This window comes from Schistocerca cancellata, chromosome 12 (assembly GCF_023864275.1).
Source record: "Schistocerca cancellata isolate TAMUIC-IGC-003103 chromosome 12, iqSchCanc2.1, whole genome shotgun sequence".
NCBI lineage: Eukaryota > Metazoa > Arthropoda > Insecta > Orthoptera > Acrididae > Schistocerca > Schistocerca cancellata.
The window spans coordinates 72,375,625-72,519,803 of record NC_064637.1 but is presented as its reverse complement, the minus strand read 5'-3'; the positions used below and the strand labels follow the sequence as shown (position 1 = coordinate 72,519,803).

General features: G+C 41.9%; 1 protein-coding gene across 1 annotated transcript; it reads right to left on the bottom strand.

Moving 5' to 3' along the window:
• Positions 1-35,776: 35,776 nt before the first annotated feature.
• Positions 35,777-132,758, bottom strand: LOC126109465 (probable cytochrome P450 304a1). The gene is made up of 10 exons (XM_049914493.1): positions 132,668-132,758; positions 118,907-119,155; positions 107,985-108,169; positions 101,136-101,516; positions 90,938-91,052; positions 89,845-90,025; positions 64,129-64,246; positions 55,421-55,559; positions 45,408-45,533; positions 35,777-35,847 (listed from the first exon to the last, which is right to left on the bottom strand). The coding sequence occupies exons 1-10, from the start codon at positions 132,756-132,758 to the stop codon at positions 35,777-35,779; spliced, it is 1,656 nt and encodes a 551-aa protein (XP_049770450.1).
• Positions 132,759-144,179: the final 11,421 nt, after the last annotated feature.

Below are 144,179 nucleotides of genomic sequence, written 5' to 3'. Positions count from 1 at the left end.
GTCTCATGCACGTATGACAGCTACCTTCGGTCACTTGGACCGCTCACTGGAGACAACGGTCGCGCACGCGCGTTTGTGTGTGGGTGTGTGTATGTTTTTGTGTGTGTGTGTGTGTGTGTGTGTGTGTGTGTGTGTGTGTAAGAGAGGTGTGCCTGCTTGTGTGAAACAGGCTTGGGCTGAAAGCTGAGTGTGTAATAGATTTTTTGTTGTGCTTGCCTCAGTGTGTCATCTTTATGCTGAGTGGCAGTCTATCCTTTTCATAATTGTTGAGTTTCCAACCTGTTTGTTTTTACTATTATTTTTTAACCTCTATTCCTCCTATGGTTCTGAGTTTCTCCTTGGCATGTGTTATACACAAGTCCTCCCATTTTACCATTCCCATTTTCCAGGTTCTTCCATATTCTTATTACTCTTCTTACATTTCCTTCCTGGTTTCTGTTTACATCCCTTTTGCATTACTTTTCCGTATTCCCACAGTCTTAACATGTACCATTCACAACATTCCTGCTCATTTTTATTATATTCTGTGACAGCAGTGCTCCAAGCAGTCAAAAAGCACACTTCTGTATACATCGCATGAGTGTGAATAGTATTGCTTATATTCGTTTATAACATAGTTTTTACAATAGAGACCATATGTTGTGCCACTAACTAAAAGATGACACCACATTTGTCTTTCTTTGGTTTCCTAAGGACCCTGGAAGGTATGAATTAGCACATAACAGGACAGTTTATCAAAGACTTTCTTGTAATGTACAGATATTTGCTGAAGAATGTTGTTTTCCTTTTAAAAAAAAGAAATAATTAAAAAAAAGCTAGTAATGCGCAAAGACATGCTTTTCCAGAAACATATTGTATATCTACTCAACAACATGAACTTTTCTTCACCATCTTTTCTTCACTACACTTCCAGTCAAATCAATGAATATGGAACGTAGGAAACTGGTATGGAATGAAATACCTACTTTATTTAATTACGGTACCAAATAAACCTCCACAACTGTATCTGAAGGGAAAGCATACAAATGTAATAATAAAATGTCAGAAACAGTGCAATTGTTTACCAACACAGTTGTTGATACATCTGAACCACAAACAAAAAGAAACTTCATCTTTGCTTTTGAAACAAAAGTAATTACATTTACAAAAATGTTTGTGGAATAGGAAGTTGAGAGAAGTGCAAGAATTTACAAATCATTATATTCTGCACAGAATTGTTATATTTAAGGCAAGTGCCTATCACAATAAAACAGACAACAGAAATATAGGCTTTTCAAGCCTTAAATATGTGTTTATATTCTCTTGATTTCAGCAGAGTAAGCTGCAATTATAAACATGTTCAAAAGTACTTTCTTATAAATTCATTGTAGCTTATATCGATGAATCAGTGAGATTCAATTGTTTTTACATTTATTTCACGATCTCTTATGTCTCTTGATAATTTACTAATTCTTAGAATGCAAACATGTAATAACTATATCATTAATTAAGTAGGAGAGTAATTAAAAGCGAACATTAATTCTGTGGCTGGCTCTCTTGCCACTGAGGTTGCTAGTGTCATTGCAACTGTCAAATGGTAAGAATTTTCCCAGCAATGAGTGTCATGAATGTATATGTTAGACTGTTGTATTCCTTTTTAGTTTTAGTTTTTAGCCACTTTTTTCTTTTTCTTTTTGGTGTTCGTACCTTTTTTGTCTTTCCTGTTTCTCCATTTTGTACTCTGAGGAGCAGCACATTAACTACAACTGCAATATTTATGTATATTTGATCACTAGTCAGAACTTGACAGAATGTAATATCTGATGATTATTGCTTGAATTTTTCAGAGTTTTTGATGACCTGAAACCAGTTGGATTATTTTACATTACTGAAAGTGATCTGTTTCCTTTACTTGCACTGCAAGCTGAGAACTATTCCATATGAGTCAGTCATCTGCATTCCATACACATGTTTTAATGCAATTTTTGTTACTATGTTAACATAACCACACATTCAAAGTAGATGCTAACATAAGTGAACATAACTCAGTATTATATCATATGTATAACAGTACTGGTAAAATGGGAAGGTCATAAATAAGTGCTTATGCTGTATTGTTAGTCTCTTAGGTGTTTGGTGCAGTTACAAACTCACTTTGGTATAAAGGCAATTCCAACACATGCGGAGCCACCTTTGCAACTGCTTACCTCGTCGGTGGGACTGGTGCCTATACGTGAGATGCCAGTGACGTATCCATTGTCGAATGCATCTGTTCAACAGCCATTTCTGATGGACCTTCAACAGTTTGTACAGCTTAATGACCAGCAACATAATATGGTAAGTCCAGCACACATTTGCAGTTAGTTGTTTTGTGCTGTTCCAGGCTGTTGTTTGGTTGCAGTTTTGTAGATCAGTGTGGACTATGAACCACAAACAACTTTACTATCTGTTAGGTATAGTGTTTAATCATGAAAACATTCTAGTTTAATTTTGATTTCAGTCATCAGAGATTGTGGGACCATTTAGACCAAAACTGCAGAGCCCTGAAATGACTCCACATAATTTATAGACTACTTATCTGAAAATTTAAACTAAAAAAGAAGACCACAAAAATTAAATAAGAAAGACAAACAGGACTTAGAAAAAAAAAAATAGATTTCGCGAAAGTAACCCAGAACAATCAGTCTTTCCTTCTCATCCCGTGCGATAAGTCTCCCCTGAGCCACAGTTCTGGGTGACTTTCCTGAAATCTACCCCTTTTGCTAGACCTCTCCAGTCCCTTTGCTTCATCCCTCTCCCTTTCCCTTCAACCCTTCTGCCTGAAGGAGCCACTGGCTCTGAAAGCTTGCCAATTACAACTGTCTTTTATTTGTGTGTTATGCCGCTGCTTGGTGAGTAGATTTTTTGACAGATTCTGACTAGAATTATAAATGTAATTTTCTCAGGAATTATAAATGTAATTTTCCTGGGGTACTGCTTGATATTTTGATCTCCCATGGATCTATTGACTTCTGTTGATACTAGAGTGCACGCCACATAACATGGTGGGTAGCCAGAGACTTCACGCAGCCAGCAGTTAGTAGTGTTGGGGAAGTCATCTGTTACAATGTAGCCAGACTGTGCATTAACTGCGCTCCACTCTGCAGTTTCGTACCGGCTGCTGACCATTAACATTGCATATGCTTACAAGAAAGATGACAACTGCAGTGATTTATGCCTTTGTGAGAAAGCTATGTCGCCATATTGTGTGCCTTTAAAATATGTTTAACGTAGAAAAATAACAACATGTGGTAATAGGATGAACAATGACAACAATATGTAAAACATTCTCGGTTTCCTGCCATGTCAGTTTGGGATAAAATCTCAAGCTTTCGACGATATCCTCCATTGTCATGGTCAGGAGCAACTCACTGTAGATTAGATTAGATTAGATTAGATTAGATTAATACTAGTTCCATGGATCATGAATACGATATTTCGTAATGATGTGGAACGAGTCAAAGTTTCCAATACATGACATAATTAATTTAACAACATACTTAAGTTAATACATCAACTTTTTATTTTTTGTGGTTTTTTTTATTTTTTTTATTTTTTATTTTTATTTTTTTGTTTTTTTTTTCTTAATTTATATCTAAAAATTCCTCTATGGAGTAGAAGGAGTCGTCATTCAGAAATTCTTTTAATTTCTTCTTAAATACTTGTTGGTTATCTGTCAGACTTTTGATACTATTTGGTAAGTGACCAAAGACTTTAGTGCCAGTATAATTCACCCCTTTCTGTGCCAAAGTTAGATTTAATCTTGAATAGTGAAGATCATCCTTTCTCCTAGTATTGTAGTTATGCACACTGCTATTACTTTTGAATTGGGTTTGGTTGTTAATAACAAATTTCATAAGAGAGTATATATACTGAGAAGCTACTGTGAGTATCCCTAGACCCTTAAATAAATGTCTGCAAGATGATCTTGGGTGGACTCCAGCTATTATTCTGATTACACGCTTTTGTGCAATAAATACTTTATTCCTCAGTGATGAATTACCCCAAAGTATGATGCCATATGAAAGCAATGAGTGAAAATAGGCGTAGTAAGCTAATTTACTAAGATGTCTATCACCAAAATTTGCAATGACCCTTATTGCATAAGTAGCTGAACTCAAACGTTTCAGCAGATCATCAATGTGTTTCTTCCAATTTAATCTCTCATCAATGGACACACCTAAAAATTTGGAATATTCTACCTTAGCTATATGCTTCTGATTAAGGTCTATATTTATGAATGGCATCATACCATTCACTGTACAGAACTGTATGTACTGTGTCTTATCAAAATTCAGTGAGAGTCCGTTTACAAGGAACCACTTAGTAATTTTCTGAAAGACAGTATTGACAATTTCATCAGTTAATTCTTGTTTGTCAGGTGTGATTACTATACTTGTATCATCAGCAAAGAGAACTAACTTTGCCTCTTCATGAATATAGAATGGCAAGTCATTAATATATATTAAGAACAACAAAGGACCCAAGACTGACCCTTGTGGAACCCCATTCTTGATAGTTCCCCAGTTTGAGGAATGTGCTGATCTTTGCATGTTATGAGAACTACTTATTTCAACTTTCTGCACTCTTCCAGTTAGGTATGAATTAAACCATTTGTGCACTGTCCCACTCATGCTACAATACTTGAGCTTGTCTAGCAGAATTTCATGATTTACACAATCAAAAGCCTTTGAGAGATCACAAAAAATCCCAATGGGTGGTGTTCGGTTATTCAGATCATTCAAAATTTGATTGGTGAAAGCATATATGGCATTTTCTGTTGAAAAACCTTTCTGGAAACCAAACTGACATTTTGTTAGTACTTCATTTTTACAGATATGTGAAGCTACTCTTAAATACATTACTTTCTCAAAAATTTTGGATAAAGCTGTTAGAAGGGAGATTGGACGGTAATTGTTGACATCAGATCTATCCCCCTTTTTATGCAAAGATATAACAATAGCATATTTCAGTTTATCAGGGAAAATGCCCTGTTCCAGAGAGCTATTACGCAGGTGGCTGAGAATCTTACTTATCTGTTGAGAACAAGCTTTTAGTATTTTGCTGGAAATGCCATCAATTCCATGTGAGTTTTTGCTTTTAAGCAAGTTTATTATTTTCCTTATTTCAGAGGGAGAAGTGGGTGAGATTTCAATTGTATCAAATTGCATAGGTATGGCCTCTTCCATTAACAGCCTAGCATCTTCTAAAGAACACCTGGATCCTACTATATCCACAACATTTAGAAAATGATTATTACAAATATTTTCAACTTCTGACTTTTTGTTCGTAAAGTTTTCATTCAATTTGATGGTAATACTGTCTTCCTGTGCTCTTGGTTGACCTGTTTCTCTTTTAATAATATTCCAAATTGTTTTAATTTTATTATCCGAGTTGCTGATTTCAGACATGATACACATACTCCTGGATTTTTTAATAACTTTTCTTAATATAACACAGTAGTTTTTATAATGTTTGATAGTTTCTGGGTCACTACTCTTACTTGCTGTCAGATACATTTCCCTTTTCTGGTTACAAGATATTTTTATACCCTTAGTAAGCCATGGTTTGTTACAAGGTTTCTTATGAGTATATTTAACTATTTTCTTGGGGAAGCAGTTTTCAAATGCATTTACAAAAATGTCATGAAATAAATTATATTTTAAATTGGCATCAGGTTCACGGTACACCTCATTCCAGTCTAACTGCTGTAGGCTTTCCCTGAAATTTGCAATTGTTAAATCGTTGACTGGAATGGAGCTATGTCATATATTGTAACTAGCTGTGCACCATGATCAGAAAGACCATTCTCAACAGGCTGAGCATTTATCTGGTTAAACTTATCTTGGTCTATAAAGAAGTTATCTATCAGTGAGCTGTTATCTTTTACCACCCGAGTAGGAAAATCAATAACGGGTGTCAAATTGAAAGAACCGAGTAATACTTCAAGGTCATTTTTCCTATTACCCTCTTTCAGAGAATCTACATTGAAGTCCCCACAAATAATTTTTTTTTTTTTTTTTTTTTTTTTTTTTTTTTTTTTTTTTTTTTTTTTTTTTTTTTGGAGAAAGCTGCCTTTATATTGCGTGCACCATAGCCATTCTTTCAAAACATGTACTTCAGATGGTTGATCTCGGACCTAAAGTGGTCCTCGTCAGAAACAGTTTTTCTCTATATACTGCTGTGGAATATATGAACAGCATATATTCAAACATCCAGTCCACTGTCGAGATGGAGAAGGAAGGGAGACTGCCTTTCTTAGACATTTTAGTACAACGACAAGCGAACCGGCATCTTGGCCACTCTGTATACTGTAAGCCGATGCATACTGATGTATATTTGAATGCACAGAGTTTCCATTATCCTGCTCAGAAGAGAGCCGTTTTGAACACGTTGGTATATAGAGCAAAAACTGTTTCTGCCAAAGACCACTTAAGGCCCAATATTAGCCATCTGAAGTACGTGTTCCGAAAGAATGGCTATGGTGCACGCGAAATAAAGGCAGCTTTCTCCAAAAAAAAGGAAATGCTGCACACTCACAGGATGAAACATCGATTGCGGTTCTTCCTTTTTGTGGCGCTATTTCCAGCAAAATAGAAAGAGTCCTGTGTAGATGGTGTATAAGACTGATTTTTTGTTCTCCTAAGAAATTAAGGAGATGATGCACCATGTTAAGGACAATCTAGGCCTCAGGGTCCCTGGAGTTTATAAGATCCCTTGTGAGTCTGGAAGCAGTTATATAGGTCAGACCATTCGTACCGTTTCAAACCGCTGTGCAGAACACCAGCACCATATTAAAAATAGAGAACTGGAGAAATTGGCAATTGTGGAGCAGAGCCTCATGAACAAACATAAAATATTGTTCGATGAAACAAAAATTCTGTCCCATGCCTCCACATACTGGGATTCTGTTATTAAGGAGGCTGTTGATATAAGAATGAGCCAAAAGAACTTTAACGGCAGTAGCTTTTTTTTTTTTTTTTTTTGTTTGTGGTTTTAGGGCGCAAAACTTCTATGGTCATTAGCGCCCAAACGGCAGTAGCGGATACCATCTGAGATGTGCATGGAAACAAGCGCTTGATGCAGAGAAGCAGCAGAGATGTTCCTTCCAAGGTTTACATTCCATCGGAAGTGGTGGCGCCACCGGCGCACACATTGACGCTGTATGTGACAGCAGTACATAATCGCCGACCAATCACAAGCCGACCAATCAGAAGCCGTCCACAGGCTATAAAAAAGGCAACCACAACAGCAGTGAAGACAGTGAGTTGCTCCTGACGATGACGATAGAGGATATCATTGAAAGCTTGAGATTTTATCCCCACCTGACGCGGCTAGGAAACCGAGAATGTTTTACATATAAGTGCTGTTGCGAAAGACTTTGTTCCCAGTGACAACAATAATAGACAGATTTTTATTGTTTGTCATTTCTGCCAATCAGTATAAGAAAGTACCATGATGAGAAGTTGGGAAAAACTGCAGCACGTTTATTTATCTTTCTCACCCGGATTCGGAAAATACGTTCATCTTGTGATGCCTTGTAAAATAAAAATTAAAAAGAAGAAGAAAAGAAATGTTGTGAAAAGTCTATATTTACTGACACATTCTGGACCAGTGGTGGCCTTTGACCATCCTCAAACAATTTTTATAATACTCACAAAATCTTTTACAATATGCGTGATTAATGGGTGCATTTACGAGTATTTAGCTCTCCCTTTCGAATCTGAAGATTATGTTCACCTTGTGATAGCTTGCAAACTATAGTCACAATTATTTACTCAGAGTTGCAGAGGAAATATTTGCACAAATGAAATTTATACCTATTATTTTTTTAAATGACTTAAACAAATGCCTTATCAATCTACATGTACAAGGTGTACAACTTCGCTTCCGCCGTTTGCCGATAGGCGGCGACAGTGGTAAGTAGCGGATGAAAGAAACAAATTGCAGATGTCAGGCTTGGACCTCGGTCAACATAACCTCATTCAATCATTAGTCGATTTGTGTCTGCACCATAAAGTTGTTCTTGATTGAAAATGTCAGTGTACGAACCTAATTCTTGTCATTTATGGGAGGTGTTACTGTTTTGTTTCAGCATGAAGAAAACAGTGGCTGATTCTCATCGAATGCTCTCTAGTATGTATGGTAAGGATGCTATTAGTGAAAGAATGTGTCACGAGTGGTTTCAACACTTCAAGAACGGTGATTTTAATGTTCTAGACCACCATAGTGGTGGAAGAGAGAATGTTTTCAAAGATGAAGAATTGGAGACATTGCTGAGTGAAGACTCGTGTCAAACTCAAGAAGAATTGGCACGATTAGTGGGAGTGACACAGCAAGCCAGTTCAAAATGTCTCAAGGCTATGGCACGATTCAGAAAGAAGGAACTTGGGTCCCGTGTAAACTGAAACCAAGAGACATTGAACGGCGTTTGTGTGCTTCAGAGGCAAAAAAGGAAGGGATTTCTGCATTGCATTGTGACTGGGGACAAAAAGTGGGTACATTATGATAACCCTAAACGCAAAAAATCACGGGGATATCTGCCCATGCTTTCATGTCGACTGCCAAACTGAATATTCACGGTTCCAAGACCATGCTCTGCATTTGGTGGGACCAGCTCGGCATCGTGCCCTTTGAGGAGATAAAACCAAGTGAAACAATCACATGTGCTCATTATTGAACGCAATTAATGCATTTGAGTAGACCATTAAAAGATAAACAGCCACAATACAGCAAGAGGCACGATAAAGTGATTTTGCAGCATGACATCGCTCGACCCCACATTTCAGAAGAGGTTAAAACATACTTGGAAACATTAAAATGGGAAGTTCTTCCCCACCCCCAAATTTTCCAGACATTACTCTGTCTGACTGTCACCTGATTAGATCAGTGGTGCATGGCCTGGCTGACCAACACTTCCGATCTCATGAAGAAGTCTCTAATTGGATCAATTCTTGGATTGGTTCAAAAGATGAACAATTTTTCGACGTGAGATTCGTACACTGCCCGAAAGATGGGAGAAAGTAGTACCCAGTGATGGAAAATACTTTGAATTATACACGTGTAACTAATTTGTTTCATTAAAGCCTCAAATGTTGGGGAAAAAACGGCGGAAGGAAAGTTGTACACCTTGTACAATATCTTTCCAGCACACTGCTGAAAGTATCTTATTTCAGAAAATATAAAAAGGTCTGTCATACATTAAAATCGTTATTAAAAATAGCATTTTCTGTTTCTAGACACCTCATTTATCTCAAATAATTTATAATTGTCGTCGATATTGTTTCTTTTGTACGTAGTTATTACCATATATAAGATAAAACAAGTTTCCACTCATTGTTTGTTGGAGCTAATTTCAGGGAAAGTAAGGACAGATTCTGGTAATATTTCCAACACAAATTTTCGAATATGATATTAGAATGTTTAATCACTGGCAAAGGTGGCATATCATGTGGAATGAAGAAATAATTACTGCCTCAGAAATGAAGACAGTAGTCCAACTAAATTTTACATATTTTTACGACTAGGAGTCAAATTTTATACAGAGTTCACAACAGAATCAACAAGTTGTTAAATACCAGAGACAACCTTTAACCCATTACTGGTCAAAACTCTATCGGATCATTTTTTGCAAAGTTTTATACATAAATACGTTACATTGAGTGATTAATTGAATAAAAAGTTGTTTTGAAAATTTTCAGTTTAGTAGAACAAAAACTACAGACCGTCCCATTTTTGGGACATTGGCCAAATGCGCTATCCAAATTCACAACCTTATTCTCCATGCATAATATTGTAAGAAACAACACAAACAATAAATAAAGAATGTTTTAATAATATTGAATGTCTATTCAGTATGAAATGAAGCAAAACACTTGTCGTGTACTCCAACATTGCACCTATCACAAATTTTTGTTGTTTTTTCTCTTACAGTAAGCACATCTCTTCTGTGTTTTACTCTCTTCTGTGTTTTACTTGGCACAATAAAATGATTTCCTGGATCTAGTCGTACATCTGTGCTCACCATTCCTCCCATCAATTTGCTTCCTTGTGGTCCTCTGCGTTTTGGTACTGATCCTGTTTTCTTTGATAGGTAAAACATCACTATTCTCTGTCAGGCATCCAAAAGTGAGAGCTTATCTCTGAAGTACCGGCTACATCTTGTACAACAGACTCATTGTTCAATACATTTTCGTCAATGTCTTCTTCATCTTTTATTACTCTGCATCGGGTGGAATAATCGCCAATTCTACGTCATCATCTTCATCGTCACTCTCTTGATGGTTCGCTAGTTCTGCTAGAATTTCTTCAAGTGTAAGTCCACGCAGCATGTTTTTATCCTGTTGGAATCTTAAAATTCGAATAGAACATTAAAAAAAGCAGATATAAAGAACGTAAAATGCAATTCTTCTCTGTATAATATGTATATACAAGAATAGGGCACATCAACAACAACATGCCATTGTCTCGTTATTGGGACGCATAAAATATATCGATATTGCACTTACTTGAAAAAATCTGAAGTATACTTAATCTTACATGGACATCCATATGTTCATAACAAACATGCCCAGACAACTAAATAACAGTTCATTGTCGTCCAGGAAGTACCAACAGACATACAGTACTGCCAAGTGCGAGAACGAAAAATCGGCAAATTTATAATTTTCCTGACGTGAAGTACTTAGGAAAAAGTTATTTATTTTACATTTACAGGCATTATAGCAGTTAGTTGAACCTACAGGTGCAACAATAAAGGCTAAAAGCTCCATTGCTTACGTAGAAATAAGTAAAATATACGCGTCCAAAAAAAGGGACAATGGCCAGTAATGGGTTAAATAAAGTCCACACCGAAACTTATTAAGAAACAAAAGTCTTTTTATCTGTCCATTACCAGCCAAGCCAACCTACTCTCAAGTTGCATAATATAGAAGTAAGTTGTATGATACATATCTGCCAAGTTGTGTGGTTTTCCCATAAGATTTCCATGTTTTGGAGTAGTTTTCTGGATGAACACTGTTTTGTTTTTTCCCCCCGGATTTTTAACTCCTGGGCTTGTTCCTGCCCCCTGCATTCATATCGCATTTCAGTTTTGACTTTCAATAATAGCTGATATTCTCAGATGCGAGTGTTTGAAATTCAACTGAAAGGCAACCGATAATATTATCGATAACTCCTTTTCGCAGAATATCACTGTGCTTTTGTTATTAACTCTGTGTGTTTGTAACACCGCCGGCAAAAGTCGATTGAATGTTGTGTTGATAACACGTCATAGATTATTGCTGCATACTCTTTGGGCTTTGCCTGCAAGTTAGTGGGAAAGCTTTGTTTATGCTTGCTTTTATGTGGTATTTGCCGTATGTTCTGGTATTTGTGCAATTGTGTGATGAATTGGAGTCTGGTTTGGTGTTCATGTGTTGTGCTTTGACTGCGCGTTAGCAGAAAAGCTTTGTTTGTGCTTGGTTTTATGTGGTATTTGCTGTGGTTCTGGTATTCACGCAATTGTGTCGTGAAATTTGGGTGACATAATATTGGGAAATGGTTAATTTCACAGTTGGAGTGTCACAAAATAGCCATTGAAAATTGTGTAGCGTGCTGTTCAGACAATGCTCCAGTCATGATTGGAAAGAAAAAATGGGGTTGCTGCTGTTTTAAGGGAAGCACAGCTATATGTCTTTGCGTTGGCTTGCTCATGTCATTTGATTAACTTGGCTGCTGAGAAAGGTGCAAGCAGTTTGCCTGTTAAGATTGGTGAACTTTTAGTCAACTTTTCTATTATTTAGAAAAGAGTTGTAAGACGAGGGAACGCCTTAAGAAGTTCCAGGAGCTTCATGACAAGGAAACTAAGAAGATATTAAAACATGTCTGCACAAGATGGCTACCTTTAGGAAAGTATCTGCAGAGACTGCTGGGTTCTTTAAAGATGAGGCTCGTGGTTAGTGCTCAGTGTGTATCAAGTAACTTAACATCGTTTACAATCCAAAAAGATGAGCATGGTGGTTGTAAAGATCATGGAAAGAAGAAAGCTATTGAGTCATCAGAATTGGTTGCCCCCAAGAGATTTGCATCTGCCACAAAATCTGACACTCCTGTGCTGAAGAACAACAACATTATTCAAATGCGTGAAGAAAAACTGTTTATGTTTCTCTCTTCAGGCTTAAACAAGGTGTACTGTGCTTTCCTGTGAGCTGTCATTTGTGTATTTGAGAATCTCAATTCCACATTTCAGATTGCCTCCCCCCAAATTGATGAACTGTTAGAACTAATGATGAACTTATTACAGCAGCTTCTTTCCAGGTTTGTTAAACATAGAGTTATAAAGAGTTCCCTGTTACAGAAAGTTCAGTACCATCTTGTTGAGAATCAGAGAGACAATGACGATCTAGTTATTGCCGTTCAGACAATGATTTTGGTGAAGAACCTTAATGATAAAGACAAATCAACATTCTTTTTGTCTGCCAGGGCTTATTTCTGCTCTGCATGTGATTATATCACAAACACGTTTCCCCTCAGTGATGAATTACTGAAGCATGCAAAGGTTGCAGAAGTTTCCAAATTTACGATGCCAAGTTTTCTTTTGTAGAATTTCTTGTAGAAAGTTTCCACCATAGCTACCAAGGAAGGTGAATGAGTCAGCTGATGATGCAGTGAATGTGCTTCAGAGCCAATTTGTGGCCATGCAGGTTGATGACTGTGCTACTGTTGACAGCGAGAACTTGACAGATGATACCAAATGGGCTCGCTTAATGAGCATTCGTGGAACTGATGGTGTTCCTAAGTACAATAGGTTATTCAGGCTAATGCTTTCTGTTTTGACTCTACCGCACAGCAGTGTTGAGTGTGAGCGTGTGTTCAGCTTGGTGAAGAAAAATGGCAATCAGTTTAGATACTCCATGTCGAATGAAACTCTGGGATCCATCTCTGTTTTGAAAACAAGAAGCAGGGGTCCATGTTACATGAACAGTTTTCCTTCAGAATTTCTGAAGAAAGTGAAGAAAGCTACTCATCTTCTCTGTCCTCTGCAACCGGCGATGGAATATAGCTAGTCTTCTGTGAACTTGAGAAAATTTTGTAAGCGCGTAAATAGTAGTTCTGACAGTCATTCATATTGTGGCTTGCAAGATCAAGTGCAGAAAAGCTCAAAGTTCGAAAATAGTGATCTTAAAATGTAGCCTTCATGATATGTGTCGACATTATTTGTAATCTCTTTCTGTGTAGTCTTTTCTCGCTCTGTTCAAACACCTTGCGATGCTTGCACGTGTTAAATTTTTGCAATTTGGGATCTTATGGATTTCTGTTTTTGAAAGTTAGCAGGTATGATCATATGTTTTGAAATGTGGTAATAAGCAGTTCTCACACAGTTACCCAAAACATAATTTTCACCCTGATTCACCTTTGATTCAGACAAATCAAAATTGTGAAGATTAATTTCAAAAGGCTCCGTCACCGAGTCTCTGTCAATTTCCTTTTTAAAATTTCCTTCCTTCAAAGTTTCTGCATGTCTGACGCAGTTTGCCCAAGCAGAGGTAGTTACTTCATTCACTGCTTCATGCGTGAGTTGTTCGATGTCAGCAGTCCAGAAGGTGCTATTTTGTTCTGTGATCTGGGCTTTTAACTTATGCCCATACCAGCTCAGTAGGATTCTAGTGACATTGATATAGTGGTAACCTGTTACTCAGTGACCGTTCTGTCTTGCAAGTTGATCTATCTCATCTAAGTGCGGTATTTCACCTAGTATGCATTTATGAGCTTGAGTAACTCTACCCTGGTCTGTGATGCAGTGTGAGGAATTGCATTAGACGGCAACTGTGAAATAATTTCATCCTTTCTGATCTTATTCACTTGCACAGAGTGCACGCTTGAAGTGTCCATGACAATAACAGAATTCTCCGCCAGGTATGGAGGTAGCTGTTGTAGAAACCACTACTTGAAGACAGTGTAAGTCGTTAAGTCGTTTCAGACTGGTAGTCATCCGAATGCTTTGACTTTGTTGCTTTAAATATTAATTTACTTTCCTTCAGACCTCCAATATCTACACTTGTATTCCAGCACATTGGTCTTGAATGGATCTGATTCACGTACGTTTCATCAATGTAATAAATACGTGGTTGTTTTATTTCATGCATTGCTCTCAAGAACACATTTCTTGCTGCTGCAGTGTAACTTCTCCCCAAGAGCAGTTTTCTTCCATCTGTTGATCTTGGTGCATTTACATCCCATTTTCCTTAATATTCTGAGTGTGGTAGATTTGCTGCCATTGAAACTGTCGGCTTTTTCACGTACGAACATAGTTTGTCTGTCGTCGGATATTCATCTTTACAATACGTGTCAAATATTTTATGCCGAAATAACATTCTTACTGAAATCGTCAAGCTCACATACGACTTTCGATTTCAGTGCTTACCGGGCCAATTTAAAAACAGGTGATCTATCCTTTTCAGCAGCTGTATTGGCTTCACTCACGATCCGTAGAACATTTTGCAACCTGATACTCCATGCCTTAGCTGTTCATTCTTGGGTGTTGGCAACACCAGCAGATGCTTTGTGATCAGACATGGATGCTGTTTCTGACTCATGTCTAAAGATCCAATACATGCAAAACACTAGTACTTTCACCTCCTTGTGCAATACTGGGTGAGATATGCTTTTGCCACTCATATTGATCATATTTCCTCAAAATAAATTTTGAAAGAATACCATGCAGAATGCTGAAACCAGTCAAATTCACTCTGCACAGTACAAAATAAACTTGATTGAACACTACGGCTGACTGACGGCTATTCGGTGGCATGTCATGTGATGTATCTGTGCTTCTGAATGTCCAGACCTCACTTGCCAAGTTAAGTGGCATGCACTCTATCTCTTTGTTATGGCCTTAGCATTTTAACATACTATGAGTTTTAATAATGAACCTGTGAAATATGGATTGCAATGTCTTGTTGGGTGCAGGCCAAAGTACAACAGTAAATAAAATATAAACAAAATTGGCAATCACGATTCTCATATTCTTGAGTATTCAGTCACTCTGTGGGCTGTTGATGTCTGTTGGTACTATCTTCATGATGGGTGTAGCCTCTGCAATGTAGTCTCTTGATAGCATTTACAGTCAGTTTAATGTGATTTATTTTGTTTATTGGGGATTTAATATTTGATTAACATTCTTGTTTCATCTACATGTTACCATCATGTTTTCCAAGCTGATTAAAAACTGTTAACATTTTTACCTGTTATTTTAAAATGTGAACAAGGGTTGAAATGCTCGCTCACAACTCACTGGGTAAATTTTAGTCTTTCATAACCAAATAAAATGTTGTACTGTATTCAGAGCCAAGTAACATTGAAGGAGAAATTGTTCCCCTTTAACTGTCAGCTTTACTTAAAAATCAGTGTAATTATTTACGTACCCATACCTGACGGTACTATATGAAAACTCAATTGAAATTCTGTTCAAATCAAAAACAGTTTATACAGTGATGGGATTTAATCAGGGTTGCTAAAAGTTCTGGAAATTAGTGGAATCAGGGAATTTCAAACATGTCCAGAAAATCAGAGAACTGTTGTGTGGGTCGGGGATGGGGAGGACTGGAAAATCTCATTTTTGGGTCAGCAGATGATATGGTTTGTTAATGGAGATACCACACATCGTCGCTGCCGCCAGCTGAGCAGCTTCCGACAGGTTGCATGAGGAGTTGTTTGTTTGGATCTCAGAATATTTGCACAATCTTTCTGTTGCACAAATTGATCACCATGATCTTAGTTCAACAACATGTAGTGGTGATTCATGGTATGATCATGAATAATTGGTCACACACGATTAGATTTCTGCGACAGGCCAGAACTACTCCTCGAGTGGACCTGGTCCAGTATTTATGCCTGTGGCTTTCCCCTTCACCAAGAGTAGTCTCAGGTCACACCTGATGAAGGTAATGAGCTACACTACTGAAATATCTTGCAAGTACAACGCTGAGATCCGGCAGAACATCCGACAACCCAAGAAGTCATTCTATCGCCAGGAAAGCCTGAAGAATTACATCAAGAGACTCTACGGGGAAGAGATGTACCAGAATATCAAGAAGCTGGACAAGCTTCGACAGAGGAAAGGGAGGATGCTGAGTTCTCTCAGATTTTGCTCAGGTGTCGAGATGAGGAAGTGGTACCAGTATTTGCCAGAATAAAACATCACATCAACTCCAGGGCGGCGAAAAAGATAAAATGCAGAGCAAGCATGGCACTGGTGAGTTTGCGCCGCAGATTAGATGTGGTAGCCAGGGAACTGTTACACCTTCATCTGTACATGGCAGCCTCCTTAACAGAGGAAGACTGGGACTGGGTAGACCATGCCTCCTGGTCTTTGTCAGAGTTTGCCAGAAGGAATGCCTCATTTTGCCAATGTGCAAAGTTTGACTACATGAGTAAGAAAGTGCAGCAGATGGAGGAGACTTGTACTGTGACGAATCTAAGTGGCACACAGTTTGATGATATAACCATAAAGGTACTCAGCAAGGGTCTCAACTTCACAATGACCCCCAGAAATGTGCCCATTTCAGGTTTCGTCAGTGCAATAGAGCAAGTTGCAGCCACACTTCCACCCATTGTGGCAGAGGAAGTCTGCTGAGAGACTTGCAGTGCACTCACCAACGCCAGGCCTCCAAAATCGAACATCACATCTGCACTGAAGAAGCTCCGGGAAGACAAAGGTATTGTAGTACTGCCAGCAGACAAAGGGAACTCTACAGTCATTTTACAGCGGTAGGATTATAATGGGAAAGTACGTCAACTTCTGGAGGACCCAGCATATAGAACTTAGTGTGACCCCACTGACAAGTTGGACAAGAAGACCAGGGCTCTCCTTAAGGAGACAGGGATGCCGGAGAAGATCATCAGACGACTTCGGGCAAAAGCACCAGTGCCACCTAGACTGTATGGTCTGCCTAAAATACACAAGGAGGGCGTGGCTCTACACCCTATTGTCAGTATTATTGGGGCAGCTATGTATGCAACAGTCAAGTATTGGAAAAATCTGCTGTCTCCATAAGTGGGGAAAGGTGTTCACCACATCCGAAACTCAGCAAACTTCCTTCAACACCTCAAGCAACTACGCATCACAGATTTGGACATCATAGTTAGTTTTGATGTGGTATCACTGTTCACCAGGGTCCCGCTGAGAGACTCACTGGAATTGATTGCAGAAAAATCTGACGGTGCTCTGCTGGACCTGATCAGGCATACACTGACATTCACGTATTTCCTGTACAGGAACCAATATTACGAGGAAACTGAAGGTGTAGCTATGGGTAGCCCACTGTCTCCTGTGGTTGCCAACACGTTCATGGAGAGATTTGAGGAGAGGGCATTAGAGACAGCCAGATGTAAACACACATGCTTCTTCAGGTATGTGGATGACACCTTCGTGATCTGGCCTCATGGGAAGGACAGGCTCAATGAGTTTATGGAACATTTTAACTCGTGCCACCCGACTATCAAGTTCACCATAAAACAGGAGAAGAATGGCCAGCTGCCGTTTCTGGATGTAATAGTAAAAAGGAAAGCAGATGGATCAATTGGCCACAGTGTGTATCGAAAACCCACACACACTGATTTATATCTGCAGGCCAGCAGCTGTCACCACCCTGCACAGAAGAATGGTGTTCTTAAGACATTGGTTCACAGAGCACGTGCGCTGTCAGACCAAGAAAGTCTACTGACAGAAATAGAACATCTCAAAACAGTGTTCTGCAAAAATGGATATACACCGAAAGAAATTGAGATAGCACTCCAACCAGCCACTGTGCCACAAGTTCCAGAAGCAGATCAAGATGAAGCAAAGAAGGTGGCGTATTTTGCCCTATGCTGGCTCTATTTCTGCCAGAATTAGTAGGATCCTCTGCAAACACATAATATGTGTTTTCTGTCCATCCATCAAGATTGGGGGACTGGTGGGAAATGTTAAGGTTGACCTGGGTTTGCAGAAACCAGGGATTTATAATATACCTTGCCAATGTGGCATGTCCTACATTGGCCAGACGACAAGGACAGTAGATATCAGGTGCAAGGAACATCAGAGGCACATCTGATTAAGGCAGGCAACAAAATCAGCCATTGCTGGACACTGTCTAGAAGTAGGTCATGCCATGAATTATGAAGAAACCATGTTTCTAGCACAGATGCCCAGATTTTAGGACAGTGTCATAAGGGAGTCAATACAGATAAAAGTGACTGATAATCTCACGAACCGTGACACGGGGTACCAGCTAAGTAGAGCCTGGGATCCTGCTCTGGAATTGCTAAAGAAGTAATGGGGACAGCTGCAGCCCTCCACAAGTAGAAGAACTGAAGGTGTGGACATGGAGAATGACCCCAGGTGCACCAGACCGAAGATGGAGCACCCAGGGTTGGCTTTGACAGGCGTGGACCGCAGAGTGAACATCTAGAACCGCAATGGACCGAAAATGGAATGGCAATGCTCCAGAGATCACAGTGAGCAGGAGAGGACCACAGGGGGAATGCCTGGTACCACAGACGGGATTCCAAATGCACCAGACCGAAGATGGAACACCCAGGAGTATGTCTGGTGGGCGCAGACCGCAAAGAGAACAGCCAGGACTGCACCAGACTGAAAAGGGAACAGCAATGCTCCAGAAGATTGCAGCGAGTGGGAGTAGGTGCGGTGAAGGGGGAAGGCTACAGGCATAAATACTGGACCAGGTCCACTCGAGGAGTAGTCTCAGGTCGCACTTAATGAAATATCGTGCAAGTACGACGTTGATATCCGGCAGAACACCCTACAACCCAAGATGTCACTATTGAGCATATCTGGGATGCCGTGCAATGTGCTGTTCCACAAATCACCTCTTTGTTACCTTTCAGATAATAAATCATGTAAAGGAGACAATAACTTGCTGTTCATTTAAAATTACAGTTAAAAACAAATTCAGAAATACAGGAGCTCTTACATTTTTTTGTCATCTTGCTTGTTTACTTGTCCTTCAGATCTCAAAATCTGTCAGGGAAAAATGCTAAAACTATCTCTGAAAATCAGGGCATTGTTAGGGAATTTCACTTTGGGAAACTTGTGGCACCCCTGTTAATGTCATTTTCTTCTGTGCTTTATGAAATTCTCAATTTTTAAACAGAGTTGTAGCCTCACCCATCCCTTTCACTTGTACCGCATGGTTCAGGTGCCGTGTGACTATTCAAGCATACTCTGTACTGTACCAGGTGCTGCGGCATGTCAGAAAATCTTGAATGTGAGTATTGTTCACCCAACACCCTAAATAAATCTGCATGTGGCTTCAATGGCTGAAGCTTCATCTGTAAATGCAAGACAACACGTACATTAATTTGTTACATGTGAAAATGTCGACAGGAACAATAGTTTAATCTGTGAATGTAAGATGACCCTGTATGTTTTGAATGATGAATGTGGTGAAAAAACCTTATCTTATAATTCGGTAAACTTTCTACAGTAAACAATGCATTACAGTGCAAGTCTCTGAACGACTGTGAAGAACTTCCATACAAAATAAAGTGAGCATGCCATTTGGAAGCTTTTCCATTTATTTAAAAATCTGGGATTGATCATTCAGACTTTCCAGTTCTATCGAAAGTGTACTGAAAATGAAAGCTGCACAGCAGTGAACATCATTGTGAACATTGGTTTGAACACTGCTATCCAAGTGGAATTAATAGAGTGAAAATATCCAAAGTGAACAATATTCCTCATTTAATGTCACAGGCAGTGGAGCTTATTCTTAAGCAGCATTCAGTTTCTGCACAACATACTGCATGTGAAACTTTTAAAAGAGCTTCTCATTTATCATAGCTTGTAAGAAGCTTTTGATTCATCATCAGTTGTAACTTCTACAAGAGTACTGCATGCATTGTGTTTGGCTGCCATTGAATGTCAATCTGTTTGCTGTTGTTGTCTAGTATCCTATTTTATAAACCATTTCCATTGTATTCCATGTCTTTCACTGTGTAACTTGTGTCATCCAAAAACAGAGTTTCCTTTTTACTGTCGGATCACTGTATACAGACTGATCAGCCAGAACATGATAGCCACCTACCTAATAGCTGGTATGCCCATCTTTGGCACAGAAGCAGTGGCGACCGTGGTGGCGTGGAAGCAGAGAGGCCTTGGTAAGTCGCTGGAGGGAGTTCGCACCCCATCTGCACACACAGGTAAATTATGAGAAGAGGGCCCATGGGCTTTGGTGGCACGTTCAGTCGGGCTCAAACCTAGTGTGTTGGGGGGCCAGCACATCAAATGGAACTCGCCACTGTGTTCTTTGAACCACTCCACCTAACTCCTGGCCTTGTGACATGGCGCATTATCCTGTTGAAAAATGCCACTGCCGTCGAAAAACATGCCCGACATGAAGACTGTATGTAGTCTGCAACCAGTGTATGATACTTCCTGGGCTGTCACAGTGCTCCACTGGACCCGTGGATGCCCATGTGAATGTTCCCCAACGCATACTAGAGCTATCACCAGCTTATCTCCGTTATGCAGTACAAGTGTCAAGGAGCTGTTCTCCTGGAAGATGACGGATTTGCACCCTCCCATAGGCATGATGAAAAAGGTGTCAGGATTCATCAGACCACACAATGCTCTGGCACTGCACCAAAATCCTGTGCCGGTGATCACGTGCACATTTCAGTCATAGTTGCCGATGTCGTATTGTTAACAGTGGCACATGCATGGGTCGTTGGTTGTGGAGGCCCGTAACTAGGAGTGTTTGGTGCACTGTGTATTCAGACACATTTGTACTCTGCGCGGCATTAAAGTCTGATGTTAGTTCTGCACAGTTCTCTGCCTTTCCTATTTTAGCAGTCTGCTCGGCCCAAGATGTCAGTCATCAGTAATGAGGGGTGGCCACCCAACCTCACGATGTCTGAATGTAGTTTCACCTTGGTTTTGTGATGTGTTGAAGGCACTCACCGCAACACTCATCGAACACCCAAAAAGTCATGCAGTTTCCAGAATGCTCATGCCGAGCCTCTAGGCCATCACAATCTACCCTCAGTCAAACTCAGATAGATCTCCATTCTGCACACAGGCAGCATGCTCACTGATACTGCATGCACTGTGCACGTGTCTGACCAGCAGTCATTCCTCGCCAGGTGACGCTGCTGTCACCTTGACAGGTTTATGTCAACAGTAGGTCGGTGGTCTTAATGTTCTGGCTGATCATTGTATTAAGAAAAGAAAGTGTGGTACCACAACTTCTAATTATACACGGTTCCAATCAGACCAGATCTGTTTGTTGGCACAGAAGTAGAATCTTTTGTTTCCTGATTTCCAAATATGACGTGAACCATTTTTCTGTTTTCTCCAAGTTCTGTGGTGTCCCAATTTATGCCAAAAGGGTATGGTCCACACAATTAATTGATTATAATGAAGCAAAGATGAGCACTATTGTACTGAGTTTACAGTCTAACCATGCAAATGTCTCACCCACAAAAGAATAAATTGCATTTTCTTTTGATGCTCCTTCCTTCACGCCAAACTGTAAATTTGTCAAAAAATTATGTGCACAGAGATGTGCTACTATTCTCTTCTACATTGCCTTTCATAAACCTTCAAAAATATTGATAACAAGGATATTGTTATGTAATTGTCCACATTTTCTCTTTCTCCCTTTTTATGATTGTTGTAATCTGTCTGGAAAGTGACCTCTCCTGAAAGACTCACTGCATAACTCACTGACTACAGAACTCATTTATAGTGCACTTAGGTACTTAAGTCTACTTGGTATTTCACAGTACTCACATAAATCAATCTTTAAAAGATTGGGAATTCTTACAACAGCCTCACAGTACATTTACTCACTAATGAAATTTGTTCCCGACAGCATGGACCAGTTTAAAAACAACAGTGACATTTGTGATTATAATACCAGAAAAAAAGAAAGGCTTTTACTATCCTTTACTCAACCTATCTTTGGCACAGAAAGGGGTAAAATATATTGCTATAAAATTTTTTGATAAATTACCAGATGAAATAAAATGACAGACAGCAGCAAAAGCTTCAAAAATAAATTGAATCATATCTCCTTGACAACTCTTTCTACACCATGGATGAATTCTTGAATAGGAATAAATAAATCCATAGATATAGTATATGCATGTTGCGCCATTTACGGGAATGGGATAAATAATAGAAATATTAAAAAATCTTGTTTCATCTGTGCATTTCTTGTGCACTTGACCCGATCCACATCATAATGGCTACCGTACCGTGCGATTGATCAATGGAACATGCAACTAACTAACTAGTCTTTGGTGGTTTAATAATTGATATAATTTGCTTCTCAGTGTTTTTATGTAACTGCAAGTGAACACAATTGTCTCAGAATGACAACTTTAAAAAGTACTGCATTATTGCCTATACTGATAAAATTTTGATTTAACTGCTGTCAAAATGAACACAAGCAAATGCAATTGAATAGTCCTAATAGTAATGGATATGCTGAATTTTGGAAACGAAAAAACATTTACAATTGCAGTAAGCTTTAGATGGTATTATATGTCATGTTATCAATGAAGTCTTTCACAAGTGATGCATATCAAACAGTCATAAGTTACTCCAGAAAGACTTGACAGAAAATATTCAGGAAAATATAGTAGGAAAAATTTACTTAGAATTTGCTGTAAATAGGCAAGGTCATATGTTAAAATATCCATCAGATTCTTTGGAAAGAAGCATTACTTTTTATTTGATTATAGGTCACATTGGAGAGAATATCTACCAATGACATGCCCGTATCAGACCCAGCACAGAGGGCGGTCCCCATCGACCGAAATTCTGCACGATTTGGAGATACGTGGACTCCTTTTGGACACCCACCTCTACCGTGGCATGACTGGTCCCAGTACAGCTCTAGTTTACAAGTAAGTGCTTCATGGGCTTTTGTTCTGTGGCTGTTTTTCAGGATCATTAGTTCTAAAAGACAGAACAATAATATATGTAGTTTTGAGATCCAAGCAAACGTAAAATAATCATCTCTATGCCTCACAGATTGGGCCCAATCTTTTTTTCTTTGTTGAGTAGTATCAGAAGTCTGTGCGGTATCATACTTCTTATTTATTTGTTACTTTTGTTTGTTTATTCATCCATTTACAATAAATGTTGTATGAATGTTACACAAATGTACATGTAAATTTTATGTGAAATCATTACAAGGAAAGTGGGACATACAGATCAATTTATAAACAATACACACAACATAATACAGAGTGACCCACACATAATAACACACACACACACACACACACACACACACACTCACACACACACACACACACACACACAAACAAACAAACTTCTGTTCCTCCTCCAAAGAGGCCAGACGAACGTGTGGTTCCTGAAGAGAGGAAGCAGCCTTTTCAGTAGTTGCAGGGGCAACAGTCTGGATGATTGACTGATCTGGCCTACTAGCATTAACTAAAATGCCCTTGCTGTGCTGGTACTGCGAACGGCTGAAAGCAAGGGGAAACTACAGCAGTAATTTTTCCGAGGGCATGCAGCTTTTTTGTATGGTTAAATGATGATGACATCCTCCTGGTTAAAATGTCCACCCCCAGTAGCTGAGTGGTCAGCGTGACAGACTGTCAATCCTAAGGGCCCGGGTTTGATTCCCGGCTGGGTCGGAGATTTTCTCCGCTCAGGGACTGGGTGTTGTGTTGTCCTAATCATCATTATTTCATCCTCATCGACGCACAGGTCGCTGAAGTGGCATCAACTCGAAAGACTTGCACCAGGTGAACGGTCTACCCGACGGGAGGCCCTAGCCACACGACATTTCATTTCCTGGTTAAAATAGTCCTCCATTCGGATCTCCGGGTGGGGACTACTCAGGAGGAAAACTGGTGTTCTATGGATCGAAAACTGGTGTTCTATGGATCGGTGCGTGAAATGGCACATCCCGTAATTGGGTAGGTAGGTTAGAAAATTTATAAAGGAAAATCGATAGGTTAAAGCTAGATATAGTGGGGATTAGTGAAGTTTGGTGGCAGGAGGAACAACACTTCTGGTCAGGTAAATACAGGGTTATAAATACAAAATCAAATAGGTCTAATGTAGGAGTAGATTTAATAATGAATACAAAAATAGGAGCACAGGTAAGCTACTAAGAACAGCATAGTGAACACATTATTGTAGCAAAGATAGACACGAAGCTTACGGCTACCACAGTAGTACAAGGTTATATGCCAACTAGCTCTGCAGATGACAAAGAGATTGAACAAATGTATGATGAGATAAAAGAAATTATTCAGATAGTGAAGGGAGACGAAAATTTAACAGTCATGGGGTACTGGAATTTGATAGTAGGAAAAAGAAGAGAAGGAAACGTAGTAGGTGAATATGGAATAGGGGTAAGGAATGAAAGAGGAAGCCGCCTGGTAAAATTTTGTACAGAGCATAACTTAATCATAGCTAACATTTGATTTACAAATCGTGAAAGAAGGTTGTATACATGGAAGAGGCCCGGAGACACCGAAAGGTTTCAGATAGATTATATAATGGTAAGACAGAGATGTAGGAACCAGGTTTTAAATTTTTAAGACATTTCCAGGGCCAGGTGCGGACACTGACCACAATCTATTGGTTATGAACTGTAGATTAAAATCCAAGAAACTGCAAAAAGGTGGGAATTTAAGTAGATGGGAGCTGGATAAACTGAAAGAACCAGAGGTTGTAGAGAGTTTCAGAGAGAGCATTAGGGAACAATTGACAAGAATGGGGGAAAGAAATATATTTGTCTACTTGTAGACAAAAAGAAGAGGACTAGTAGGAATCCCTGGGTAACAGAAGAAATATTGAATGTAATTGATAAAAGGAGAAAATATAAAAATTCAGTAAATGAAACAGGCAAAAAGGAATACAAACGTCTCAAAAATGAGGTTGACAGTAAATGCAAAATGGCTAAGAAGGGATGGCTAGAGGACAGATGTAAGGATATAGAGGTCTATATCACTACAGGTAAGATAGATACTGCCTACAGGAAAATTAAAGAGACCTTTAGAGAAAAAAAGAGCACCACCTGTATGAATATCACAAGCTCAGATGGAAAACCAGTTAAAAGCAAAGAAGGGAAGCAATGTGGAAGGAGTATATAGAGGGTCTATACAAGGGCGATATAAGTGAGGGGAATATTATGGAAATGGAAGAGGATCTAGATGAAGACGAAATGGGAGATATGATATTGCGTGAAGAGTTCGACACAGCACCGAAAGACCTAAGTCGAAACAAGGCCCTGGGAGTAGACAACATTCCATTAGAACTACTGACCGCCTTGGGAGAGCCAGTCCTGAAAAAACTACCATCTGGTGAGCAAGACAGGCGAAATACCGTCAGGCTTCAAGAAGAATATAATAATTCCAATCCCAAAGAAAGCAGCTGTTGACAGATGTGAAAATTACCGAATTATCAGTTTAATAAGTCATGGCTGCAAAATACTAATGTGAATTCTTTACAGACGAATGGAAAAATTGGTAGAAGCTAACCTTGGGAAAGATCACTTTGGATTCTGTAAAAATATTTGAACACGTGAGGCAATACTGACCCTACGACATATCTTACAAGAAAGATTAAGGAAAGACAAACCTACATTTCTAGCATTTGTAGACTTAGAGAAAGCTTTTGACAATGTTGACTGGAACACTCTCTTTCAAATTCTGAAGGTGGCAGGGGTAAAGTACAGGGAGCGAAAGGCTATTTACAATTTGTACAGAAACCAGATGGCAGTTATAAGAGTCGAGGGACATGAAAGAGAAGCAGTGATTGGGAAGGGAGTGAGATGGAGTTGTAGCCTCTCCCTGATGTTATTCGATCTGTATATTGAGCAAGCAGTAAGGGAAACCAAAAAAAATTGGGAGTAGGAAATAAAATCTATGGAGAAGAAATAAAAACTTTGAGGATGCCAACAACTTTTTGATTCTTTCAAAGGCAGCAAAGGACCTGGAAGAGCAATTGAACGGAATGGACGGTGTCTTGAAAGGTGGATATAAGATGAACATCAACAAAAGCATACGTGGATTATGGAATGTAGTCGAATTAAATCAGGTGATGCTGAGGGAATTAGATGAGTTTTGCTGTTTGGGATGCAAAGTAACTGACGATGGTCGAAGTAGAGAGGATATAAAATGTAGACTTGCAATGGTAAGGAAAGTGTTTCTGAAGAAGAGAAATTTGTCAACGTTGAGTATAGATTTAAGTGTCTGGAAGTCTTTCCTGAAAGCATTCGTATGGAGTGTAGCCATGTATGGAAGTGAAAAATGGACAATAAATAGTTCAGACATGAAGAGAATAGAAGCTTTCAAAATGTGGTGCTACAGAAGAAAGCTGAAGATTAGATGGGTAGATTACATAACTCAAATGAAATGAAATGTCGTGTGGCTAGGGCCTCCCGTCGGGTAGAACGTTTGCCTGGTGCAAGTCTTGGGAGTTGACAGCATTTCGGTGACTCGCGTATTGATGGGGATGAGATTATGATGAAGAGGACAACACAACAGCCAGTCCCTGAGCGGAGAAAATTCCTCACCCGTCCAGGAATCAAACCCAGGCCCCTTGGCATGACATTCCGTCTTGCTGACCCCTCAGCTATCGGGGTGGACATCACGTAACTAGTGAGGAGGTACTGAATAGAATTGGGCAGAAGAGGAATTTGTGGTACAACTTGATCAGAAGAAGGGATTGGTTTGTAGAACACATTCCGAGGCATCAAGGGATGATCAATTTAGTATTGGAGGGAAGTGTGGAGGGTAAAAAATCGTAGAGGGACACCGAGGCATGAATACACTAAACAGATTCAAAAGGATGTATGTTGCAGTAGTTACTCAGAGATGAAACAGTTTACACATGATAGAGTAGCATGGAGAGCTGCATCAAACGAGTCCCTGGACTGAAACCACAACAACAACAACAACAACAACAACAACATGCTTCTGTTGTTATGAGTTCATAAGTCTGTTCTTTGAAAGTCTATACTTTTGCCCTCCCTAACAGGAAAATCCTTTTATACACAACAGTAATTCAATAAATGTTGTACATCAGACACCAGGTGTCCATTATATGCGTAAACATAATGAAAATATGAAGGGATGAGAGAAAGAAAATATTTTAAGTTTTGGTTTGCATAAACATTTTCTATAACTTTTATTGGCCAGCATAGTTGCTTGTCAAATAAAAATATTGTTTGAGTAGATCTTTTTTAAACCCTACCTGCAATTATGTTTCATCTTCCAGCTCTCTGACGTACTCCGGCAATCTGTTGAAAAATTTAACACCCATGTGTCTCACTTTTCTTTGTGTGTTTGTTCTTTTTGTTCAATGTGTGTCAAGTTCTGTTCTGTTTTGGATATTTTTTATTATGAAAGTCGGCTTTTGTCTCAAAATCACTGAGTTTGACCCTGACATATAAAACATATTTGTATATACAGTGAAAGTGTTGTTGGTATTTTAAGTTTTCTGAATATGAATTGGCAGTGTGTCTGTGAAGGATTGTGTTTTATGATATTCTATAATGAAAAAGTTTGTTTTCGGTGGCAATTGGTGGTATCTGAAAGTATTACTCCATATGTTGCAAGGGACTGGAAATTACTGAAATATGCCATCCAGGCACCTTCTGAGGCACAAAATTTGCAATAATGTTTTGAGCAAAAGAGGCTGGAAAGTCTTGGGTGGAATACAAACAGTGGAAGGTGTCAAGTGATTGATAGGAACATAAACAATTGTTGGCCTTTCAATGTCTTTCTGAACTAATTGACAAAGGATATGTACACAGCCAAGTCAAGCTCCTGTGTAAGGACAGTGTAGCTGTGCACATGTATGTGTGTTTTGCGGTAAGCTCTGTAGAAGGATATTGACTGTACCAAAAGGAAAAATCAATCAAGAAAACTATAAAATTATAAGACGGGATAGCTGGTTATCAACCACCTTCAGGAGGCAAAATTCCAAGTAACGCCGTTAGGCACGTATAAAAATACATCACACCAGATTGGCGATTCTTCTGGAAAACATAAGAGTTCTCAGGGAATTACATTTTACCTGAAGAAATCAGGGAGATCTCAGGAAATTTCAGAACATTCATAAAACCTCAAGAAATTCTGATTTCTAACATAACAGTGAAACTGAATTTTATTGAGTCTTATAAATCACAAATTTTAAAATACTTAGTATTTCAGAATGTGTTAATTATATGATTATTATTCCATATAAGTTATTGATGTTTAAAAGCTGCAATTAAAGTATAGGTTATGACTGGTATATTGCTCAGCCGAGAGGAAAGAAAAGTCATTCACCATTCACCATTCAATGGTTAAAGAGGCAAATGTACACTAGGAATGCAATGCTTAATGCAGAGGATTGAATATTTTGTAAGTTTTAGGTGCTGACCTTGCAGAGAGTGTTGATCATTTGTTCAGTTAATATGTACATAACCATGATGTCTAAGGTACTAGGTAAAACATCACGTTTTCTCAAAGAAAGTATGTGTGCAGAACTGCATTCTGGTATCCCACTTTTGCTTTCAGAAAGTGCACAGACATAAGAAATATCCTCTTGCGTGAGTAAAGAATACAGTAGTAGTTACATGAGCCTACTCTCAATTTTTTTTTCGTTTCCTTTACTGCTTGCTCAATATACAGACTGAACAACATCAGGGATCGGCTACAACTCTCTCTCACTCCTTTCTCAACCACTGCTTCCCTTTTGTGTCTCTTGAGTGTTATAGCTGCCATCTGGTCTCTGTACAAGTTGTAAATAGCCTTCCGCTCCCTGTATTTTACCTCTGCCACCTTCAGAACTTGAAAGAGAATATTCCAGTCAACATTGTCAAAATCTGTCTCTAAACCTACAAATGCTAGAAATGTAGGTTTGCCTTTCCTTAACCTATCTTCTAAGATAAGTTGTAGGGTCAGCATTGCTTCACATGTTCCAACATTTCTACGGAATCCAAACTGATCTACCCCAAGGTCATCTTCTACCAATTGAAGTCTGTGGGTATTTCACCTGTCTCATACATCATCGTCACCAGCTAGAAAAGTTTTGTCATGACCGGCTCTCCCAAGGCTATCAGTAGTTCTAACGGAATGATGTGTACTCTGAGGGCCTTGTTTTGACTTAGGTCTTTCAGTGCTCTGTTAAATTCTGTACTCAGTATCGTATCTCCTATCTCATCTTCATTTAGATCCTCTTCCATTTCCATAATATTGCCCTCAACTACCTAACCCTTGTATAGACCCTCTATTATTCCTTCCACCTGTCTGTTTCCTTTCTTCGCTTGGGACTGGTTTTCCATCTGAGCTCTTGATATTCATACAGGTAGTTCTCTTTTCGCCAAAGATCTCTTTAATCTTCCTGTAGGCAGCATATATCTTACCCCTAGTGATATATGTTTCTACATCTTTACATTTGTCCTCTAGCCAATCCCGCTTAGCCATTTTGTACTTCCTGCTGATCTCATTTTTGAGACGTTTTGTCTGCCTTCTTGCCTGCTTCATTTACTGCATTCTTCTTCTACTGTATTCCTTTCCCCTGTTCCTGTCAATCATTCCCTAATGCTCCCTCTAGAACCACTGGTTCTTTCAGTTTATCCAGGTCACATTTCTTAAAATTCCTACCTATTTACAGTTTCTTCTGATTTAGTCTACAGTTCATAACCAGTAAATAACTAATAAATTGTGGCCAGAGTCCACATCTGCCCTGGGAATTGTCTTACAATTTAAAACGTCATTCCTAAATCTCAGTCGTACCATTATAGAATCAGTCTGAAACCTTCCGGTGTCTCCAGGTCTCTTCCACGTATACAGCCTTCTTTCATGATTCTTGTCTGCCCCCAGTAGCTGAGTGGTCAGCGCGGACAGAATGTCAATCCTAAGGGCCCGGGTCCGATTCCTGGCTGGGTAAGAGATTTTCTCCGCTCAGGGACTGGGTGTTGTGTTGTCCTAATCATTATCATTTCATCCCCATCGACGCGCAAGTCGCCGAAGTGGCGTCAAATCGAAAGACTTGCACCCAGCGAACGGTCTACCCGACGGGAGACTCTAGTCACGTGACATTTCCATTTCATGATTTTTTAACCAAGCGCTAGCAATGATTAACACTGTGGTGCATGAATTTCACTGCAGTGGGCAACTTTTAATGGTCAATCCTCTGTCATTTTCAATCAGTCATGAGGGTGAAAATGCATGCAAGACACAACACCAGTAGGGAGTGCCCACTTCAGTGAACTGTGTGCATTTGCAGCGCCTCAGGACTGGTTGAAAATGCCAAAGAAACGACCATTAACAGCTGTCCACTGTAGTGGACGCTATGTGCCACAGGGTTAAGTAATGCTGTGTGCAAAATTCTACCAGACAGTATCCTCTTTTATTCCTTACCTCCAGTACTTCCAGTCCATATTAACCTACTACTTTTCCTTCTCTTCCTTTTCCTGATACCGAATTCCAGTCCCTCATGACTATTAAATTTTTGCCTCCCTTAATTATCTGAATAATTTCTTCAATCTCTTCATCATCTGTGGAGCTAGTCAGCATATAAACTTGTACTGCTTTGGTAGGCATGGGCTTCATGTCTATCTTTGCTACAATAATGCATTCACTGTGCTTTTCGTCGTTGCTTATCGACATTCCTTCCCCCCCCCCCCCCCCCCCCCCCGTTCATTATTAAGTCTACTCCTACATTACCAACATTATAGCCCTGCATTCATCTAACCAGAAGCCATGTTCTTCCTGTCACCGAACTTCGTTACTTCCCACTATATCTAACTTTAAGCTATCCAGTTCCATTTTTAAATTTTCTGACCTACCTGCCTGATTAAGGGATCTTACATTCCACGCTCCGATCCATAGACTACTAAAGTAGTGTGTGGATAAGTTCAAAAATTTGGATTTGATGAGAGGCGAAGTAGGGAAGTATGTGCAGTTGCAATGACGACTGTGTCAAATGGTTTAGTGGCAGAGCTTCTGACCAGCTCAAATCCCAGTGTGGCACAAATTATCAACTTTTCCCATTGATTTCAATCAATGCCTGCTCACAGCCAATGCAAAGTCTGTAATTCCTTCTTGTCTTAAAATTTGTAGTGATTTAATAAACCATTTTTGCCATATAATTAATTAGTTTGCCTCCTGAAGGTGTGTAATGGACATAATTTCTATTGCATAATTTTATAGTTTTCTTGAAGGACATGGTCTGGAAGCTCAGTTATCTATATTATTAAATCACTGTTCCGGAACATTGCATGACACCTATCTAATGGCTTCCAGGGGCAACAAAATTTGATATTCAGTATTTCACGCAATTTTTGACAGAATTTAAAAAGTTAAAATGCTGTCATTATCTGCTCATTAAGGGGCATACTCTTACTTTAAAAATTTAACCCAATAAGACAGGTATTACAGGCAGACTAAAAGTTTAACACAATAAGACAAGTATTACAGGCATAGGCAGTATAACTAACAGCATGCAAATACCTAGACTATATTCATTTAATATTTGAGAATGTGACCACTTAGTGACTTGCAACAAACTTTTTTCGAAATTCCCTGCAAATCCCACTCACCTCCGATCTCTCCTTCCACCACACACACACACACACACACACACACACACACACACACACACAAATGAGGAAAGGAAAAAAGTTTGGCTTTTTTTACATTCTCGCTGTTCATACAGTAAAACTGCCACATCAGTCATGATGTTTTAATTTATATTTTCATTATTACTAACTGTATTCATAACATATTTTGTAGACAGTATCCACATACACCAATAAATGTATCTGCAAATTTATATCATCATATTACACATAGTTCAGGAGGAGTGACAAAATATTTAGATGCATGAAAAACTAGCATTTGCTTAAAATGACGTGCAGTAAAATTTCATCATTAGGCATAATGTTTTAATTTATTACTTCTTTACTACTAACTGTATTTGCAACACACTTTGCAGACAATGTCTACATGTTATACACTGAATGTACATTCAAAATTATATCATTTTGTGCAACATAGATCAGAAGATATGACGTAATAAACATTGAGATGTGTGAAGAACTAACACTTACTTAACTTGGAGGACAAAATTACACAGACTACATTCATCCATTGTTTCATAATGATAGCTCTTAGTGAATTCCTACAAACTTAAAGCGTAATTTCAAACCTTTCTTAAGCTTTTTCTCTCTTAACATGCTGAAAGTCAATGTGTCTTATTGTCTTTTATTCTCCTCAATTACAAAGTGGGGATTTTTGCTTGCACCATTTGTGTAAAAAATATGCACATCTGCCTTGTTGGGCTCTAATTGTATTTAGCGTTGACCATGTTTTGTGTGGCAAGTCAGATACTGATGGTTTTGGGTGATACACTGCATATTATTTTGTTGTCCTGTCCGTTTTTGAGTCCGTGCGTTAGTGACGTTGAGCTCTTCTTCCAGAGCAAACCGCACTGTTCCTTTAGTGGGTACCTAGAGTGAAGAGTCAACTTCTTGGTGGATTGGTATTTTTATTTTTAACTATAATCTTTCATATGCATCAACAAGAGCTTTTGTGTGTCTTAGTTGAAGAGGGAGGAATGTGGCTTAGTACAGGTAGACATTCTGTAGAACCTGATTTGATTATACCAGCAATCATTCTCTTGGTGTTATTTAGTTGGACACCTGTCTTTTGTGCATGTTGCTGTTTATTAGAATTGGGATGCAATATTCAGTAGCTGAGGAGACCCAGAGCAGAAGAATGTAGGGTGGATACTGATGCTCCTCAGGTTGTACCACATAGCATTTGAATGATGTTTCTTGTATTCAATTTTTTGGCTGTTTTTGTTAGATGCACTCTGAAAGGTAGAATTCTGCGGATGACTATCCACAGGTACTTTGGTGCTTCATTCTAAATGAGTGTAGCATTTCAAATTATGTTGAGTTTTCTTATGGCGATGTTATTATTTAGGTGGAAGCAGGATGGAAAATAAATGGCACAAGACTGTCCCTTCAAAGTCCTTGGTGAAGTATAGATGTGCTAAACTTAATGTTGCTGAAGACTATATCTGCACTGTTTATCAGTGAAAGCAAACATGGGAAGGTTGTATTCTAAGCAGTTTGTGAAGATGGATGAAGGTGCAGAAGAAACTGGGAACCTTAAATCTGTTTGACACATAATCAGCGTCATTTCATTGTGAGAAAACTTATGAACCCCAAAAATGTTCTTTCAGAGGTCCAAAACATATGAATACAGTATTACCCCATTTTTACATTCCTGTGTTTTATGTTTTTCTGCCATTTGTGTATTTTTTTTATCCCGTTAAATTACATATGTTCACAGTGTATCGAAAATCTCTATTTTACATTTCTGAAATTTTGTATTTTCTGCCACTTACACTACTCCTGGCAGCTCGACTTTAAAATATCGAGTAAAAGGAATCTTTCAATTTTTATTCAGGCTCTGTAAGAGTGGTGTCTTTAAAATGCATAGTTCGAACTACATATAATTCACAAAAATTGGGAAAGGCTAAGCCATGGAGCTGAAATACTGAACAAATACTTAACAAATGAGTTTAATCAGATGTTATTTTTGTGTACTGTTATCAACTTGAACATATGTGAAACAACACTACCATTAATGTAAATCATACTATCTGATAATGATGAAACCTTTCTGACATATTGTAAACCCTCCAGTTTTACTCTGTAATTTAAGTAGCAATAAGGACTGTATTAATGGAATGTAACAAGAAAAGCCAAAACGTGAATTTAGAAGTGATTCAGTGTTATAAACCTAGGAGAAATTTATTGATAACATTTCTGAGTTGGTATATTTTGAAGCAAGTTTCCATACACAAACTCGAGAAAATGGTCACAAAATTGCTGGCATGAGAAGGCATATGTAGAAGTGTGTTGGTGAGACTTGAGAATGCATGAAATCCTACTCCCAATGTTCCAGAGCAACAGAAAAAGATTTGATGGTGAAATAATGACTTCTGATGGTCCAGAACAATAGAAAATGATTGTATGATGATGATGATGATGATGGAAGCTGAAGAAATGAACTGAAATTTGTTCCACGGCCAGGACTTAAAACGAGTCTCCTGCCTATTAGACAGGTATGCTAGCCCTTACACCAGCATAGCATTATAGCTAAGATAGAGGCACGGACTATCATAGTCCAATATCCTTCCCAACACAAACTTGAAATTCATATCTTCAGCCTATTTTCCCCTCCTTAGATTGGCAATATCCTTAGATCGTCACTATTGCTGAGGCTCTCCACTATTGATATAGCACCACAGCATTGGACGTAATGGGAAAATCCTGTCTCTAAGGATTCTAATACCGGAGACCCTCAGCAATAGTGACGATCAGAGGATGGGAAAATAAGCTGAAGATGTGAAGTTTGTGTTAGGGAGGGCACTGGACTAGGTTAGTTGATGCAGCCATGTTATCTGTAATGCTGTGGTGGCATAATGGCATAGGAGGAAGATAGGGACTTCAGTGTTTGAGAGCAACAGAAAAAGATTTGACAGGAAAATAGTGACTTTTGGTTTTCCAGAGCAACAATAAAAGGTTCAGTGGGAAAATAGCAAATTCTGACATATGAACAGCCCAAAATTATACCAGACCCGATAATAGCATGCCCATGGAATCGTACGGAAGAAGATGAATCCACACATGTGTGTTGTCCTCAGCTAGAGGTTAAAGAACCACTGCTGATCGTATAACATGATATTCTACTTATCTCCTTGAAAGTTACAAGAAAATTAATGCCAAATAATGTCTTCCCCACATAATTCAATGTGCAGCACAGTACTGGCTGCAACACAAATGTTGTTGTGGTCTTCAGTCCTGAGACTGGTTTGATGCAGCTCTCCATGCTACTCTATCCTGTGCAAGCTTCTTCATCTCCCAGTACCTACTGCAGCCTACAACCTTCTGAATCTGCTTAGTGTATTCATCTCTTGGTCTCCCTCTATGATTTTTACCTTCCACGCTGCCCTCCAATGCTAAATTTGTGATCCCTTCTTGCCTCAGAACATGTGCTACCAACCGGTCCTTTCTTCTTGTCAAGTTGTGCCCCAAACTCCTCTTCTCCCCAATTCTGTTCATAACTGAATAGACCTTTCTGTGATGTCTCAGGATGTATCCTATCAAATGATCCCTTCTTCTAGCCTTTTTGTGCTATAACACTCATTTCTCCCAGATACGATTTAATACCTCTTCATTCATTGTTTGATGGAATCTGCATTAACGAGCATATAATTTGTTTTTGAAGAAAAAAATGCAGTGCTTGTAAAATTAGTTTCACATTAATGGCATTCATGCAGTTAGAGTAGACCTTACAGATAATAAATTTTTGTATGTGTCATCTTGTCATATGTTTCTTAACCACTGAATGTATGCTCTTTAACTTGTGTACTGGCTTGCAGCCTTCAGATTTTGCAATGCCTGAAGCGGCCCCTGGAATAATTGTGGAGCCACAACAACCACCTTGCAACAGGGAACAGAATAGTTCTTCTCTGCATACATCCACTGATGGCCTTCAGCTACAAGAAGGTAACAGCAATGTGAATACAGCATTCTATCCTCCGAGTAGGAGGAGCGTGTCGACACCGTCAGGGCACTACAGCAGTGGTGCTGAGCTACATCCAAATAAGAATATTGCCTGTGTAAATGTTGAAGGACAGTACTACTCTTAAACAATCTACACATTTTCCCAGTACATGTGGGAAACTTGGGTTGTATTAGGTTGATGTCCTCATTGCTTATAAATTGCACTTAGCACTGGTGCAATAAAATGTGATATGCTGAACTTGATTTGTGAAGTTCTTGCTGTCTGCGAAGAAAATAATATCCAGCTCATTGTCACACACTTATGCTACTTTCTAAGTGCAGTCAATAGTTGCTTGTCGTTGTTGACTTAACATTTTGGTATGTTTTCCACTAACAAAACAACAACTTTCATGTTTATTTATTTTTCCAAGATGTAGATATTAAATTGTATGAACCCAATAAAAAATTTAATTTATAAACACTTTCTGAAATCAGGTATTCTTGTTAAGCCATGTATAACCTTGGTTCACCATTTGAAAGTAGTGAATAAAAAGTTGTTGGGTTAATGGCTAGCAGACGTATCACCAAAAGAGAAAATACCTGCTGATGGAGATGTGTATACAATAAAATAATACAACTTTTCAGTTTCTTTCGTCTCCTAAAAATTTGTGACACTCAAAACTGAAGATGTCTTGTTTTAATTTATAAAAGCAAACAATTTTAGGCATTTGAACTTTGGTGGTAACAGCTTTGTGCACAACTGATATTCTTGACATAGCTTTTGAAGAGAATGTGCTGCTGTAGACAGCTGTCTCTGTTGCAGGATACTGACTTGTAGTTTCAGCGTGAGGTTGTTTTTATTCTGTTTAACTAGTGTAAAGCAGGGTGACTTTGAACATTTTAAATTCATTTTTGTAAATTAAACAGAAACTTCTCAAGATATTGACATGAAACTTTTTGGGAAGCTGCAAGAGGTGTTGCTGAATATGGTAAAGCATATTATACATTTTTATCCCCCATGCTTAGTTTATTTTTTAAAAATTTTTCACTGTTCAATTTCACCCCATGGGTCGGGGTCACTTTGAACATGGGAACATTTGACTATTCTGTGGGAGTCATGTCAATTACTGTTAAATGACACCCCTATCATATGAAACAGTGTGATATTTTGTATGTAAATATAGCTTTGAAAGTAACTTATTTAGAAGAATTTGAGTATTTTTTATAAGTTTTCTTTAATCACCTGAAACTATTTGTATGACTATGGCTTAATTTTGCTAATAATGGAAATTAGTGCTGAACTGGTTTGAAATAAGAAAATTATTTAGAAACGGATCTTTTCAAAACATAAATAAAAGAAATGAAAAAAAAAGTTATCGCATTTTAAAGAATAACAACTGTAAGCACTCTACAGAAAAAGAAATTGCCACGAAAGAGTGTCCAATCTAACACATGTCACAGACATCAATTTTAAACTCAAAATGAAGCCTTCCCCCTCTGTCTACCATAGAATCAGGTAGAATCCTCATCTTTCTCATCTTTCTCAAAATCTGACATCAAATTTAAACTCAAAATGAAGCCTTCCCCCTCTGTCTACCTTAGAATGAGGTAGAATCCTACAAATGTCATCTTTCTCAAAATCTGACACATTGGGAACATTAGGCCACACAAGAAACTTCATCTGATTCCACCTTGGAATTCCACTTTTTCAGAAGTGTAATTTCATCATCAGTGATAACATGTCCAATACCATTTTACATTTTTCTTTGCAGGAAACTTCACTAAAATATGTTTTCCATGGAGATGATGTGTGAAAGAATAGGGAAGGCACTGTTCAAAGTCATCTCTTGAAAGACAGGCCTTCACATTTTATTTTTATGTGTCAACAAAGGATAAATTTAAAATTTTATGCTTTCTGTAAATGTTCATTCAAGTGTTAACCTTGCCCATAAAAACTCATTTCAAATTCTAAACTCAAAAATGCTTCTAATAATAGGCAAATGTTTTTGCAGTTGTGAAGGAACTTACATTTCCAGAAAATTATTTTTTTTCTGGCGTTGATATATAATGTTATTTCATATTGACTGTCATATCATCTGAAAGTATCGATTTTTGGCAATATTTAACGACTCTGGCCTTAGTTCCATATATACACTAGAGTGCAGCATTTATTTTAAAAAGACGCTAAATTGCTGTTCAAAGTCGCCTCGGCGTTCAAAGTCACCCCACTTTATGGTACTATCGTACCATCAATGGCAACAAGGGTAAAATTTTTAATGTAATTCTTCATTGACAATTAATTAAATTATTGTTTTCACAAACATCTGTTTTTATTTTTTATTTATTTATTTTACAAGCAGCCATAGTAACGTAACACACTATCAACTGATATTAGGACCATTGCAGTTATGTTTGTTTTCCATTTTGTGTATCAAAACTTCCCATTTCCTTTTTTGAAAAATTGAGTCAGCATCAGTCCTTATTGAGAGAGATTTTAAGACTCAAAAAGAGGATAAGGTGTTACACTGACAACCTCTGAAGCAAGATTTTTCAGAAAAAAGGAATAAAAAATGTTATTGTGTGAAATAACAGACATTCTATTGTTATTATTATTATTTACTTGTGTTACATTTTTACTGAATCCCCACTCTGTGTTATCTAAATAATCCTTCAATGTATAGAACATGCTGCTTAACAGATACTTTTAAATGCCCTTTTAAATAAATTCATTTTTGGTAATCTCTTTAATCTCCTTGAGCTGAATATTGTACAATTTTATTCCTTGGTAGAAAATACTGTTTTGAGTTTTTATTCTCTCTTCATGAATGTGAGTACAGCTTATATCTTGTTCTATGGTCATGGACAGAGCTGTTTGTACAGAAATTTTGAAGGTTATTTTTGATGTGCATAATTGACTGGTAAATGTAATCACACTGTGTGGTTAAAATGTTCAATGTTTTGAACAAATCTTTATGATGAGCTCAGTTACTACTTTTTGGTGGGTCATTCCATGTCAGTTCAACCAATTTGAGAAAAATGTTCCAGCTGATAGTCTCAGATTGGGCTGAAATTTAACACACCGATGCTACCAAGTGTGGAACACTCTTGTACAAAATTTTAAGTTCCCCTGCCAATTAATTCCAGAATTATGGCTTGTGAAAGAAGGTGGCATGGCCCAGAAATTGCAACCCGCATCTGGCAATCTATCTTCAGACCCAATTTCAGGTCTTAATAACTTTGGAACTATTTCTATGATTCAAAACACCAACAACATATTTCTGAGGGAAAATAAAAAATTCCAAAATGTGATTAAAAAAATGTAATACATTAAAAGGTACATATTGTAGGTGCCCTGTATGCCAAATATAATTCACTCAAAAAGGGTATAAATTTTTTGTGGTAAGCTTAATGTGGCCTAAACACACACAGAACTCATCTTTCCCAAATCAATCACACAAACAGAGTTACATGCACATGAAAATATAAAAATTTGAAAAATTACCTGAAAAACATGGATTTTCAAAGTGTGGTAACACAAAAGGGACAAGTGATATCCAAGCCAAATTTCAAACACTGCATAAGTAGAGCATAATACACTCCTGGAAATGGAAAAAAGAACACATTGACACCGGTGTGTCAGACCCACCATACTTGCTCCGGACACTGCGAGAGGGCTGTACAAGCAATGATCACACGCACGGCACAGCGGACACACCAGGAACTGCGGTGTTGGCCGTCGAATGGCGCTAGCTGCGCAGCATTTGTGCACCACTGCCGTCAGTGTCAGCCAGTTTGCCGTGGCATACAGAGCTCCATCGCAGTCTTTAACACTGGTAGCATGCCGCGACAGCGTGGACGTGAACCGTATGTGCAGTTGACGGACTTTGAGCGAGGGCGTATAGTGGGCATGCGGGAGGGCGGGTGGACGTACTGCCGAATTGCTCAACACGTGGGGCATGAGGTCTCCACAGTACATCGATGTTGTCGCCAGTGGTCGGCGGAAGGTGCACGTGCCCGTCGACCTGGGACCGGACCGCAGCGACGCACGGATGCACGCCAAGACCGTAGGATCCTACGCAGTGCCGTAGGGGACCGCACCGCCACTTCCCAGCAAATTAGGGACACTGTTGCTCCTGGGGTATCGGCGAGGATCATTCGCAACCGTCTCCATGAAGCTGGGCTACGGTCCCGCACACCGTTAGGCCGTCTTCCGCTCACGCCCCAACATCGTGCAGCCCGCCTCCAGTGGTGTCGCGACAGGCATGAATGGAGGGACGAATGGAGACGTGTCGTCTTCAGCGATGAGAGTCGCTTCTGCCTTGGTGCCAATGATGGTCGTATGCGTGTTTGGCGCCGTGCAGGTGAGCGCCACAATGAGGACTGCATACGACCGAGGCACACAGGGCCAACACCCGGCATCATGGTGTGGGGAGCGATCTCCTACACTGGCCGTACACCACTGGTGATCATCGAGGGGACACTGAATAGTGCACGGTACATCCAAACCGTCATCGAACCCATCGTTCTACCATTCCTAGACCGGCAAGGGAACTTGCTGTTCCAACAGGACAATGCACGTCCGCATGTATCCCGTGCCACCCAACGTGCTCTAGAAGGTGTAAGTCAACTACCCTGGCCAGCAAGATCTCCGGATCTGTCCCCCATTGAGCATGTTTGGGACTGGATGAAGCGTCGTCTCACGCGGTCGACACGTCCAGCACGAACGCTGGTCCAACTGAGGTGCCAGGTGGAAATGGCATGGCAAGCCGTTCCACAGGACTACATCCAGCATCTCTACGATCGTCTCCATGGGAGAATAGCAGCCTGCATTGCTGCAAAAGGTGGATATACACTGTACTAGTGCCGACATTGTGCATGCTCTGTTGCCTGTGTCTATGTGCCTGTGGTTCTGTCAGTGTGATCATGTGATGTATCTGACCCCAGGAATGTGTCAATAAAGTTTCCCCTTCCTGGGACAATGAATTCACGGTGTTCTTATTTCAATTTCCAGGAGTGTATAATATGTGGCAAAATTTCAACTTGTTATTGCAAGGCATTTGCATACAATAAAAGTTGCTGAGATGTATTTGGTTACGTTTCTTCTAACACGATTTAACAAGTAATAGTGATGATGCAGACAGCTTGTTTCAGATAAAGCTGCAGCAATTGTTGGGAACCATTAGGCAACAGAAATTTAAACAATGGTAGTTTTCAGGGACGGAATTAGTCATTGTTAGGCAGGAACAACAAAGGAAACAAGCAACAATTACAGATTCTATTTCAGACTGTTCAGTACTGTTGTGGAAAGTCAGTATGGAGGCAGAAGAGTGTACTGGTGGTGCTTTTGTTCAAACAAGTTGCAGTATTGGTAGAGCACAAGCATCTGAATGTCACAAAACAACATATGGAACCAAATGTGGCATTCACTTTGTACTGTATGATCTTGATGAATCGGACCAAGATTTGTTGCTATGGAGATCTGGGATACACCCTGTGGGCACAAGAAGTACAGTTTCAGGAACTTTTGTGTTTGTTATCATCATATGAAAGTGTTTCTGGATAAGTATTCTTTCCTACAAAGAAGTTGTTTTGATCCATTTCGGATTCATAAGAAGACAGTGAAGTGAAGTGTAGCCTCAGAGAAATTGATATAAAATCAGTATTGAAAGTGAATCAGTGTATGGGACTTTACATGAAACTGGGACAAAAGCTAGGGATGGATGAGTGTATTATGTGGGTTGGGTGGACGGCAGAATACCACTGTGGGACGGGTGGGAAGGATAGTGGGCAGGACATTCTCATTTCAGAGCATGACGAAAATTAGTTGAAATTCTGGTGGAGAATGTAATTCAGTTGCTCCAGTCCTGTATGGTACTGAGCTACGAGGGGAATGCTCCTCTGTGGCAGGAGGGTGAGACTTTGTGAGATGGTGGGATATTGGAAAGATAAGGCATGGGAGATCTGTTTTTGTTTTTGTACAAAGTCTTATCTTTCCAGTCTCCAACCACCTCACAAAGTCCCACTGTCCGACCACAGAAGAGCACTTTCCTCATAACTCAGTACCACTCAAGACTGGAGCAACTGACTTACATTCTGCACCTGGGTTTCGTTTCGACTGCCTCTCATCATGCCCTGTGATAAATAAAGTAAATAATAATAATAATAAAAAAAAGATTGTAAGTGTCTGTCATGAAGTGAGATGAAATATGTACAGTATCACAAATGTAAAAGGTGTTCCATTTTCACATTCAAAAAGTTGAACCACTGTCAGTTACTTTGTACATACCTCTTACCCAAGCAGAATTACAAGTTTCCTCAGGATTCAGATGAAACTGCAGAACAAAATTCACTAGAGATACAGATGAAATATGTGAATAAACACACACACACACACACACACACACACACACACACACAGAGAGAGAGAGAGAGAGAGAGAGTCGCTTCCACATACCACATATCCCCAATCATGAGAAATCACAATTCTACATAGAAGGAGAAGTGGGAATGTTAGTAAGAATTATAATTAGTGTGCTGGAGTAAAAGCAGGCCCTGAAAGATTATCACGTATTATTTTAGACAAATGTGCACAGAAAACTATTGTAGAAGAGATGTAAGACAAATCATGTATGGGTTCTTTTAGTTTCAGGTGTGTTTCATCCTTTGGTCCCATGAATAACAGGTATTTCAAAGGCTGCATCATTAGGATTTTGATGATGAAACAATCTCAGATGTAAACAAAAACTGGTAAGACACACTGAAGGTTGCAAACTAAAACAACCAAATATGACATGGGTATGTGTTCTGCACCATGACTAATATGCCTTGCACATGCTTATACCTCATAACTAGTGGACTTACCATCCATTAATGTATGAAGTCTTGAAATAATGTGCAGTAGAACCATTTTGATCAATTACATCATTATAACAAATAATTTTCAGAAATTAGAGTAGTTATTAGCACATTGCAACGTCCAGTCCCTATCTGCACATTAAGAGGAATTGGGCCTTCCCTTTCACTAATGGAACTTTCATGCAACATGGCTAAAACTACACAACTATTCATCTCTCACGATTTGTGTGTTTTTTGGGATGAACAAGTCAAACAAGCAAGGTGTGTGTGTGTGTGTGTGTGTGTGTGGGGGGGGGGGGGTTACATACATGTGATATAATCTGAAAAAAAGTCTTAAGCATGTTGAACCCTACTGAAGAAATGCAGACAATTCATATTGACTGAAATAAATGTAGAGTCAGGAGTACTTAAATGGTGTCATCTACAAACTGACAGAAATCAGCTCAGTGACCAGACAATGTAATTCACCACAGCACGAGTAATGAAAACACCAGATGATTAGAACTAACCATCAACACTTGTGTATGTTACATCTGCAACGTCAGTGTATACGACCATGTGAATGCTTCATACACGCAGTTAGGACAGTTGTTGCAAGATGTGTTAACTAAATCATATGCTGTGCATACTTCATTGGCTCCTCCGTGTGCGAGCACCCCAGTACCTCACATCAGAGATTAAATACCTGTCATCTCATCGTAATTGCTACACAAGTCCCACTTTTCAAATATCCTTGCTGTGCATCCATTCATAAAACAAAAAAAAATTCGCAAGTTTCTTTGTTGCTGCTGCTATCTGCCTCTGGGACAAGCGACCTGCCTCTGCTCACAATTCAATCCCCTGCTGCTTTTAAGAAGAAGCTGGAGTACCTATGTCCGCCACCCACGGAGCACTTTCCAAAAAATTTTCGTAATTAACCAGTAAAGCCACTGCTTCTGTCCTCTCTCACTTATGCTTCTTTCTCCTTTCTTTTCTCCACAGGTTACACCACTTTCTTCTTCTGTGTATTCATTAAATCTGTGTTATCACATTTGTCTTTTCCACTTTCTTCCATGGCTTTCTCTCATGCCCACTGTTGCTAGTGCTTGTAATTAAAACCACCTTGCTGTAATCTACGTTTATTGTTGTACTTGTCATGTACAAATGTAATCTGTGTATGTTTTTTTTTATCTATGCTTTTGTAATTTTTGATTTCTAAATGTAGTCTAACTCACTTATCAAAATAAAGGTATATGTAATGTAACTTAGGATCAGATGTTAAGTATAAGAGACGGCTTGATGACCTTAATCTTGCCAGGTTAAATAAATCAATAAATAAAGTAAAAATAAATAATTGTGATGGCATTGGCAATGACTTCCACTGATCAGCAGATATGGCTGCTGTTGTGAGAAGATGATTGAAGTAAGTAATCTGTATCCAGATTTTTCAGTAATAGATATTTTTATTTGGTGTCAGGCTGAGTGTTTACGTGAAGTCTAAAGATGTCCTGGTTGAGTTGTTGTTGGGATTCTTCAGTCCAAAGGCTGATTTCATGGAGCTCGTCAAGTTAGTCCAGTTTCTACAAGCCTCAGCTTCCCTACATCACTGTTATGTTCATGCTCTGGTCTCTCTCCATAATGTTTGCTCTCACCCCTCCTCCCCCCATTTTCCTCCACTGATAAATTAACTATTCATTGATGGCTCAGGATGTGGCCATTCAAGCTATTCCAACTTGTGATATAGGTGTGCCATGAAGGTACTTACTCCGTTATTCATTGGTTATCCGGTCTCTCCAACTTTTCTTCAGCAGTCTACTGTAACTCCACATATCAAAAGCTTCAATTCTTTTCTTGTCTTTAGTGTTTAATGCTAACATCTTCTTTCCATATAAGACTCTAGCATCACTTAACCTAATTTGACAATGCTCTTTTTACAAGTGTTTTACTTTTATTAGAGTTCATCTGATTGAACTCAGTCCTTTGACAGGGTTCAGTATCAGTGACAGAAAATAAAGTTTTGATTTCTTCTTCCTGAAGTTTAATTTATTTTCAAATTTTTTCTGCTGTTTCATTTACTGCTTTGCTCAATACACAAACTGAATCACATTGGGTATAGGCTATCTCGCACTCTTCTCAGTAACAGCCTCTGTTCCATATCCTTCAGCTTCTGTATCTGCAGTCTGGTTTCTGTAGAAGTTGTATATAACTTTTTATTCTTTGTATTTTACCCAGGAAAATTAAAGAGTGTATTTCAGTCAATAATGTCAAATGCTTACTCTGAATTTTGATTGAGCCATACAGTGGGAAACAAAATGACAGAGCATATGTAGGTTAGACAGAGTAATACATCAAAAATGTCAAAAAGTCTTGTCTGCATGTATACAGGGATTCTGTGAATTAGCGCAAACACCTTGCTATAAAATTCTTATTCCTACAGCTTGTATTACTTACTATCCATCAACATAGTGACCTAAACTTTACTTTTTTCCCCCTTGGACTATAACATTTCTGGAAGTATTCTGGGCCAGCAGTATATGAATAAATTTTGTAGTTTAATCATTAGCTTAGTGCACCTGAGCATAATACGCTAGGGGAGAAATAATCTGTGAGTACATGTGAACATAAGATGGGTATTCATAAAATTTGATTGAGATTCATTCAAATAAGTTTCATATTTTTCCTCCACGTAATTTCTCATATAATTGAAAAAAATTATTCACAATAACAACACTTCATAAGGCATGGATCTCATGGAGAGCAGTATTTTATATTTGCCGTTTGCAGACCAAGGAGAAAATCTCTGAAATTATTCCCATGTAGTAGTGATCGCTTTGCCACTGTGCTGTTTTGCCTGGCTGATTTGTCACAAATGAGCACATTTAAGAAACAGTCTTATGAGAAAGTGTCCATATTGGCTACTGCCTCACAGTCAGTTTTTACTGGGTACTCTTGGTCGCTGCACCGCATTTATCCAGAAACTGTCTGGTGTAGTCACAATTCCGTACTCACACAAGCCGTCAAGTGTGAGGGGCTTTTCGCTTTGTGGCTGTTGCAGTATAAAGGACTGCAGCATTCCCCCAAGGAAAAGAAACAAACTGTTGCGAGCATAGGTCTTCCCGAAGCATTCTCGCCGACCTGTATATAAATTAAAAAAAAAATGAAAATTATGTAACTTAGCAAACACAATGGAACAGAAAAGCGCAGCTAAATTTTTTCATACATAGAAGAAGAAAATGTAGTACTTTATATGGCCTAAACTCGAAAATGTTTTATTTCCATTTCAGAATTATGTTTCTACAACTTCTTATATACCATAATGATAGAAACACAATGGATCAGAATGTATCAGCATACCTTATGAATCTCTTTCATAGCAGAAATGTACGAAACACAGAACAGATTTTCACTCTGCAGTGAACTGTGCACTGATATGAAACTTCTGACAAATCAGAACTGTGTATCAGGGTCTTTGCATTTCCTGGGAAAAACTTCTACCAATTGAGGGATCAAGACATGATTCATGACCTGTCTCCACAGCTTTACTTCCACCAGTACCTCCAAACTACTTCTGTGAAGTTTGGAAAATAGGAACATGCTGGCAAAAATAAAGCTATGAGAAATGGTCATGAGTCATGCATGAGTAGCTCAGTTGGTAGAAGATTTGACCGGGAAGGCAAAGGTTCTGGATTTGAGTCCTGATCTGACACATAATCTTAATCTTATAGGAAAGTCAAAAAAGTTCACACACTACTGCAGAGTGAAAATTCATTTTGGGAACAATCCGCTTGGCTGTGGCTAAACCATTTCTGCACACTGTCCTTTCTTCCAGTAGAGGTAGTCATGTAAAGTATGCAGGAGAATTATGTGGCGTTTGGAATTTAGGAAACACAGCTGTGAGAGTAGGTCATTAGTTGTACCTTGATAGCTCAATCAACAAAAGCACTTGCCCAAAACAGGCGAAAGTTCTGAGTTTGAGTCCCAGTCTGACAGACAGATGTAATCTGCCAGGAAGTGTCAATGTTCAAAATGTGTAAAAGAAGCCATTTTCCTGTGTGAGGCTATTTTTTATTTATTGAATTAACTGATTTATATAATTTAATTACTGATTAGTTAACTGTGTCTCCTTATGCATTATCAAGTGACATATGCAAAAATGTGTTGGGTGCTTACAGTACTCCATGAATGACAGCATAGAACAACATATAATGACATCAAAATAATCAACATAGTACAACCATAGTGGGCATAATTATCAAAGATGTTGACATATAACAATCTGGAATTACTCCATCTGTTTTGGCTACAACTCCGGATAATAATAATTTTTCTGGCCTTAGTACAGTTATGTGGATAATTTCTGTGTGGCACATACATAAATATTTCGAAATGTTATATAAGCTGAAGCTCAACTGCGTTCATTGTTCAAGTTATCATGAGCTGAATCTTCTAGCATATGTAATTTTCATGAAAGTTCCGCTAATCGAAAGATATGGATAACTGAATTTATTATTGCAACACACAAGAATAAATTTCTAGTCAGGTAGTCAGTAGATCTGATCATACTGACAACAACTATTGGGGAGAATGGCATTCCAGCTTCAGAGATGCTGCTAATAAGTGGACAGGTTGACGAAAGTAGTTATGTTAAACATCTTCTGTACCATAATGATATGATTAATAAATGTATATTATGTGACAAGTTGATGACAGTCCACATCTACAATAAGAGATCTTGAACCAGTTTATTTATTTATTTATTTTTTTGCCACAACGTATATGGAGAAAATGTTTTTGTCATGTTTTCTGGTGGACAAAGATACTGTTTTTTGTTTCTCCTCAAACCCCATTTTTTGTTATTTCTTTACATTTCATGTATTCACTTATTTTCTGTAGATCCAATAATTAATAAATTACAGTGATATAGTACTTGTAAGGCATTTACAATACATTTGAGAATTTGGACACTCTGGTTTAACATAAAGTAATTTCGCTTGTAAACACAAATGAAATTCATATAACACATTTCACAATGCTCTATATTGTTGAGTTAAACATTATAATGAGATTACTGTAAGGAGTAGAAATAACTGCATTAATTGATTGTTCCATCAGTTCTTGGTAGAATATTGTGTACATTATGAATGAACACACGATACTGGCGTAATATTCTGCAATGTTGTAGAGTATTACACCAGTGCCATGTATGTTTTCATTCATAATTAACAGAAATAAGTTTCAAGAAGTTTTTTTAACATTTATTGAGATCAGTAGTACTTGACTGATAATACTTGGATTAGTGTTACACAAATTTGGAGTGGAGCAGTGTTCTCCATTCTGTACTGAACTGAGACTTTTTGCCACTCTGTGCAAAAGTTTCGTAGAGATATGGTTGTGATACACATATCGTTCATTTTGTACAAGCCATAATTCTTGGCAACAGAAGACATAAGAGAAAGAATGTACTGATATGTCATGACAGTGATGCCTAGCTGTTTGAATATGTTTCTAAAAGAACTCCTCATACAGGTCCCATACACAATTATGATCACTCACTTTTGTATACTTAATAAATGTTATTGCACGTGATTGACTGCCGTAGAAATATTGCTGATCTGTCTTTTACAGAAGTTACTTTTGTATACTTAATAAATATTATTGCACGTGATTGATTGCCGCAGAAATATTGCTGATCTGTCTTTTACAGAAGTCAAGTGCGTGTACAGACAAAATTAGTTTATTATCTGTCTGTAGTCCCAGGAATTTGGAAGACTGTACTGTCATTAATTCTGTTTCAGTAAGTGATATTCTTAGTTCTTCCTCCATGTTTTGCGTTGTGTGGAATTCTAGAAATTGTACAGGTTGCATCGTCATTAAATGTCAGACGGTTTGCAGTAACCTCTGCAAATATTGTGTTCCCTGTGCTCTATATGCTGCTGTTCTATGATTTTTCAATCAATATATTTGTCATCTGCAAGAGAAGCAAACTGTGTTTTTAGGTCCATGTGCACTGGCCGGTCTTTTATAAACATTAGGAATAGCATAGGAGCCTACACTCCCTTCTTCTTTTGCTGTCTCCTCCTCCTGTACACTGTTCCATATTACTATGGTTGCACACAACACTCCCTGCCTGCAACCGGAATGATCTCATACGTGCCACGTTCCTACCTGCCACCTCTCCCACCCTGCCATCAGACATCCTCCTTCGATGCTTTCTCCCCTCCATGCCTCCATCCTCCTCTCGTGCACTCCACCCGACGTGGTCCCGCACCCTAATCGTGCTGCAAGTGCTGGAACAACATAGTCTGCCAGGATAGTGTAACTGTACATTTTTCTACATGTGTACGTGTGTTTGTGTATGTACTCTATGCCTCAGAAAAAGGACTCATCCAAAAGCTAGCAAAGTTCTCAATGCGGTTGACGTGCTTTTTGATGACTTGGCCCCTCTATATAAAATTCCCATTTTTGCAATTCATTTGGTACAGTGCCCCAAAAATTAAATTTGACAGGAACTACGCAAAACGTATTGCATCTCGAACAACTTATTTATATCCACTGAATGTTATTAGACACATTATTTTGATATCAATAAGATAAACAAATTTCATTAATATGGTTATGTTATTAATATGAATGTGAATGCCACAATTTTGATTCAATGACCCAAAATTACTTGTGATTAAATTCAGGTTATTCAACGAGTTACACTGGTGTGCCAAACTTGAGGATGAAAGTAACTTTTGCATGATGTATGCCAACTAACATAGATTTATGAAACTTGGACCGTACATAGAAAGAACTGCTGCAGTATGGGACAGAAGGTAACTGAAAAAAAAAAACAATAATATGAACAGAAATGACAGTTTTAATCAAAGATAATACTTAGACTGAAGTCACCGCAATTTATGATAGTCCTCTGGACATTACAGCAGAAGGGACATGGTTCCGAGTGTGTGATCATTACAGATGGCTGTGCATGCTCTGCAATGTGTTCTCTTGCTGGCCACAAGGTTGGTAAGCAGTTATTGTGGTAGGACATTTGAGTCCTCCACCAGTGCGGCTGAAAACTGTTGGGTAATCATTGGTGCATGTGGACATAATTCAAAACATCCCCCCAATGCTTCCTATATGTGCCCGATGCGATTTAAATCGGTGGAACAGGTAGACCAGTCCATTTGCTGAATATCCTCTTGTTCTGAGAGCTCCTCCGCCTGTGCTGTTTGATGCGGTTGTGCATTGTCATCCATAAAAATGAAATCAGCACATGAGGAAGGAACGCAGTGTCACAAATATGTCGATCAGTGACAGCACCGTGTTAAAAGATTTGGAGGTCAGTAAGGTTGTGCAACATCATGCCTGCCCACAATGTAACACCTGGACCACCAAAACATACACGTTTCTGGGCATATTAAATGTGTTTGCTTTTCATCATATTTGCACAAACGGTGCTACCTATACGCAAGTGTCAGTGGAACAAAAGATACTGGTCAGGCAAAGAGACCATTGCATGCAGTCACCGTGGCACTGTGGACCATGAGGTTGCGTGCCTTGCAATGTGGTTGCAATTGCACATGCTGTTTGTCATGGGATCTTCTTGTCTGTTGTGCAATATAGTGGTCATCTACTGCTCTTTCAGGCAGCAGTGCGTGTAGTTCGGAATGCTCTCCATGCACATGAAACAATGTTGTGAGCAATACCAAACTCCTTGGCTTCACTCATCGCATTTCGTCCTCCTTCCAGTTTCCCATTATTCCCCATGTGATGATCTCCACATCATGTCTCTGGCCCTCATTGTAATGAAGAATACCACCACAACGCACTGAAATTGCTCACTGGTTGACGGATGTCTTTTCCTGTTGCTTCAACTACCTCATGTTGTGTGACCAGCCCCATTTGGTGCTGTAGTCCCTATGACCTCATGCCATGTTAAGTCCAGCTGTCTGCACCTGATTGGAAAATTGCTGGCAACATGCTCCTGCACTTTCTTCCATTTCCACTAAGTTGTTAACGAATTATGTTGGTTTACCTATTTCGGATTGTAAGTTTTGCAGAGCAGTGTATTTAACAGAATTTTTTTTCATGTAACAGTATGTGGTTTTTTGAGTGACAATTAAATATCTTTAATAGAAAAACCTCGAAGGGTTGAGAAAATACGGTTGAATAGGAACAGAAACAATCAGGAAAAATTTCACATTAATATTCCACAAAGTGGAGAAACAGCAGTTAACTTAAAGAAGCACTGTATTTTCCATTGCCTTCAGCAATGCTAACTGTATAATTTGGTCTAATCATAGACAATTATTGCTAGAAATGTGGCAGAATTTTGTAAGAAATACTAAGTCTATACCTCAGATTTCAGGAGAATGTAAGTGTCCCTTTTTCCCTCCCTCCTTACAAACAGTTATGCTTGTTACCTTTACTCCTTGGATTATAATCATGATTTGTGATGTTTTTATTTGATTTGTGTGTTGTTACATATGGATATGAGACAGGTCACTGTTACAATTTATTTAAATATCAGAATTAACTCATACTAAAAGAAAGAACAATTGCATCTGCAGAATGAAATAAATCAGTTAAAAACTTTTGTTAGTTTAAGAAAACATATAACCTGGTTTCTGTAGACTCATAGTAAGGTAAATAACAGTCACGTCTGTAATGTAAACTAAATCGACTATACATCTATTGTATTTAAAACATATTTTGCAACAATAAATCCATGAAGAAACTACACATAACACATAACACCATTAACCCTAGCACCACTAGAAGGGGGGGGGGGGCAAAAATTGTCTGCAGCATTTGTTTTATTTGTGTAATATACATACACTCCTGGAAATTGAAATAAGAACACCGTGAATTCATTGTCCCAGGAAGGGGAAACTTTATTGACACATTCCTGGGGTCAGATACATCACATGATCACACTGACAGAACCACAGGCACATAGACACAGGCAACAGAGCATGCACAATGTCGGCACTAGTACAGTGTATATCCACCTTTCGCAGCAATGCAGGCTGCTATTCTCCCATGGAAGACGATCGTAGAGATGCTGGATGTAGTCCTGTGGAACGGCTTGCCATGCCATTTCCACCTGGCGCCTCAGTTGGACCAGGGTTCGTGCTGGACGTGCAGACCGCGTGAGATGACGCTTCATCCAGTCCCAAACATGCTCAATGGGGGACAGATCCGGAGATCTTGCTGGCCAGGGTAGTTGACTTACACCTTCTAGAGCACGTTGGGTGGCACGGGATACATGCGGACGTGCATTGTCCTGTTGGAACAGCAAGTTCCCTTGCCGGTCTAGGAATGGTAGAACGATGGGTTCGATGACGGTTTGGATGTGCCGTGCACTATTCAGTGTCCCCTCGACGATCACCAGTGGTGTACGGCCAGTGTAGGAGATCGCTCCCCACACCATGATGCCGGGTGTTGGCCCTGTGTGCAACGGTCGTATGCAGTCCTGATTGTGGCGCTCACCTGCACGGCGCCAAACACGCATACGACCATCATTGGCACCAAGGCAGAAGCGACTCTCATCGCTGAAGACGACACGTCTCCATTCGTCCCTCCATTCACGCCTGTCGCGACACCACTGGAGGCGGGCTGCACGATGTTGGGGCGTGAGCGGAAGACGGCCTAACGGTGTGCGGGACCGTAGCCCAGCTTCATGGAGACGGTTGCGAATGGTCCTCGCCAATACCCCAGGAGCAACAGTGTCCCTAATTTGCTGGGAAGTGGCGGTGCGGTCCCCTACGGCACTGCGTAGGATCCTACGGTCTTGGCGTGCATCCGTGCGTCGCTGCGGTCCGGTCCCAGGTCGACGGGCACGTGCACCTTCCGCCGACCACTGGCGACAACATCGATGTACTGTGGAGACCTCACGCCCCACGTGTTGAGCAATTCGGCGGTACGTCCACCCGGCCTCCCGCATGCCCACTATACGCCCTCGCTCAAAGTCCGTCAACTGCACATACGGTTCACGTCCACGCTGTCGCGGCATGCTACCAGTGTTAAAGACTGCGATGGAGCTCCGTATGCCACGGCAAACTGGCTGACACTGACGGCGGCGGTGCACAAATGTTGCGCAGCTAGCGCCATTCGACGGCCAACACCGCGGTTCCTGGTGTGTCCGCTGTGCCGTGGCGTGTGATCATTGCTTGTACAGCCCTCTCGCAGTGTCCGGAGCAAGTATGGTGGGTCTGACACACCCGGTGTCAATGTGTTCTTTTTTCCATTTCCAGGAGTGTATTTGTTGGAGTGAAGAAGCAAGAATTTTGGTAGTTGTAGAAAAAATATATAGAGTATATGCTGACATGGTTTTTATAATTTTTGTGAATTATTTAAATTTGCCATTATATTTAATTTAAGTGCGGGCAGTTTTTGCCCCATCCCCCTCCCCCTTACACATCAGTGAGACAGTTTTTCTCATTAAAATATTTCTCAATATGGCAGAATGAAATGCAATTCTGACTGTTGGTACCATTGTATTGTGTTGCCATTGTTGTTTTGAAAAAAAAATCTCCTTTGTTGTTCGAGCAGCAGTACATTACTCACAGTTGTAATAAAATATCTCGTCAGTATCAGAGGTTTCTCACAGATGAAGAGGTGTCAGCTATAATAAATGAAGCAAGTGAAGGTGATGAAAGTGATCCAGAAGAAGATGATACAGTTGTGACATACGATGGTGACATAGCAATTGAAAATGAGTGAAGTTCGTGGAGTTCATCCTATGATGAACAGTATGCAGCTGCTTCCAGCGTCATTGTTACAGCAAAAAGCAGTAGGGAATATATTACTGCTCCTTCAAGGCAAGTACGCATGTCAGTACAAAATATAGTGAATTTTTGGGAATGTTTGACTCATGAAGGCCTGTTGTCTGGTGTGTCAGAATCTTTCAAAAAGTTTATAACTCCCGAAATAATGAAGATTATCATGGACTATACAACCAAGAAGTTCGTAATTAGAGCTTAAAACTTACAACCATAGAAGAAATGTATGCTTTCATTGGTATTTTGATACACACGGGCACAAATAATGACACTAGACTGCCTCTTGAGGACTTGTGGCGGGGGGGGGGGGGGGGGGGGGGGAGTACTGGGAAAGAATATCTACATAGCTACAATGAGTCATATTCGATATGGAGAACTTCTGTCCCTGATTAAATTTAATGATAAAGAAACAAGAACTGAAAGACGAAAGCAGAATAAGTTTTGCCCCCTTTGCGATGTTTTTGGCAAACTTGATGAAATGTTTGTGAAGTACTACATACCCAGTGCAGATCTAATTATCGATAAAATGCTCTCCCTATTTCAAGGAAGATGTCCCTTTAAGATCTTTATGAAAGACAAGCCTGTGAAGTATGGCATATTGATTAGGATGTTATCGGATGCACACACTCGGTATGTTCTAAAAATGGAGGTCTATGCACGGAAGGATGAACGACCTGCCGAGGAACGGAGTGCAAAGGCATGTGTTAGACGCCTAGTGAACCCGCTGGCAGGAAGTGGAAGAAATATAACAACAGATCATTATTATACATCCATAGACCTAGCCAAGGACCTTTACAATGATGACAAGTTAATTTTGGTGGGAACATTGAGGAGTAACAGAAAACACATACCAGAACAGCTAAAGAAGACACCGGATCGATTCCTCTAAGTTCTTATTCACAGATCCGAAAACAGGCAATGCACCAGTTACCTTGGTTTCATACATCTCCAAACTGAAGCCTACTAAGGCTCTCCTACTTCTTTCCACACAACACAATGATAACAAAGTAGATGAGTCGACAGAGGAGAAAAGACAAACATCAATCTCTACTGCAATGAAATCACAGGGGGCATAGACAGCATTGATCAAATGATGTGACATCATTCAGTAAAATGAGGGATGAGAAGGTGGCCATTATCCCTCTTTTTCACCTTGATAGATATTGCCTGTCTCAATGGAAATTTGGAAATTTTTGGTAAGATCTTATGGGACCAAACTGCTGAGGTCATCAGTCCCTAAGCTTAGACACTATTTAATCTAACTTAAACTAACTTACACTAAGGACAACACAGACACCCATGCCCGAAGGAGGACTCGAACCTTCGATGGGGTGAGCCGTGCGGACTGTGACAAGGGGCCTTAGACCGCACGGCTACCCTGCGCAGCCTGTCTCAACGGTGGAACATTTTTCATGATAAACAACCAAAACTGGAATAAGCAGAAGCATAACGTAAGAAGGCTGTATCTGCTAGAATTAGGTCAACAGCTCATTACTCCAGTTGTGGAAGAGAGAGCAAAGAATATCATGGGTTTACAAAAGCCTATCATCTCTGCAATGGAAAGTGTTCTAGGGAAACTGCTGCCCAGTATTACTACAATTGTTCAACCTGTTGAATTTTATTCAAGAGGAAAATGTCACATCTGTTTGAAGAGTAAAAACTCTAGAAATGAAAAAGACAAGATGACAAAAGTGTGTATAGTTTGTTTAGGTGTTCTAAGTATGTGTGTTCCACTCATTCTGCAAAAACAATCATATGCAAAGGTTGTGAAATTGAAAGTGAAAGTGAGTAGGAAGGAAAAACTCAGTTGTGACTTCTGACTTTGATTTTCTGTTTACTTATTTGTGGTTTACTATTAGACATTCTTTTATGATTTCGTAATATAAGTCTGATGTATACTAAAGTGTTAGTTTCATCAAAAAAATATAATGATATTCCTCATATTCATTACTTTATTTACTGTATTTGTATATGTTATAATGTTCCTGATAACTATGGAAAGTGTGTTGCAACCAAGTAAAGAAATTCCTAGTTCGTTAAACAATCAAAACAAAATAAACAAGCAAAAAATGTTAAAAAGTGAAAAGAATCTGAGGGCAATTTTTGCCCCTCACCCCTCCCTTAGACATCCATGTGACAGATCTGAACTTAGTGGTGCTAGGGTTAATCCATATTAACAATATCAAAGTGAGTACAGACAATAACATTGAGATTTAATAAAAAATGTTAATTTCCATGGCTGAGACTTACCTCCTCCAAATGGCAGTGTCCTGTCTGGCAAAAGCTTGCCTGTTTCATCAAGGAATCTCTCAGGTCTGAAGTTTTCTGGGTCCCCCCACACTTCTGGATTCATATGGAAAGCTTCAAGACCTGGCAGCAGAATTGTGCCCTGAAAATATATATGGGCACTGCTAAGAAACAATACATTTAAAGACTGGCTTGTGATTAATTGTTTTAAATTGTTTCTCAGTTTAACATAATATTTCCCTGTTGTTAGTACTGAGCCTGACAGATTTCCTTTCTATGTTAAGTGACATTATATCTGTAGAAAAATGAGGAATAATATTAGTGAAAATACAAAATGATATTCATCCCCTTTACTTTGAAGGTTGTGATGGACATTCCGACTTAGTGTCTGAATAGTCTCATTTCATCTAGCCCTATTACCTCCTTTTTCATGTGTGCATATGTGTGTGCACAAGTGTATATTCTCTACACAGGAAGAATATTTTTAAGTAAAATCAATTTCAGTTGAAACAAAATTAGTGAAGATATAGACAAAACATTTTTTATTTCTACCCTTACACTGAGCTATTTTTCTACAAAATTTCATTCCTTTCTTAAACATTTATCACGGTGTGAGACTAATTTGTGTATACAACCAGTTTTCAGCTCCTTCATCAGTATCAAACCGCAGTCTTCACAATTTTTTGTGGTGACTGCGTGTACTAGATTTTCAGTGACTGCAGAAGCTCCGCCTGGTCGTCATTCACTGTGAATTCTGTCCCACCTGTCTCTGTGCAGTGTTACTCATCTACTTACTCCATGGTCTCTCATTGTGCCAGGGCCATTGTTCTCACATATCTGGTGGAGAAGTCTGCCACTAACACAGTCCTCACTTTCAAAAACACAATAACAGAGCATGTTTCATAATTAGCAGGGCTTTCAGTTCTCTTAACATTTTAAGCTTGCAGTATAAATGGGTCAAAGTGTTGAAAGAACTGGAAATTGAGTCTGTTTGACCACAAGGCATGCGTGTTTCTAAAGACAAGTGAAATTTTTCACAATCTGACATTATTTAAAAGATACCCTTTGTAAACTTATCAATTTTGGAGGTTTGCATCAATATTGTCTCATTTTCCTCGCAGGTTAAATGCTGCCAGTGTCTCCAAGACCAGTCACACTCGTGAGATTCATCCAGTGGTGTTGAGAGATACTGTTGAGGTATTAAGTGTGCTTATTTTCCATTTCCTCCCACCTCATGTGCCGCTGTTGTTAGTAGCTTCATCTGCATGAGATTGCCCTATCTTCCTCTTGCTCATTCAACCCCAAAAGGACTGTTGGCAGGAGACAGTCAATCCATCCTTCATTGGCTGTTTGTACACATCTGTACAGATGCTGAAGTACCATTGAAGGAAATATTGCAGGGAAGAAGAAGAAGAAGAAGAGGAAGAAGAAGAAGAGTTAAAATGCTGGATGATGTTAAAAGTGACAAAGTTAGCAGCAGTTTAAGGGAGAAGTACAGGGCAGAGGAAACTTGTAAGAAAGATGTACGAGAGAAGAAGAAAGTGTCTCCAGCTTTCAGATGTAACTGCAAATTAGTCTTCACTCTTCCAGTTTACACCAGTTTATCTTAATATTTCTGTGGCTCTTTCTGTAACTGCATATATCTTATTTTCTAAACATATAGAAACTATATGAGCAATAATATTTCCTGTAAATTAATTAAATCTGATGTTCTAGTATCAACTGCATCTATTATAAATTGTTTTCTCCAATAGTGCAATTATTAAATCTAAGAAACCATTTGGTACTTCCCACTTTGATAGCTCTTATTGGCAAGTGTAGTTGACATGTATTGTCTGTTCTGTTCTAGTCCCTTCAGCAGATCAGCTGTAACTCTTTTCTTGCACATTTTGATAAGGAATTTTCACACTTAAAATTTTAGGTAGCGTGTTGACATGTTCCTTTTTTGCTACCAGTTAATTTTCATGAGACTTATTCTTTTGGTCATATGCTTTTTACGTAACAGCGACTATATGGCAGTTCATTTTTGATACCACCACTGCATATTTTTCTTTCAAACCTCCTACTTAGTTCTTACACTTTCTGGTATACCATCTTTCTGAAGCATCATTATATTTTGCATTTCTCATCTACACGCACCTCACTGGATTTATCTGCTGAACTACTTAATTTATCATTTAATGTCCTCTGTTTAATTTTTTTATTTTTACCTTTCTGCAGACTTCCCAAACATTCCTTGTTTTACTGGATTTTCCTAATTCATCCTCAAAAAGATTTTCCAGTATCTTTTGTACTGTTTATTGCCCTAAATCTGTTTTCCATCTCTTCCTTTATTTCCTTGTGCTTATTTACATGTGTCTACAAATTCCATTTTAATTCCTTGCTCCCCATTTTCTTGATGTATTTTATAGACCTAGAGAAGACATATGATGGTGTGCCATGGGATGAGATTGCAACGATAATAAAGGGAAAAGAGAGCAGATTGGAAAGGCATGCAATGTATAAAATCATTATATTTAAATCAATAAGTGCCAGTGAGAATGAGAAAAGAAAGTACCAATTGGACTGATTTACTTTTTTCAATTGTTCCTGGAGAATATGAATCACCCTGTCCACTTGATGACAATGGGGTGGAGTTTGAAGGAGGAAGAATATGGTGTTTGAAGTTTGCAAATGATATTGTCCTAGTAATTGATAAAACAGAATTGCAGGAAAAAGTATATATCATTGAAGCCAGATTGAAGAGTTGTGGAATGAAAATCAGTACCTACAAAAAAAATGAAAGTGATGGTACTTGGAGGAAATGGAAGGGTAAAGATAATGCTGAATGGAGGAATTTAGAATGTTTGCACTTGAGATTCCTACGCAGAGGAGTAGAAAACATCTGGAAGTGCAGCACAGGGATTAAAACCAGGAAAGCAGTGGAAAAACAGGTATATTTTTATGGAAAGGAGAGGTTATTGGAGCAATATGGACAAAGATTTGATAAGAACACCAATAAAGTTTTCTTTATGGAATGTTCTTCTCTTTGTTGTTGAAATATGGTCAACGAGGGAGAAAGACAATGCAATGATGGGGATTCTGAGACTTGGCAGAGTGTGGGAAGAAAAAGTTGGATGGATGGAGAGGGGGGGGGGGATGAGGTGCAAAGAAGATTGGGAGAGGAAAGACAATCCTGAATGCAAGAGAAAGAAGGAAGAGAAACTGGGTAGGGCATATATTAAGAAATGAGGTGCAAATAAAAAAAAAAGAAAACAGGCAGCAATGAAGGAAGGAAGTTCAGATCTTGGGTGATTTTCTGTGTGGCAGCACTAAGAAGTAAGTGATGGACCACCTGCAGAGGACTTGCTAACATTGCAGAACAATGATGATGCTGATTTCAGCAGTGTTTGTACTTGTGATATTAGAAGATTGTAGTGTGCTACTACATTTTCTGCTTCTAGAATTTTCACATCACTTATGTTAATCCTAAATCTCTATTTAATTAATATATAACCAGTCCAGCAGCTTGTGTTGTATCAAGGGCTTCTCCAAGTGTACAGTTCCATTTTCTTCTTTCTGAACAAAGTAATCAGCACTGCAAGATCATTCTGTCTACCGAAATCTATGAGTGTCTCACATCTTAAATTTCTCCTACCTAGACCAAATGGTCTTACAGTTTTATTTACAATTCCATATCCTATCCAAAGCCTTCAGTCACTACAACACTGACTGAATCACTGTATCACTTCTTTCTTCAAATACACATTCCACCTTGAGGCCTCACTGGATCGTGAGTATATACATTTCAGTAATCAAAGTGTCTTCAAGTTTTGACTTCTTAACTAAGATTATCAGTAACACCAGCTTCACACTCAAATAATTTGTTATGCAGTCTTATTGGTGGGATAATGGAAACTGCTTTTCCAATCTGTTGCCTTCCTGAGTAGGATGTCATATACTTTCCTGATGGTGTTTCTATTCTTCCTGTCTAAGATACTTAACTTAAACAAAAATACTTAAATCACATTCCTTCATCTTCAGTTACATTCCATGGCTTCATGTTAAAATGTAAACTATCATTTTTATCCTTTGCGATGACTCCTGCCGAAGTGATCCTCACCCAGAGATCCAACAGGAGTACTATTTTGCTTTCTTGATGCCCCATTAAAAATATTGCAGTACTGCCTGTAGTGCACATTTAATTCTTGATTATAACTAATCTTATACCTTAAATAATGCTTTCTCTCACTGGCATGAGATACTTCTATTCCAGATTTAAACCAGCATTTTCTCGATTTCTTGAATAACTGCCACTGGCGTGATCTAAAACAAAACTAGATTCAGAGCATCACAAGAATGTTTCCAGGAGAGAACTAAAGTTGATATCTCCTGTGTGCCCTCAGTAAACCTCTTCTCACATTTCATTCAGTAAATTTCTCCAACCGCTAAGAATGTTTCTGCGTTTATGATTTCATGACTGTACTTTCCACTTCTTAACTAAACCTACCCCCCAAGAACCATGGACCTTGCCGTTGGTGGGGAGGCTTGCGTGCCTCAGCGATACAGATGGCCGTACCGTAGGTGCAACCACAACGGAGGGGTATCTGTTGAGAGGCCAGACAAACATGTGGTTCCTGAAGAGGGGCAGCAGCCTTTTCAGTAGTTGCAGGGGCAACAGTCTGGATGATTGACTGATCTGGCCTTGTAACATTAACCAAAACGGCCTTGCTGTGCTGGTACTGCGAACGGCTGAAAGCAAGGGGAAACTACGGCCGTAATTTTTCCCGAGGACATGCAGCTCTACTGTATGGTTAAATGATGATGGCGTCCTCTTGGGTAAAATATTCCGGAGGTAAAATAGTCCCCCATTCGGATCTCCGGGCGGGGACTACTCAGGAGGACGTCGTTATCAGGAGAAAGAAAACTGGCGTTCTACGGATCGGAGCGTGGAATGTCAGATCCCTTAATCGGGCAGGTAGGTTAGAAAATTTAAAAAGGGAAATGGATAGGTTAAAGTTAGATATAGTGGGAATTAGTGAAGTTCGGTGGCAGGACGAACAAGATTTTTGGTCAGGTGATTACAGGGTTATAAATACAAAATCAGATAGGGGTAATGCAGGAGTAGGTTTAATAATGAATAAAAAAATAGGAGTGCGGGTTAGCTACTACAAACAGCATAGTGAACGCATTATTGTGGCCAAGATAGATACGAAGCCCACACCTACTACAGTAGTACAAGTTTATATGCCAACTACCTCTGCAGATGATGAAGAAATAGATGAAATGTATGACAAGATAAAAGAAATTATTCAGGTAGTGAAGGGAGACGAAAATTTAATAGTCATGGGTGACTGGAATTCGTCAGTAGGAAAAGGGAGAGAAGGAAACATAGTAGGCGAATATGGATTCGGGGGAAGGAATGAAAGAGGAAGCCGCCTTGTAGAATTTTGCACAGAGCATAACTTAATCATAGCCAACACTTGGTTCAAGAATCATAAAAGAAGGTTGTATACCTGGAAGAATCCTGGAGATACTAAAAGGTATCAGATAGATTATATAATGGTAAGACAGAGATTTAGGAACCAGGTTTTAAATTGTAAGACATTTCCTGGGGCAGATGTGGATTCTGACCACAATCTATTGGTTATGAACTGCAGATTGAAACTGAAGAAACTGCAAAAAGGTGGGAATTTAAGGAGATGGGACCTGGATAAACTGAAAGAACCAGAGGTTGTAGAGAGTTTCAGGAAGAGCATAAGGGAACAATTGACAGGAATGGGGGAAAGAAATACAGTAGAAGAAGAATGGGTAGCTCTGAGGGATGAAGTAGTGAAGGCAGCAGAGGATCAAGTAGGTAAAAAGATGAGGGCTAATAGAAATCCTTGGGTAACAGAAGAAATATTGAATTTAATTGATGAAAGGAGAAAATATAAAAATGCAGTAAATGAAGCAGGCAAAAAGGAATACAAACGTCTCAGAAATGATATCGACAGGAAGTGCAAAATGGCTAAGCAGGGATGGCTAGAGGACAAATGTAAGGATGTGGAGGCTTGTCTCACTAGGGGTAAGATAGATACTGCCTACAGGAAAATTAAAGAGACCTTTGGAGAGAAGAGAACCACTTGTATGAATATCAAGAGCTCAGATGGCAACCCAGTTCTAAGCAAAGAAGGGAAGGCAGAAAGGTGGAAGGAGTATATAGAGGGTTTATACAAGGGCGATGTACTTGAGGACAATATTATGGAAATGGAAGAGGATGTAGATGAAGACGAAATGGGAGATAAGATACTGCGTGAAGAGTTTGACAGAGCACTGAAAGACCTGAGTCGAAACAAGGCCCCGGGAGTAGACAACATTCCATTTGAACTACTGATGGCCTCGGGAGAGTCAGTCATGACAAAACTCTACCATCTGGTGAGCACGATGTATGAGACAGGAGAAATACCCTCAGACTTCAAGAAGAATATAATAATTCCAATCCCAAAGAAAGCAGGTGTTGACAGATGTGAAAATTACCGAACTATCAGTTTAATAAGTCACAGCTGCAAAATACTAACGCGAATTCTGTACAGACGAATGGAAAAACTGGTAGAAGCTGACCTTGGGGAAGATCAGTTTGGATTCCGTAGAAATGTTGGAACACGTGAGGCAATACTGACCTTACGACTTATCTTAGAAGAAAGATTAAGAAAAGGCAAACCTACGTTTCTAGCATTTGTAGACTTAGAGAAAGCTTTTGACAATGTTAACTGGAATACTCTCTTTCAAATTCTGAAGGTGGCAGGGGTAAAGTACAGGGAGCGAAAGGCTATTTACAGTTTGTACAGAAACCAGATGGCAGTTATAAGAGTCGAGGGGCATGAAAGGGAAGCAGTGGTTGGGAAAGGAGTAAGACAGGGTTGTAGCCTCTCCCCGATGTTATTCAATCTGTATATTGAGCAAGCAGTAAAGGAAACAAAAGAAAAATTCGGAGTAGGTATTAAAATTCATGGAGAAGAAGTAAAAACTTTGAGGTTCGCCGATGACATTGTAATTCTGTCAGAGACAGCAAAGGACTTGGAAGAGCAGTTGAACGGAATGGACAGTGTCTTGAAAGGAGGATATAAGATGAACATCAACAAAAGCAAAACGAGGATAATGGAATGTAGTCAAATTAAGTCGGGTGATGCTGAGGGAATTAGATTAGGAAATGAGACACTTAAAGTAGTAAAGGAGTTTTGCTATTTAGGGAGTAAAATAACCGATGATGGTCGAAGTAGAGAGGATATAAAATGTAGACTGGCAATGGCAAGGAAAGCGTTTCTCAAGAAGAGGAATTTGTTAACATCGAGTATAGATTTAAGTGTCAGGAAGTCATTTCTGAAAGTATTTGTATGGAGTGTAGCCATGTATGGAAGTGAAACATGGACGATAACTAGTTTGGACAAGAAGAGAATAGAAGCTTTCGAAATGTGGTGCTACAGAAGAATGCTGAAGATAAAGTGGGTAGATCATGTAACTAATGAGGAGGTATTGAATAGGATTGGGGAGAAGAGAAGTTTGTGGCACAACTTGACTAGAAGAAGGGATCGGTTGGTAGGACATGTTTTGAGGCATCAAGGGATCACAAATTTAGCATTGGAGGGCAGTGTGGAGGGTAAAAATCGTAGAGGGAGACCAAGAGATGAATACACTAAGCAGATTCAGAAGGATGTAGGTTGCAGTAGATACTGGGAGATGAAGAAGCTTGCACAGGATAGAGTAGCATGGAGAGCTGCATCAAACCAGTCTCAGGACTGAAGACCACAACAACAACAACTAAACCTAATTTATGAGGATTCTTTGTTACTGCCACTTGAATGTCACAATCAGAAATATATCATATATCATATATGATGGGACTCACTTTATTTCATGAAAGGCAGTTGGATTTAGAAGTATATTACCTTTGCTGGCGTAAGCTGTTGCCACCACACCAGTTGGCAAAGAAGAATCCCAAAGATCGATTAGTAGGTGCTGGACTAAGCATGCCTATCACGAGAGAGGCCAAAGACACACCCACAAGCAACATGCCGACAATGCCCTCTTGACAGCATGTATTTAGGCCACCACTGTTGACTGGAGGGTCTCATACAATCATCCAGTTTGGTGTCTGTCAGTTTAATTGCAGAGCATGTTTAGTTCATCACAGACTATGACATTACATAGCGACCAGATTAGTGACTATAGCGGGATTAGTTTACCACAACCCGAATTGTACCTTACTAACAGTGAGAAACTAAAGTCTGTAATAGCAAGATTACCAAAACTGACATTACATCACTCTGCAAAAGGACTGCTCCTGATGAGCTTGTACCACAAAGCATGGACTCAATTCATGTTAAGTAAATGGTTCCAGTTCATGTAAATAAAGAACTGTATGAATCCACATGTGCATTTTTGTTGTTGAAGGAGGATACCAGCCACCCACAACATCTCCCTTTCTTCCTTGTGTTACGAGACTCGACATTATCAGTCAGTGTTGCACTTGGTTAGTGAATGTTAATGAGGTTAACAAGTTAAAGCTAAGCATCGGTAACTGAAAGCCCTTAGTCAGTACTACTTGAGATGAAATCAGTCTTGAAATATCCACATAAATGATTAAAAAAGGGAAATCTTTATTTATCAAGTTTCACGCAAAGCTACCAAACATGTATACCATACAGCAAATACATGAAGAGAGAGAAGCATTTAAACAAAGTCACACTTACCTTTGGAAGAGTGTACCCATTGAGAGTTGCCTCTGCTGTAGATGCGTGGGCGACACTGAGAGGCACAGCGGTCTTCCTGCGGAGCGCTTCACGGATGGTAGCTTCAAAATATGGTAGACTGGAACAAACGGCCTGTTTGTGAACATTAAATTAGTTTATTGCAAAGGTTGTTGCATTGCTAGTTATGAAAATACAATAAAGCGTGTGAATGAAATACATTTTTGTGTTAGGCCATGGAATCCTGGAAGATAATAAAAAATATGAAACAGAAGCTAATGAAGTGATTGACTTGTAACAATACTTTTCAGTGCTACAGAACTACTGTTTCCTGGAGCTGATTTCCTGTATGTTGTTCGCATTGTAGTCATCTGCCTCAATGCCAGTTTAGTGGAGTACTCGACGCTAGTCTACCCTGTGTCACTCTCTTGATCTTTAAATTCTACATAATTACTGAAATCTACTTCCACCTGGAGCTGCTTGTTGTATTCAAGGCTTGGTGTCCTGCTGAATTCCCCCCCATATGCATTAAGAAATTAACTATTCCTTGGTATCTCAAGATGTGCCCTATCAACTTTCCCCAGGGACAGGAAAATTCCGCGAAAACAATAATGACAAATTGACAGTTTTTAGCAAATCAATGTGAAAACAGCAGTTTTTACAAAATATCATAGATAAAAATGTTATAAAACTGTTTATCAATATTTTTAAGTGATGGTTCATGAGTGTTGAAATTGAATTTTGCCTTCTTGTTTTCTCAACACTGATGTTCATGTATAATCATGGAACATGCATTAAATTAGCCTCTCCTTCATCCATCTTCATTTTATCATTATGTTGACAACATGTTTACAGTCTGACCACGCGGCATAGAAACTCTTGAGCACTTCCATGAACATATGAAAAGTATGCACCCATACATCCTCTCCTCTGTCGAGACAGAGAAAAAAGGGAGGCTGCCATTGTGAGATGTTTTGGTACAACAAAAGTCAGATGGATGTCTCACGATTCAGTCTAGCTCAAGCTAAAGCACATTGGCTTATCTCTTAGTACCCAGAGTTTTCGCCATCCATTTCAGAAGAGAGCATTTTAAATACACTAATACACATATGACAGGCAAAATACCCTCAGACTTCAAGAAAAATATAATAATTCCAATCCCAAAGAAAGCAGGTGTTGACAGATGTGAAAATTACCAAACTATCAGTTTAATAAGTCACAGCTGCAAATACTAACGCGAATTCTTTACAGACGAATGCAAAAACTGATAGAAGCCGAACTTGGGGAAGATCAGTTTGGATTCTGCAGAAATGTTGGAACACGTGAGGCAATACTTACCCAACGACTTATCTTAGAAGAAAGATTAAGGAAAGGCAAACCTATATTTCTAGCATTTGTAGACTTAGAGAAAGCTTTTGACAATGTTGATTGGAATACTCTCTTTCAAATTCTGAAAGTGGCAGGGGTAAAATACAGGGAGCGAAAGGCTATTTACAATTTGTACAGAAAGCAGATGGCAATTATAAGGGTCGAGGGGTATGAAAGGGAAGCAGTGGTTGGGAAGGGAGTGAGACAGCCTATCCCCGATGTTATTCAATCTGTGTGTTGAGCAAGCAGTAAAGGAACAAAAGAAAAGTTCGGAGTAGGTATTAAAATCCATAGAGAAGAAATAAAAACTTTGAGGTTCGCCGATGACATTGTAATTCTGTCAGAGACAGCAAAGGACTTGGAAGAGCAGTTGAACAGAATGGACAGTGTCTTGAAAGGCGGGTATAAGATGAACATCAACAAAAGCAAAGCAAGGATAATGGAATGTAGTCGAATTAAGTCAGGTGATGCTAAGGGAATTAGATTAGGAAATGAGATACTTAAAGTAGTAAAGGAGTTTTGCTGTTTGGGGAGCAAAATAACTGATGATGGTCGAAGTAGAGAGGATACAAAATGTAGACTGGCAATGGCAAGGAAAGTGTTTCTGAAGAAGAGAAATTTGTTAACATCGAGTATAAATTTCAATGTCAGGAAGTCGTTTCTGAAAGTATTTCTATGGAGTGAGCCATGTATGGAAGTTAAACGTGGACGATAAATAGTTTAGACAAGAAGAGAATAGAAGCTTTCGAAATGTGGTGCTACAGAAGAATGCTGAAGATTAGATGGGCAGATCACATAACTAATGAGGAGGTATTGAATAGAATTGGGGAGAAGAGGAGTTTGTGGCACAACTTGACTAGAAGAAGGGATCGATTGGTAAGACATGTTCTGAGACATTGAGGGATCACCAATTTAGCATTGGAGGGCAGTGTGGAGCGTAAAAATCGAAGAGGGAGACCAAGAGATGAATGCACTAAGCAGATTGAGAAGGATGTAGGCTGCAGTAGGTACTGGGAGATGAAGAAGCTTGCACAGGATAGAGTAGCATGGAGAGTTACATCAAACCAGTCTCAGGACTGAAGACCACAAAAACAACAACAACAATACACAGAGCAAAAACTGTTTCTGATGAGGACCACATGGATTCCAAAATTAATCTCCGAAGTACATGTTCTGAAAGCATGGCTATAGGTCATGTTATATGAAGTCAGCATTCTCCAAGAAAGGGAAACATGAAAATGTTGACTGAACATGCACGTAAGGAGTCACCCACTGAATTTCTGCCTTTCTGCAGTGTTACATGCAGCGAAATAGGCACAGTCCTGGGAAGAAGAGGTATAATATCTATTTTCCAACTTCCTAGGAAGGTAATGGAGACACTATGCCCTGTTAAGGATAGTCTCGATTTCACAATACCTGGTATTGATAACATCCCTCGTGAGTGCAGAAGCATCGGTCAGTCCATCAATACCATTTCCGACCACTGTCCAGAACATCAGTGGCATATTAAAAATTGAGAACTGGTAAAATCTACAGCCTCACAGACAAACATAAAATATTGTTTGATGAAACAAAAGTTTTGCCCCAGGCTTCTACGTACTGGGTTTCTGTAATTAAAAAGGCTGTAGAAATAAGAATAATAAGAAAGTACAAGGAGAACTTCAGCTGTGATAGCCAATATAATCTTAGTGGTGCACAGAACTGAGCTCTCAATGCAGAAAGAGCCAGACATATTCCTCAAAATGTTATGTTACAACGGGAGTGGTGGTGCTACCAGTGCAGATGTCGACATGATCTGCAAGAGCACTGCATAATTACTGAACAATCAGAAGCTGTCTGTGGCCTATATAAGGCCACCACAGCCTGCTTCAACAGTCAGTTGCTTCTGACAACATTATGCAGGTAATCATCAAAAGCTCATACCGAGCAAGGTGGCGCAGTGGTTAGCATGCTGGGCTCGCATTTGGGAGGACAACGGTTCAAACCCATGTCTGGCCAACCTGATTTAGATTGTCCGTGATTTCCCTAAATTGCTTCAGGCAAATGACGGGATGGTTTCTTTGAAAGGGTGTGCCTGACTTCCTACTCCATCCTTCCATAATCCGAAGGGACCAATAACCTTGCTGTTCGATCCCCTCTCTCTCCAGATTGACCAACCTACCAAAAACTTGAGATTTTACCCCGAACTGATGCAGCAAGGAGTCTGAGAACATTTTTTATGTATTCCCATTTGAGTTCACGAAGCATTCTGTAATACTCACATGCTGATCAAACCTGCTAGTAACAAATCTAGCAACACACTCCTTAGTTCCTTCAAAATATTTCCTTCATCTGAAGTGGTGGGGATCTAAAACACTCAAGCATTACTCAAGAATAGGTCGCATTAGCATCATATACATGATCTAACTCTCACAATAAAGATTAGTCAAGCATTTGCCTCTCCTGCAACTGAGCTTCCATACTCATTCCATTTAATATTGCTTTGCAATGTTATGCTTAGATGTTCAGTCAACATGACTGTGTCAAACAGCCCAGCACTAACACTATATTCAAACATTACATGATTATTTTTCATGTTTATCTGTGTTGACTTACGTTTTCCTACCTTTAGAGAAAACTGCCATTCATCACACCAACTAGAAATTTTGTCTAAGTCATCTTGTATCTTGCTGCAGTCACTCAACAATAACACCACCCCATACACCAGTTGACACCACCCCATACACCAGTTGACACCACCCTGAACACCACTGGTCCATCACATCATTTATATAGATAGAGAATAAGCGTGGACCTTTCATACTTCCCTGGGGCATTCCAGGCGATACCTTTACCTCTGATGAACATTCAGGATGACATACTGGCTTCTATTACTTAAGAAGTCTTTCAGCCACTCACATATCTAGGAACCTATTCCATATACCTGTACTTGTTACCAGTCTCCACGGAGCACTGTCTTAATGCTTTCTGGATTCTGTCTGTTGCCCTTCATTCACAGATCATTGCAGGATATCATGTGAGAAAAGGGCAAGTTATTTTTCACATGAGTGATGCTCTTATAACCTTTTTTCAAGAGGCCGTACATTCTAATTAGCTAATCTTCCAAGTCCATTGCTGACAGAGTTACAACTTCATTGTCAACCTTAAAGTTGTACTTTAATTCCATTTCTATGCATCTTCTTAGTTTCCTTCACTCACTCAGTTTACAGATTATATGACGTGGGGATATGGGGTAGAACTCTGTCACACTGGATTTTCAATTACTGCTCTTCCTTTGCGTGTAAGTTACCCCGTCTGCATGTAACCCCTGACAAATTAAAAAAAATCAAACATGAGTGTTCCACCATTAATTTCCTAGACATCAGCTTAAAGACAGGAAATAACAACCATGAATTTAAAATTTATTGGAAGAACTATTGTACTGACACACTCTTCCCACCTTAATCTCAATATGCAACAGCCTACAAACATGTAAAATTCCACCAATGATTCACCATCTACTTTCTATCCATGTGTTCCAAGAAAATGATTATCAGGATAGGCCAAAAAGGGAATGGTATAGTGTATCTCTTATAAGTAAACTTCGAAATAGGATAAACATTTTCAAGACAAAGGGTTGCTCTGTGGTTTTCTATGTCTCGCAGGTGTTAGATACATGCATTCTCAATTCCAAGGATAAACAAGCAGCTGTCATGAAAAGTGTGGTTTATAAGATCATCTGTAGATCAGATGCATTGATGGAATAATGAATAAGGTCATCTTGAAATCTGTAAATGAGGAAAATTGCCTAATTAGTATCATAATGAAGATATACAGTCATGGGACACATTCTATGATGTGAGATGTTGTTGAAAGGTGTAGCTGAAGGGATGGTGGAAGAAAAGGACTGTAGGGAGTAGCCCACATACAAATGTACAGGGTGGATTTGTGATGGCATTTAAACTTTTAGGGATGATGGAGAAGGACAAATCTATCGATTTGAACTAAGGAACCCTTGTCTGGAAATAACTGAGTTGAAAGTTATACACGAAAATTGTTCTGATTATTCTTTGTTGGTGTACGTTGTACTCACACAAATCTTCAAATGAAGATGGTTGACTGAGTGACTGATGTGCATTTTCCTTATGTCTCCATTTGTTTACTGTCATCTCCACAAAGGTGATGAGCTGTGTTATCCTGTGTATCAGCAGTGAGTGTGAGTACGAAACAAAATGAATTTTGTGTCATTTTTTTAAATACCTTCATGTTTATGCCAGAGTATGCTGGGGTATTTTTTTCAACATGTCTTGAAGAAAGTAAGTGGATTATCAAATTAAAAATGTAGGGTGTTACTTTAAAAAGTTATACTGCTGCTTATATCTTTGTAACTAACAAACAAACTTACAAGAAGGCGATCATCCTGGTTATGACAGCTAAACAACATTTGCGTGATACTTGTTTTATTTTACTTTTGAGTAAAAAGTTAAATAACTTTGGTAACCAAGATAAAGGTAAATGGGACACATTATTTATAAAGTAATACACACATATTTGCTGTAATTATCAATGTGAATAGCTTTGTATTAGTCATAATTCATTGTTAGTATACTAGTCTACAGTGGTTGGTTCTGCCAATTAGTATATAACTTAACTTGTTCCACATCAGAGATCTTGTTAGAAACTTATGTTCACCACACCCAACTAAAAGGATGTAGCATGTTGTATTAAGAAACACAGGTAGTGTACACAATGAAAAAAATTGTCAGGTGATTATACATGCAGAAATAAACAGAAAAAATCCTGTGAACATGTATCTGATTTTTGATCATTATGGAACTGGAGCAAGTTAAAAACTAGACATATTCATGACTGATTATGAAGACAAGTGTGCATATAACTTACTGAGATGGTGTATAGGCACTTGGTGGATAGAATAATGGTGGGACAGATGACTGATCCATCCTACAAGAGATGTTCAAAATGTTTCCCATCCATAACAATGCACTTGTCAACATATTGGAGGATGTGTTGTGTTGCACATCAAACATCATCTCGGCAGGCTTTAATGCAGGCTACAGCACTGGTGATGTGAGCGACAAGTTCTTCACATGTATACACCTCATAGTGTATGCATCCCCCTTTAACCAGCCCCGGAAACAAAAGTCTGATGGGATTAGGTTGGGTGATCTGGCAGGCCAGTTAATGGGTCCAACATGGCCAATCCACCATTGAGGACTGGGATGTTGCAGATACATTTGTCGTCATTTCTCCAATGTCGTCTTCCAAAACTGCAGGTAGGTCTTCTATAAGAAAATGTGCATATACTACAGATCTCAGGTGATTTTGCAGAAACACAGGCCCTGTTACCAGGGCATCAATCATACCATACCAGTCATTCACTGAGAATATAACTTGGAATCTTGTTTCTGTAATGTCATATGGATTCTGCACCATCCATGTATGAGGATTGCAGTTGTTCATGATGCCATTGCGTGTAAATATAGCCTCATCTGTCTACAGCCCTTGGACAATTGAGCCGACAGTTAATGCACCGTGTACTGTTGTTGGGACTTCATTTTACCATTGCAATAATGTCTTCCCTTTCCTCAACTGACTGCACAGCCTCAGGTTCTGATGTAATGTATGACTGGGTAGTGTTCTGGAGTCACACAATGTTCGAACTATGCCGGCACAGGGGGTTTGTCAGTCAGTGAGATGTCTTTGGTATTCTGTCACATTGCCATTACAGTATTTGTACACAAACAACATGCCTGTGTATTCTGCACGGGTGAACTTATGCAGTATGCTGCCATTCACAGGTACGATGGACTTACTCAATTAAACAACACTCAAGCACGTCATGCACACAGCCTCAAACTGCTCACTGATCCAACTCACGATTGCGCACCGGGTAAGTTTGCAGCTGTTACCTCAGTGTGATGTCACAGTTCTGCCATGAGATGGAGAACCCCCACTAGTCATGCAGGATGGATCAATCATCTGTCCCACCATATTCTGTCCACCACAGTGCCCACACAGCGTTTTGATAAGTAATATTCACACTTGTCTTCATGTTCATTCATGAATGTGTGCAGTCTTCAACTCACTCCAGTTCCATAATGATCAAAACTTGGATAAGTGTTCATAGGCCTTTTTGGTTTATTTTCACATGTAAAATCGCCTCATAAGTTATTTGAAACTGCTCCTGAATCACCCTGTGTGTGTCATACATTGTCTTCAGTCATATACCCAAGAAGCAGAAATAGGTGTCTTTGGTGATAGTGGAAAAATGATAATCAAGCTTACTGGATTAACTTCAGTACAGGAAAAAGTAACTCTGCAACTGAGTTTAGATAAAACACAATATAGGCAATTCAGTACTGTGCAAGGCTTGGAAAAACCATTAGAAGTAATGTATGAGAAGAAATCAATAAATAAAATACAGTATTCTAAATTCTTAAACAATGAAAACTCTAGACAGTAACATCAACAAGTTAGGGAAATATATGCTGCTGCTTACTGTAAAGATGGCACTTAAGTTGCAGACAGGCAAAATTAAAAGACACTTACATTTAAGTCTTTGCCCAAGGCAGACAGGCAAAATTAAAAGACACTTACATTTAAGTCTTTGGCCAAGGCCTTTGTCAGAAAATGAGAAACACGCACCGTTCATTCACACGAGCAAGCACACCTCACATACACATGACTGCAGTCCTTTTCTCATTAATTAAAGTCTTATGCATCACATTCTGTGATAACTCACAGTTGAGGGAAAAAAGTGTTTGTTGCACTGAAGTACATAAGAAGGATAATATGCGGTGTCCATGTAGAATCTCATGTAGACAGCTCTTTTAAACAATTGGGCATATTGAAAACACCCGCACAGTTCATTTCCTACCATATCGAGTTTGTCGTCAACAATCAATAGCAGTTGAAAGCAACAATAACATTCGTAAATATCTCTATTACTAAGTGACTATCTCGGAACCCAGTACCACTTACATGTTGCATACCAAATGTATTCCAAGGGGAACAAAAATTTGATTTTCGATATTATACATAATTATTGGCCAAATTTAAAATGCTGTCATAATCTACTCATTAAGAGCTATAATCGTATGTCAAAAGTTTAGCACAATAAAACAAGTATTCAATTAGAAACTGTGTCCTTATTGAGACAGCCTATCCGACAGTGTACAAATATCCAGACTTTAAACTTCCCATATTTGAGAATGAGGGCACTTAGTGACTCCGAACAAGCTTTACACTTACTATCAAACCCCTATGATACTTTTTTCATTGACATTCCCACAATATGATGAAAGGAAAGAAGTTCATCACTTAATACATTTTCGCTGTTCATGCAGCGGGCATGACAATTTATTACTTCTTCACTACTAACTCTATTCACAACACACTTTGCAGACCGTACTTACCACACACACACACACACACACACACACACACACACACACACATATATATATATATATATATATATATATATATATATATATATATATATTAGTTATAATAGAAGGAAACATTCCACGAAGGAAAAATATACCTAATATATATACCTGGAATGACTCCTTACCCTCTCCCTTAAAACCCACATCCTTTCGTCTTTCCCTCTCCTTCCCTCCTTCCTGATGAGGCAACAGTTTGTTGCGAAAGCTTGAATTTTGTGTGTATGTTTGTGTTAGTTTGTGTGTCTGTCGACCTGCCAGCACTTTCATTTGGTAAGTCACATCATCTTTGTTTTTAGGTATATATATATATATATATATATATATATATATATATATATATATATATATATATATGGTTTTAATAGAGGAAAACATTCCAAGTAGAAAAAATATATCTAAAAACAAAGATGATGTGACTTACCAAATGAAAGTGTTGGCAGGTCAACAGACACACAAACGAACACAAACATACACACAGAATTCAAGCTTTCGCAACAAACTGTTGCCTTATCAGGAAAGAGGGAAGGAGAGGGAAAGACGAAAGGATGTGGGTTTTAAGGGAGAGGGTAAGGAGTCATTCCAGTTCCGGGAGCGGAAAGACTTACCTTAGGGGGAAAAAAGGACGGGTATACACTCGCACACACACACTTATCCATCCACACACACACACACACACACACACACACACACACTATATATATATATATATATATATATATATATATATATATATATATACAAAGATGATGTGACTTAACAAATGAAAGTGTATATGCGTATGGATATGTGTGTGTGTGCGAGTGTATACCTGTCCTTTTTTCCCCCTAAGGTAAGTCTTTCTGCTCCCAGGATTGGAATGACTCCTTACCCTCTCCCTTAAAACCCACATCCTTTCGTCTTTCCCTCTCCTTCCCTCTTTCCTGACGAAGCAACCGTTTGTTGCGAAAGCTTGAATTTTGTGTGTATGTTTGTGTTTGTTTGTGTGTCTATCGACCTGCCAGCACTTTTGTTTGGTAAGTCTCATCATCTTTCTTTTTAGATATATTTTTTCCACGTGGAATGTTTCCCTCTATTATATATATATATATATATATATATATATATATATATATATATATATATATATATATATATATGTGTGTGTGTGTGTGCGATTTTTTTTACAAGAGAGGGAGAGACAGACAAAATGAATGTAAGTATAAAACTCTGTATGAATGAAAAAAAAAGAAAACACCCGTAATAAATCATCAACACATTGCCTCATTGTCCACTGAAAAGTGTACTATATCAGCAAAACTGACTCATACTGTATAGTAGTGAAAGGCCACATTGTGATCCATGGAACATGCAAATAAGTAACTAACCTGCAAAGCCTCTCTTTCGTGATGGATTTTACAGCAGACGATAGTGAATGAATATGTTTAAATTTACTCTTCGTGGGACACCAACCTGAGTGTTGCAAGCCACATAGCCTGGCAACCAGGAGTAATGGCCTGGGGTGCCATTTCATTTCATAGCGGGACCCTCGGTTTTCATCAGCGGCATCCTTACACTAAATGGTATGGCGAAGATCTTCTGTGCCACATTTTGTTGCCTTTTATGGCAAGCCGTCCTGGGCTTACATTTCAGCGAGATAGTGCCTGCCCGTATGCGGCGAGAGTTTCTGCTGCTTTTCTTCATGCTTGCCAGAGCATAATTTGGCAAGCGAGGTCACCGGATCTCCCCTCAATTGAGAACGTTTGGAGCATTGTGGGCAGCGCCCACCAACGGTCTAACATGCCAATTGGACATAATCTGACACGATATCCCTCTGGAGAACATCCAGCAATTCTGTCAATCAATTCCAAGCTGAATACTTACCCGCCAGGGCAGCTGAGAGTGCTAACGCACTGCTTGGTGGACTTGGGTAGGTGTGCCGGTCCTGGACCAAATCTGCCCAGTGGATTAATGAGGAGGCGGCCAGCCTGGATGTGGTTTTTAGGCGGTTTTCCACATCCCACTAGGCGAATACCGGGCTGGTCCCCAAGTTCCACCTCAGTTACACGTCTCGCAGACATCTGAACACATTCACACTATTCCATGGATTACACTAGTCGCAGACTGTTGGGGTACGCAAATTTTTTTCTGAGGGGGTACGGGGTGGCGACAGGAAGGACATCCAGCCACTCCTTAACATTAACATGCCAGTGTCACTAACCAGCAGACACTGTATAATGGCCAGAGTTGGACCACCGCACAGACCTTGCTCAATTTGTGAAGCTATTTCTTTTGAATAAATCATCCAATTTGTCTGAAATTGTAATCTATTGTTTGTGTGCACGTGTGCATCACATTACTGGTTTCTACCCCTTCGTAGTTTGTCGTTTTTTATTTGTCTTATAGCGCATGAATGACATGCCTTGAGATGATAGGTGATCTAAAATATTTCTGTTTTTGCTGATGACACTAGCTTCGTAGAGAAGCATGTCGAGCGCAACACAGGCAATATATCAGATAATGCAGTTCAAGACGTAAGTCCATGACTTGTAGAAAATAAATTGATACTGACTCACAGTAAGACTCAGGTTTTACAGTTTCTATAACACAGTTCAAATAAAATTGACGTTTTGATTGTACAAAATGAGCATACGACTAGTGAGTCTGAACGATCTGAATTGCTAGGTGTTCAGATAGATGGTGAGCTGTCGCAGAAAGCCCATGTTCTGGACTTTGTTCCAAAACTGAATGCTGCTGTAGTAACCATTAGAACATTATTTGCTGTAAAGTCCACCACAAAAATTAGTCTGCTTATTTTCATTTGCTTATGACATGCAGTAATGTCTGGTTACAGTGTTACTAATGTCCTGCTTGACACAGTCAAGTCGTTTAAATATCTAGGCGTAACGTTGCAAAGCGGATGAAAGGTAACGAGCATGCGAGAATTGTGGTGGAGAAGGCCAATGGTCGACTTCAGTTTGTTGGGAGAATTCTAGGAAAGTGTGGTTCATCTGCAAAGCAGACGGCATGTAGGACAATACTGCGAACCATTGTTGAGTACTGTTCGAGTGGTTTGCGTTAATTACTAGGTCGGATTGAAGACATCAAAGCAATTCAGAGGGGGACTGCTACATTTGTTACCGGTAGGTTCGAACAACACGTAAGTGTTAAACGGGGATGCTTAGGAAATCCCTGAAGGGGAGGCGACACCATTAAGAAAATTTAGAGAACCAGCGTTTGAAGCTGACTGCCGAACGATTCCACTGCCGCCAACATACGTTGCGTGTCAGGACCACAAAGTTATAAGAGTCGAGAAATTAGGGCTTGTGCGGAGGCATATACACTCATGCTCATAAATTAAGGATAATGCTGATACATGATCAAACAACGCTCTGGTGGGTGGTTTGCGGGTTTAAATCACCTCTGGGTATGACCATGCGGTGCATTTGACCTGCGGTCGTCGCACGGTGGCGCTGGCAGCAGTCCACATACGCAGAGGTGTGTTGGCGCATGACAGAGTACGGTGCAGCGAGTAAGTGTGCTGACGTTTTCAGACGTGCTAATGGTGACTGTGTGTTGAAAGTGGCTCAAAGAACACATATCGATGACGTTATGAGGGGTAGAATACTAAGGCGACTGGAGGCTGGTCAAACATAGCAGGTCACAGCACGGGCCCTCCGTGTGCCACAAAGCGTGATCTCAAGATTATGGCAACGATTCCAGCAGACAGGAAGCGTGTTCAGGCGCTACAGTACGGGACGTCCACAGTGTACAACACCGCAAGAAGACCGATATCTCACCATCAGTGCCCTCAGACAGCCACGGAGTACTGTAGGTTGCCTTGCTCGGGACCTTACCGCAGCCACTGGAACAATTGTCTCCAGACACACAGTCTACAAACGACTGAACAGACATGGTTTATTCGCCCAGAGACCTGCAAGGTCCATTCCACTGACCCCTGGTCACAGGACAGCCCAGTACATGGTCATTGGAACAGTGGTACCAGATTATATTCACGGACGAGTCCTGGTATAGTCTGAACAGTGATTCTCGCTGGGTTTTCATCGGGCGTGAATCAGGAACCAGATACCAACCCCTTAATGTCCTTGAAAGGGACCTGTATGGAGGTCGTGGTTTGATGGTGTTGGGTGGGATTATGATTGGTGCACTGCATGTCTTTGACAGAGGAACTGTAACAGGTCAGGTGTATCGGGACGTCATTTTGCCTTTTCAGGGGTGCAGTGGGTCTCACCTTCCTCCCGATGGATGATAACGCACGGCTCCATTGAGCTGCCATCTCTGGAGGAGTACCTTGAAACAGAATATATCAGGCGAATGGAGTGGCCTGCCTGTTCTGCAGACCTAAACCCCTTCGAGCACGTCTGGGATGCTCTCGGTCGACGTATCACTGCACGTCTTCAAACCCCTACGACACTTCAGGAGCTCCGACGGGCACTGGTGCAAGAATGGGAGGCTATACCCCAGCAGCTGCTCGACCACCAGATCCAGAGCATGCCAACCTATTGTGCAGCCTGTGTACGAATGCATGGTGATCATATCCCATATTGATGTCGGGGTACATGCTTAGGAAACAGCGCCGTTTTGTAGCGCATGTGTTTCAGGACGGTTTTCTCAACTTATCACCAATACTGTGGACTTACAGATCTGTGTCGTGTGTGTTCCCTATGTGCCTATGCTATTAGCGCCAGTTTTGTGTAGTGCCACGTTTTGTGGCACCACGTCCTGCAATTATGCTTAATTTATGAGCATGAGTGTAGATAGTCGTTTTCCCTCGCTCTATCTGCGAGTGAACAGGAAAGGAAACGACCACTAGTGGTGCAGGACACCCTCCGCCATGCGCCGTACGCTGGCTTGCGGAGTATCAGTGCAGATGTAGGTTATACTGTGAGGTAAATCTTCATATTCACAAATGGTATTTTTGGCTTAGGAATGGGCAGTTTGACCTACGTGTGGCTTAAGTTGACGAACCTCTTGTCGACCTTTGTTAAGGAGTCTGGGAATTCTAACACAGTCTTCTCAATATACATTTGCTTTAATACCGTGTGTTGTTAACAATGTGAGCTCACTGCCAAGAACCAGCAGCTTTCAGTCAGTTAATAGTAGGCCGAAACCTGGCGTGCACTTGGATCACACCTTCCTGACTCTTGTGCAGAAAGGAATACAGTATTTTGCTCCACCCATTTTCAGTAAGCTGCCACAAGAATTAAAACATCTCAGAAGTAATCCTCACACTTTCAAGTCGAAACTGAAGAATTTCCTCATGACTCATTCCCTCTTATTCTGTGTTATAGTGTAGACTGTAAACTACGCTAATATTTACTCAGCAGCTTGCCACCTGCATAGGATTCGTGTACATTTTATATCTATTATTAACTTTTCAGATGTAAATTTGATGACTGACTCGTTCCATGCTCATGGAGATATACTCCTCAGCTTGGTTCTATGGAACTAGAACAAAAGCCACATGAAATTTTTAAAATTTAGGACTGTCACATCCCGTACAATTTCTTAATTGTGGTTAGAATTGTTGTTAGTGTGATGTAGCTCTTATCGTGGCCATTTTCTAATTGTTTTCTTCTGCAAAAATGTGTTAAGGACGAAAGTTTTGTTCTCGAATATGAATATTTTAGGTTCGACAGTCACATATTCATAAATACGAGCATAACGGCTGCTGCTTCGTTTGCATGTTCTGTATGGTTTGCACAGATTTTTTTTCTTTAATCGACTTTTTATTTTGTTCACAAATTGCAACACCTTCCAAAATTTTCACAATAATTAAGGCAAGAGGAGCATGGTCTTTTCCGAATGTACTTTTGGCTAAAAAGTGGTTCTGGTGGTTGAAGTCCAAGGTTTTTGTTAATCATGCCCTTTGCTTTCTTGTGGTGATATTTCCATTGAAACTTTCATCTCGTAACTCATATTTATTAATATCTAACCGAGAAGTGCAATACCAATTTATATAGATTAAGCTTTACAGTTTTTTTAATATAACGAAATATTCTCGTAAAAAGTATCGTCCTCTATTTCATCCCCTCAGTTGTCGAGTTTCCAAGAACAGTGAAACACGATTTTTTTTATTTCTAACATAGAAGACAACGAAATATTTTCTTAAATGTTGTCGTCCTGTATTTCATTTCATTAGTTGTCGAGTTTCCAGAAACAGTGAAATACTATTTTTTATTTCTAACAGAGAAGCCAAATATAAATTTTCATAGGTTTAGCTTTGAAAGTGCTTTCATAAGGAAGTAATTTCATAAAATTCTTCAGCCTCTCTTTCTCGTCCTTCAGTGGTTGAATTTCCAGAAACACTGAAACGCGTATTTTTTATTTCTAAGCGAGAAGTCAAATACAAATTTTCATTGTTGTACCTTTAAGAATGCTTTCTTAATGAAGTAATTTCATAAGATTTGTCATCCCTTCTTTCAGTTCCTTCAGTGGTTGAATTTCGAGAAACATGAGTACTCGATACAGTAATACGAGATGAAAATATGGCGATTAGGCCTCAGTACTTTAATTTCTTTTTGTTTATACACGTCGAATAACCTGGAAGAGAAGTATGTGCTATGAAAAGCGTGCTTTCGCAATCCATTTCTATTCACTTTCATTGTGTTTGTGTCGATAGTTGATAAAGCCAGAAATCCAAAAGCAGTGATTGATAGTTTAGAGGCACCTATTTGTATTCGTTGCTTTTTCAAGTCAAATGCAAATTTTAAATGTTCAAGTATGCAAGAAACTTGCCTTATTTCCTTTGGTGTCCCGTAGATATATGCAGGGATGATATAAACAAGCCAGATGTCATGTCAACAAAGTGAAAGATTCGTGAAATTACGAAGGAAAAGAACTGAATTTAAGCTTGTCAGGTCCATTGTAGTTTACACATCTGCTTTGTTTTTAAATTGTACCTACCAACTGACATTCAGTGTGACAGATAACAGCAATTTACAGGGTAACACGACAGCACAGTGATTAATGTAATAATCTAAATAGCCTGGACTTAGATAGGGAACTTTGCTTTAACAAATATGTAAAGCTTTAATTACTTATAATTCAGTCACGGTAACAGGCGTTCACCCAGAAAGCTCTTCGAGATGATTGATAGGAAATCTAAAGTCAAATCACAGAAATAAAACCATACAGTAAAACTTTACAGTGCATCAGAATTTGAAGTATATATAAGAAAATAGCGCTTAAATAAGTCCAATTACGAATGAAATGTGTTTTTTTACACTTTTGACTACAATCAGAATGATTAGTACAGCCGTAAGCGACGCAAGCCGGCATTTTTTTTATCAAAACACTTCACGACTATACGTAATCAAACGGCCAGAAGCGAATGTTTTGGGGTAGCTAACATGGCGGACCTTCAGTTGGCTCGGTTTCAAGTTTGTGACGTCATAACAACTCCTCTTATTTTTACCTCCATGGTAATACCGGCCTTACACACATCCCGTCGTCCGTCGCTGTCAGGCTGTAGAGCTCTCGGCACGTACGATGGACAGCCGAGAACGTACGCCGTGAGGGACTCTTCGGAGGGGTGGCGCAGTGGTTAGACACTGGACTCGCATTCGGGAGGACGACGGTTCAATCCCGCGTCCGGCCATCCTGATTTAGGTTTTCCGTGATTTCCCTAAATTACTCCAGGCAAATGCCGGGACGGTTCCTCTGAAAGGGCACGGCCGACTTCCTTCCCCATCCTTCCCTAATCCGATGAGACCGATGACCACGCTGTCTGGTCTCCTTCCCCAAACCAACCAACCAACCAACTCTTCGGGGCACGCACAGTACGCGCCGCATGGCCCACTCTGCCGCTACGGCCGTAAACACGCCGCGGCGGCGGCCGCACCTCCAACCACTATAGTCTATACATAAGAATAAACCTGATGTAAACTTTACGCCATGTATTCTTCCGCGTTTGCTTGAATCTCATTGGATTTCGTTTCACGTGGAGCGGAAGCCAAGCTGTGACCAGTACAGTCAAGTACAATCGTAAGGATACGTTTGGTGCAGTGTTACACGCACATAGACTGAGCGATAATGCGGGATAACAGTTTTACGGGCGAATTTACGAGGGTGAGTCAAATGCAAACCTTAAATTTTGTAATAACAAATCGAAATTTCTCGCCGTTATCCTGTAAGTGGGTAAGGGTGCTAAAAACAGCATGCAGAATGGCCTGTAGGTGGCAGCGTAGTGCAGATGCTCACATACCGTCGCAGTATCAGTATAAAGATGGCCGTCCCACTTGCGACTTACGCCAAGGAAGAACAGCGTTCTGTTTCTTGGTTTTTGCGTAGTGAAGGTGTGAAACCTATTGAAATTCATCGACGAATGACGTTTCAGTACGGTAATGCATGATTGTCACAGCAGCAAGTCTACGAATGGAGTAGGAAGTTTGCAAATTGTGTGACTTCAGTGGAAGGTGCTCCTCATCCAGGTCAGTTGTTACTCCACAGAACATTGCAGCAGTTGAAGCCATAGTGAAGGAAAACCGGCGAGCGACACTGAATGACATTGCAGCACGTTTACAGATTAGTCACGGGTCAGCACACCACATTGTGCATGATGTGCTCCGGTTTTACAAAGTGTCTGGAAGATGGGTGCCGCGGCAGCTGACTCCTGAAATGAGAGAACGATGTGTTGATGCTTGTGAAGAACTTCTTCAGTGCTTTGAATGAGAAGGTGATGGCTTCCTTGCAAGAATCGTTACTGGGGACTAAACCTGGTTTCACTTCCACCAACCGGAAACGAAGAGAGCGGGCAAGGAATGGGTCCATTCCTCATCACCAAAACCAAAGGAGTTTCGAATAGAACTATCAGAAGGGAAGGTTATGCTGACTCTCTTTTGGGACGAAAAAGGCGTCATTTTGGAGCATTACATGCCTAGAGGGACCACTGTCACTAGTGCATCATACACAGATCCCCCAAAAAATCATCTGCAGCCTGCAATCAAATCGAAGCGACGTGAATTGCTGTCAGCAGGTGTCCTTTTGCAACATGACAATGCAAGGTCCCACATTACCTGTACAACAGTTGCAACAATCACAGACCTGCATTTTGAGTGCCTTCCTCATCGACCATACTCACCACACCTTGCCTCAAGTGATTTACATATGTTTGGACTACTTAGAGACGCAGTGGGAGGAAAGAAGTTCCATTCTGATGAAGAGGTACGTCACGCGGTGCATGGGTGGTTGTGTGGCCTACCAAAAGAATTTTTTTCTAAAGGATTTTGTGCACTATGTAAGCGCTGGAGGAGTTGCATTGAGCGTGGTGGAGAGTATGTTGAAAAGCGATACAGCTTTGTACCATATCTGCACAATAATTAATATTTAAAAAAATATTTAGGGTTTTCATTTGAATCACCCTCGTAACTTGGACAGCACTGGCCAGCAAGCGGTCCAGCTAACCTGCTATGATGTGAGCAGTTGCAGTTCAGACTTAAAAACAGACGAGCAAAGAAACAGTATAGCTTCGAAATTCATTTCATTTCTAAAGAGAATGAAATAATATTCGGCAAAGCTCCAGCACTAGCGCGCGCTTCTCATCTGACATAGTATTCTAATAACAAACAAGAGTGATGAAAATTCCTAACTTAAATACACGGTAATTTTTCTGAGTGAGCTATGTGTGATGCAAAAGCATATTGCAGGGGTTTCACTGAAGCCACTGAAGGTATTAATTACAGTCAGTCGTCTGGCAATTTCTTAGCTCTTTCCTTATGCGAATCCGAGAAATGCATTTCAGTACAGGAACTGCCATCTGCTGCGTTGATAACGAGTCGATCGACAACAGAATCCACGAAGCCCACCAGGCTCCGCATTTTCTCCTCTTCTTTTATGACGAGCTGTTCTACATCCCGCCAGCGTTCGGCAGTGACGTGTGAAAAAGCTGCGTGCTTTAGTTCCGGTACGTCTCGCAGCTTAACGGTCTTGTTATTTCTCGGGCCAAATCTCTCAACTTGGCTCCAAATCAGTTCTGTTAGGTTCATATAGGGTGTTACAAAAAGGTGCGGCCAAACTTTCAGGAAACATTCCTCACACACAAATAAAGAAAAGATGTTACGTGGACATATGTCCGGAAACGCTTAATTTCCATGTTACAGCTCATTTTAGTTTCGTCAGTATGTACTGTACTTCCTCGATTCACCGCCATGATTTCATACGGGATACTCTACTTGTGCTGCTAGAACATGTGCCTTTACAAGTACGACACAACATGTGGTTCATGCACGATGGAGCTCCTGCACATTTCAGTCGAAGTGTTCGTACGCTTCTCAATAACAGATTCGGTGACGGATGGATTGGTAGGGGCGGGCCAATTCCATGGCCTCCACGCTCTCCTGACCTCAACCCTCTTGACTTTCATTTATAGGGGCATTTGAAAACTCTTGTCTACGCAACCCCGGTACCAAATGTAGAGACTCTTCGTGCTCGTATTGTGGACGGCTGTGATACAATACGCCATTCTCCAGGGCTGCATCAGCTCATCAGGGATTCCATGCGACGGAGGGTGGGTGCATGTATCCTCGCTAACGGAGGACATTTTGAACATTTCCTGTAACAAAGTGTTTGACGTCACGCTGGTACGTTCTGTTGCTGTGCGTTTCCATTCCATGATTAATGTGATTTGAAGAGAAGTAATAAAATGAGCTCTAACAGGAAAGTAAGCGTTTCCGGACACATGTCCACATAACATATTTTCTTTCTTTGGGTGTGAGGAATGTTTCCTGAAAGTTTGGCCGTACCTTTTTGTAACACCCTGTATTGTAATGGTTCTGTGGCAAATGTAAAAATGCAGAATTTTTATGGTGTGCTTGATTCTGTGAAGATGATTGTTTTTCATGTTTCTACGATACATATCTACACATGTGCCCGCGCTGCGTAGCCACGCGGTCTCAGGCGCCTTGTCACGGTTCGCGCGGCTTCCCCTGTCGGAGGTTCGTGTCGTCCCTCGGGAATGGGTGCGTGTGTTGTCCTTAGCATAAGTTACTTTTAAGTTATTTAAGTCATTACTTCTCAACGGTTTGCAGTAGGTCGTTCAAACTGGCCAGTTGGCTGCGCGGCACGATGGAAATTAGTATGGTTTGGTTTAGCGACGAAGCCGCTTTCATTTGGATGGGTTCCCCAGTAAGCAAAATTGGCGCATGTGAGGGACTGAGAATCCATATTTCGCGATTGAGAACTCTCTTCACCCTCAGCAGGTGGCTTCACGGTGTGCAATGTCCAATCACGGAACAATCGGTGCGATATTCGTTGATGGCACGGTGTCTACTAAATGGTACATGAAGGTTTTGTAAGATAGTTTAATCCACATTATCCAAAGTGACCATGATTTCGATAAGATGCGGTTCATGCAAGACAGAACTCAACCCCATGGAAGCAGGAGATTGTTTGACGTCCTGGAGGGGCACTTTCGGGACCGCATTCTGGCCATGGGGTATCTAGAGGACAGTATTATGGACCTCGATTGGCCGTCATATTCTCCGGATCTGAACACATGCGGCTCCTCTTTGTGGGGGTATATTAAAGACAAACAGCTCAAAACAGCCATTCTGGAGGTAATCGACAGCATCGATGTTCCGACACTTCAGCGGGTCATGCAGAATTTAGCTATTTGTCTGCGCTACATTATCGCCAATGATGGCAGGCATATCGAACATGTTATAACCTAAATACTAAGCGCCTGCAACTCTCGCTTCCCGCGAAACACACCGGTACAGCGGGCCCCGGGCCGAGTAGGGGTCAGCCTGGCCGGTCGTCCCGGAAACACAGAGACCACCAGGAGGCGTCCACGGCGCCGCAAGAGGTCGCTACAGCCGCGGACCTCTTTCCTTCCGCTCGACTCGTGACTGCAAATAGAGCCAGCCATATCCGTGCGCCGAGCAATATTTAGGCTGGCACAGGAGCCTGGAGAGGCAGTTCCCGCCGAGCGAGCCCACTGGTGCCATCGTAGCCGCCGCGTCATCGTCAACCGCCGCCAGCGTACCGGAGCCATCCTCGCAGGGCCTCTACTCGTCCCCTGACTCAGGTGACGGCAACGTGCACTCCGCGCCGCTCTTCACGAGACGCCCGGGGCTTGGTTTGGTGAAGTTGTATGGTTACTACAGACAGTTAATGATTGGTAGGCCTGGAGGATCAGTCCTACCTCACGAATATTGTTTGTAAATTTTGAAGAAAGACTTTAGTTTAAATAAAACCGCCATAACTCACACTCTGAGATTTTCCTATCCGCGGACGGCGGATATATTACTAAGTCCTAATATCTGTAATGACGTTTGCGTGTTGAATAAGTTGTGTTCACGCCATAGTTTGAAACTGATTTACGGTTTTCTTCATGTAATTTAATAATTGTCAACCTATCTTGATTTTTTTTGTCAGCAATCATCTGAGTGGTCTGAGGTTGCCCAACACGAACCTCTCTCTCTCCTGTACCGACCTCGTCAGCTCAGAGCAGCATCTACACCCAACGTCCTCAATTATTTATTGAACTATTATATACAGGGTGTCCCATTTATCTTGACCACCCTAAATAACTGTTTGTCCAGATACGAATTACAGAATGTTTCAAGCAAATGTTCTTTAGCCGTCAGGGGGACATCAATCAGCGTGACTGCCTTCGTTGTAGCTTTGTTTTTTACAAAGATGTGAACAGTGGTATGACTTATCTAAATGCCACTCTGTATTTTTTTATTTGGTAATTCATTTCCTCTCCTAAAAACCTATTCAAAAACGTATCACAGTGCACCATTCACTGAAACACAACGTTATTAATTACATAACACAACATTAACTTTGAGCCCGGGATCACAACTCGTCCACTTGCTGCAGTTGTCAGAAAGCAAATGAAAACCAAGTAAAAGCATAATACAAAATTGACTTTGACTCTCCTGTACTATTGCCCAGGAGTAGAACATTCAAGGTGTTGACCCTGGACCGGTGTCTACTCGTTGAATGAAGGAATTATATACTGCTTTCAGTGTTGCCTGATGAAGAGAATTACAAGCAAGCACGATACGTTCCTGTATGTTCTCTGGAGTTGCTGGAATATCGAATAGACAACGTCTTTAATGCATCCCCAAAGGAAAACGTCCAGAGGATTTAAATCAGGAGACCTAGCAGGCCAAGTAACTGTTCCTCCACGACCAATCCATCTGGCAGGATACCTTCGGTTCAGAACACGACGTGCACGCAACTCATTATGTATTGGACATCCATCGTGTTGATACCACATAAGTATTTTAGTTCTTAGGAAGAATTCGTCCGAGGAAGTTGGCATACGCTGTGTCGTTGAGACTACCATTGATGAAATCAGGGCCCATAATTGCAGTACCAAGCATCCCACAGCGGATGTTAACTCTCCATTGACGCTGATGTTCCATCTGTCTAAGCCATCGTGTGTTGTCGCTTTACCAATAATGCATGTTCCTTGTATTTACCTGTCCTTTGTTTGAGAAGGAACATTCATCGGTAAACAAAACATTGGAGAAGAAGTTCGGGTTGGCGAGGTTTTGCTGCTGTGCCCACTGACAGAGCTGTACACGATTCTGGAAATCATTCCCATGCAATTCTTGACGTAGGTGTACATGGTAAGGATGGAACCGGTGACGTGTAAGAATACGATGCACACTGGTTTTAGGAATTCCAGTCTCGCGTTCAAGCTGCCTTGTGCTCACATGTGGATTCATAGCAACGGAGGCGAGAACAGTAACTTCGGCTGCTTCGTCTGTAAGAGTGCTACGACGGCTGCGTTGTCGTGGGTTGAAAGTTCCCGTTTCCTGAAGTGTCGCACTAAGACGAGAAAACATCCGTCGGGAAGGTGGGTTTTTGTCAGGATATCGCTCTTTATACAGTTCCGCTGCCTGCGTAGCATTTCGCCTATCTTCAACAATAAAAGAAACATTATGTGGACGCAGTTTGTAGGAAGGACAGCCTTTACTGTATGCCTACTCAAAACAGCAGTATTTAAAAGGACTGAGCTACTGTACTAAATATACCTGTATATAAGAAAACAGTATTGCAATTATAGTATGAAGGCTTCCACGACCGGATGACATATCTCTGAAGATGTCCAGCGCAGCTCTGGACGAAACGTTAGGAGCTGAAGAGTTTCATGGACCACGACCTTACATCCCGGAAGGTTTACCAGAAGTATTGCAATTACTGTTCTGCTAGTTTACATTCCACATAGATGAGTTGGTGTACATTCTACTTACACAGCTCTTCAACTGACGATAGTTGACGGAATGACGGGTGTGCATCCTACTTATGTTTACGTTCTTCCTCTGTCAACGTCAGCACGTGGATCTGCTCCATTGCCCAGAGTACCTGCACTAAGCGCCGCGAGCGTCAACGTCAGTGTTGTGTAATGTAATTAATAACGTTGTGTTTCAGTGGATGGTACACAGTGATACATTTCTGAACAGGTCATTAGGAGAGGAAATGAATTACCGAATAAAAACATACAGGATGCCATTTAAAAAAAAATCATACCGCTGTTCATATCTTTGTAAAAAAACAAAGCTACAACGAAGGCAATCATGCTGATTGATGTCCCCCTGACAGCTAAAGAACATTTGCTTGAAACATTCTGTAATTCGCATCTGGACAAACAGTTATTTAGGGTGGTCAAGATAAATGGGACACCCTGTATATCTGGAACGGCGCTGCTGCTGCGGTCGCAGTTTCGAATCCTGCCTTGGGCATGGATGTGTGTGATGTCATTAGGTTAGTTAGGTTTACGTAGTTCTAAGTCCTGACAAAACTCTACCATCTGGTGAGCAAGATGTATGAGACAGGCGAAATACCCTCAGACTTCAAGAAGAATATAATAATTCCAATCCCAAAGAAAGAAGGTGTTGACAGATGTGAAAATTACCGAACTATCAGTTTAATAAGTCACAGCTGCTAAATACTAACACGAATTCTTTACAGACGAATGGAAAAACTGGTAGAAGCCGACGTCGAGGAAGATCAGTTTGGATTCCGTAGAAATATTGGAACACATGAGGCAATACTGACCTTACGACTTTTCTTAGAAGAAAGATTATGGAAAGGCAAACCTACGTTTCTAGCATTTGTAGACTTAGAGAAAGCTTTTGACAGTGTTGACTGGAATACTCTCTTTCAAATTCTGAAGGTGGTAGGGGTAAAATACAGGGAGCGAAAGGCTATTTACAATTTGTACAGAAACCAGATGGCAGTTATAAGAGTCGAGGGACATGAAAGGGAAGCAGTGGTTGGGAAGAGAGTGAGACAGGGTTGTAGCCTCTCCCCGATGTTATTCAATCTGTATTGTGGTGTCACCGCCAGACACCATACTTGCTAGGTGGTAGCCTTTAAATCGGCCGCGGTCCGCTAGTATACGTCGGACCCGCGTGTCGCCACTGTCAGTGATTGCAGACCGAGCGCCGCCACACGGCAGGTCTAGAGAGACTTCCTAGCACTCGCCCCAGTTGTACAGCCGACTTTGCTAGAGATGGTTCACTGACAAATTACGCTCTCATTTGCCGAGACGATAGTTAGCATAGCCTTCAGCTACATCAATTTCTACGACCTAGCAAGGCGCCATTATCATTTGCTATTTATCTTGTGATGCATGTACCGTCAGACCGATGTTCATCAATTATGAATTAAAGTTAAGTATTCCAGCAGCAACGTACCTTATTGGCTATATTAATTACACTGTCCTGTTCCAGACCTCACGCCAGCCTGCGTGAGCTTAAACGCGTGCTATTCGGCTACCAATCATAGTGGCTTGGCTGTCTTGCCAAGTCACAACATGTATATTGAGCAGGCAGTAAAGGAAACAAAATACAAATTCGGAGTAGGTATTAAAATCCATGGAGAAGAAATAAAAACTTTGAGCTTCGCCGATGACATTGTAATTCTGTCAGAGACAGCAAAAGACTTGGAAGAGCAGTTGAACGGAATGGACAGTGTCTTGAAAGGAGGATATAAGATGAACATCAACAAAAGCAAAACTAGGATAATGGAATGTAGTCGAATTAAGTCGGGTGATGCTGAGGGAATTAGATTAGGAAACGAGACACTTAAAGTAGTAAAGGAGTTTTGCTATTTGGGGAGCAAAATAACTGATGATGGTCGAAGTAGAGAAGATATAGAATGTAGACTGGTAATGGCAAGGAAAGCGTTTCTGAAGAAGCGAAATTTGTTAACATGGAGTATAGATTTGAGTGTCAGGAAGTCGTTTCTGAAAGCATTTGTATGGAGTGAGCCATGTAGGGAAGTGAAACGTGGACAATAAATAGTTTGGACAAGAAGAGAATAGAAGCTTTCGAAATGTGGTGCTACAGAAGAATGCTGAAGATTAGATGGGTAGATCACATAACTAATGAGGAGGTATTGAATAGAATTGGGGAGAAGAGGAGTTTGTGGCACAACTTGACCAGAGGAAGGGATCGGTTGGTAGGACACGTTCTGAGGCATCAAGGGATCACAAATTTAGCATTGGAGGGCAGCGTGGAGGGTAAAAATCGTAGAGGGAGGTCAAGAGATGAATACACTAAGCAGATTGAGAGGGATGTAGGTTGCAGTAAGTAGTGGGAGATGAAGAAGCTTGCACAGGATAGAGTAGCATGGAGAGCTGCATCAAACCAGCCTCAGGACTGAAGACCACAACAACAACAAGTCTAGGGAAATGATGACCTCAGACATTAAGTCCCATAGTGCTTACAGCCATTTGAACACCGTGTATATGTTCCAATCTCTGTATTCTCCTGCGTTTTCTGTGCTCTACAGCTCTCTAGCACTATGAAAGCTACTCCATAATGTCTTAACACGTTCCCTATCATCCTGTACTTCCTTCTAGTCAAGTGATTTTCATGTATAGCTTTCCTCGCCCATTGTGTGGAGTACTCACCAATCTCGATTGCTGCCGGGTACTCACTTTGGGCGGTCATCCAGCGTGGGAAGCCTCCCTCTGCCCACCACGCTGTCAATCTCGAGATGCACCTTGGTCTGCACCTCTGGGTGAAGCACCAGGCAGCGCACGGCTTCTGCCAGAGCGGTGGTGGTCACCGTCAGCGACGGGAGCAGCAGGTCCGTCCCCGTGGCGATCACCTGCCCAACTGCACAGAAAATCCGGCACTCTTACTGCAGTGTCGTGAGCCACTTGTCATGTCTCCAGAAAAAAAACAGAAATATCAATATCAGGATCAAATAATCATCGTTCAGTTTCCTTACTGGTGTCTTTTCCCAAAAAAATCGGAAAAGTGAAGTACTCAAGGGCAGTCTCATGTCGAAGAAGAAACAATTTACTGAACATGTCACATTTTCCGTCCAGAATGATTGCTCGACTGAGAACGATATTTATACATTCACTCCCTAAATTCACTACTGGTCATTAAAATTGCTACACCACCAAGATGACGTGCTACAGACGCGAAATTTAATCGACAGGAAGAGGATGCTGTGATGTGCAAGTGATTAGCTTTTCAGAGCATTCACACAAGGTTGGCGCCGGTGGCGACAACTGCAACGTGCTGAAATGAGGAAACTTTCCAACCGATTTCTCATACACAAACGCCCGGTCAATGGTTGCCGAGCAACTGGCTCGTCACAATACGCCACTACTCGTGTTGAAGCTGCATGGGCAGCTGTACCTGTACCTCCCATCCAAGCTCTGTTTGACTCAATGCCCAGGCGTATCAACGCCGTTATTACGGCCAGAGGTGGTTGTCCTGGGTACTGCTTTCTCAGGATCTATGCACCCAAATTGCGTGAAAATGTAATCACATGTCAGTTCTAGTACAATATATTTGTCCAATGAATACCCGTTTATCATCTGCGTTTCTTCTTGGTATAGCAATTTTAATGGCTACATGGCATAATTTACTGCTGAAAATCATCCATAAAAAACTTGAAAATGTACAATCGTAAAATGTACAATTTCATTGTACAATCGTACATAAAATAAAGACAATGGCAGGTGAAGTCATCATGAAATCATTCCAAACATTGTTACGAGCAGGAACACTCACTGTCGAAGGGTAAACCTTGATCTGCGGCGTCTTTCTTCATTTCTTTTATGCAGACGTCAAGGAAATGACGCGTGTGCTCTTCCGAGTAGGTAGCCAACTGTTCATCAAAAGTTTGCTAAAACATCAAAAAGGATGCATTTTAAATTCTGTTCACAAATCAGTGAGCAAAACTTTAAATACAGAAAATAGTATTCACGAATGTGACCTGCAAAATTATCCCGCATTTCACATTATATACAAGTTGTCCGTTAATATTTAGAACAAAACTTGAGTCTGAGGTCCTTGATGAGATCGAGGAAACTTTTCGATACCAACGGCAATACATCAAGGTGAGACAGATATCCCAAAATCAGATATCTGACTGTAAGACGCTCACAGGAGCAGGTTCAGTCTCTTCTCACAATTTAGTAATGATGAAAACTAGGCTAAAGTTTAAGACAGCCGTCAGGGAGAATCAACGTACAAAAAAGTGAGGAATGATGATGTTCGTTTGAAGTTCTTAGAGGCTGTAAATACTATGTAGTGAATACCACAGTAGGTAATTTAGTTGAGAAGGGAAAGAGAGGTCTAAAAACCGAAATCGCGGAAGAAGAAAAGCAGTCATGTCTTAGGAAGTGAATTTTTCAAGAGACACAAAAAACTGTTTTACTGTACAATTGTCTTAATCATGGTGTTGTGGAGTGACTATGTGGCGCCGGCCGGTTTAGCCGAGCGGTTCTAGGCGCTACAGTCTGGAACCGCGTGACCGCTACGGTCGCAGGTTCGAATCCTGCCTCGGGCATGGATGTGTGTCATGTCCTTAGGTTAGTTAGATTTAATTAGTTCTAAGTTCTAGGGGACTCATGACCTTAGAAGTTAAGTCCCATAGTGCTCAGAGCCATTTGAACCATTTTTTGACTATGTGGCAGTTGGCCCCAGGGTGAAACTAAATACACCAACACAACACACTTTAGCAGTAATCCAGTTTGAATATTCATGAGGCAACTAGCGTTCTGTTTGCAACGTAAGAATTCTGTTATGCAAATAGCTATAAGAGTCTGGTGTGAGCGTAGAGATTTATTCGTAATGTACCCAAAATATGCAAAATACAACCGCAACGAAAATATAGTAAAGCAGAGAATGGTGAACACGCGTGAACTATTCCTATCTTGTCCGTCCTTTGGTAGTCACTGGCAGATACTGTTATAAAACGGTTTCTGCTCGTGAGGTATGAATTTTCTTTACATCGCTTAGTGTCTTCTTTTTGTATTGGAACAGGTGCGCTACATGCTTGTTTATCCGGTAGATGTTCTTTACATTATCCTCTGAGCCGTGGCAACTGGAAAGCAATGAGTCCATCAATGAATGGCCTGCTTCAGTAATTCCAGGAGAATCGCGACTGTATGTATAAATCTGGAACTTCATTTTTGTGTAGTTACCGTAAGAGCGCACTGTGGTTAGGCCACCAGATGTTGAAGTCCAGAATATCTTCCGTTTTCAAATTTATGACGCTTTAAGTTCTGCATCTGAGACGACGAACGTATCTAAGTTTCACACTTGGTGTCAACTCCGAACATGGCCCCTTCTCTGACTTAGTGTCCATCTAACGAGCATTTCTGTTAATGGAACACGACTCGTTGTTATACCAAACGATGTGTACAGATATAAAGATCAGGTATCTCATGTAAACATAATGTGAAAAAAAATGAACATGACCTCTTTCCCAACTCACCGATTTAATTGATCCACCAAATAAGAAAATCGTATAAACGTCCAGGAAAAGAAAGGGACACAATCGTGCAAGTCACTTGAGAATGAAATTAATGGGAAACGCAAAGGAAACTAAAATTTCAAGGAAAAAAATGAAGGGAGCAAGAAGAAAAACACCATTATAATGATAGTATCAGTACACAGAAAATTCAAAATAACTGTCAGAAAGTTAGAAAAGTCAGCAACATTGAGAGGGCAAAAGGAGTTCTACTGTTAAATGCAGAAGAAAGAGTGGTTGGGTGAAAAGTGCATGTTGAGGTCCTCTAAGAGTGGGAGAAACATCTTGCTGACGTGACTGAAGAAGAAACTGGTGACAATTAGATGGGGCAACGACACTTCTGAAACAAAAACAGGGGGCTAAACATAAATTTAAATTGACGTGGTATGAGTTTGTAGAGGGCAGGAAACCTGGGATAATATGGTACTAATATGGCGGCCATTTTGGAAGCCATTATCATGAATATAACTCGTATTTTTCAAAGGGAAAGGGGCCACATGATATATCAAACAGATATACAGGGTGGTCCATTGATAGTGACCGGGCCAAATATTTCACGAAATAAGCATCAACTGAAAAAACTAGAAAGAACGAAACTCGTCTACCTTGAAGAGGGAAACCAGATGGCGCTATGGTTGGCCCGCTAGATGGCGCTGCCATAGGTCAAACGGATATCAAATGCGCTCTTTTAAATAGGAACCCACATTTTTTATTACATATTAGTGTATTACGTAAAGAAATATGAATGTTTTAGTTGGACCACATTTTTCGCTTTGTAATAGATGGCGCCGTGATAGTTGGTTGGTTTGGGGGATTAAAGGGACCAGACTGCTACGGTCATCGGTCCCTGGCGCTGTAATAGTCACAAACCTACAAGTACGTGATACCACGTAACATTCCGTCACTGCAAGTTTAAACGCAGCCAAAACCTCTCAGACAAACAGAAGCTAAACGATGTCAAAGTTAGCGTAAGGAGGATAGGAACCTTCGACCATTCGATTCATGTGTATATTCATATTGTATACTGTAGACTCAGCAGTATTCGGCCTGTAATGTGGCAACTACGTATCCCAGCCCCTAGACAACGAAACCAGCCAAAACTTTTAATATTTCAACTTTGAGTCTGGGCATTGAAACAGAGGATGACAAGCGTAAAGCTGAAATACTAAACACCTTTTTCCAAAGCTGTTTCACAGAGGAAGACCGCACTGCAGTTCCTTCTCTAAATCCTCGCACAAACGAAAAAATGGCTGACATCGAAATAAATGTCCAAGGAATAGAAAAGCAACTGGAATCACTCAACAGAGGAAAGTCCACTGGACCTGACGGGATACCAATTCGATTCTACACAGAGTACGCGAAAGAACTTGCCCCCCTTCTAACAGCCGTGTACCGCAAGTCTCTAGAGGAACGGAAGGTTCCAAATGATTGGAAAAGAGCACAGGTAGTCCCAGTCTTCAAGAAGGGTCGTCGAGCAGATGCGCAAAACTATAGACCTATATCTCTGACGTCGATCTGTTGTAGAATTTTAGAACATGTTTTTTGCTCGAATATCATGTCGTTTTTGGAAACTCAGAATCTACTATGTAGGAATCAACATGGATTCCGGAAACAGCGATCGTGTGAGACCCAACTCGCTTTATTTGTTCATGAGACCCAGAAAATATTAGATACAGGCTCCCAGGTAGATGCTATTTTTCTTGACTTCCGGAAGGCGTTCGATACAGTTCCGCACTGTCGCCTGATAAACAAAGTAAGAGCCTACGGAATATCAGACCAGCTGTGTGGCTGGATTGAAGAGTTTTTAGCAAACAGAACGCAGCATGTTGTTATCAACGGAGAGACGTCTACAGACGTTAAAGTAACCTCTGGTGTGCCACAGGGGAGTGTTATGGGACCATTGCTTTTCACAATATATATAAATGACCTAGTAGATAGTGTCGGAAGTTCCATGCGGCTTTTCGCGGATGATGCTGTAGTATACAGGGAAGTTGCAGCATTAGAAAATTGTAGCGAAATGCAGGAAGATCTGCAGCGGATAGGCACTTGGTGCAGGGAGTGGCAACTGACCCTTAACATAGACAAATGTAATGTATTGCGAATACATAGAAAGAAGGATCCTTTATTGTATGATTATATGATAGCGGAACAAACACTGGTAGCAGTTACTTCTGTAAAATATCTGGGAGTATGCGTGCGGAACGATTTGAAGTGGAATGATCATATAAAATTAATTGTTGGTAAGGCGGGTACCAGGTTGAGATTCATTGGGAGAGTCCTTAGAAAATGTAGTCCATCAACAAAGGAGGTGGCTTACAAAACACTCGTTCGACCTATACTTGAGTATTGCTCATCAGTGTGGGATCCGTACCAGATCGGGTTGACGGAGGAGATAGAGAAGATTCAAAGAAGAGCGGCGCGTTTCGTCACAGGGTTATTTGGTAACCGTGATAGCGTTACGCAGATGTTTAACAAACTCAAGTGGCGGACTCTGCAAGAGAGGCGCTCTGCTTCGCGGTGTAGCTTGCTCGCCAGGTTTCGAGAGGGTGCGTTTCTGGATGAGGTATCGAATATATTGCTTCCCCCTACTTATACCTCCCGAGGAGATCACGAATGTAAAATTAGAGAGATTAGAGCGCGCACAGAGGCTTTCAGACAGTCGTTCTTCCCGCGAACCATACGCGACTGGAACAGGAAAGGGAGGTAAAGACAGTGGCACGTAAAGTGCCCTCCGCCACACACCGTTGGGTGGCTTGCGGAGTATAAATGTAGATGTAGATGTAGATGTAGTTGTTTCGTGATACATTACCCGTGTTAAAGTGGACCGTTTACCAATTTCGGAAAAGGTCGTTATCCTGAAGGAAGTCATTCACAAGACGTGCACGATGGGAGCGCGAATTATCGTTCATGAAGGCGAATGCCTAACCAATATCCTGCCGGTATGGTTGCACTATCAGTCGGAGGATGGCATTCACGTATCGTGGCGCCTTCTATGACCACCAGCGGCGTACGTCGGCCCCATATAATGCCACCCCAAAACAGCAGGGAACCTCCACCTTGCTGCACTCGCTGGACAATGTGTATAAGGTGTTCAGCCTCACCGGGTTGACTCCAAATGTCTCCGACGATTGTCTCGTTGAAGGCGTATGCAGCACTCATCGGTGAAGAGAACGTGATGCCAATCCTGAGCGGTCCATTCGGCATGTTGTTGGCCCCATCTGTACCGCGCTGCATAGTGTCGTGGTTGCAAAGATGCAACTCGCCATGGACGTCGGTAGTGAAGTTGCGCATCGTGTAGCCTATTGCACACAGTTTGAGTCGTAACATGACGTTCTGTGGCTGCACGAAAAGCATTATTCAATATGATGGCATTGCTGTCAGGGTTCCTCCGAACGGTCATCCACTGTCGCAGTAGCAGTTGGGCGGCCTGAGCGAAGGATGTCATCGACAGTTCCTGTCTCTCTGTATCTCCTACATATCCGAACAACATCGCTTTGGTTCACTCCGAGACGCCTGTACACTTCCCTTGTTGAAAGCCCTTCGTGGCACAAAGCAACAACGCGGTCACGATCGAACTGCGGTATTGACCGTCTAGGCATGGTTGAACTACAGACAACACGAGCCGTGTACCTCCTTCTTGGTGTAATGACTGGACCTGAACGGCTGTCGGACCCCCTCCGTCTAATAGGCGCTGGTCAGGCATGTTTGATTACATCTCTGGGCGGTTTTAGTGACATCTCAGAACAGTCAAAGGGACTGTGTCTGTGATACAATACCCACAGTCAACGCCTATCTCCAAGAGTTATGGGAACCTGGATGATGAAAAACTATTTCTGACGTGTGTATGAACAGGTATAGCGATCACTTTTGAAATAATAAAGTTTACTTTATTTTTTCTGTCCGCCCCGTTTTCATTTCACTGCTTCTTATAGCTGATTTTCGCCTGAGCATAGCTCTATTCATTCTCGAATTACGGCTGATGTTTCCTCCTTGCAGGTGATACGAAAGCTGATGCCATTAACATCGCCTGGATATCAGGGAGTAGGACACTCATCTTACCAGTATTTCAGTCAGCATCGCCAAGACAGACCACCGATTATCCATAGTGTGAAATTCCAAGCAAGTGGCACTTTTGTAGACAAAATGAAACGATGAAAAACAGCTACGGATGAGCAACATTAGCTGCTTTTCTGGCATCGTCCAGAGCACAGTACTGGTCTCACTTTGCAGCCCTAAGTCAGTACTGAGAATTTTGCTACATGTTGTTGTTGTTGTTGTGGTCTTCAGTCCAGAGACTGGTTTGATGCAGCTCTCCATGCTACTCTATCCTGTGCAAGCTTCTTCATCTCCCAGTACTTACTGCAACCTACATCCTTCTGAATCTGTTTAGTGTATTCATCTCTTGGTCTCCCTCTACGATTTTTACCCTCCACGCTGCCCTCCAATACTAAATTGGTGATCCCTTGAAGCCACAGAATATGCTCTACCAACCGACCACTTCTTCTAGTCAAGTCGTGCCACAAATTTCCCTACTCCCCAACTCTATTCACTACCTCCTCATTACTTATGTGATCTACCCATCTAATCTTCAGCATTCTTCTGTAGCACCACATTTCGAAACCTTCAATCCTCTTCTTGTCCAAACTATTTATCGTCCATGTTTCACTTCTATACATGGCTACACTCCGTACAAATACTTTCAGAAACGACTTCTTGACACTTAAATCTACACTCGATGTTAACAAATTTCTCTTCTTCAGAAACGCTCTCCTTGCCATTGCTAGTCTACATTTTATATCCTCTCTACTTCGACCATCATCAGTTATTTTGCTCCCCAAATAGCAAAACTCCTTTACTACTTTAAGTGTCTCATTTCCTAATATAATTCCCTCAACATCACCATTCGACTTCATTCCATTACCCTCGTTTTGCTTTTGTTGATGTTCATCTTATATCCTCCTTTCAAGACACTGTCCATTCCGTTCAGCTGCTCTTCCAGCTCCTTTGCTATCTCTGACAGAATTACAGTGTCATCGGCAAACCTCAAAGTTTTTATTTCTTCTCCATGGATTTTAATACCTACTCTGAATTTTTCGTATGTTTCCTTTACTGCTTGCTCAATATACAGATTGAATAACATAGGGGATAGGTTACAACCCTGTCTAACTCCCTTCCCAACCACTGTTTCCCTTTCGCGCCCCTCGACTCTTATAACTGCCATCTGGTTTCTCTGCTAATTGTAAATAGCCTTTGGCTCGCTGGATTTTACCCCTGCCACCTTCAGAACTTGAAAGATAATATTCCCGTCAACATTGTCAAAAGCTTTCTCTAAGTCTACAAATGCTACACACGTAGGTTTGCCTTCCCTTAATCCTTTTTCTAAGATAAGTCGTAAGGTCAGTATTGCCTCACGTGTTCCAATATTTCTACGGAATCCAAACTGATCTCCGAGGTCGGTTTCTACGAGTCATTCCATTCGTCTGTAAAGAATTCGTATTAGTATTTTGCTGCCGTGGCTTATTAAACTGACAGTTCGGTATTTTTCACATCTGTCGACACCTGCTTTCTTTGGGATTGCTACGTATGTTGGCTAAAGTCCATAGTGAATGGGTGAAGCGGATAACAACAAGCTTACAAAGTGCGTGGTTCAATTCAAATGGCTCTGAGCACTATGGGACTTAATATCTGTGGTCATCAGGCCCCTAGAACTTAGAACTACTTAAATCTAACTAACCTAAGGACATCACACACATCCATGCCCGAGGCAGGAGTCGAACCTGCGACCGTAGCGGTCACGCGTTCCAGACTGAAGCGCCTAGAACCGCACGACCACACCGGCCGGCTTAATTACAAAGTGCGTGACAGTACTCTAGGTCATCCTGTAACTTTTATGTGTTGCCTTCGGCCTGCGTTATCATTAACTGGAGTAGTCTTAGGTGATAAGTATCACTTGGAACTGAGCGTTGAGGATCAGCGAAGAGTCTGGGGAGAGTGTTTACAGCAGTGGGATACCAACCAGACAGTCGGCCGCCATGCGGCTCGACAGTCGAAAGTCATGGTCTAGGGTGCAGTTTCACTTCATAGCAGGGGCCCTTTGGTTGTCATCCGCAGCACCCTTATACCACAGCGGTGTGCCGACGACGTTCTACGTCCCATTTTGTCACCCTTCATGGCAAGCCACCCTGGGCTTGCATTTCAGCAAGATAATGCCCGTCCGCTGACGGCAAGAGTTTCTGCTGCTTGTCCTCGTGCTTGTCAAACCCTACATTGGCCAGCGAGGTCGCCGGATCTCTCTGGAATCGAGAACGATTGGAGCATTATGGGCAGGAACATCCAACCAGCTCGAGATTTTGACGACGTAGCATGCCTATTGGACAGAACTTGGCACAGTAGCCTTCACGAGAACATCCGACATCTCTGTCAATAAGTGCTAAGCAGTGCAGCTGCTTGCATAAGGCCCAGCGAAGGACCAAAGGGTTATTGCCGTGCTGAATTTGTCTTGAATAAATGATCCAATTGGTCTGAAATTGTAATCATTTGGTTGTCTGTACCGGTACGTCAATTTTACCGATTTCCATCCCATTCGAATAATTCTTTCGAGGTGCGTCATTTTCTTTTCTTTTGAGAGTATGTAGCTGTAACTCAATTTTTCCCTTTACATTTTTCTCTTTTCGTCCTTAATTGTAACGCAATTGAAATGAGTGGTGATGATATTATACACTGAAAAGCGAAAAAACTGGTGCACCTGCCTAATATTCTGTAGGGCCCCCGCAAGCACGCAGAAGTGCTGCAACACGATGTGGCAGGGTCTCGACTTATGTGTGAAGTAGTGCTAGAGGGAACTGACACCATGAATCCTGCAGAGCTGTCCATATATCCGTAAGCGTACGAGGGGTGGAGGCCTCTTTTGAACAGCATCCCAGATATGGTCAATAATCTTCATGTCTGGGAAGTATGGTGGCCAGCGGTAGCGTTTAAACTCAGAAGAGTATTCCTGGAGCCAGTCTGTAGCAATTCTGGACCTGAGGGTTGTCGCATTGTCCTGCTGGAATTGGCCAAGTCCTTTGGAATGCACAATGGTCACGAATGGATGCAGGTGGTCAGACAGGATGCTTACGCACGTGTTACCTGTCAGAGTCGTATCTAGACGTATCAGGGGTCCCGTATCACTCCAACTGCACATGCCCCACACCATTACAGAGCCTCCACCGGCTTGAACAGTACCCTGCTGACATGGGTCTATGGATTCATGAGAGTGTCTCCATACCCGTACACTTCCATCCGCTCGATACAATTTGAAAGGAGACTCGTCCGACGAGGCAACATGTTTCCAGCCATCAACAGTCCACTGTCGGTGCTGACGGTCCCCGGCGAGACGTAAAGCTTTGTCTCGTGCAGTCATCAAGGGAGTGGGTTTTCGGCTCCGAAAGCCCATATCGATTTTTCGGTGAATGGTTTGCACGCTGACACTTGTTGATGGCCCAGCATCGAAATCTGCAGCAATTTGCGTAAGAGTTGCATTTGTGTCACAATGGACGATTCTCTCTAGTTGTCGTTGATCCAGTTCTTGCAGGATCTTTTTCCGGCCGCAGCGATGTCGGAGATTTGATGTTTTACCGGGTTCCTTATATTCAAGCTACACTCGTGAAATGGTCGTACGGGAGAATCCGCACTTCATCGGATGCTGTGTCCCATCGGTCGGGTACCGACTATAACACCACGTTCAAACTCACTTAAAACTTGATAGCCTGACATTGTAGCAGCAGCAACTGATCTAACAAGTGCGCCAGACCCTTGTTGTCTTACATAGGTGTTGCCGACCGCGACGCTGTATTCTGCCTGTTTACATACGTCTATATTTGAATACGCATGCCTATACCAGTTTGCTTGGAGCCAAGACTCTTAAGTTTTTGTTTTCTGTTTCAATCTGTAACGGTGTCAAAAATGGGTCAAATGGCTCTGAGCACTATGGGACTTAACATTTGATGTCATCAGTCCCCTAGAACTTAGAACTACATAAACCTAACTAACGTAAGGACATCACACACATCCATGCCCGAGGCAGGATTCCAACCTGCGACCGTAGCGGTCGCGCGGTTCCAGACTGAAGCGCCTAGAACCGCTCGGCCACAACGACCGGCGTAACGGTGTCAGCATGGACTGTCTTGAGATACTGCTAGACCAAGAAGCCGTGTTGTTCGAACAATGCTATGGAACAGTGCACTGGCGACGGATATGAAAATCACAAGCAGAGAGAAGCAACGGAACCAGAGACAATTAAAGAAAATTAAGATAAGAAAAACAGGGAAATGGCATTTTTCACTTGTTTTTAAACTTGAGGACGATAGGCGTAGATGCTGCTCTCAGATGAAGAAGTTTTCGCAGAAGAGAACAAATGCGGTGGGCTACAGGAAGTCAGAATACTGATGAGTGAGAAAAGGGAAAGGTTACCTTGACGTAGTCGATGAGTGCATTGTGTCCTTGGACGAAATCTGCGAGCCCAAACTGGCCCGGCGACAGGTGGCGGAGCCAGGGTGTCTGTACGATGGCGTTGCCGGTGCCGTCGGTGGCCAGAACGTTTTGGCGGCCGCGGCGACCCAGCAGGAGGAGCTGGCGGTCGGACGCGCGACCGGGGCGCGACCCGGCGAACAGGGACCACGTGACGGCGGCGAAGCAGCGGTACGTCGCGTCGGGGAACAGCACGGCGCCGTCGCACGGCCTCCGCACGCTCTGCACGGCAGCATGCGGATCAGACATCTCTGACTGGTGCTGCACTCGGGACAGTAGGCAGTGAAGAAGGTTGTAAGTACCGCTCTGTATGACTCCAAGTTTCTGTAATTCAAGAACCTTAGCCGTTATGGGACATGGGGACAGCGTGACAAAAGAAGCATCCAGAAGGTGAGTGGGAAATGAAATGAAACTTAAAGGGTCGAAAGGGTATGGGATTTTATTTGGCAGTGTCACCCAACTTGTCACTATGACATCGTGCATGCACTGGCCTGGATGCATGCACTGATTCGGTTGGGAAGGGAGGCAATAAGCTGTTGTACCCTATCCTGAGAGGAGCTGGCCAGCAGCTGCTGTAACTGGTCCTCAATATCCTGGTTATTGGCACTGGGAGGCAGTTGGTGTCTGGTTCCGCACGTGTGTTCTGCTGGTGATAGGTGAGGGTATTTTATTGGCCATCAGAGTACTTCAACATCACACAGACAGTTGATAGAGAAACGTGCCATGTGCCAGCAGCTGCTGTAACTGGTCCTTGATATCCTGGATATTGGCACTGGGAGGCAGTTGACATCTGGTCCCGCACGTCTGTTCTGCTGGGGATAGATGAGGGTATTTTATTGGCCATGACAGTACTTTGACATCACACAGACAGTTGATAGAGAAACGTGCTGTGTGTCAGCGGCTGCTGTAACTGGTTCTTGATATCCTGGATATTGGCACTGGGAGGCAGCTGACGTTTGAGCTTGTCTCACACGTGTGTGCTGCTGGGGATAGATGAGGGTATTTTATTGGTGATGAGAGTACTTCAACATCACACAGATAGTTGATAGAGAAACGTGCGGTGTGTCAGCAGCTGTTGTAACTGGTCCTCGATATCCTGGTTATTCGCACTGGGAGGCAGTTGACGTGTGGTCCCACACATGTGCTCTGCTGCTGATAGGTGAGGGTATTTTATTGGCCATGAGAGTACTTTGACATCACACAGACAGTTGATGGAGAAACGTGCCATGTGTCAGCAGCTGTTGTAACTGGTCCTCTATATCCTGGTTATTGGCACTGGGAGGCAGTTGACGTGTGGTCCCACACATGTGCTCTGCTGCTGATAGGTGAGGGTATTTTATTGGCCATGAGAGTACTTTGACATCACACAGACAGTTGATGGAGAAACGTGCCATGTGTTAGCAGCTGTTGTAACTGGTCCTCTATATCCTGGTTATTGGCACTGGGAGGCAGTTGACGTGTGGTCCCACACATGTGGTCTGCTGGTGATAGGTGAGGGTATTTTATTGGCCATGAGAGTACTTCAACATCACACAGACAGTTGATAGAGAAACGTGCCGTGTGTGATCAAGCGCTGTCCTGTTGAAAAATGGCACCACTGTGCTGTTGCATGAGAGGTAACACATGAGGATGCAGGATGTCCATGATGTACCAGTCACCACCACCCGTGAGCTCAAGCCACACCTCATGGCTCCCCAGACCATGACTCCAGGAGTACCACCACTGTGCCTCTCCAAAACACTGCAAGAATGGGAGCTCTGGCCAAGCCGACAGCATACCCACCGAAGATGGTCATCAGGGTAAGTGCAGAATCGTAATTCATTGCTGAACACAATGTGACGCCATTCATCAGCACTCCATGTTTCCCAAACATGGCACCACTCCAAAAACAGCCAGCTGGCCGGTGTGGTCGTGCGGTTCTAGGCGCTTCAGTCTGGAACGCGTGACCGCTACGGTCGCCGGTTCGAATCCTGCCTCGGGAATGGATGTATGTCATGTCCTTAGGTTAGTTAGGTGTAAGTAGTTATAAGTTATAGGGGACTGATGACCTCAGATGTTAAGTCCCATAGTGCTCAGAGCCATTTTGAACCAAAAACAGCCGTTTGTGTTGTGGCGTTGACGGCAACCCATACCTGCGATGGTAATGCCCTGTTCCGGCTGCTGCTAGTCCTCGAACAAAGGTGCAGAATGGCACAGAACGTCGGAGGGAGTCTATTACTTGTTCTCGATGACTGGTGCAGACTGAATATTTATGACGTGTTCGGCACACAATACAGGGATTCTCTCACGTGGCAGTCAGAAGCGATGGACTACAGATTTGATGGCAAGTGTGCTTGCCCTCACATTCCCGTGCAACACAACATTAGGCCACTGTCACATTCAAAAGCCCCACAAATCTGGATACTCCACGGTTTGACCAACCGGCCAAATGGAGACCTACTATGAGGTCCCATTCAACCTCTGTGACGAGGTAATAACTCTGTGTCATAGAAGTTCGTGGCGCCTCCATGACTTTCACAGTGATGATCACTCAACATGTGACACTGTTCATGTGCCTTGTGTGCTCTGGCACGGTTGGTAAGGTCAGCAGCTTGTGGTCTAGTGGCTAGCATTGCTACCTCTGGATCAGTGGGTCCAGGGTTCGATTCCCGGCCGGATTGGGAATTTTCTTTGCCCAGGGACTGGATGTTTGTGTTGTCCTTATCATTTCATCATCATCCTCGTCATTCGCGACAGTAGCTAGTCTGGACTGCGAAAAATTGGGACTTCGTATGGGCGCTGATGACCGAGCAGTTGAACGCCCCGCAAACCAGACATCATCATCATCATCATCATGGTTGGTAAGAACACTAAACATTAAGAACACTAATGTACTCTGCTGGCCATTCTACCTGCCACAGAGAATGGCACTTACATAACCCTCCTCCTGCAGTATTGCGTAATGTACGAAGTTACAGTGACATGGGTCCATGTTTTGCAGGAAGTGTTTTTCTTGCGCTTAGTGTAAAATCGTAGACTCCTGGAATTTATTCAGTGTGGATCTCTTTGATGTGTAACACCTGTTTTGAAGGGTGTCCTGTTGCAGTTTCTTTGATCATATTGTAAGTAGGCTGTTTAGGCTTTCTTTATGTAAGTTTGCTGTTTATGTTTTTTATTGGCAACGTTACATAGCACTCTGTATGAAAATCACTGGCTGTGCTGTGTGCAGTATGTGGCTAGTTTGCATTGTTGTCTGCCATTATTGTCATGAACTGCTATAGCTGGATGCGAACAGCGCGTAGCGCTGGTCAGTTGGAGGTGAGCCGCCAGCAGTGGTGGACGTGGGGAGAGAGATGGCGGAGTTTTGATAATCTGTAAGACTGAATGTCAATTATGAATATTAAGGTAAATACATTGTTTGTTCTCTAATAATATCTTTCATTTGCTAACTATCCCTATCAGTAGTTAGTGCCTCCAGTAGTTTGAATCTTTTATTTAGCTGGCAGTAGTGGCACTCGCTGTATTGCAGTAGTTCGAGCAGCGAAGATTTTTGTGAGGTAAGTGATTTGTAAAAGGTATAGGTTAAAGTTAGTCAGGGCCATTGTTTTGTAGGGGTTATTGAAAGTCAGATTGCGTTGCGCTAAAAATTATTGTGTGCCAGGTTAAGCACAGTCTTGTACAATTGTTCTAAGGGGACGTTTCAATATATGTGACACACTCACCCTAAGTAACCTAAGCAAAAATGAGATGAATCATGCATCTCTTTTTTGTGTCTCTTCTATGTCTCCTGTTAATTCAACAGTCCTCCCGGATTAGTTTATTTAGTCGCTCCATTTTGAATCGCTCTTGAGAGATACTCCAGAAGACATCGGCATTTGTATTCTACGAACTCCTGTGAATTGAATGGCATAGGGTACAAGAACCTCGTTCATTCAGACGTTGTGTTTCAACTATCATTTAAAAATTTGTGAACACTGGTTAACAAGTGTCAGTCAACCATAGCAATGAAGGTAACCGAGAACAGAACAAGAGATATTTCATTTGAATAAAGATGACTACTGCAGAAGCAAAGACTACAAAACATCTTCAATATCTGGGTGCACTTTTGTTAAATGTTGTTGTACTGTCAGTGTAGCCTGAAGGTGAGGGTTATACCTTGAAATACCTTGCTGCATTAAATAATTTTAATGCTGACAAATTTTATTACTGGTAGCAGTCGCTGAAAAAAACTTTTCGCATTTTTGAGACAGGGTAGAAGCAACGCTAGACAGTCATTTAGGTGAATATGAAGGTGATTTTAGCAAGGGCACGTCATGTTCTCAACAAATATTTAATCTGAAGTCACTCATTCGTCACAGATTACTGAATTAAAAAGATATTGTAGTAATTTTTTGATTTTGAAAAGACTTTTGATTACATTGACAGACAAACTATAGATAAAATAATCTGAGAATTTGGTATGAAGTTTAAATTCCCGAGTCACCTACTGTAAAGTGAAATTTATGGGAGAAATATCTCAACCCTTCGAAATAGACAGGTGTACGCTGGGTGATAGTGTGTCACCAAATCTTTGTAAGTGTTTTCTGGAGTAAATAGTCAGAACTTGGAATGGAAAAAATGAATGAAGCAGTCACCAATAAGCTTGGAAAGCAGAAACAAAAATATTAGAATAAATTGTCTTCATTTGCTGATGAATTTGCTACGCTTTCTGAAAATGTGATATCTGCACGTAACACAAATGCCTCTTTTAGAACAAATAGCCAGTCGGGTCAACTTAAGAATTACTGCAGAAAAAAACCAATTTCTTATAGACATTAAAAATACACCGAAATTTCTGGAACGAGATACTGGGTAAATTGAAAAGGTAAGAAAAAATGTAAATGTCTTTGGGAGACAGTCTATGAGAATGGCTTGAAAAAGGCTGCTATAAAGGAAGGGATACATAAAACGGCAAGGGAGTATGGTATAACCAAAGACTTTTACAACAAAAAGTGACTGTCAAAAACGCAAAAATAAGGCATTACAGTGCAGTAACGAAGTAACAAAGTCTAAATGCACGCGAAAGGTTAGCATCAAACTGCAATTTAGATAAATCAGAAATACTAGATAGGTGAACCATTAGGAAAATACACTGAAGCGTCAAAGAAACTGGTATAGGCATGCGTATTCAAATAGAGAGACTTGTGAACAGGTAGAATACGGCGCTGCGGTCGGCAACGCCTATACGTATAAGACAAGTGTCTGGCGCAGTTGTTAGATCGGTTACGCTGTTACAATGGCAGGTTATCAAGATTTAAGTGAGTTTGGACGTGGCGTTATAGTCGGCGCACGAGCAATGGGACACAGCATCGCCGAGGTAGCGATGAAGTGGGAATTTTCCCGTTCGACCATTTCGTGAGTGTACCGTGAATATAAGGAATCAGGTAAAACATCAAATCTCCGACATCGCTGCGGCCGGGAAAACAATTCTGCAAGAACGGGACCAATGACGACTGAAGGGAATCGTTCAGAACGACAGAAGTGCAACCCTTCTGCAAATCACTGCAGATTTCAGTGTTGGGCGATCAAGAAGTGTCAAGGTGCACACCATTCAATGAAACATCATCGATATGGGCTTTCGAAGCCGAAGGCCCACTCGTTTACCCTTGATAACTGCACGACACGAAGCTTTACGCCTCGCCTGGGCAAGTTAACACCGACTTTGGACTATCCATGGCTGGAAACATGTTGCCTGGTCGCACGAGTCTCGTTTCAAATTGTATCGAGCAGACAGACGTATATTGGTACGGAGACAGTCTCATGAATCCATGAGTTCTGCATGTCACCAGGGGACTGTTCAAGTTGGTGGAGACACTGTAATGGTGTGGGCATGTGCAGTTGGAGTGATATGGGACCCCTGGTACGTCTAGATACGACTCTGACAGGTGACACGTACGTAAGTATCCTCTCTGATCACCTGCATCCATTCATGTCCATTGTGCATTCCGACGGACTTGGGCAATTCCGACAGGACCATGCGAAACCCCACCCGTCTAGAATCGCTAGCGAACACTCTTCTGAGTTTAAACACTCTCGCTGGGCACCAAACTACCCAGACATGAACATATCTGGATGCTTGCTTCGTGCTGTCCAGAAGGGATCTCTACCCCCTCGTAGTCTAACGGGTTTACGGACAGCCCTGCAGGATTCCTGGTGTCAGTTCCCCCCAGCACTGCTTCAGACATTAGTCGAGTCCATACCACGTCGTGTTGCGGCACTTCTGCGTGCTTGCGGGGGCCCTACACGATATTAGGCAGGTTTACCAGTTTATTTGGCTCTTCAGTGTATTAGGCACACGAAAAGCTATGGACGGTTGGGAATTGTGTAGTAATGGTTGAACTAATCGAAACATGTAAGTCATATCAGAAGTAATGAGAAGAATAAGACTCGTTTTTTTTGGTCATTTATATCGATTGCAAGAGAGGATATTAACCAAAAAGACCTCCAAATATTTGTAGGATGAGAAGTCAACAAGAAGTTGGACTCATGAACTAAAAACCTGAGTTAGAAAAAAATAATAATATGAAGAGACAACTGGCAGATAAGTGTTGAGAAGTGTTTAGGGAAAGAGTATTGAATATGGAAGTATTCCAGGGTAGAAGAGTGAAACAAAGTGGTATGAAACGGTCAGAAAACAGTTTGAAGGTAGAATACTGGAAGAAAAGCTCAAGTAATAAGGAACTGAAATTGGCGTGTGGTTCTTAATTGGACCATACGAGAAGAAAAAGTAAATCGAGTGGGTTTGCGTGGTGGTGCAGTGCGGCGCACACTCGCCTGGTCGTGTCGGCGGCCCGCCATCAGGTCGAGCAGGTCGCTGACCTCCGCGGCCGTCTCCAGCTCCAGCGGCTGGAAGCGCCTGCCGAAGCCCAGGTCCCGCAGCTGGCTCAGCGAGAAGCGCCGGTGGCGCCGCCACGCGGGCTCGTTCGCCAACGACACGCCTGCACTCGCCAGATCAAACACTGATTTTACACAGAATTAAGGTCTCTGTAAACGATGAATTTGTTTGTCAAATTCGCTGTTTCCTATCCGTGGATTTGCCAAACAAGTGTGAGGAGGGACCAACCAAGTTTGTCAAATTTAATTTCACATTTGAAGCATCTGCCATGCTGTGCCTATCGTGTCATTACGTACACTGCTGGGCTAAATTGATATAGCTCAGTGGAACCTGGGCAACTAAACGGAAACAACTGCTACAGTTTAGAAAAGAAGATAACTGAAAGAAATATACGAGGGTGAGTCAAACGAAAACTTTAAATATTTTTAAAATATTATTTATTGTGCAGAAGTGGTACAAAGCTGTATCACTTTTCAACGTAATCTCCCCCACGCTCGATGCAAGTCCTCCAGCGCTTACAAATTACATATTCCTTTAGGAAAAAATTCTTATGGTAGTCCGTGCATCCACTCATGCACCGCGTGGCGTACCTCTTCATCAGACCGGAACTTCTTTCGTCCCATTGCGTTTTTGAGTGGTCCATACATATGGGGATCACTTGGGGCAAGGTCTGGTGGATGAGGAAGACACTCAAAATGCAGGTCTGTGATTGTTGCAACTGTTGTACGGGCAGTGTGGGGCCCTGCATTGTCATGTTTCAAAAGGACACCTGCTGACAGCGATCCACGTCGCTTTGATTTGATTGCAGGCTGCAGATGATTGTTTAGGAGAGCAGTGTATGATTCACTGGTGACAATGGTCCCTCTAAGCATGTAATGCTCCAAAATGACGCCTTTGTCGTCCCAAAAGAGAGTCAGCATAACCTTCCCTGCTGATGATTCTGTTCGAAACTTCTTTGGTTTTGGTGAAGAGGAATTGCGCCATTCCTTACTCGCTCTCTTCGTTTCCGGTTGGTGGAAGTGAACTCAGGTTTCGTCCCCAGTAACGATTCTTGCAAGGAAGCCATCACCTTCCCGTTCAAAGCGCCGAAGAAGTCCTTCACAAGCATCAACACGTCGTTCTGTCAATTCAGGACTCAGCTGCCGTGGCATCCATCTTGCAGACACTTTGTGAAAATGGAGCGCATCATGCACAATGTGGTGTGCTGACCCATGACTAATCTGTAAACATGCTGCAATGTCGTTCAGTGTCGCTCGCCGGTTTTCCTTCACTATGGCTTCAACTGCTGCAGTGTTCTGTGGAGTCACAACTCGTTGTGCCTGACCTGGACGAGGAGCATCTTCCACTGAAGTCACACCATTTGCGAACTTCCTACTCCATTCGTAGACTTGCTGCTGTGACAAACATGCATTGCCGTACTGAACCTTCTTTCGTCGATGAATTTCAATAGGTTTCACACCTTCACTACGCAAAAACCGAGAAACAGAACGCTGTTCTTCTTTGGCGTAAGTCGCAAGTGGGACGGCCATCTTTATACTGATACTGCGACGGTATGTGAGCATCTACACTACGCTGCCACATACAGGCCATTCTGCATGCTGTTTTTAGCACCCTTACCAACTTACAGGATAACAGCGCGAAATTTCGATTTCTTATTACAAATGTAAGGTTTTCATTTTACCGACCCTCGTACAATGAGACGAACAGAAATGACACTTTCATTCAAAAACAATAAATACACTGAAGTCACTGCGGTTTCTGATAGTCCACTGTAGGACAGGACATGGTTCTTAATAGAGTGTCTGATCACAGTAGATGGCACTGCATGATCTGTAACGTGTTCCCGTGCTGACCACAAGGTTGGTAAGAAGTTCTTGTGGTGGGGCGTTCCATTGCTGCAACAACGAGGTTCACAACTGCTGGATGGTCTTTGGGGCATGTGGACGTGCTGTAGTAAGTCTCCCCAACGCGTCCCACACGCGCATGATGGGGTTCAAGTCAGGGGAACGGGTAGGCCAGTCCATTCGTCGAATATCTTCTCGTGCCAAGAACTACTCCATCAACGCTTTTTGAAGCGGTTGTACCCTGTCATTCACAAAAGTGAAGCCAGGGCCGAATGCACCTCTGAGAAGGTGCCCATGGAGAAGGAGTACAGTGTCACAACAACACTGACTAATGACTCCACCGTGTTCAAAGATTTAGAGGTCACCTTCCTACGCCATAACACCTGGTCCACCAAAAACCGTGCCTGCCGTTGTGGCTGGGCGGTTCTAGGCGCTTCAGTCAAGAACCGCGCTACCGCTACGGTCGCAGGTTCGAATCCTGCCTCGGGCATGGATGTGTGTGATGTCCTTAGGTTAGTTAGGTTTAAGTATTTCTAAGTTCTAGGGGACTCATGACCTCATTAGTTAAGTCCCACAGTGCTCAGAGCCATCTGAACCGTTTGAACCAAAAACCTTGTTCAACAGTGCTGGACGTTCCCACACATGGTGAGAGGTGGGGATACGTAACACACATGGGGACATGATTGAATATGATCATTTTGCTGGAATGGTGTTACGACATGGGGAAGCATAATGTTGCATGGCCGTACTGACCCCCAGATCTTTGAAAACATTACACACAGCAGTCAACGGTATTGTGAAACTGAACTCCTTCTCATGTGGGACTCTTCAGACGTGCATTCAGCCCTGACTTCACTTCACTGACACTCGAACGGTATTGACGGCATCGAACAGAGGACGTTCGCCAAATGCACTGGCCCGCGCGTTCCCCCAACTTAAATCCCATCCAGCGCGTGTGGGAATCATTAGGGAGACGTATTACTGAACGCCTACGTACACCAACGACCATCCAGTATCTACGATAATGATGTTGGCTGAAGCACTGAATTAAAATTTGTACCAGCGCCGAGATTCGAACCCGTTCTCCTGCTTACTAAGCAGATGCGCAAGCCATTACAGGCAGGATTAATCCCATTTCGCTCATTGTTAAGGTTCTATTCCAATGTTGGAGAACCATGACAGTATAGATGAGAGTTTAGAAGAGGAATAGCAAAGGGCTGCCGGCCGCTGTGGCCGAGCTGTTCTAGGCCCTTCAGTCTGGAACCGCGCGGTTGCTACGGTCGCAGGTTCGAATTCTGCCTCAGGCATGAATGTGTGTGATGTCCTTAGGTTAGTTAGATTTAAGTAGTTCTAAGTTCTAGGGGACTGATGACCTCAGATGTTTAGTCCCATACTGCTCAGAGCCATTTGAAGCAATGGGCTGAGGCGTGAGTTGGAATTTGTACCAGGTTGAGACTTTAAGGCAGTCCGTGCAGCTGTAGTAACATCACTGTCAGTGTGGCGTACTGGCTAGTGCATCTGCCCAGTACGCAAGCGAGCTGGGTTCGATTCCCGGCACTGGTACAAATTTCAATTCGTTGTTTCCCCATGGATCATTATCGTAGGTAAAGGTGACACTCAGCATGTTGCGGGAACATCAACTGTTTATGACCATCTACTAGTTGCCAACTGTGCTGGTGGAGTAATGGAATGTCCTTCCTCCACAACTCCTTTCCAACCTTGTGACCAGAATGGGAGCACGTTATGGAGCATGCAATGACATCCGTGGTAGCCACACACCCTATTAAGAACCATGTCTCACCTTTTGTGATGTCCACATGGGACAATCATGAATCGCAGCTGCTTTAGTGTGGTTATTGTCTTTGGATAAGAGGATCACTTCTGTTCGTTACTGTGCGTATTTTTTTCAGTTACCGGCTGTAGTATACTGCAGCAATTCTTTATACTTAGTTCTTCAAGTTTTCTTTAGCTATGTTACTTAGCGGTGACGCCATAATGCGGTAGCTACTTTCGTCCTTGAGTTTTGCAAACCAGTGTGTGTTGACACTAGTGGGAATTGCAACCAATCCTGACAGAGCCTTTCTTGCTTTGACTTGAGTGCTGCGTATACAGAAGAAAGAAAAAAAGAAAGAACGAGAGAGAGAGAGAGAGAGAGAGAGAGAGAGAGAGAGAGAGAGAGAGAGAGAGAGAGAGAAAGGGAGAGAGACAAAGAGAGCTATGGCTGGTATAGGGAATTGTTGAAAATGAGAAAGAAATATGTCTGTACAAATATAATGAAAGTTCAACAAGATACCACAACATGGAAACATGTACATCACCCACGGAAGAACCTAATCAGTTTGATTTTTTTCTATTTTATTGTGCTCCCGCTAGCATATTGTTTGTAGATTGCTCGTTTTTCTTCTTAACATCTCCCTGCGTAATATATGACTGGGAAAGACATAACGCTTGTACCATTTTGGTAACTGCTTGTGCCTTTTTGTTTTTTTTCCACGTACTCTCTTTAGCGTAGTTACCACAACTGTGGAAACTCACGATACTGGTTGAAAAACTCTTTCTCACGAAATAAGAACGGGGAAAAATGAACAAAACAATGTCCGACACCTTGTGATGCTGGCCACCAATGAGAATTTGTCTCAAACGCGTCAGACACTACCTATGTTTGCCAAACACGTCGAACAAAGTTGCACACAGACAAATAATTCGAGAAACTGTTTGGTCGTTTACAGAAATCTTAGGTGTATTATGTGAGGGAAGCATACTGACAGGCTTTGTAGAACATTTAGAAAATTGTATATACGGTGGTTTTAAAAGGATTTTACAACCTTGATAATTCATTCAACCTCATTCAACCGACTTACAGACCAAGTCTTGGCGCAGTTTTGTAGGAAAAAAGGTCAGCTTTTGAGTCACATAGTATGCTAGTAGGAATCACACCACCGCAAGCCCTAGTGGTCCCGTACGTGCTTGCTGAATGTTTTGGTTTCAACAATCATTGTGCGACTACTCTGCAACGTACGAGGGTACACGATAAAGAATGATCATATGTTTTTCACAACAGACCGTTACTCAGCATGACAATTTTGACGGTCCTTCTCAAAATGGTCTCCTTTGTACGTGATGCAGTTGCCCCAGCATTTCTGCGGTCCGCAACGACATGCTGGAAACCACTTTTGAAAGATCCTCAGAATAGCCTCCGCGGCGTTCGCTATTGCTTCTCATAATCGAAAATGTCTCTCACGATACTGTTTTTTTCCGGTTAGGGAATGAAAAGAAGCCACACGGGGCTAAATCCGGTCTTTAGGGATGGCGATGGATGCACTTGACATTGATGTTCGCAAGATATTAACAACGTTTTCAGTATGTGGTCGTGCATTACAGTGATGCAACATCCAGCTTATTTCATGAATATGTGCTCTTTTGCCCCTGATACAGAGTTGCAAAGCTTTCAGGACGTGCGTTTAGTATTGCCCAGTTATTGATATTTGCGCAGGTGCAACATGCTAATAAACCACACAATGCATGCTAAAAAAATAAGGTGACCAAATCTTTCTCAGCAGGAGCAACCATTTTACTTTCTGGGTGACTGATGGTTAATGAGATTTCCCCACTGAGCTTTGCTGTTTTCTCTCAGGATCAAAATGATGTAGCCAAGTTTCATCAGCAGTGATTAGCTACGAAAGAATCTCCAGATTTTCTTCTAACATCAACTTCAACCGCATGCAGACGTGCGTGGGACTGTCTTTTTGTTCAGGAATCAATAGTGTATGGACGCACCGCGCACAAACATCTCTCACGTGTCAACTTCCTGTTATCAACTTGTGGGTAACACCCGACGAAGTTTCGAATATTTCGGAAAGCGTTCGTAAATTTATTCATCGATTCTCTCTCATAATGACAGTAGCGGTATTGTTTTCTTCCGTACAAACAGTAACCAGAGCGCTGGGTCCACCTTCCTTTGAAATTAATCGTCTCCCCTCTTAAAAGAAATGTAAACCATTTTCTAACTGTACTCTGGGGAAGAACAGACTCTCCATAGGTCTATTGTAAGACTGCTTACACCTCAGCTGAAGATTTTTTTTTAGACGAAAACAGAATTTCAAAGCCATCTATTGTTCATCGAGATTCACCTCCGTTATTGCGGTTGACGGCACTGAATTTGTCTCAGCTTGCCCGCCTTTCACAGGTGGCAACGAGGTTACCAACAGTGAAACAAGTACGTGTGTTTGTTACTCATTAAGCTAACAGAACATCTAGCGCGAGAAATTATGACCATAAAAATTAAGATAATTCGTTGTAGAATAGCCCTCGCAATTTTCGTTCATAGTACGGTAAAGATCTTATCAGCTTCTACATCTGCATCTACATCCATACACTGCAAAACCACTGTGAAGTGCATGCCAGAGGGTACGTCCCATTGTACCATTTGTTAGGGTTTCTTGCAGTTCGTAGCGCGGGGGAGAATGACTGTTTGGATGCCTCTGTACGTGCAGTAATTATTCTATTTAAGGATCTAGGGATATTCACAGTAGCTTCTCAGTATATATACTCTCTTATGAAATTTGTTATTAACAACCAAACCCAATTCAAAAGTAATAGCAGTGTGCATAACTACAATACTAGGAGAAAGGATGATCTTCACTATTCAAGATTAAATCTAACTTTGGCACAGAAAGGGGTGAATTATACTGGCACTAAAGTCTTTGGTCACTTACCAAATAGTATCAAAAGTCTGACAGATAACCAACAAGTATTTAAGAAGAAATTAAAAGAATTTCTGAATGACAACTCCTTCTACTCCATAGAGGAATTTTTAGATATAAATTAAAAAACAAAAAAATAATCAAAAAATAAAATAAAAATAAAAAAAACACAAAAAATGAAAAAGTTGTTATATTAACTTAAGTATGTTGTTAAATTAATTTAATTATGTCATGTATTGGAAAATTTGACACGTTCCACATCATTACGAAATATCGTATTCATGATACATGGAACTTGTATTAATCTAATCTAATCTAATCTAACCTCATCCTCACGATCCCTGTGTCAGCTATACATAGGGGGTTGCAGTCTATTCCTAATCATTTAAAGCCAGTTATTGGAACTTTATTAGTATACTTTCTCTTCAAGAGTCTCCAGTTTAGTGTCTTCAGCGTCACTGTAACTCTCTCTCTCATGTGTCAAACAACCTGTAATCATTTGCTCTGCCCTTTTCCGCATACGTTCAATACCCTCTCTTAGTCCTACTTGGTACGTGTGCCGCATACTACAGCAACATTCTCGAGTGGGTCACATGAACAATTTGTAAGCAGTCTCCTTTGTTTACTGATTGCACTTGCCAGTATCCTGTTAATAAATCCAAGTCTACTACCTGGTTTACCTACAGCTGAGCCTATGTGATCATTCCATTTCATATGCTTACAAAGTGCTACGCTCAGGTATTTATATGAGTGGATCGATGCCAACTGTGACTCACTGATATTATAGGATACAACTTTTACTTTTTTTTGAAGTGCAGAATTTAATGTTTCTGAACATTTAAAGCAAGTTGCTACTCTCTGTACCACTGTGAAATCTGATCAAGATCTGACTGAATTTTTATGCAGTTTCTTTCAGACTATACTTCATCATGGATAATGCATCATCTGCAAAAAGCTTAAGGTTACTATTAATATTGTCCGAAACGTCATAAACATAAAATATGAGCAGCAAGGATCCGAACACACTTTTTGGGGCACACCAGAAGTTACTTCTACATCTGACAATGACTCTCCATCCAAGATAACATGCTGTGCCATCCACGCCAAAAAGTCCTCAATCCAGTGACAAATTTCGTTTGATACCCCATATGGCCATACTTTTCAGAATAAGCATAGGTGTGGTACTGAGTCAAATGCTTTTTGGAATACAATAAATATTGATACCTGACTGGTTTGATTCAGTGAGTCATGTGAGAAAGTGTGAGTTGGGCTCCACATGATTAATGTTTTCGGAATCCTTGCTGATTGGCAAGAAGGTCATTCTCTTCAGGATACCTAATTAAGTCTGAGCTCAGAATACGTTTTAAGATTCTACGACAAATCCATGTCAAAGACATTGGACGATAGTTTTAGGGATCACTTCTACTGCCCTTCTTGCAAACAGGTGTGACCTGTGCATTCTTCCTACTACTGGGCACAGATTTTTGTCCAAGTGATCTATAGTAGATGATCGAAGAGAGCAAACTCAGCCGCAAATTAAGTATACAATCTGATAAGCGTTAAATCGCGCCCTGGAGCTTTGTTCAGTTTTAACGATTTCGGCTGACACTGATACTGACTTCACTCACCTTTCCAGTGGTATGAGGATTAAATTGCAGCAGCACTCCTGGGAACATTTGATAACAGAGCTAAGCTTGTCAGCTTTTGCTTTGCTACCCTCAGTTTCAGTTTTTGTCTCATTCGCTCAATTTGGTACCACTTTACGTACGACCGGATTTTCTTAGGGTTTTGTGAAAAACCATTTGACAGTATTCTGTTACAGTAGTGTGACTGGCCAGCATTACTCCGATATGCTTCGCCAGCATGTCATACCCGCCCTACAAAAAAGAGACGCTTTGAACTTTTCCATGCAAGATGGGGCCCCACCGAACATCGCTCATGAAGTTCACCTGCTTCTCGGAAACACATTTGGAAACGATCGAATTATCACCCGATCGTTTCCAAATGCTTAGCCTACACGATCACCTGATCTCACTCCCTGTGATTTCTGGTTGTGGTCTACCTGAAGGACGGGGTTTACCAGGGGAACACTCACACATGTGCTGATCTGAAGCGCAGCATATCAACAGAGGTAACCAGCACGCCTACGCACTTGCTTCGTCCTGCTGTGCAGAATGCAGTCGTGCACCCCTTTTGTAGTAGTAATGGTAGTGGTATGACGTACCGTAGCAGCACATTAAAAGTGTGTCAACTGAATTGATTCTACATCATTTCTCGTCCCCATGGCCTTGACATTAGTGCTACCAAGTTTGCTACTCGTAGGGTAACTACACTACTGGTCATTAAAATTGCTACACCAAGAAGAAATGGAGATGATAAACGGGTATTCATTGGACAAATATATTATACTAGAAATGACATGTGATTACATTTTCACGCAATTTGGGTGCATAGATCCTGAGAAATAAGTACCCAGAACAACCACCTCTGGCCGTAATAACGCCCTTGATAGGCCTGGGCATTGAGTCAAACAGAGCTTGGATGGCGTGTACAGGTACAGCTGCCCATGCAGCTTCAACACGATACCAAGTTCTTCAAGAGTAGTGACTTTCATATTGTGACGAGCCAGTTGCTCGGCCACCATTGATCAGAAGTTTTCAATTGGTGAGAGATCTGGATAATTTGCTGGCCAGGGCAGCAGTCGAACACTTTCTGTATGCACAAAGGCCCGTACAGAACCTACAACATGCGGTCGTGCATTATCCTGCTGAAACGTAGGGTTTCGCAGGGATCGAATGAAGGGTAGAGCCACAGGTCGTAACACATCTAAAATGTAACGTCCACTGTTCAAAGTGCCGTCAATGCGAACAAGAGGTGACCGAGACGTGTAACCAATGGCACCCAATACCATGACGCCGGGTGATACGCCAGTATGGCGATGACGAATACACGCTTCCATTGTGCGTTGGCTGCGATGTCGTCAAACACGGATACAACCATCATGATGCTGCAAACAGAACCTGGATTCATCCGTAAAAATGACGTTTTGCCATTCGTGCACCCAGGCACGTCGTTGAGTACACCATCGCAGACGCTCCTGTCAAGGGTAACCCCAGCCACGGTCTCCGAGCTGATAGTCCATGCTGCTGCAAACGTCATCGAACTGTTCGTGCAAATGGTTGTTGTTTTGCGAACGTCCCCATCTGTTGACTCAGGGATGGAGACGTGGCTGCACGATCCCTTACAGCCATGCGGATAAGATGCCTGTCATCTCGACTGCTAGTGATACGAGGCAGTCGGGATGCAGCACGGCGTTCCGTATTACCCTCCTGAACCCACCGACTCCATATTGTGCTAAGAGTCATTGGATGTCGACCAACGCGAGCATCAATGTCGCGATACGGTAAACCGCAATCCCGATAGGCTACAATCCGACCTTTATCAAAGTCGGAAACGTGATGGTACGCATTTCTCCTCCTTACACGAGACATCACAAGAACGTTCCACCAGGCAACGCCGGTCAACTGCTGATTGTGTATGAGAAATCGGTTGGAAAATTTCCTCATGTCAGCACGTTGTAGGTGTCGCCACCGGCGCCAACCTTGTGTGAATGCTCTGAAAAGCTAATCATTTGCATATCACAGCATCTTCTTCCTGTCGGTTAAATTTCGCGTCTGTAGCAAGTCATCTTCGTGGTGTAGCATTTTTAATGGCCAGTAGTGTAGTTTCCGTGTTATGTGTAAACTAGTACTCCGTCTTCAGGCCACAAGTGGCCCATCGGGACCATCCGACCGCCATGTCATCCTCACTGAGGACGCGGATAGGAGGGGCGTGTAGTGAGCAGACCACTCTTCCGGTCCTTATGATGGTTTTCTGTGACGAGAGCCGCTACTATTCCGTCGAGCAGGTCCTGAATTGGCACCACGAGGCTGAGTGCACCCCGAAAAATGGAGACAGCCCATGGCGGCCATGATGGTCACCCATCCAAGTAGCGACCACACCCGACGGCACTTAACGTCGGTGATCTGACGGGAACCGGTGTATCCACTGCAGCAAGGCCGTTGCACAGCTTATATGTTAAATAGGGAAAGTTTAATTATAACCACCCCGTAGACAGTCGGTTTTGCCTCTGTTTCCGAGTCAAACACGAAAGGGTAGTAGCGGCACAGGGTACACTGCGCCTCGCACCGTACGGTGGGTTACCGAGTATGCATGTAGAGGCAGACATGTCGAATGTCGACTGAAGGAGAGGCTGGAGGAACCGGTGCTCTCCAGTCGTGTAAACATGTGTGGCATGTAATGAGCGGTGCTGACCGAGGTTCCTGCCGAAGGTGCGCGTATCGGAGAGTACGGTGGTCTGGCGGCCCTGGAACTCTGGCCTGGAGAGCAGCTGCCGAATGGAGGCCTCGTCTGTGACGTAGACGGCCGGCAGCGGCCCCAGGAAGAGGCCCAGCGTGGAGGTGCGGTAGTCGGCGCTCAGCCGGCGCAGCGCCGCGGGGATGCGGCGGCGGTCCCTCAGCACCAGCCACCAGTAGCTGCCCCACACCGGCAGCCGGCAAGGGCCTGGGGGCAGGGAAGGCTCGCGCCGTCACAGCGTTACGTCAAGGCCCGAGAGGCGAGGAAAGCGCTACGTGAAGTACAGACATGTTACCACGCCTAATACGTGTAAGAAACCCTCTGGCATTCATAACGACTTCCAGTCTTCTCGGTATGGATATACAGGTTGGTCCATTGATAGTGACCGGGCCAAATATCTCACGAAATAAGCGTCAAACGAGAAAACTACAAAGAACGAAACTCGTCTAGCTTGAAGGGGAAATTAATGTAGGTTAATTGTTACAAAGAAGAAAACAGCAACCAGCCACTGTTAACACTACTATTTATTTAGGTAAATAGCGCCGTTACCGGTTTCGAACTGGCAAGTTCATTATCAGACGGCTGTTCGCATGATTTTCAAAATACACTTTACATTATTGTCCGTTTCCGATTTTTATTATTCCACTGTGGCGAAGTATTTTTAGAGTGTTGTTGCCGTCGAAAATTCCGCGCGATTTTGTTGTGAAGTTGCAGGATTGTATTTTTCGCATATTCCTAAATATATCCAGCACTTACGTAACTTGTATATCACCATATTCTGCAAAGCACCACCACACACACACACACACACACACACACACACACACACACACACACACACACACACACACCAAAAAGAATTTGCCACATGTGAAGTTATGACAGAGATTGCAGATTTACAAAATATGCGAAAAATACAATCCTGCAACCTCACAACAAAATCGCGCGGAATTTTCGACGGCAACAACACACCAAATAGCATTGAAGGGGGAAATCAGATGGCGCTTTGGTTGGCCCACTACATGGCGCTGCCGTAGGTCAAACGGATATAAACTGCGTTTTATAAATAGGAACCCCCATTTTTATTACATATTCGTGTAGTACATAAAGAAATATGAATGTTTTAATTGGACCACGTTTATCGCTTTGTGATAGATGGCGCTGTAATAGTCACAAACGTATAAGTACGTGGTGCCACGTAACATTACACCAGTGCGGACGGTATTTGCTTCGTGATACATTACCCGTGTTAAAATGCACCGTTTACCAATTGCGGAAAAGGTCGATATCGTGTCGATGTATGGCTATTGTGATCAAAATGCCCAAAGGGCGTGTGCTATGTATGCTGCTCTGTATCCTGGAAGACGTCATCCAAGTGTCCGGGCCGTTCGCCGGATAGTTACGTTATTTAAGGAAACAGGAAGTGTTCAGCCACGTGTGAAACGTCAGCCACGACCTGCAACAAATGATGATGCCCAAGTAGATGTTTTAGCTGCTGTCGCGGCTAATCCGCACAGCAGTAGCAGACAAATTGCGCGAGAATCGGGAATCTCAACAACGTCGGTGTTGAGAATGCTACATCAACATCGATTGCACCCGTACCATATTTCTATGCACCAGGAATTGCATGGCGACGACTTTGAACGTTGTGTACAGTTCCGCTACTGGGCACAAGAGAAATTACGGGACGATGACAGATTTTTTGCACGCATTCTATTTAGCGACGAAGCATCATTCACCAACAGCCAGGGACGGCCGGGATGGCCGAGCGGTTCTAGGCGCTACAGTCTGGAACCGCGCGACCGCTACGTTCGCAGGTTCGAAACCTGCCTCGAACGTGGATGTGTCTGATGTCCTTAGGTGCCGGTCGGAGTGGCCGAGCGGTTCTAGGCGCTACAGACTGGTACCGCGCGACCGCTACGGTCGCAGGTTCGAATCCTGCCTCGGACATGGATGTGCGTGATGTCCTTAGGTTAGTTAGGTTTAAGTAGTTCTAAGTTCTAGGGGACTGATGACCTTAGAAGTTAAGTCCCATAGTGCTCAGGGCCATTTTATTTCACCAACAGCGGTAATGTAAACCGACATAATATGCACTATTGGGCAACGGAAATCCACGATGGCTGCGACAAATGGAACATCAGCGACCTTGTCGGGTTAATGCATGGTGCGGCATTATAGGAGGAAGGATAATTGGCCCCCATTTTATCGATGGCAATCTAAATGGTGCAATGTATGCTGATTTCCTACGTAATCTACTACCGATGTTACTACAAGATGTTTCACGGTATGACAGAATGGCGATGTACTTCCAACATGATGCATGTCCGGCACATAGCTCGCGTGCGGTGAAGCGGTATTGAATAGCATATTTCATGACAGGTGGATTGGCCGTCGAAGCACCATACCGTGGCCCGCACGTTCCCCGGATCTGAAGTCCCCGGATTTCTGTCTGTGGGGAAAGTTGAAGGATATTTGCTATCATGATCCACCGACAACGCCTTACAACATGCGTCAGCGCATTGCCAATGCATGTGCGAACATTACGGAAGCCGAACTACTCGCTGTTGAGAGGAATGTCATTACACATATTGCCAAATGCATTGAGGTTGACGGACATAATTTTGAGCATACATTGCATGAAATGTGGTATTTACAGGTAATCACGCTGTAACAACATGTATTCTCAGAAATGATAAGTTCACAAAGGTACGTGTATTACATTGGAACAACCGAAATAAAATATACAAACGTACCTATGTTCTGTATTTTAATTTAAAAAACCTACCTGTTACCAACTGTTCGTCTAAAATTGTGAGCCATATGTTTGTGACTATTACAGCGACATCTATCACAAAGCCACAACAGTGGTCCAACTAAAACATTCATATTTCTTTACGTACTACACGGATATGTATTAAAAAATGGAGGTTCCTATTTTTTAAAAAAAGCAGTTGATATCCGTTTGACCTATGGCAGTTCCATCTAGCGGGCCAACCATAGCGACATCTAGTTTCCCCCTTCACGGTAGACGAGTTTCGTTCTTTGTAGATGCTTATTTCGTGAGATATTTGGCCCGGTCACTATCAATGGACCACCATGTATACAGCCCCTATATAGTTTTTGGATGGAATTCAAATGGCTCTGAGCACTATGGGACTCAACATCTGAGGTCATCAGTCCTGTAGAACTTAGAACTACTTAAACCTAACTACCTAAGAACATCACACACATCCATGCCCGAGGCAGAACCTGCGACCGTAGCAGGCACGCAGTTCCGGACTGAAATGCCTAGAACCGCAGGGCCACCGCGGCCGACATTTTTGGATGGAATCATACACCATTCTTCCTCCAAAATAGCTGCAGATTCAGGAAGCGATGATGGTGGTAGGTAGCTATCACGCACCCGTCTTTCTGTAGTAGATCGCAAACACTCGATAATGATGTGACCTGGTGTTCCTGGCGTCCAGGGAAGGTGTGACAGTTCACCCTCGTGGGGCCCTGTCGTCTTGGAACACAGCATCACCACTGGAAAGCAAGCACTGTACCACGGGATCGATCAGTCAAAATGGTCACGTAATCTATGACCGTAACGGGACCTTACGAAGTAACTGTGGGGCCCGTGGGATACCGCGATATGGCTGCCGAAATCACCACCGAACCCCCTAACATCTTTCCAACATGGAATATAAACTCGGCCAGAAGTTGGAAACAGTGTCAAACGACACTAGTCTGAACACATGACTTTCTTACACTGCCCCATAGGCCAGGTTTTATGGCTTCGACACCACGTTTTTTTTACCGTCGATCATTACCCTCACCGGTGACTCGTTTAGGAATTAAGACTCGCTTCCGGAGCTCCCTTCGTGTTGTCTCGCAGCTGACAGGGATTGCGAGTGCGACATTCAGTTCTGGAGTGACTTTTGCAGCTGTCGTCCTCTTATTTTTCGTCACAATCCCCTTCACTGATCTTCCGAGACGATCATTCAACACACACCTTTGACCGCGTCATGACTTAGCGGATGATGTTTCTCCCCCTTTACCTGTATGTGTTACAAATCTTCGATATGATGCCTTTCGAAACACCGAACGCTTCGGCTACCATGATGGCGGTAACGCCCACCATCCAAGCACCAACAATTTGCTCACGTTAGAATTCTTTTAACCCCAACATTAATGAACTCAACGTTACACACAACACAGTCCTGATCACGACTGATAAATTGAGGACAACTCACACGTGCCTTTAGTGGCCAAATACACTACTGGCCATTAAAACTGCTACACCACGAAGAAGACGTGCTACAGACGCGAAATTTAACCGACAGGAAGAAGATGCTGTGATATGCAAATGATTAGCTTTTCAGAGCATTCACACAAGGTTGGCGCCGGTGGCGACACCTATAACGTGCTGACATGAAGAAAGTTGACCGGCGTTGCCTGGTGAAACGTTGTTGTGATGCCTCGTGTAAGGAGGAGAAATACGTACCATCACGTTTACGACTTTGATAAAGGTCGGAGTGTAGCGTATTGCGATTGCGGCTTATCGTATCGCGACATTGCTGCTCGCGTTGGACGAGATCCAATGACTGTTAGCAGAATATGGAATCGTTGGGTTCAGGAGGGTAATATGGAACGCCGTGCTTGATCCCAACGGCCACGTATCACTAGCAGTCGAGATGACATGCATCTTATCCGCATGGCTGTAACGGATCGTGCAGCCACGTCTCGATCTCTGACTCAACAGATGGGGACGTTGGCAAGACAACAACCCTCTGCACCAACAGTTCGACGGCGTTTGCAGCAGCATGGACTATCAGCTCGGAGACCGTGGCTGCGGTTACCCTTGACGCTGCATGACAGACAGGAGCGCCTGCGATGGTGTACTCGACGACGAACCTGGGTGCACGAATGGCAAAACGTCATTTTTTTGGATGAATCCAGGTTCTGTTTACAGCATCGTGATGGTCGCATCCATGTTTGGCGACATCGCGGTGAACGCACATTGGAAGCGTGTATTCGTCATCGCCATACTGGCGTATCACCCGGCGTGATGGTATGGGGTGCCATAGGTTCCACGTCTCGGTCACCTCTTGTTCGCATTGACGGCACTATGAACAGTGGACGTTACATTTCAGATGTGTTCGACCCGTGGCTCTACCCTACATTCGATCCCTGCGAAACCCTACATTTCAGCAGGATAATGCATGACCGCATATTGCAGGTCCTGTACGGGCCTTTCTGGATACAGTAAATGTTCGACTGCTGCCCTGGCCAGCACATTCTCCAGATCTCTCACCAATTGAAAACGTCTTTTCAACGGTGGCCGAGCAACTGGCTCGTCACAATACGCCAGTCACAACTCTTGTTGAACTGTGGTATCGTGTTGAAGCTGCATGGGCAGCTGTACCTGTACACGCCATCCAAACTCTGTTTGACTCAATGCCCAGGCGTATCAAGGGCGTTATTACGGCCAGAGGTGGTTGTTCTGGGTACTGATTTCTCAGGATCTATGTACCGAATTTGCGTGAAAATGTAATCACATGTCAGTTCTAGAATAACATATTTGTCCAATGAATACCCGTTCATCATCTGCAGTTCATCTTGGTGTAGCAATTTTAATGGCCAGTAGTGTACATCAGTGCAACCAGCTGGCTTGGCCACCGTCTGCATTTACTCGTAGCGGGTGGTTATAACTGAAATGCAAATACTCACAGAGGTCTGCTGTTGGCTGTAATTATCGTATGGCAGCACAACTTGGTTGGTAGGGAAAAAAATCGTTTCAGTTTCAGCCACAAGGTGCAAATCTGGCGCTGTACATCATCTAATCAACGATTCCTGTGCTTATGTTAAACAAATTGTGTAAGCGACTGTTAATAATAAAATCGTCGTTTTGACTTTTTCACTTTATTGACCTCTTCTGCCGATGTCCCGTTGCTAGTACATTACGTATGGAAACATTTATATTAGTCTTTCTTGCATTCACAGCGCCAGATATGCACCTGCTGGCCAAAAGTGGAAGTAATTTTTTTTCATCGTAAATCGATTCCGCGTTAACGCATTAGGACATCCTTCCAGTTTCGCAGCCATACGACAATTACAGCCCTCTCTAGATCTCCGCGACTAGCTGAACTTTAAATAAACAACCCCCCCCCCCCCCCCCCACTGTGTTCAAGCACGCATTTCTCCTGGTGTTTGTCACTCCCGTAACTAGCTCCGTTCAGATGTTACACTTCCAAATGGTACAGCAACCAGAAGCACAATATATGTCACATAATGTCATGATTTATTAGAAAGATGCACCAGAATTGATGCTTATAATAACTAATCTTCATTCCTGACAGACTGTTTCGGCATTTATCGCGATTGTCAAGTACCTGCGAACATAGTTTCGAACAGGCCGTGTAATGATGTGAATGTCATTTATATTAAAGTAATAATTTTTACATTGGCCAATCAGGAAGGAATTTTAACGTCATATATAAAGAAGAGATTTCATTTGAAAAATCAAAATCACACTGCTAATACAATAAAAAAAGAGAAAACTCCACATCTTGTACAGAATACCAAAAGGTCTTGAAGTTAACATTCTTGAAGAATTAAAAATCTATGCACACACAAGACAATAGTCACAAGAAATATTACATCTACATCTACGTGATTACTCTGCTATTCACAGTAAAGTGCCTGGCAGAAGGTTAAATGAATTTTCAAGCTGTCTCTCTACCGTTCCACTCTCGAACGGCGGGGAAAAAACGAGTGGTTAAATTTTTCTGTGTGAGCCCTGATTTCTCTTATTTTATCGCGATGATCATTTCTCACTACGTAGGTGGGTGCCAACAGAACGTTTTCGCAATCGGATGAGAAAACTGGTGATTGAAATTTCATGAGAAGATCCCATCACAACGAAAAACGCCTTTGTTTTTATGGTTGCCACTCCAATTGACATATCATGCCTGTGGCACTATCTCCCCTATTTCGTGATAATACAAAACGAGCTGCCCTTCTTTGTACTTTTTCGATGTCATCCGTCACTCCCACATGATACGGATCCCACACCACACAACAATACTCCAGAATAGGGTGGACAGGCGTGGTGTAAGCAGTGTCTTTAGTAGACCTGTTCCATCTTTTAAGTCTTCTGCCAATGATTCGCAGTCTTTGGTTGGCTCTACCCACAACATTATATATGTGGTCGTTCCAATTCAGGTTATTTGTAATTGTAATCCCTAAGTATTTAGCGGATTTCTTTTTGTGCTTATTTAATAACTTCACACTTTTCTTTATTCAGGGTCAATTGCCACTATTCGCGCCATACAGCTATCTTATCTAAATAATATAGCAATTCGTTTCGGTCATCTGATGACTTTACAAGATGGTAAACGACAGCATTATCTACAAACAGGTTGTCTCCTGTGACGTTAATATAAATGAGGAACAATAGGCCTATATCTCTTCCTTGGGGAACGACGTATATTTCTTCTATTTTGCTCGATGTATTTCCGTCTATTACTACGAACTGTGACCTTTCTGACAGGAAATCACGAATCCAGTCACACAATTGAGGCGACATTCCATAGGCACGCAGTTTGATTACAAGACGCTTGTGAGGAATGGTGTCGAAAGCCTTTTGGAAATCTAAAAATTTGGAATCAATATGGCATCCCCTGACGATAGCATTCATTACTTCATGAGTATAAAAAGCTAACTGTGTTTCACAAGAACGATATTTTCTGAATCTGTGCTGACTATGTGTCAATAAACCATCTTCTTTGAGGTGACTCATAATGTTGGAACACAGTATATGTTTCAAAACCCTACTGTAAATCGACGCTAGTGATATGGGTCTGTAATTCAGCGGATTACTCCTACTTCCTTTTTTGGGTATTGGTGTGACTTGAGCAACTATCCACTCTTTAGGGACGAATCTTTCTGTGAGCGAGTGGTTGTATATACGAGGTACATTCACGTTCTAAGGCCTCCGATTTTTTTTCTCCGGACTGGAAAGAGATAGAAATATGCGTATTGTTTTAAAATGAGGCAGCACCGTACGGCAGATGGAATTTTACCGCCAGCGGCGAGAATGAGAACTGTTTTAAAAACTTAAAATGGCGACGTTTTCCTTACTTGAACAGCGTGCAATCATTCGTTTTCTGAATTTGCGTGGTGTGAAACCAATTGAAATTCATCGACAGTTGAAGGAGACATGTGGTGATGGAGTTATGGATTCGTGACATACCAAGTGCATTCGTGGGTGCGACAGTTTAATGAAGGCAGAACATCGTGTGACAACAAACCGAAACAACCTTGGACTCGCACAAGCCGGTCTGACGACATGATCGAGAAAGTGGAGAGAATTGTTTTGGGGGATAGCCGAATGACTGTTGAACAGATCGCCTCCAGAGTTGGCATTTCTGTGGGTTCTGTGCACGCAGTCCTGCATGACGACCTGAAAATGCGAAAAGTGTCATCCAGGTGGGTGCCACGAATGCTGACGGACGACCACGTGGCTGCCCGTGTGGCATGTTGCCAAGCAATGTTGACGCGCAACGACAGCATGAATGGGACTTTCTTTTCGTCGGTTGTGACAATGGATGAGACGTGGATGCCATTTTTCAATCCAGAAAGAAAGCGCTAGTCAGCTCAATGGAAGCACACAGATTCACCGCCACCAAAAAAATTTCGGGTAACCGCCAGTGCTGAAAAAATGATGGTGTCCACGTTCTGGGACAGCGAGGGCGTAATCCTTACCCATTGCGTTCCAAAGGGCACTACGGTAACAGGTGCATCCTACGAAAATGTTTTGAAGAACAAATTCCTTCCTGAACTGCAACAAAAACGTCCGGGAAGGGCTGCGCGTGTGCTGTTTCACCGAGACAATGCACCCGCACATCGAGCTAACGTTACGCAACAGTTTCTTCGTGATAACAACTTTGAAGTGATTCCTCGTGCTCCAAACTCACCTGACCTGGCTCCTAGTGACTTTTGGCTTTTTCCAACAATGAAAGACACTCTCCGTGGCCGCACACTCATTGCCTCAGCGATTTTCCAGTGGTAAAAACAGACTCCTAAAGAAGCCTTCGCCACTGCCATGGAATCATGGCGTCAGCGTTGTGAAAAATGTGTACGTCTGCAGGGCGAATACGTCGAGAAGTAACGCCAGTTTCATCGATTTCGGGTGAGTAGTTAACTAGAAAAAAAATCGGAGGCCTTAGAACTTGAATGCACCTCGTAATTGCTAAATATGGAGCTATTGTATCAACATACTCTGAAAGGACCCAGACTGGCATACAATCTGGACCGAAGGCGTTGCCTTTATTAAGTGATTTAAGCTGCTTCGCTACACCGAGGATATCTATTTCTATGTTTCTGAGCTTGGAAGTTGTTATTGATTGGAATCCAGGAATATTTAATTCGTCTTCTTTGGTGAAGGAGTTTCGGAGAACCGTGTTTAATAACTCTGCTTCAGTGGCACTGTCATCAGTGACTTCACCATTGTTACCTTGCAGTGAAAGTATTGATTGCGTTTTGCCAGAGTATACAGATTTTAGACGGAAATAGTACTACAGATACTTTATTGACCTTTTAAAACACGACAAAGAATAAATCAGAAATAACATATGAAATAACATATGCAACAAACACAGATAATAGCGAGAAAATTTGGTTAATAAAATTATATCGTTGTTGATTTGCGTGGGCTAATCTTTGTAAATAGGTAACGTCGTTAGAGTAGAACTGTCAAAATACTGTCAAAACATGTTGTTGTTGTGGTCTTCAGTCCTGAGACTGGTTTGATGCAGCTCTCCATGCTACTCTATCCTGTGCAAGCTTCATCATCCGCCAGTACGTACTACAGCCTACATCCTTCTGAATCTGCTTAGTGTATTCATCTCGTGGTCTCCCTCTACAATTTTTACCCTCCACTCTGCCCTCCAATACTAAATTGGTGATCCCTTGATGCCTCAGAACATGTCCTACCAACCGATCCCTTCTTCTAGTCAAGTTTTGACACAAACTTCTCTTCTCGCCAATTCTATTCAGTACCTCCTCATTAGTTATGTGATCTATCCATCTAATCTTCAGCATTCTTCTGTAGCACCACATTTCGAAAGCTTCTATTCTCTTCCTGTCCAAACTATTTATCGTCCATGTTTCACTTCCATACATGGCTACACTCCATACAAATACTTACAGAAACGGCTTCCTGACACTTAAATCTATACTTGATGTTAACAAATTTCTTTTCTTCAGAACTTCCTTCCTTGCCATTGCCAGTCTAAACTGACTCATTATTTCTCTCTCTCTCTCTCTCTCTCTCTCTCTCTCTCTCTCTCTCTCTCTCTCTCTCTCTCTCACACACACACACACACACACACACACACACACACACATACATACATACATACACACACACACACACACACACACACACACACACATATATATATATATATATATATATCATTTACTATCGATTCTAATCACTGATTTATTAAACAGTTCACTACCGACGTCGTATTATTCTAGACGTGAGTACAATGTAGTCAATTCACTGAATATTGGTTCCGCCTTTTATGCGAAACAATGTTTTTTCTTGTTACCCAAATACACGTTTCGGCACCTCTGTGCCATCATCAGCGGGTTGTGTTTATTGAGAAATTGTAAAAGGAGATACATTTTAGGTTACAACCGATCTAACAAAATGAGGCCTAAAGACAAAAAAGTTGTCTTTGGGCCTCATTTTCTTAGACCAGTTAAAACTAAAACATGTTCACTTTTTACCGTTTGTCAATAAACAAATCCCCCTGACGATGGTACAGAGGTGCCGAAACATGTTTGGGTAACAAGAAAAAACACTGTTTTGCATAAAAGGCGGAACCTGTATCCAGTAATTCCGACTGGAAACACCGAACAATTACGAGCGCTGCAAATCCAACCGATGAATAGTCACTTTAATATAAATGGCATTCACATTTGTATACATTTTCACCAAAATTGTATTCGCAGGTACTTGACAATGACGATAAGAGTCGAAAGAGTCTGTCGTTAAGAAAGATTATTAAAGGCATCAGTTCTGGTGCGTCTTTCGGGTCAATTCTAATGTCAGATACCACCCGTCGGCTTTGACCACTGACGTAATGTGTGATATTATTTTGTTTGTGCCGCAGATTGCTGTCGATGAACGTTAAATGATTTCTCTGGATTTCCACGTTACGCACGTATATTAAAAATTCGATGTAGATTGTTTTGTTTTCATCTCGTAATTTGTTTTCGGCATCTTTTGTTAATGAAAGTAATCGTGATTTATAAGTAGTCGTGATTTATAAGGTCTTCATTTCTGACGCTGTTCGTTATGGATGAGTCAGTTGTTTTTACTGCGAAAATTCTGCTTCAGAAAATGAGTGATCGTAAATCGACTATAAAAGTTTTGCAGTCATTGGGCGTCACTGCTAAATTTTGCAAATGCAGTGTCTGTGGAAATTATGTTGTTTTGACGAAGGTTGCATCATCACGAACTTCCGACGAATTCATGTGGAAGTGCAGAAAAAATAACATTCGGAGATCCATACGCAGAGGGACGTGGTTCGATAGATCAAGGCTGAATTTAGAAGTAATTGTCATGCTAACCTACTATTTTTGCTACGAATATTCTTGCAAATCTGTCAGGCACGAATCAGGGGTTTCGTGTGGCACTGTAGTCGACTGGTTCTCGTTTTGTAGAGAAGTCTGGGGGGAATTTGTAAAGTATAGGGGGCCATTGGAGGGGGGGGGGGGAGGACAGGGGTTATAACTGAAGTGGATGAGTCACATTTTGGAAAGAGAAAGTACGAAAAGGGGCACGAGGTTGTTGGGCTTTGGGTTTTTGGAGTAGTAGTTTCTGGAGGAGATTGTGCTGATGTTGTATTTAGGGTTGTACCAAATCGGACAAAGGAAGTCTTCACATCTTTAATAGAAGGATATGTGGAAGAAGGTTCTGTATTCATGTCGCATGGGTTTGCTTCGTACAAGGGATTGGGTGAAAGGGGTTATCATCATTCGGTCGTGAATCACAATATTCAGTTTAAAGATTATAAGATGGGGGCGTGTACTAATACTATCGAGGGGTATTGGGGGGGGGGGGGAGGGGGGCTGTAAAATCTGTTGTCCAGCGGGGAAAGAGTATTCCTAAAGGTCATTGTTTATTTCTTGCAAAAAAAAAAAATGGTTCAAATGGCTCTGAGCACTATGGGACTCAACATCTTAGGTCGTAAGTCCCCTAGAACTTAGAACTACTTAAACCTAACTAACCTAAGGACATCACACACACCCATGCCCGAGGCAGGATTCGAACGTGCGACCGTAGCAGTCCCGCGGTTCCGGACTGCAGCGCCAGAACCGCTAGACCACCGCGGCCGGCTTATTTCTTGCACTTATGAAAGTAGTTAGCAAAATATACAAGCCTCGGTTTGTTAGTTAGGTGTTGGTGGGTCTGATACTTTTCTTCTTGTTTTACGTTGCGTTTTTTTATGTTACTGTATTGTGGCAGTCCTACTTTTTTTGTTTCTCTGGAGGGAGGTTTTTCCGTCGTTTTAATATTTTCTGGTTACAATGGTGGACCGAGGGGTATCGCTGTATCTTTGCCGGAGGGTTTATGTTATTGACTCGTGGTTTCATTTTATTTACTATTTTAAAATTTTGCGTCTGATTGAGGGCGGGTGGTAGGGAAAAACTGATTTGGGTGGTACCTCATTCGTGCCTGGCAGTTTGTGTTTCTTATTATTTTTTTCATTAGTTATTCTGGATTTTGCTTCTTTCGTTACAGTTTGACCTTCTAACATTATTATTTCTTGTTATGTCCTCATTTCGTTCTTGTCGGCCTCGATCTTTGACTCCATTGGAAGTTCGTATGCGGTAAGTTTCTTTTTATGTGGCCACTTTTATGTTTTCCTTTTCGATGTTTCTCTTGCACTTCTCTTATTTTTACTGTCACTCCTGGTGTATCGATTTTACTGAGTGTTATTTGGAGCTACTGTAGCTGGTGTGACTTTCGTGTTGTATAGTTACCGGTTTTGTCATTTTTGTGTTTTATTTTTTTACGTGTGTAGTAATGTGTGTAAAGATTTTCATTTTTTTTAAAGTGTAGTCATATTCTGTAGTTCACTAACAAGATCATTTTTTAAGCACGTTTCTGATATGGTATAAGATTTTTGCTTAACAAATAGTAATATTGGAATCGGTAACAAGAAATGACCTCCTACATAGGTTGCTTCTAGTTACCGGTTGCAACTATTCGACGGTTCATTATTTAGATCGTTTTTGCAGTACGTGTGAAAAATATAATATAACATATGCACTCGTAATTGCTTTCTTTTTATTTATTTCAGTCATCTTCAACACGTTTAGATGAAATTCGCGCGTAAATAACAGTCGCGTTATATGTATTATTTTATGGCACGCTACATTCGTTTGTTTAAGAGTATGATCCGTTCCATTCACAGATTGTCCATTGCAGCATCTTTGCCTTACGTGTTACGTCACTAGTCAAAGCCGACGGGTGGTATCGGACACTAGAATTTATCCCATCTTTCTAATAATTATTTTCGCAGTTGATATCTGGATCAGAATTGAATCTAGAGTAAATACCAGTAGCTGATTAACTCGCGAATCATTGACGTCCGCCATCGTTCTTTGAGCGTCTGATGGAAAGAGCAGCGATGTTACAAGTCCCACTTGACTCACCTGGCGGGAAGTTTTCAGGCCAGGCTAGGAGCTCCCTGCAGAGCAGAAACAGCAGCACGACCACCGCTGCCACCAGGAACAACGTCAGCATGGCTCCTGGCGCGGACCGAAACTGCGTCCGTACACACAGCTGTTTTCGGCTTTCCCCTTAGACGCAGCCGCTAATGACTGTTTAATGGGCGGGGAACGGCGCAAAACAGGTGCCGTGACAGCTCTTGAAGATAGTCCGTCATCCGGACTGGGTGCACCTCATATGCTAGAAACAGAACGTCCGCATCGTGAGGTGGTTTAAGGGAAGTCATAGGCTTACCTCGGCGAACTACAATGCTTCACAGTTGCTAAGGAACAGACACATTGTTGGACAGGAAACACAGCATGAAAACAGCATGAAACACAGCACATACGTTAAAAATATGGAGCGGTGTATTTATAGCGAGCCCGCATCTCGTGGTCGTGCGGTAGCGTTCTCGCTTACCACGCCCGGGTTCCCCCGTTCGATTCCCGGCGGGGTCAGGGATTTTCTCTGCCTCGTGATGGCTGGGTGTTGTGTGCTGTCCTTAGGTTAGTTAGGTTTAAGTAGTTCTAAGTTCTAGGGGACTGATGACCATAGATGTTAAGTCCCATAGTGCTCAGAGTCCGCCGCTCGTGGTCTCGCGGTAGCGTTCTCGCTTCCCGAGCACGGGGTCCCGGGTTCGATTCCCGGCGGGGTCAGGGATTTTCACCTGCCTCGAGATGACTGGGTGTTTGTGTTGTCCTCATCATTTCATCATCATCCAGGAAAGTGGCGAAATTGGACTGAGCAAAGGTTGGGAAATTGTACGGGCGCTAATAACCACGCAGTTGAGCGCCCCACAAACCAAACATCATCATCATCATCATCATAGTGCTCAGAGCCATTTGAACCATTTATAGCGAAAAATGGTGCAGATTGCAGGATAACAGGCATAAATAGCGTTCATGTTTTGCAAAGATCCAACTCCCAACATAATGGGCGATATCGGTCTCTCAGTGAGGAATAGGCCCCCGTCGGGCACTGATACACATTTTCCAGCTGTTATTCACACAAGCTACCAAACTCTTCATCTGCATCTACATGGTTACTCTGCAATTCTGGTAGTTGGTTCATCGAACCATTTTCATACTACTTCTCTACCATTCCACTCCCGAATGGCGCGTGGCAAAAATGACTGCCTATATGCCTCTGTACGAGCCCTAATCTCTCTTATCTTATCTTTGTGGTCTTTCCGCGAAATGTAAGTTGGCCGCAGTAAAATTGTACTGCAGTCAGCCTCAAATGCTGGTTCTCTAACTCAGTAGGGATTCACGAAGAGAACGCCTCCTTTCCTCTAGAGATTCCCACCCGAGTTCCTGAAGCATTTGCGTAACACTCGCGTGATGATCAAACCTACCAGTAACAAAACTAGCAAACCGCCTCTGAATTGCTTCTACGTCCTCCCTCAATCCGACCTGATAGGGATCCCAAACGCTCGAGCAGTACTCAAGAATAGGTCGTATTAGTGTTTTGTAAGTGGTCTCCTTTACAGATGAACCACATCTTCAAAAAATTCTACCAATGAACCGAAGACGACTATCCGCCTTCCCCACAACTGCCGTTACATGCTTATCCCACTTCATATCGCTCTGCAATGTTACGCCCAAATATTTAATCGACGTGACTGTGTCAAGCGCTACACTACTAATGGAGTAGTCAGACATTACAGGATTCTTTTTCCTATTCATCTGCATTAATTTACATTTACCTATATTTAGAGTTAGCTGCCATTCGTTACACCAATCACAAATCCTGTGCAAGTCATCTTGTATCCTCCTACAGTCACTCAACGACGACACCTTCCCGTACACCACAGCATCATCAGCAAACAGCCGCACATTGCTATCCACCCTATCCAAAAGATCATTTATGTAGATAGAAAACAACAGCAGACCTACCACATTTCCCTGGGGCACTCCAGATCATACCCTCACCTCCGATGAACACTCACCGTCGAGGACGCCACCTAAGCAGCCCTGTGGGTGTGCATTGTCGTCTATAAGCAGCAAGCCGGGACCTACTGCACCCCTGAACAGGCGGACATAAACCAGAATGATCTCTCTGCAATACGCTGTGCTGAAACGCTACTTCGCGCAAAGGTATGGAGCGGTGTTCGGTCACTGCGCATAATGGCTGCCCTCAACATAACGCCTAGGCCATACCGACGACATTCTGTGGTGTGTGACGTGTTCCCCTCCCTCTCCATAAATGACTGGTGGCCAGAATCGCTTGCCGCACTGAAGCAGGACTCGTGGGCCAACATCATTCTAGACCGCTGTTGCTGACCTCGAGTAACGTGCTCCCTACACCAACGAACTCTTTCTCGACGATGGCATCATTGAAGTGGGATGCATTTGAAAGGCTTCCGAGCAAACAAAACCAGCCCGATTTCATCGCCACGAAACGGTTTTGGCAGACACACATCTACCGACAGCGGTTGGAAGGTCTGTAGCGATCTGCCTAGGTGTGGGGTGGCTGTCCCTTTTTGCCACTAGCGCCGCGTATCGATCTATTTGTGGTGTGGTGCTCGGTCTACGACCACCGACATGCTTTTGCATAGCATTCCCACATTCAGTGGCTTTTCTTAATCGCATGTTGACACTTCTGGACACACGGGTTATAGTGGCCACAATAGTGACACCTTTACCGGCCTCTAGTCGTCCAACTGCTTGTCCACCATCATAAGCACTCAAATAGGATCTTGCAGACATGTTGCCGTACCACACGAAATGTCGCACTAGTCGGTTCTACAACAGTCTTCGTAGACACCATACTTCATGAACTGTCGAATGCATTCGGAGCGTTTGTGCACAGGCTTCGCAGCAGTTAACGCATCCCGTCCTCTACATTTCCTTATTACTGTGAGGACCACATGCAGTTGAAGGTCACTTTAGCACGTTTTCTTATTAACCCGAATGTTGTGACCTCCAGCGAAAAACGTATCCCAGCACTAAATTTAACTACATTAAATTTTCTACAAAAGATCCTATTCATTTTCTCTTTACGGCTAATAGTTCGCACGTAGGGAGCAAGAGAATACTAAAATCTCGCGCGTGGTTTATGAAGGCCAGATATAACATGACAGGTTACATAAAACGACATCGGTAGGGGCCGCTAGTCATTTCCGTTTCCATTTGCAAGCCGGCCGATGTGGCCGAGCGGTTCTAGGCGCTACAGACTGGTACCGCGCGACCGCTACGGTCGCAGGTTCGATTCCTGCCTCGGGCATGGATGTGTGTGATGTCCTTAGGTTAGTTAGTTTTAAGTAGTTTTAATTTCTAGGGGTCTGATGACCTCAGATGATAAGTCCCATAGTGCTCAGAACCATTTGAACCATTTTGTTGATGGTATACTCAACGACGAACCTGGGTGCACGAATGGCAAAACGTCATTTTTTCGGATGTTCACAGCATCATGATGGTCGTATCCGTGTTTACAGCATCATGATGGTCGCATCCGTGTTTGGCGACATCGCGGTGAACGCACATTGGAAGCGTGTATTCATCATCATCATACTGGCGGTACGGGGTGCCATTGGTTACACATCTCGGTCAGCTCTTGTTCGCATTGACGGCACTTTGAACAATGGGCGTTACATTTCAGATGTGTTACGACCCATGGCTCTACCCTTCATTCGATCCCTGCGTAACCCTACGATTCGGCAGGATAATGCACGACCGCATGTTGTAGGTTCTGTACGGGCCTTTGTGGATACAGAAAATGTTCGGCTGCTGCCCTGGCCAGCAAATTCTCCAGATCTCTCACCAACTGAAAACGTCTGGTCAATGGTGGGCGAGCAACTGGCTCGTCAAAATATACCAGTCACTACTCTTGATGAACTGTGGTATCGTGTTGAAGCTGCATGGACAGCTGTACCTGTACACGCCATCCAAGCTCTGTTTGATTCAATGCCCAGGCGTATCAAGGCCGTTATTAGGGCCAGAGGTGGTTGTTCTGGGTACTGATTCCTCACGATCTATGCACCCAAATTGCGTGAAAATGTAACCACATGTCAGTTCTAGTATAATATATTTGTCCAATGAATACCCGTTTATCATCTGAATTTCTTCTTGGTGTAGCAATTTTAATGGCCAGTAGTGTAGTTTCCCCATAGCGAGTGAGAGTTTACGAAAATCTCGGGGGTGGTTTATGAAGGCCAGATATAACATCGCACTCTGCATAAAACGACTTCGGTACGGGCAGCTGACTCACCCTATATACTTCGCAAGCACATGGCGAACGTACCTTGTATGCTAGTCATTCCATTTCCATTTGTAATTGCAAGTAGAGGAAAAACGACGGTCTATGTGCTTTTGTACGAGCCTAGATTTCTCTTATCTTTTCTCTTTCTTACCAGTCATATACAACCGCTCACTTGACGAAAGGTCTGTTCCTAAAGACTGGAAAGTAGCACAGGGACGCTATCGAAATAGACGACAGAGGGATAGAGAAACAATTAAAATCGCTCAAAAGAGGAAAGGCCTCTGGACCTGATGGGATACCAGTTCAATTTTACACAGAGTACGCGAAGGAACTTGCCCCCCCTTCTTGCAGCGGTGTACCGTAGGTCTCTAGAAGAGCGTAGCGTTCCAAAGGATTGGAAAAGGGCACAGGTCATCCCCGTTTTCAAGAAGGGACGTCGAACAGATGTGCAGAACTATAGACCAATATCTCTAACGTCGATCAGTTGTAGAATTTTGGAACACGTATTGTGTTCGAGTATAATGACTTTTCTGGAGACTAGAACTCTACTCTGTAGGAATCAGCATGGGTTTCGAAAAAGACGGTCATGTGAAACCCAGCTCGCGCTATTCGTCCACGAGACTCAGAGGGCCATAGACACGGGTTCACAGGTAGATGCCGTGTTTCTTGACTTCCGCAAGGCGTTCGATACAGTTCCCCACAGTCGTTTAATGAACAAAGTAAGAGCATATGGACTATCAGACCAATTGTGTGATTGGATTGAGGAGTTCCTAGATAGCAGGACGCAGCATGTTATTCTCAATGGAGAGAAGTCTTCCGAAGTAAGAGTGATTTCAGGTGTGCCGCAGGGGAGTGTCATAGGACCGTTGCTATTCACAATATACATAAATGACCTGGTGGATGACATCGGAAGTTCACTGAGGCTTTTTGCAGATGATGCTGTGGTGTACCGAGAGGTTGTAACAATGGAAAATTGTACTGAAATGCAGGAGGATCTACAGCCAATTGACGCATGGTGCAGGGAATGGCAACTGAATCTCAATGTAGACAAGTGTAATGTACTGCGAATATACAGAAATATAGATCCTTTATCATTTAGCTACAAAATAGCAGGTCAGCAACTGGAAGCAGTTAATACCATAAATTATCTGGGAGTACGCATTAGGAGTGATTTAAAATGGAATGATCATATAATGTTGATCGTCGGTAAAGCAGATGCCAGACTGAGATTCATTGGAAGAATCCTAAGGAAATGCAATCCGAAAACAAAGGAAGTAGGTTACAGTACGCTTGTTCGCCCACTGCTTGAATACTGCTCAGCAGCGTGGGATCCGTACCAGATAGGGTTGATAGAAGAGATAGAGAAGATCCAACGGAGAGCAGCGCGCTTCGTTACAGGATCATTTAGTAATCGCGAAAGCGTTACGGAGATGATAGATAAACTCCAGTGGAAGACTCTGCAGGAGAGACGCTCAGTAGCTCGGTACGGGCTTTTATTGAAGTTTCGAGAACATACCTTCACCGAAGAGTCAAGCAGTATATTGCTCCCTCCTACGTATATCTCGCGAAGAGACCATGAGGATAAAATCAGAGAGATTAGAGCCCACACAGAGGCATACCGACAATCCTTCTTTCCACGAACAATACGAGACTGGAATAGAAGGGAGAACCGATAGATGTACTGAAGGTACCCTCCGCCACACACTGTCAGGTGGCTTGCGGAGTATGGATGTAGATGTAGATGTAGATGTAGACGCCAATAATCAAGAAAGGAAATAGGAGTAACCCACTGAATTACAGACCATTTCACTGACCTCAATTTGCAGTAGGATTTTGGAGCGTATACTGAACTCGAACATTATGAATCACCTTGAAGAAAATGACTTATTGATACATAACCAACACGGATTCGGAAAATATCGTTCTTGTGCATCACAGCTAGCTCTTTATTCCCATGAAGTAATGAGTGCTGTCGACAAGGGATCTCAGATCAACTCCATATTCCAAGATTTCCAGAAGGCTTTTGATACCGTTCCTCACAAGCGACTATTAATCAAATTGCATGCATATGGAGTATCGTCTCAGTTGTGTGACTGAATTCGTGATTTCCTCTCAGAGAGGTCACAGTTCGTAGTGATAGACGGTAAATCATCGAGTAGAACAGAAGTGATATCTGGCGTTCCGCAATGTAGTGTCATAGGCCCTCTGCTGTTCCTGATTTATATAAATGATCTAGGTGATAATCTGAGCAGACCCCTTAGATTGTGTGCTGAAATTTATCATCTAGTGAAATCATCCGACGATCAATTCCAATCTAGAGAGAATTTCTGTATGGTGCGAAAAGTGGCAATTGGCACTAAACAAAGAAAAGTGCGAGGTCATCCACATGGGTACTAAAGGAAATTCGATAAATTTTGGGTATACGATAAACCGCACAAATCTAAGGACTGACAATTCGACTAAATACTTAGGAATTACAATTACGAGCAACTTAAACTGGAAAGACCACATAGATAATATTGGGAAGGCGAAACAAAGACTGTGCTTTCTTGGCAGAACACTTAGAAGATGCGACAGACCCGCTAAAAAGACAGCCTACATTAGACCTGTCCGTCCTCTGCTGGAATATTGCTGTGTAGGATCCTTACCAGGTAGGATTGACGGAGGACATCGAAAAAGTGCAAAGAACGGCAGCTCGTTTCATGTTATCGCACAATAGGGGTGAGAGTGTCACTCATATGATACACGAGTTGGCGTGGCAGTCACTGAAACAAAGAGTGGAATGGTAGAGAAGTAGTATGAAAATGGTTCGATGAACCCTCTGCCAGGCTCTTAAGTGTGAATTGCAGAGTAACCATGTACACCACTGACCATCAAAATTGCTACTCTATTGTACTAGAACTGACATGTGACTACATTTTCACGCAATTTGGGTGCATATATCCTGAGAAATCAGTACCCAGAACAACCACCTCTGGCCATAATAACGGCCTTGATATGCCTGGGCATTGAGTTAAACAGAGCTTGGATGGCGTGTACAGGTACAGCTGCCCATGCAGCTTCAACACGATATCACAGTTCATCAAGAGTAGTGACTGGCGGATTGTGACGAGCCTGTTGCTCGGCTACCATAGGCCTGACGTTTTCAACTGGTGAGAGATCTGGAGAATGTGCTGGCCAGGGCAGCAGTTGAACATTTTCTGCATCTAGAAAGGCCCGTACAGGACCTGCAACATGCGGTCGTGCGTTGTCCTGCTGAAATGTAGGGTTTCGCAGGGATCGAATGAAGAGTAGAGCCATAGGTCGTAACACGACTGAAATGTAGCTTCCACTGTTCAAAGTGTCGTCAATGCGAACAAGAGGTGACCGAGACGTGGAACCAATGGCACCGCATACCATCACGCCGGGTAATACGCCAGTATGGCGATGTCGAATACACGCTTCCGATGTGCGTTCACCGTGATGTCGCCAAACACGGATGCTGCAAACAAAACCTGGATTCATTTATTTATTTTGAACCCATTCAGCTGCTTCACAACGCCAGGGATGTCTGTCACTATGTCCTCCATACGGGAATCTGTACGAGACTCAAACGGCGGTATGTTTGTACGATCCTCCGGCGTGAAAGATTTCTCAAATGCTAAATTTAAAATTTCAGCTTTCGTTTTGCTGTCTTCCGTTGCCAGGCCAGACTGGTCAGTGAGTGACTGGATGGAAGCCTTCGACCCGCTTACCGATTTTACGCAAGACCAGAATTTCCTTGGGTTTTCAGCAAGATCTTTTGCTAAAGCATGACGGTGGTAGTGGTTGAATGCTTCGCGCATCGCTCTTTTTACAGCAGCACGAATCTCTACCAACTTTTGCCTGTCCTCATTCTCCCGATCTTTCTTTTACCGCGAGTGCAACTGTCTTTGCTTCCTGAGCATTCTCCGAATTGCGCTGTTAAACCACGGTCGGTCTTTTCCGTCCGTAAGCCACTTTTTCGGCATACTTGTCCAATGCGTGATTTACAATGCGTTTAAAATTTGCCCCTAATTCTTCCACGTCCATCGTACCGGAAGTAAATGAAGTCGATTCATTTACTAAGTGGGATGCTAACAACTGCTTATCTGCTCTTTCTAGTAAGAATACTCTCCTAGCCTTCTTGACCGACTTTTTAACTTTCGTAACCACAGTCGTAATGACAACATCATGATCACTAATCCCTGTCTCAACACTGACACCGTCGATGAGGTCTGGTCTGTTCGTGGCTACCAGATCTAAAATATTTCCATTACGCGTTGGCTGTCGATTTAGCTGCTGAAGACAGTTTTCGGATAATGTGTTCAAAAGTAATTCACACGACAGCTTGTAATGAATCCATGGATATCCCAGTCTATACTAGGTAGGTTGAAGTCGCCTGTGACTAATATAGCATGATCCGGGTACTTCTGCGGTACAGAATGTAGACCTCCCTGTGAATGATTCTAGAACTGCCACGGTGGAACCTGGTGGCCGATAATAACACCCCACAATTAACTTTATTTCCGCTAGACACCACCTCCTACGGTGTCTAATCTGTCTTTCCGATACACGTTCCAACCCTCACTAAATATTTCAGATCTTCCTATCTCAGGGTTCAGCCAGGTCTCAGTCCCGAGAATAATTTGCGCGCCACACGCTTCCTGGAGGGCACTAAATTCAGGAACTTTATTCTGAACACTCTGAAAATTTACTGCTAATATCTTGATAGCTGAAGTGTCTTTACACTGAGCGCGTCATGATTTCCCTGCCTGCACGTCGACTGGTGAGTGTTCATCAGGACACCTCGCAGTACTGCCTAGCCTAAAAAACCCCCATGTGCACGCCACAAGTACTCTGCTACCCGAGTAGCCGCTTCCTTTGTGTAGTCCTGTAACATTACGAGTCAAGATAGCTGTAACGGAAATTGAATAGCGCACGCCGCGCGATTTAATTGAATAGCGTAAAGTTATCATTAAAAACGCACGCCGCGCGATTTGTGACGATTTGGTTGGTCATAATAGTAGTAACATGCTTTTGAATACAATTAGAATATAACGGCGATACCTGTTTAGTGTTATTGGAAATAATATGTAGTAAATTAATAAGTAAGGTAGCCGATCCTATAAGAAGAGGTGAAATTGGGCATATTAAGGTGTTTTGCTTTATGTCGACTAAGCCGATGATACGGCGTCTTTGTTTCCGTTTACTCTTAGAAAAAAAAAGTAACGAAGTGCTAATTGTGCGTTGTGAAAAATATAGGGGCGAATTTTAAATACACTCCTGGAAATGGAAAAAAGAACACACTGACACCGGTGTGTCAGACCCACCATACTTGCTCCGGACACTGCGAGAGAGCTGTACAAGCAATGACCACACGCACGGCACAGCGGACACACCAGGAACCGCGGTGTTGGCCGTCGAATGGCGCTAGCTGCGCAGCATTTGTGCACCGCCGCCGTCAGTGTCAGCCAGTTTGCCGTGGCATACGGAGCTCCATCGCAGTCTTTAACACTGGTAGCATGCCGCGACAGCGTGGACGTGAACCGTATGTGCAGTTGACGGACTTTGAGCGAGGGCGTATTATAGTGGGCATGCGGGAGGCCGGGTGGACGTACCGCCGAATTGCTCAACACGTGGGGCGTGAGGTCTCCACAGTACATCGATGTTGTCGCCAGTGGTCGGCGGAAGGTGCACGTGCCCGTCGACCTGGGACCGGACCGCAGCGACGCACGGATGCACGCCAAGACCGTAGGATCCTACGCAGTGCCGTAGGGGACCGCACCGCCACTTCCCAGCAAATTAGGGACACTGTTGCTCCTGGGGTATCGGCGAGGACCATTCGCAACCGTCTCCATGAAGCTGGGCTACGGTCCCGCACACCGTTAGGCCGTCTTCCGCTCACGCCCCAACATCGTGCAGCCCGCCTCCAGTGGTGTCGCGACAGGCGTGAATGGAGGGACGAATGGAGACGTGTCGTCTTCAGCGATGAGAGTCGCTTCTGCCTTGGTGCCAATGATGGTCGTATGCGTGTTTGGCGCCGTGCAGGTGAGCGCCACAATCAGGACTGCATACGACCGAGGCACACAGGGCCAACACCCGGCGTCATGGTGTGGGGAGCGATCTCCTACACTGGCCGTACACCACTGGTGATCGTCGAGGGGACACTGAATAGTGCACGGTACATCCAAACCGTCATCGAACCCATCGTTCTACCATTCCTAGACCGGCAAGGGAACTTGCTGTTCCAACAGGACAATGCACGTCCGCATGTATCCCGTGCCACCCAACGTGCTCTAGAAGGTGTAAGTCAACTACCCTGGCCAGCAAGATCTCCGGATCTGTCCCCCATTGAGCATGTTTGGGACTGGATGAAGCGTCGTCTCACGCGGTCTGCACGTCCAGCACGAACGCTGGTCCAACTGAGGCGCCAGGTGGAAATGGCATGGCAAGCCGTTCCACAGGACTACATCCAGCATCTCTACGATCGTCTCCATGGGAGAATAGCAGCCTGCATTGCTGTGAAAGGTGGATACACACTGTACTAGTGCCGACATTGTGCTTGCTCTGTTGCCTGTGTCTATGTACCTGTGGTTCTGTCAGTGTGATCATGTGATGTATCTGACCCCAGGAATGTGTCAATAAAGTTTCGCCTTCCTGGGACAATGAATTCACGGTGTTCTTATTTCAGTTTCCAGGAGTGTAGCTACAGTGTATAATCAGACTAACAAATGGACATTCAGTTACGCGAAATAGCGGACAGCGAAGTGTTGTCATTAAATTGAGTACACCTACAGGGCGGTCAATTCCGGGATAAGTCTATTCGCATCTCACGAGGGACACGGTATTGAGACCGTTTTTTTTTTTATTATATCACGGAGAGCGGGCTTCAATTTATAAAAAGGAGAAAAGCTGTATCATTATCATTGACTGTTGGTGTTAAGCAACCAAAACAGTTCATCAAAGGGTTTCGGTGAATGAGTGATGAATGCGAAATGAAACTGTGAACGAAGTTATGTTAAATAAAGCAGAAGAGACAAGACAGTTTGGTCGTATCTGTTATTATTCCATCAACCGTAACATTTCTTCTCGTGGTACGAAGCCTTTATAGACGATCGTTATGACAATTTGCTTTGAAGGGATCTCGTTACGAGTTAAGTTTTGGGGACCTGGTCAACAGGGGATAGTTCGTAGATCTTAGCTACTGCAGCTATTCTGGAATCAGGTGCTACCGTGACCGTTGTGTGTTGTCAATGG

Coding starts and splice junctions, on each gene's coding strand:
- LOC126109465 (XM_049914493.1), bottom strand. CDS start 132,758: ATGCTGACGTTGTTCCTGGTGGCAGCGGTGGTCGTGCTGCTGTTTCTG. Junction 101,517..107,984: donor CGGGCCGCCGACACGACCAG/GCGAGTGTGCGC, acceptor CTTGAATTACAG/AAACTTGGAGTCATACAGAG. Junction 45,534..55,420: donor GACACTGCCATTTGGAGGAG/GTAAGTCTCAGC, acceptor ATTTATATACAG/GTCGGCGAGAATGCTTCGGG.